General features: G+C 41.7%; 1 protein-coding gene across 1 annotated transcript; it reads left to right on the forward strand.

Moving 5' to 3' along the window:
• The first annotated feature begins 2,117 nt into the window (after window positions 1-2,117).
• Window positions 2,118-107,543, forward strand: LOC139213253 (protein turtle homolog B-like). Its single transcript, XM_070843910.1, has 21 exons — window positions 2,118-2,190; window positions 33,352-33,543; window positions 45,758-45,904; window positions 54,425-54,576; window positions 58,918-59,035; window positions 66,162-66,303; window positions 70,691-70,836; window positions 75,828-75,970; window positions 76,192-76,332; window positions 76,448-76,564; window positions 77,109-77,259; window positions 78,735-78,858; window positions 81,127-81,302; window positions 83,671-83,897; window positions 86,453-86,537; window positions 89,215-89,379; window positions 90,062-90,107; window positions 92,530-92,616; window positions 97,253-98,890; window positions 104,837-104,964; window positions 107,329-107,543. Exons 1-21 carry the CDS (start codon window positions 2,127-2,129, stop codon window positions 107,541-107,543), a joined length of 4,404 nt encoding a protein of 1,467 aa, XP_070700011.1. The 5' UTR covers window positions 2,118-2,126.
• The last annotated feature ends 34,430 nt before the right edge of the window (window positions 107,544-141,973 follow it).

Consider the following 141,973-nt stretch of genomic DNA (forward strand, 5'->3'; position numbering starts at 1 on the left):
GAGGTGTGGAGACCCCTGCTGCGACCCGACTTCGGATAAGCGGATGAAGATGAGGTGAGATGGTGTTACAGCATGAGTAATGGAATAACTGTTAAGTTTCTCTTTGTTCAAGTAGCACCAATTTTGTGGAGCATGACATACTGCAATTAGTGAACAGGGCTTTGGAGAGGAATGTTTGACAAAGCTTCTGAAAAAGCAGTCCCAACGTGTCTTCAGGTGTTTGGAAGACGAAAACACAAAGCTGCAAGACGCCCAGTGCCACCTGCCATTGCTTGGCCTGTTTGAATAACCTATTTACTCTTGAATGTAGAAGACTTCAGCTGGAAAATGTTTCTGATGGGTTAGCGTTATACATCATAACCCCAGATTGTAGATGATAACCCTGGATGTGTCCCCCCCCACCCCACTACCACCGCGATGATTCATGATCCATGTCTGGTATATCCAGACATGGATCCTGTGCTGTCTGGTATTTGTGTAGGACTTGAATCTTGACTCTATTCAAAGCAGACATCACCAGGTTGCCTCATAAGCTTCTGTGTTATGAAGTAAATCTTGATTGATTTCTCTCCGACAGATTATGTGGATGACACAAAACATCCAAGCTGAGAAATGTGGATATGACTAAGTAAAGAGGATGAAGAGAGCAGCACACGTAAAGCAGAATAACTTAGTGAGAATGTCTCTGTCATGCTGCTGGAGGCTGTTACTGGGGCACAGTTGGCTTGGAGGTATGATTAGACTCTCTATGAGCGAGGCGCACTGAGTCAGTTGCATTTTAAACTGTCCTTTACTGAATCACTCTATCAATCAGGATGAATCATGATGAACTTATTCGATGGGAGTATTGGAGGTAGTCAGAAGTTGTAGTCAGTGTTCTTCTCTTTTTTAGAGTCACACCACAGAAACCCGGCCTTCACTGTTTCTGTCCTCCACAGGCACCGTTCCCTCCAACACATCATGTCCACATGCACAGGGACAGCGGACGGTCGGTGGTGTGAGGGCGCAGGCTGGAGCATCCCTCCCGTTGCGCAGGATGATACCGCAGCTCCGCTACGGCTTCACACTCCAACCCACCATGAAACGGTCCCTCTGCCGATGCGTTCAGGGCCTCTATGAAAAAAGGCAGCCTGCAAAAATCCTTTTATGACACAGGAATTGTACACATGCAGTTTTGGCCATAGATCCCGGTTCCCCAGGCACAAGTTTGTGCCACGCTTAAACACCTACAGTCAGATGTGGGCGCTACGATTGTCTCTGACACAGACAGGAGTGATTCTCATGGCATATGCTGGAGAGTGTAACCACCTGTTGGACTTTGCCATCTGTATCTGAGTTTGAGATACTGTGTAGGCATTACTACAGCCTACTGTATGAGGTGAACTCATTCAACCAAAACTGCGATGAGGCATCGTTTCTTTGTAACTGGGAGGTTACCCAGCCCTTACCATACTTATTGAAACTTTAAAAATATTTTGTTTCCACCACAGGTTCTATGTAATGATTTTATTTTTGTCACTTATGATACCTATTTTGTCTCCCATCATGCTGTGATGTTTTGCCTAGAGAAAATGGTCGGCTAGTGTTTTGCAAACCGATATTATGATGTTATTACCATAATTCATAAATGTAAGTGAATCTTTATGATGAAACAAGCCCATAATAATAAAGCCTGCTGTCTTTTTAGCCCCCGTGAGCAGACGGAGGTCGTTTCATTGAACCGAAATCTAGACTCTCCGACTATTTCCATGTCCTGTGAATGCATCATCCAGCTGGGAAACCGACAGCGCAGGTAACCAATCAGCGGCCGTGTTTCCCCCACGCCCATCAATGAAAGGAGCGCGTGGGCGGGGCCGCGGTTATCTAAAAAGCTCGGGCTTGGTTTCACTGCGTCGTGTGCTCTCGTCCCATTGGCGCAGGTGATCCGTCTCAGGATGCGAGAGGAGAGCGGAGGAGAGGGGAAGAGAGAGGGGAAAGCGCCGATGGAAAAGTGTCCAGGGTTCGGTTAACAAGAGAACAGGATACCGGCCCTCCTCAGTCTGTCCTGGGCCACTCGGCGATGAGAGTTTCACCGAAAGGGGCACTTTGAGATATGATGAGGTTTATTTCTGGTCGGCAATAGTACTATGATTTGGTATGTGGCCACTTTGATAGCAAGTGTATTCAGCACCCGAGGAACGGCCGCTCAAGGTGAGTCGAAGTGCAGCGTCTGCATCCTCCAGCGCCTCGCGCCCAACTTTTCACTGAGCTCGCGCTCTCTGTTCTTCTGTAAAAACCTGTCAGCTCTTCTCTTTTTGCCAACTTTAAACATTTCATGTTAAAAATGTCACACTCTACGTCATGAAGTTCATACGTGTGTTCATCACCGCACCTGAGCGGAGCGGTTCCCCCCGGAGGGGGCACCGGGGGGACCGGGGGTAGGGGGGGGCAGGTAGGGGGGCAGGAGAGGAGCTCCTTCTGTTTTGGTCGGAGCTGTTTGAAAAGGGGACATCCTGCATCACGGAGCTGCGTGGCCTCCTGTGATAAATGGCTCTACCGGAGTTGGACGGTCTGGGCTGGAGAGTGATAGATGTTCAGCCTCTGCGGGTTGACATATTCCTCCCGCCATGTGTGAGTTTGCTCTCCCGGAGCTCCGGGACGTTGTGCCGGCTGTCCGCTGAGCTGCACGCCGGCTGCCTGCGTTTGGTGAAACGTGAAGGCAAATGTGATCAGTATGGTGCGCTGGTGTAGATGTCATTAAAATGCGATGAGTGGATTAACCTCTTCCTGGGGAGCTGTCCCTGCTGAAGCGGGCTCATACCGCCTGTGTCCGGTAGAGGGAGCGCCGCCTGAGTCCCCGCCGCATTACAGGTGCATTTGAACAGATCCCAAGACATCTGATCTCAGCCAGTCATGTGTGAGGCAGCTTCGATCACATGTATGATGGCTCCATGTGAGCTGCTCTTCACGGATGCGTTGGCTTCTTGTGGAGCAGAGCAGGGTTCTTATGTGACAGGGCTGTGATCACCTTAATCACACTGGAGCTGTAATGTCCATTTGAAAGCATTTTTGAAACAAAGATCTTAGATTATATAAGCAGTGCTACATGACATGTTGGGCTGTTGAGCTCCTATTGATCTGTATAAGGTGGCCAAACAGCCCTGATAGACTTTAACTCCATTGTAGTCGAGCGTAGTTTCCAAAAATCACATCAGTCTCACTCTCCTCCTCACACTCACCTGTCCCCCCCCCCCCCTTCCTTCTGTGTCCTCTCTGTCCACTGAGTCCACACTCAGCACAAGATGATTTGGTAAAGCGCTGCATGCTGGTCATGTATTCTCATGTTTGAACAGCATGGCTCTACTTTAAGCTGCTCCTGTCTTTATGTCCCTCCAGGCCTCCTCTGCTGCCATCTATCTCTTCTCCTTTCTCCTTTTCCCTTTTCCCCAACTACAACAAAGTGAACATGTCATCAGGAGCAGCATTTGATTCATATAAAAAAACTATGGAACCAGCTCCTAATTTTCTTTTGTGGTTTTCCAAAGTAAAGCCTGACGTCGCTGTTCCCTCTCATGGTTAATGTTATGACGTCAGACTCTGGTCAAACGGGGGTGTGTGGTTGGATACTAGTTTTGTTGAGACTGCACATTTCTCATGAGAGTCTGAGAGACAGCTTGATGCTACTGTGGTGTAGATCCTGCTCACCCCAGCACCGCTTCACTGTTCAGCTGTTAAATGTGACCAAAATAAGGTCATGGACTGTGTAACCATAGCTGGTCTCACCACGACCCAAAGCAGCTGGGATTCTCTCTCCTTTGAACCAGGGTTTGGACAGTCTGCGAGTCCTTGTTGAATGTGGTTCAGGTTCACATTTGGACGGGACAATGTGATGCTTTGTGGATACGGAGGGGTGCTTGTACCCACCTAACCACCTGCAGCTGTACTATCACCTCTGTGTAGCGAGGTTAAAGAGGAAACAGGGTTTAGTGGTGCCAAAGCAAAGCAGATATGTTTAAAAGTGATGGATTATTCAGAAAGCAGCTCAGCACAGCCGGCTGCACCTTTCATGGCATCATGAACAGGGCTGCAACCAATCATCATTTCACTGTGATCAATTAATGCGGACAACAAAATGTCAGAAGATGGTGACAAATGCACAGTTTCACATTTTGGCTTTTCCCAGAGAATAGAATGCTCACATTTGAGAAGATGAAACCAGTCAGTCTTCACCATCGGACTATTAGAAAATTAAAACTTTATTTATTATTAGTCAGTATTCTATCAATTTAAAATGACATCATCATGTAGACAACATGTGTTTGTGTGCACGTGAGGTTTTCTCACATCAGTGACAAAAAAGGGACACGTGTTGAGCAAGTAAAGCTGCAGCAGCATCGCAATTTACCCTTAAAAAATTGAATCTCTGCTACTTCGCCCCCCCTCTCCTCCCTCTCCTCCCTCCCCTCCCTCCCCTCTCTCCTCCCTCCCGACCACTCATCTTCAAGAGAGAGGCGAGATGGAGGACGGCATCTGTGCTTCAACATCACTCATTAGATGATAAAGAAAGGAGTGCTTGATTATGGGAACAAGTTTGTGTGTGTGAAACTTTTGAGCGTGAATCTCACAGGTTTATATACAATATAATTGTCTCTGTTGACGTCCTCCTGGCTGGCTGCAGAGCAAACATTATGTAATGTCCTGCCTAAAGAGGATACACTTAAGTATCGTCTGCCAAAGGAAGGAGACTTAGGGAGATGTTTTTAAGCGGCTTCCCTCGTCTCTTCCAATGTGGGGACTGCAGGCGACTTGGCAGCAGCGAGCACTACCTTCTGGACGGCAGAGGAGGAGCGACTGGGACTGGACTTGTTTGTGTTTTCTTACAGACTGTCCCTTCAGTCAGTGTAGCTGGTTACACATATGTTCATTGTCCAGTGCTTTAACACGTCGACGGAGCTCTGGGCGCTCTGCAGGATCCACGCTGCGCACACAGACACACACACACACACACACACACACCAGCCGACAGAAGCTGCACGGGGCAGCGTCACTCTGGCCGAGTGCTGCCGTCTCCAGCTGGCAGCTGGCAAATGCCTTGACTTTTGCCAGCGATAACCCTGGACCTGAGCCAGACCGCCTCTCTTTCTCTCTGTTCTCTCCGCCTCTCTGGTTTCCTCTCTTCTTCACCTTGTTTCATCCCTCCCACCCTGCCTGCCTCCCTCCTCTCACTTTCCCCGTCTGACTCAGGTCCCCGTCACCGTCCCCTCCCCTCCTCTTCTCGTCTCTCTCGTCTCTTGCTCCGTCCTGTAGTCTTCCTCTTCCGTACACTCGGATGAATTTGCCTCCCTCCAGGTTTGAAGTGGCCTCTCTCAGCATGGCTGGGTAGCCAAGGGACGGGAACATGGTGGGTTGTGTTAATGGAAGCTCAGGGCGCGCTCAACAGCAACCGTCTGCTGCCATATGCAGACACACCTACTTGTTGCCCCTACCCACACACACACCCACACACACACACACACGTCAACATGGCATTCCCTGGGGGAGCAGTGTGTCTTTAACCAGGATCTGAACATATGCCCGCTTACAGGCTGTCTGCCCCAGACTAAGATGGACTAATTATGACTAAGCTGTGAGATAAATGCCACTCAGTTGCTGGATAAATACATATGCCACAACATGCTGGGATGGGGGGTGGGGACAGAGGAGCGGGTGGGTAAGTGGGGGTGTATGTGTGAAGGGGATGTTTTTTTTAGAGTGGATAGGATGGAAAAACAATGAATAGCATTTTGTTGTTTAAAGTTTGAGCAGTGTCTTACACATCCAACCTGTTTAGTTTGGTCCAGGTGAACTCTGGCGCTTTGTCCATTATTGTGGTTTGTTTGAGCTGCCATGAAAGCCGTCAGTCTGAGCCAGTCAAATTCTGGTGCAGGTTAAAGAACCAGAATGAGCCTTCCAGCTCACTCTGGTGCGTTTCGTCTGCGGTGTGAAAGCAGAACGACCCAGCTTGTGGAATGAGTTGGCAACTGTTAAGAAATTGGTCTCCTGGACGATAAGTAATGTATAGCCCACATTTATACAGATGTGTGCGGCGGCAGGTGTGTGCAGGGATTTTACCTGAAACACCTGAAAGTGAAAAGGAGTTAAGTCAGAGGAGTGTTGAGCTGGTGTCCTAGTGAAACGCAGTGACCACACAGTAACAACCTGTAAAGTCACGATACTAAGATGCCTTTTTTCTTTTAAGTTCTGTTTCTGTCTGTTACTATTTATTCACGATATGACATACGAGTCCAATGAAAATCACTGGGTGAACATTTTGGCTTCTGACATTTTATAGACAAAATGATTGATTCAGAAAAATAATTGACAAACATTTTGCAGAAAATCCTGTTCACAGTAATTCCTTCTCTAATGACATCCGTTTCTTTCATGCAAATCCATGATTATCTTTATTTTTTTACAAGAATGCACGACTGTGTATAAGGGCCATTATAGTTTAAAAAGACATGACGGTGCAGAGGGGCGGGGGTGTGGGCCTCTGAGCATGTCTGAGATTTAAGTGGAAACTTTGTGAGAAAAAACGTATTAAGTCATGAATAGTGTTCGTTTGGTCAGGGAACCACTTTGCACGTCTGGATCACACCGCAGAAATAAAGGTAAAGAAATACTTGTGGTTTTAGCACAGAACCATCTTCATCACGACTTTGAAGAGACATTACTGAAAATACAGTTTTCCTATCAGAGTTTTTTCCCTCTGCCCTGTTTTTTTTTAACCTACAATGGCCCTAACACACAGCCGTAAGAATGTTACAGAGTTACAGAGTGTCTCTCTCCATGTCTTCCTGTTACCATCCATGTGATGAACCTGTGTTCATGATGGGAGAGGTATGGCATTGCACTTGTGAGCAGCTCTGCAGGTGATCCACGGGATCCCCTCTCAGCTGTATTTACACATGGACGTGTTTTAGTGAAATGACATTCATGTGGAGCTCTGAAGCTCCCAGAAAACCTTTGAACTCATGTTTGAGATTCAGTGGTGCTGTCAGCCCATGTGAATTTTTGGGTAAACAGTGCGTGTAAATGGAGCTGGCAAGGAGTGCTGCTGCCTAATTAATGTTACTCTCAGAAACTTTCCTGGTCTCCCTGTTTTTTGATGATCCCTGCAGTATGATCACTTAATGAGTGCTCTCCCTGTAAGTGGGTGGCTGCTTGGCAAAAACAAAGCTGCTGACCAGGAAAAGGGAGATTCGTGTCTCATTCACAGCGTGGATTTAAATACAGTGGGTGTTCAGCGCTTTCTCATTGAAGTGTGTGTGTGTGTGTGTGTGTGTGTGTGTGTGTGTTTGTGTGTAGCTAGCGACACATTTAGTTTCATTAGGAATGATGTGGCCTCTTATTGATCTCGTACCGATCACTACTGTCAATGACTAAAAGACGCAACACATTTCAGCAGTCAGGATCTCAGCTGCTTACTCATATTTTTCCTCTGGACTTTGCAAGTGGACTTGAGGCCAGGGAGCTGTGTCTTATCTGCACAGCATGTTCTTGAAAATTCAGCTCCATTCCTTTTGACCTGTATAAAAGCGTGTGTGTGTGTGTGTGTGTGTGTTGGTGTGGGCTGGGGGTGGTGGCGTAGGTGCACCCTGCTTCTCATTGCAGACCAGAATTTAAACTTGAATCAGAGTGAGATGGCCCACACTGAGCCCCATGGCTTCAGATAAAGTGTTTCTCTAATACCAACATTCAACTTCCTGGATTGAGGTCAAACATCCTGTTAAATCAGAGGATGTATCTCAGCTTAAAGCCTTTTGCACACTGAGCCAACGCTCTCCAAAAAAGGGAAAAACATTTTTTAGCTGTTGTTAGTTGATATTTTTAGACTCAATATTCCCACTGTCAACTTTATGTTTTGTTGAAGTTGGACCATTTCCACACAGTTTACAGATATGGAAGATCCACTCGTTTGTATTTGTTTCATGTTTCATCTCGTTTCTTTTATTTATTTGGTCTGCAATAAGAAAGTTGTATGATGAAAACGAGGGTTAATTTTTTCCCACATAGGTGCTCCCTTTTGCAGGGAAACATCGCATTATTTAGGAAAAACTCCAATCGAACTCATAGAATGCAAATTGAAGCTGGGCGGTTATGGACAAAATGTGTTATCACTATAAGTGTAATGATGTCACTTTCATCAGTGTATTTAGTTGTTTTTTTCCATTGAGTTTAAAGGGTCCACCAAGCTTAAAATTTGACTTGTGGTAGATTCAAAACTGATATTTTCCATCTTTGTCAGCACAGGTTTATGTTGTTTTGTGTCGGACTTTATGTAGTTGAGCTCCGTTTGATACTGTCTTATTGATGAAGCCTTAAGTAAAAGAAGTATCCAATGTGGTGTTACGTTGTGTATCTGCAGCAGGGCTTTGACTTTTGTGACGGGTGAGCTGCTGCTTTCTTCGCTGACACTAAAAGCTTTTCTCTCCCATTCATCTGGCTTTTGACACCAAACAATGGCATGTGACGCGTTCAGCTAACTCAACCAAATGGGCAGTAGGCCTGCAACTGAAAATTATTTTCATTATCCACGGTCAGCTTTGTCAGAGGCGTCTTCAATTTTGTCTGAACATAAGTCTGAAATAGTTTACTATAATATATAAACAGGGAAAAGTACAAAAAACACATATTTGAGAAGCTGAAACCAGAAAATTGTTTGCATTTTTGGTTAAAAAACAATGCAAAGGATAAATCATTGAAATAATTTCTGATTAACTTTGTGACAATTGATTAATTGTTACAGCTGTACTGAGCAGCAACTGTTTTGGGTAATGTGCTGTCCATTGCTAAAGGACTGCCAAATGATTGGTCAGAAATAGCTTCATTTCCGCGCTCGGATTGGCTTATTAGCATTCTGTCCAGTGGTGTAACTTACCAACAGTATATTTAGGTTTCTAACTTTATTATCACACAAATGTTTTATCAGCGTTCATATGGTCATAATGGTCATCAGTGTGTGCTAATAAAGACACACTGGTACAGCCCGCGGTGTTGTTTCTATGAGCTTCATTGTGTAACATTTTAAACACAAGATTTTTCTGTCGAGAAAATGGAAGAACCAGTTCCAATGGCGTTGCAGCATAGTTTCAAGCATGTGCTTTACTGGCATCCCTGGTCCATATCTGACTGGGCAGAATAATCTGCTGGATGGCTGGTGCTCCATGTACAGGGGAAGCCTTCACTCCCACTGAGCTTAATGAAAAGTAGCACCCCTGCTGCTTGGGGCAAGTGGCACACTTCATAAAAGTCACCAACCTTTAGATGTCAATCAAGCTGGTATTTGGGCCAAGGAGCAGTGACTGGCGGCTGCTGTCAGGCCCCCGAGCTCCCAGCAGCCTCCATTTTGGTTCAGTGAACTAGTCTCTTGCTTGGCTGGGTGAACTCATGGAAAAGATTGTCAAAAAGAGATGCTTCATGTGTAGTTGTAGATTGATCCAGATCCCTGTCAATTATATATGAGCAGTCCTCTGAGTGTTGGTCTACATCAGCCCATTTAACCCAGAAACACACCTGATTCATGTTCCCAACATGGTTCCTGATGCTGTCACAGTGCAGACAGGCTGTTAACAGCTTTACCTGTCACAGCAGTGACGGGGGTGAGGGGTGTTTCCATTTTATATGCTTGTGAAGGTTGGAGTCATGGATAAAATTAGATACTCTCACTAAACTGTACATACTTCTGTTGACTTTGAAATTAATTCACATCCTTAGTAACTTTACTAAGCTTGGAACAGCTCTTATAGCCTGCTGCAAGTGTTGTGCATTTCGATTTATCTACACCAACACTCAGTGTTCTGGGGTTGTCACTTAATTCGGTGCGGGGGAGGAGGGGGTTGCTTATCTAGTATTGCCTTCCTGTGTAATTTCAATTATATATCACTCCTGAAAGGAGCAAGGAGCTAGCAGAGAAGAATGTCAGGGTCTGCAGGCGTAGTTCAGCATGGATAAAGACACTATCTCTCTCCAGTTGTCTCTTGGCTCACATGAAGACAACAGATTTTTTCATATGAACCTTATTCCCCTCTAACTCCCTCACAGCCACTCCTCAGACCTATGAGGGACTAAAATAGATCGTGGTAGTCAGTGATAAGTGTGTGTGCATGGTATACTGATCACGATCAAGTATTTGATTTGTAGCAGCCCTTGCAGCACAGCACTTCCGGAAGGTATTGCTCTCTGCTATTTGTTCTGAATATACTGTACCAGTGTCCTTTAGCTGACTCATCTTAAAGCTGTCCAGATAGTAGTTGCTGTAGCCCTTTTGCACAGTCAGGGTACACAGAATGGGCACATCATCACAAAACTGCCCAGTCGTATTGACGACTTGTAGAGCCACTGTGGAGTTCACATTGAAGTACTGAGTAATGGAGACTCTATTTGAGTTGAATTCCTTTCATTAGCGCAGGACCACGAGTCAAAGCAGAGTGATATATCACTTTTAGTGCACATTCCAAATAATAAGTTATGAGGTGTGTATTTACTCAACTGTGAACCCTTTATACAGCACTCATTGAAATACATTTTAAAGTTTCACAATGGAACAAACAACGTAGTTCCTACTTTCAGCTAACAGTTCCATAATGTAATGCTGCACATTTTAAAGATATGAAAACTACTGTCACGTCGCTCTACAGCTGATACTGATGACTCAAAATGATTATGATTAGTTAGTGTCCAAAATTGTGATTTGCTCTTCACAACAGAGACATCTATTTAGTGTCTATTATATAGGCAGTAATGACTGAGTAGATAAGGGAGTGATTTTAGGCTGGCCTAAGGTTAAAGATTTTCCTAATGGACAAATAGATAGTCATTAGTTCAGGTAGTTGTACCATGTTTGACTGAGTGGCTGACTGCATGGTGCCACTTTCTGTGTCCATCCTTTTCAAATTAAATGGCCTAATTCTGGCGAGGTGCAGCTCTTCAATGGACTGTTTTTTTTCTTGCAAGCAACCGACCAATGAAAAGACTTTTTTCATTAAATAACATTTGGTCAACTATTTGCAGGTCGCCCTAACCAATGAATACTTCCTGATGTTAAGAACAAATTTAAATTTTGGCCCAATGATGGTGCTACATGAAAAGTTAAGGGACCATTCATGCTAGCCTGCATTTATGCTCTATATAATGGTCCGGCTGATGTGGAATCAGGAAGCCCTTGATTGAGTTTTATTCCTTGTGGCATTCAGTGTTGTTTCTGTCAGGACTGGTGTAATAAGCCTCACAGTTCAAACAGAACTTTGCACTCAAACAAATCAAGCAAATGAAACAGCCTGCATGTTGAAATTTGGCTACTAAATGATACAACACATAATTTGACTGTGGGAATTATTTGCATTGTTGTTTAAGTCCTTTTTCATGTAGATGAGGCAATCTGCATAGTTTTTGTGCAGTAAATTGTCAATTCAAACTTGAGCTTCCAGTGTCTGATGTTGATGGTTCTTTTCTTTTTCTCAAGTGGAAACCAATCACAATATAGTCCATCTCACTCCGTTGATATAATCCAATTTGGGCACACATAGAATTTCTGTTGAATGAAGTTTGAATCAGTCCCCTGCCATCTTCATTTCGGGCTTCCAACATGTAACAGCAGACATGAATGATGCCATTCAGACAGCTCAGACTCAGCTATTCATTAACCAGCCCAGCTGATTGTTTTGAACCCTTTTGCATTTTAATTGAGAGGCGGGAGAAAAATCTACTTGTGCACCATCCAACCAAACTGAATTTTCCAACAGTTAATCAGCTTACAAATTAGATTAGTGATGTTTCTTGATATCCCTCTTTTAAATGATGCATTATTGTGGTATGGTTATAAGGTGGAACATGTTTGCTGTTAACTTTGTCCTGATTATTAGTTTCTTTCTGGAAATTTTGGGAAGAAGGTCATTTTTGTGAGGTGGAATGATTTTCCTTTTCCTGCTGAATCCTGAAGATTATTGGCCTCATTAGAACATTGTTCACAGCTGTGCGGGCCGTGCAGTTGGGCATATGGGATAGACAGATGTACATAGTAACGCAGTCCCTGATGGGCAGAGGAAGCTTTAGTCCAATCAGTGAGTAGGGAGGGACTGTGAAGGACACAGTTCAGGTGCATGAGACATTTTAATGAAGCTTCTTGCTGTTCTTACAGAATAACTTCAGTATTTTTAAACCTAAGTTTCATTTTTGCATATTTTGCATTTCAAATAACTGGCAGCCACCATTTGTTATTCGTCTAGTTAGTCGATCGCCTCAGCTGGCAGCTGTGAGACGGGCTGCAATGGCTGCTACATAATCTTAAAGGCCAATTTAAATCATCAGTGTACGTCCACTAAAAGTGTTTGTTTTGCCACTGACAGGCTCAGATTGTTATTCTAAGTGTCCGACAGCATTATGGAAAGGATCCCTACAGAGAGAGACCTTTAAGATCCTTTTGGTTTAACCACAAATGGTCTGTTTCAAAGCCACCAGACTCCACTGACAAAAGCAGTAATCACAGAACACAGGAGCTGCTGGTCTACCACTGCCTTGATCAGTTAGTTTGTGTGTTACACAAATATTGTCTTGGATCCGAACTATCCCTTTAAAAGACCAAAGTCACACAAATAATAATTATAACAATTTTAAATCTTTTAGTCTTTGCAAGTTGTAACTCCTTTAGGTTTTAGATATGGCCAGTTTAACACGTTGAATTGGAGACGGCAGGTGTGGCCACATCTCAGTGTTCCATGAAACTAGTCATGTGTGATGTAGAATTTGGGAGATGTAGTGGTTGGAGGGTGAGTCTGCTCTGATATTAGTTCTCCGCGTTCAGCCTCCAACAAATCTGAGATCTTGCAGCCATCTAGCCTTTGCGTGGCAGCCCTGGGGTGGCTCACAAGGCTCGTCATGTCCTTCGGCCTCGCAACTTTACTGTTATGACATTAGAAAAAACCTTTGAAACGATCCTAACTTTAAAAGTAATGCATCCTGCCTGCAGTTTGCATCTGCAGTCAAATTCAACCAAAGCCCTCAAAGAAAGCCTTCTATTGAGTTGACAGTGTATTCCTGATCTGCTTAGAGATCCCAGTGTCTACAGTACAGTGCTCCTTTACTGCTCACCCTCTGCCAGGTTTACTGACACGGACACATGTACAGTGCCACTGTCAGGCAGAGACAGCAGATAGATGGATGTGTGGATAAAGTATATTCAATTTACCAGATAGGGCAGTGTGCCTCACTTAAGTTGAAGTTAATACCATATGTTGTATGCTTCTCCTAAAATAAGCCTGATTTCAGTGCAGGTTTTGAACAGGCCATTTCTGAAATATACGAGTCATACCCAGACCATTTTCATTTCAAGGGTTTTTAGGGCAGCAGTGTAGGTTTTTTTGTAATGGCTTCCTGCTAACGTACATCTTGGTTTCTGCCCTGTTGTGTACACTTTCTTGCAATCCTGCACTCCACTCTCCCTCCCACCCTCCCACCCACCTCTCTTATCCTCCTGCCATCCTGAGCTGGCTGGCTTCCTCCCCTGTCTCATTTTACAGCCAGGCTTACTGATGCAGCACAGTCAGCTTCCTCCACACCGACTTCTCCAGACCCATTAAACATTCATGGGATAGGGCCATAAGATACCTCACCACAGCTTCAGCTGTGTACACTAAATTCAGCCGAAGATCTGAACTTCATTGATACTGCAAACCAAGAGGTACATTCTATAGGCGTGGCTGCAGTCCCATTTGGAGAAGCACAAAGTACATGGATTGTTACAAATTGCAGTGAATACCGCAGAAAAATGAGCAGTAATTTGGCCTAAAGTATTAAGAGCAGCTAATGATTACCAGGATGTTCCCTTCTCATTTATCTGGACTCACAGAGGAAGTGCGAGAGAACACGTCAAAACAAATCCAACCACCAAAACCACCATGTCACCATCTCTCCTGCGATCCTGCAGGTGGTGACATTACATTTTGGGTCTACTGCACCTTATACTTTCTGCTTAACTTAGACCTGTTGACCTCATTTGTAGACACTTTTTCTGCCATCTGGTGGTGGCAAAAGCACAATACGCTCGTCAGGGTGAAAGCAAGATGGCGTGTTTCTCTGTCACTAGCAGAAAGATTGGTGAATGCAATAGTAGGGGAGAACTCGGGGGATTTGTCAGATTGTGATGCGGAAGTGACACAACTTAGTCCACATGCATCTAAACATGTGCAAAGATCCAAAGGACATGTGCGTAAACGTAAGTGTGGTAAAAGTGTTGATGATGAGCCAAGGCCTAGAAAAAAATGAATTACTCCAAACTTGGTTCAGTTTGAGGCTGATGATGAAAGGCTGAATGAGAGAGAGGACTGGCAGATGAAACTCATTGTTTACTGCACAAATGCTATGTCTAACAGTGGAAGGTCTCTCAACACGTCAGTTGATGAGATCTGTCATGATTTTGGAGCATCAATTTTGCTGTCTTGTGTCCCTTACTCACAAATGACGATGTTCAGGCCCATTGCCTTACGGACCCCTGCCATTAGTGACAAATTCAACAGTCACAGTTTTTTCAAACTCAGATTCTGGAAGATGAAGCCTTTTGTGGATCGCATTCTCAAAGGTGGCTTGCTTCCAGCTCAACCCGAATGTGTGTCAATTTATGAGCAAATCATATCATTTACAGGGGCCTGTCCATTTCTACGGTATGTACCACTAATGCCCAATCCAGTAGGCATGAAGAGAACATTGAGCTGGCTTTAGCGGATGAAGACGTTGAAGTCCAGCACAAGGGGCAAACACACTGAGCTCACAGGTTCAGGAAGTGGAGGGCCTCAGTGTGGTAGCCTTGGTCATCCAACGTCTAAAACTCTGCACAAAAGTACACTGTGATGGGTTCCTCACAACCATGAAAGCTGTGGATCAAATGCTGGAGAAGCAGGTGTTACCTGACTGGTACAGTAATGAAGAGCCGGGCCACCAAAACACTACAGAAGCTGCCAAGTGACCAAGTCATGAAGGAGCAAGGAAGAGGTGCCTCAGCATCAGTTACCAGGGGAGATGGCAAGGTCTGAGTAGTGAAGTGGTACGACAACAAACCAGTTTTGATGCATTCTATTCATTCATGCTGAACAGCCAGAAGACTCCTACCAGTGATGGTCCAAGAAAGACAAACAATATGTGACTAACACACGACCAAGTATTGTTTGAGTACAACTCCAAGATGGGAGATGTTGACTTGGTAGACAGGATGATGAACTACTACCGAATGAGCGTCCAAACCAAGAAGCGGACAATTCGGATGCTGATGCATGTCACTTTAGCCAACAGCTGGCTATTGTATGGCCAAGACATCGCTGAACGTCGTACACCAAGAAAGGTTGTAATGCAGTTCCTTCACATGACAGTGGCTCAGTTCACACAACTTGTGCAGCACATTTGCCAGAGATGGTCAACTTGACAAAACCAATGTGTTGCACAGAAAAAGGCTTCTCTGGGAAATCCAGTGTGCTGTGTGTGACATGTAATGTGTTGCTACGCTTATAAACTGAATGCAACTGTTTCGCAGCATTTCACACAGGCCAATAAGTCTAGGTTCCTAGTTTGGAGTATGGAGCAAGGAAAATACACGCATTCAAAATGTTGCATTGTTTGCAGTTTTACTATATGTTTTTGCATAGCCATGTTCAGGCAGTGAAGTAAACAGTTTTATACTTTGTAACACATGGGTGACTTTATGGTGTTATACAGTAAAAGAAGCCCATTGTGCCCATATGAGGGCATATTTTATTTCAAAAACAGCTTCCTGTTCAGAGATAATGCTTAGTTTTCATACTTATCAGGTCCTACTAATCCCAAATAGCTAGGAGAAATTAAAAATGCATACCAAACAAAACCTCGGGTCTTAGGAGATTAAAGTCACATATACACCAAGTATACTTATAAAGAGCTTTGACCAGAAAAAAGAGATTAATAAATCTGTTCATACTGCAGGTCATTGGCATGAACCATAGTGCTGCAGTGAAGTAGCAGTAGCTCTCTACGCTAGTAGAGAACTGGACTGCCAACTCTGTCTGTATGTGTATACATTTTCAGGTGAAGTAGTAAGGGATTTAATTAAAGAAACATTAAGATTTTATTAAAGCCCTTGAAATGTGTTAAATAATACTACAAACATTAAAAACACAATATTTATCAGTAGTTCAGTACTTGGAAAACTGGTCAGAACCATGTGTGTGATCAGATATGTTACACAAACACGTATACTGCTACTAACAATTGACAAAACAGTGTTCCAGGGTCTCTTTATGTGTCACTGTATTAATGTTACTGTGGATGTAAAGCATCCCATGCATGACAACACCACACACTCAGACCAATGTCACAGTGATAAAGAGGGTACTGAGGGTAAAAATGAATTCAAAGAATGAGAACAGCTCCCACCCATCCAGTTATTTTACATACTGGATTCTTTACAGTTAGTTTGATGTTCAGTCCCAGATTCATTTATTTAGATATTTATTACCTTGACTTGGAGATGTTCAGTTCAACAGTTATCCATTTTCTAATAAAGGCAAACGCTGTTCATTTCTGATGGTGTAGATTTTTTTTTTTCACAGAATGGGGGCGGGGGTAATGACTAATTAACTATCGTTATTATGCTGGTCTTTATCCAACATCTCTCTTTTGAGACCTCTGTTACATACAGTTGTTTCAGCCCTGTGCCCATGGCATATCTATGACTCTGCATCACCCCTACAGAGTGAGGCAGATGGATCAGCCTGCTAGACTCTATGGCTGGTTTCAAGGTGTCGAGTAACAACTTACTTAGCGTATTGCTGACATGTGCTGTTCTTAATCTTTCCATCAAAAGGTCAGATCACTCTTTTACAGCTAAGAAACAATGCAGATCCACAAGGCATCAGTGGAGAACTCTGGTAATTCACTAAAATCTATTAAATATCACAGCAGCTTGGAGAGAGTGTGTGTTTAGGATAGTGTGTGGGTTTATAGTATAGGAAGATGAGGAATGGAAAACAGGTAGAGCATGTGCACTGTGGACATGGAGTAAGCAGGGAATAGCTGTCATGTCTAAATAAAGACGTATTAGGGGAGCTGGCATTGTATCTCCTCTACCACCAGGTAAAATGTGCTTACTGTGAAGATCGGACAACAGCATTTTGCAAACTATACAGGATGTATAGGTTGTATGCTACAGATCTGCCATGAATCCTGTTTTATAATCGAGTCAGTATCTGCTACCATTTCTTCCCCTTCCCTTTCACCGCTTTTCTTAAATAATGACACATCCATTCATATCTTTATGAGTAAATATACAGGACTAAGAAAAGTCAGTTTATACCAAGACAGAATATAGAATAAGTCAAAGGATAACATTGGAGGAATTGGGTAATCATTTCCCTATTGCCAGTTTAGAGCTGCAGGATCCTGTGCTGTGGTTTCATGGTGTCCCCTGATCTGGTGTGACCTGATGCCATGACCTTGTCAGAGCAATGACAGCCACACATTAATGCCTAATAGGCAGCCGTGCACACGTGAACAGGGATGCACCCATGTGCAGTCCCTGTAACAGAACAGCCAGAGGCCTGAAGATGACGGGTGGCTCCTCAGCCTTTTCCTTAGTCAAATCAGGATTGGACGCTAGTTTATTGATTGTAGTTGGCAAACACAAGTCAGGTCTGAGGAGACGGATGATGACTAATTGCAGTGATAGCTCATATAACTAGAGTGATTTATTTCAAAGCAACTGCTCCCTCTGGTTTCTGCGAGATGCCAACTACTCACAGCACAGGCTGAATGTCCTGGATTGTTTAAATGTCTCCTTTGACTGCTGTCATTTAATTTAGCATATAAAGCAACATATATTCTTCAACTATAAACCTGCTAATACTGACGTATGCCCTGCTTGTAGGCTACTCTGTTGAGCAGGATAGTTCCTGTGGATGATTATGAGGTCGACCGATTAATTGTCTGGCCAATTAATTGACTCTGATAGGACCTTTACAGACTAGTGTTATTGGCAGAGCTTGGCTCTGATACTTTCCAATGGCTGTGCAGCATCCTCTGATCTCATGATTGGCCTAGCTTGCTAACCACTAGCAACCATATAAAAAGCTCATTGTTTGTAATTTTACCCTCCAACAACTTCGTCCTCCACTCCATAAATCCACCAGCAAACCACCTGCAGCACCCTATTGGATTATGGAGGTAACTCCAATGTTCACAAGGCTTCACAGCTCCTGTGAAGGTACTATAATATTGTACAAGTTACTGGGTGTTCATTTTCAGACCCCGTCTGCGTGTGGTAGTGTGTCTGTAGCGGGGTGTTGAGTGGGTGGGGGGCTGATATAGGCTGATTAACTGGCTATTGGCTTTTTCCTGCTCCAAACTATTGTTACTATATCAGCCTTAAAAACCCACTATTGCAAAACCTCTTCTTATGACTATTGTGCTGTATGGGGACATCACCTGACATCATGTCATTTTAACATGACATATCTATGGTTTTTTTGAAACAAATCTGAGACAGATCAGTAGAGTCCACATAGAGGCCCAATGCTGAAGCATTATACAGTAACTGGAACATTTAAGAGTGCTGTCTGATTCTTTATGTAGAAACACTGAGATAGCAGGTTAATGTGAAAAATAATTACTGTGAATGGGACAGAACTGAATTCCTTTCGTCACAGGTTAGCCCCTTTTTACATTTAGTACGCCTTTTATAAGCCACAGGTCTAATTGAGAATGATGTAAAGCCTAACAGATACAGACAGATACAATGCACTGAGTGCTTCGTGTGTGCATCGGGATGTGTATCTATATACACAGTCTACATTAACAATACAGCCATATTTGGATTGATAACCTCATGTGTCATGTCTTAGTCTGTGTTTTTCTTTGCCTCATTCGCAAACAAACAACAGAAAAAACACATTTGGGACAAATTTATACTAAATTTAGACATATATTTGAGTTTTTTGTTTGGCCCATGTTCCATCCACTAACATGGAGGAGGCAGGGCTTATGAGCCACCAGGGGTGGTGGAGCTGGCTTCACTTTTGTGGAGATGTCATGCTGCTCATCTTTACATACAGTCTATGGTGTGTGTGTGTGTGTGTGTGTGTGTGTGTGTGTGTAGTGCATGGCCTGCTGGTACTGCAGACAATGATTTCTCCCAGCATGAATCTTGGAATCAGCAGAAGCAGCAGTGACTAGTTCACAAAGACAATCAGGCTTTCTTTATGTCTGACGTCTAACCGTAGATGGGACACATGAATAAAGAAGAAAAAAATGCTTATACACCACTGAACCATCAGTAAGTAATGCAGAAGGGGAATGCCTTTGATTTGTATTCACATCCACAACCAGTTTACTGAAGGATTTTGATCAAAGCTTATATCAGGCCTTAGAGTAATCTTCAGAAGCAGCCAAAAAGAACAGCCAGTGATTTTGGCTGAGGAGAGAAGACACCAGCTGGGCCCAAATCCATCATAGCTAAGTTATGTAATAGCACAGATACATTCAAAAGCACATGTAGCATGCAGCTCCCAGTTGTTGCTAAGTCTGCTAATACAGCGTGTTTTCTGACTCAGTGACTACGTTTACATGCACACAATATTCCAGTTTTTCCAGTTGTTTCTAAAAAGACAATATTCCGACTAAGCAGTTTCCATAGCTAATAAAAATGAATATTCCACAAATTCTTCTTTACATGCAGCTGTTCGTACTCTGGCTCTGTGTTTGTCAGGGGTCAATGCACTCACGTCATATCAAGTCAAAATATGGAATCTGAGCGGCTGGAGACACTTGTGCCTTCGCTTCTTTACAAGAAAATAGGATTTAATGGAAGCTTTACGGCGGTGGCGGACTTGTTTGACCGTCCATCTCCATTCTGTCACTCACCTTCTTAAAAAGATTGGTATGGAGATATTTGCGCAATCTAAAAGCCTGCTGATGTCCAAAACACCACGTCCATGACATCAGCAATAACCTGATGTCCAAGTCTTTCAGAATGTTTAAAGTAACCAGTATTGTGAATGTTTCTTACGTGCAGCATCGGTACCCCAACCTTGCAAACTGCTGGCAAGGTGGTTTCTTTACAACACACAGAGGTCACAATAAGCAGGGGGCTGTGTGTTGCACTGCCTAAATATACAACATCAGCTTGCAGTATGCCTATATATATGTAATATAAATATATAAGTTCAGAAAAAATAAGGTCTAATTCTGAACATCCAAATGGGAAATGCTGTGTATATGACCTGTATTATATTCAGAATATTAGTGTGCATGTAAATGTAGTCATTGAAAATAACCATCATCTCCTTGTAGGGCTGTTGTTGCAGACATGTTATTAGATGAGAAAAATAAATGGCAGTTAATAGCCCCACGGAGATTTACTGAAAGTAAGGCTGCAAGAAATGTGGTTCATTTTCGGAACAGTCTTGTTCTCTATATTTTCTTTGATTGTACCAGTTCAGAAAAGGTTAAATATAGAAAATAAATGTTTGCACTCAGAGAAGCCAAGAAAAATTGTATTTAAGTGTACTGTTCAAAGATCAGTACAGAGCATCTCTTCCAGTGCTCTCTGCAGTTTGAACATTTTAATCCAAACATGGCAGGCTGAGAGAATTGTCTCTACTAAGTGGTGATAAGTAGTGCTTTTAAAAACATATCTACCGCTGCATGCAAAGATAAATCAATAAACAGTTTGAAGTGGTACAGGAGGGTTCACCAACCAGGATTAGCAAGTTTGTCAGAAAAGATTCAGTTTAGTTTAACATTCAGATCAGTTTTCAGAAAACTTTCTCATCGAGGGGCCAGTATCAAGGAGGAGAGAAGAATGCCTGATAAACGTCTGTCAGATCATTTCTAATTTGATATGTGTCCTGACAGTGGATAACTGAACTGTGGGATCCTGTTTAAAACAAAGGAGTTTATATGCAGCTATAACTCCCATTTGTTAGCTTGTTAGTGTGGTTGATTAGCTACTTTGAATCATTTCTATATCTCTGATATGATTCTTATGAATCATATGAATTAACTAAACCTGCTCTGGAGCAGGTTAGCCACGTAGCATAAGTTATCATGGTGATCCATCTCCATTAAAAGTCAACCAGTTATGTGACACCAGAAAAACTGAGTTAAACCCAAAAGCTGGCTGGATAACACACAAATCTCACTTTGTGATGCAGGCCCCTGCTCTGTGAGAAATGCATTTCTCTTTCAAAGGTGTTTTTATGGAAAGTAATTCTCAGTTTAAAGACAACAACTGCAGCAATGGCCACCCTGGAGTTTAGCCTGTAATTTTCAGTGTGAAAAAGTTTGGCTTTTAAAAAGGCAGACAGAGAAGAGAGTGGAGGCTGTGAGTGCTGGTCCTTATAATGTTCTAGCAATCTGGAGCAGAGAGCAAACAGAGGGCGTGTGGAATGTAGAGCACAAGAGGTATAGCATCCAGGATATAATTGACTGTAATCAGGGTGAAGTGTGTCATGAACAGCTAACTGATAGGGTATCAGAGAGGGTTGGGATGGTTATACAATAACTTGTATATTCATAAATCATAAAGTCAAAAAGCATTAGGATCCAGGGAGACAGAAGCAGCAGCATTACACTTTTTAACAGCAATGTCTCAAAACCCGTTGTCAGTTATAAAATGTCACATATAGAACATCTTAAATGACATTATTATTCATTGTCAGTAGCTCCTTCGTTAAACCTTTGCGCTTTGTAGTCACTGTTTGTGTTGTGCACTAGTAGAAGTTGCAGGGTCACAGCAACTGCCCACAGAAGTGACATTTGTTCCAAAAAGCGACTAATGCTTGTATAAATGACAGCTCATTGATCCATGCCAGTAAAACAGTATTCACTTTTTGAAGATGGTTTGTAATTTGTGGAACTTGTGTTTGGAGCTGCCAAGGTTCCAAGCGAGCTGAGCCAGTGACAGGACTTTGTTTCTGATTGAACCGTCCTTGCTGTGTGCTCACACTTCAGTTTCTAAGTGCTTGAATAATGTGAGCTATCATGACATCATTAGTGGCTCAGTGTTAAGAGGGTCTCGTACCTCCAAGCTTATACCTCAGGCACTCTGTATGAATATAGGACAGAGATTGAAACGCAGTATTATCCTATTCAGTAACAAGACAAGGTGACATGTTCTAGAAGTAGGCTGTACGTATTTGCAGCTCACTGTTGCTCCGTATCACAAAGTGAATGAAAGAATCTAAACTGAGTTACTTTAGGGAACATAGCTAAAGTATGATATGGCCTGATCATGTACAATACAGTACTAGCGCTAGTGTTGTGGTGGTGAAATCCAACACTCTGCAGCCGGACTCCCTCATATCACTAGTATCCTAATCAAACCAATTGTGCTTACCTACATTAACCTGCACTCATCCATTCAAAATCACAAACTAAAACTACACAACACATTTAATATCCTTAAGTTAGATTCAGTAGGTTTGCCCAGTGGTAATCACCAGATGTGAGCAATACAAACTGTAAGGTTGACAGGTCTCACTCCCCCCACCACTGTTATCTTTAGCTCTCTGTCGTTTTGTGCTGAAAGAGGCTGGGAAGTTCAGACCATAATGTTGATTCTCAGTTTCTTTTATCTTCTATTCTTTTCTTTTATTTAATATAAAAATGATTGCACGCTTGCTCACGAGATACCTCCATCGATCGGGGCGACTGCCAACCATCTGTGTCAGTAAAACTGCATTCAGTTTTACTATTGCACTGCAGTAATGGTGCTGTGACTTGAAAGTGCAACACGTAAATCAGCTGGCAGACTAGACCACAGCTGTGTCTGTTGAAGAGAGCACACCTATTGTGTGTTAATGAATCAAAGCATTACACATCACAAACCTGTCGTAATGAATATGTGGAAAATATTCTAAAAGTCTAAATGCAAGGTCCACTTTTGACCTGGCTGGCTGGGGGGTGCGCAGACACACTCCCAAGATCAAGAATGAATGTTGAAAGATGGTTGACTCTGACGGCTGAGTCAAGATGAGAAAAACACTGGATTCACTCAGATCCAACTGAGTGTTGTTGGGTGGTGCCACATGACTGCACTGCAAGTTGATATATAATTGTGGGTTTGCAAATTAGAGCATTGACGCCAGTGATCAGAGTCTAAGTAATATTTTTCTGCTGCTATAATTCTGTAGTAACCTTTTTCCTAATGTTTCTGCAGTTAGGCAGACGAGCTCTGTTAGGTTTTGTTTTTGTGAACCTTCATTCAGGAACTAACTACATTGTCTCAGTTATGAATACTAAGCAGTATTGTTAGTCCCTCTGGCTAAGAGCATCTGCTAGGTGCCGCAAGTGTGAATGTCAATGTCTATTTATACCTGCTATCTAAAAAATGCTGTGCTGCTGTAACACACTCTGTACAAGGAATACGGGAAATGATGGAACGTTGTCATTCTCTGTTCCCAATGTCTTTACAAGGAAAACCTGTGAGGCAGGCTGAGGCTTGTAACGCACATTTAGAGCTGAACACATGCAGAATGTCTGTGTACACCATTCCTGACATGAACGCCTCTCTCCATAGTCATAATGTGCAGCATTTATTCCGACTAGTTTCCCCTCTCATAATTTTCCAGGCTGCAGTTGGAAGTGCTCCAGCACTAGCTCCCCGAGTTTGATTAGGGTGTTCTCACCTTCCCAAACGGATTACACAGAGGGTGTAGATGTGCCAGAGTTTGATTCAATTGCAGCAAGGCAGGTGTGAAAGCACCTGCCTTGCTGCAAGAGAACACAGCCCTTACCGACACAGCAGCGAGAATGTCAGCGAAACTCAACACAGCAACAACACTTTTTTTTCTCAGTATCTCCAGGTTTAAAGAAATCTTTAGCGCACACTGAGACAAACTTGAACACTTGTGTTAATTGTAGCCAAAGCTGCACAATACGGCTGTAATACAAAATAATGTCATTTCTTTTAATGATCGATAAATTATATGCAGATGCTGCACAGCAATTGTTATTTTGATGGCATGATTTCTAAATATCATGGGCAGTCATAAAGAGGAGGCTTGTTCATCCAATGCTGAGTGTGCAGAGTCAGCCAATCAACCAATCAGTCTTAATTCACGACAAATATTATCTCAAGACACTTTCCATAAAGAGCAGGTCTAGACCAACGATTCAAGAATTCAAAATTAAAGATTCAAGAATGAAATGAAGAAACCTCTAACAGAAGCAGGCTCAGAGGTGGGCGGCTTTCTGTTGGGTCTGTGTTCGGTGGGGCTGATAATAGGAATATGTCGAAAGTCGAATACTGGTTTCATTTTAACCACTGAGGTGCCCTCACTTTGAGAGCATTCCTGAACTTGCGTTCGCTGATCCCCCCTCAGCCATCTGGCCTTAATTCCAGCCAGTCAACAGGAGGTAAGAGGCTCAAAAACACTTCTTTGTCCTCCTCACAGACTCTCTATGGCAAAATCCAAGACTCTTAGTTATAAGCCTGAAACAAGTTCAAAGGTTTAAGCACCACTTTTCCAAAAAAAATGTTAAAAACATCCTTACTCGCAATTTCTTTGGAAAGAGTGATACATTGGTGTTTCTAAGGAGTGATCTTTTAATTAGACCAGAATAACAGCGCTAATTGGGGTTTATATGCCTGAAAAAGAAAACTGTCATACCCACTAGATGAAAGCCCAGTTTGATGGTTAGTTGACTGTTATGGGCACCATCTACACTCAACACCATTCATTCACCTGTGCCTTCATTCAGGTTTTTTCTTTTTAAAAAAAATAAAAAATATGTTTACTAGAACTTAAACGATTGATTGATTACTTGATTGGCAGAACATTTATCTGCAATTATTATTATTATTTGATAATCGAATAATCACTTAATTGACTTGTTAAAAAAAAGTCTGCTCTCAGTGTGGTGATGTACTGCATTTCCATCTTTTGATGGTTTGTAAGTTTGTAAGGTTTGAGAGGAGTAACATAAAACTATGAAGGAAGGATGAAGAATATTAGGAATCAAATTGTTCAGTATTTCAATCTTCTATTGTCAGATGTGAAGTAAAGAAGTAAAAAAAAAACTACCCAAAAACAAAAATCCAATCCTAAACCTTACCTAGCAGCTGGCAAAGGTGGCCTAGAAGTGTAGCAAGTGTAGTGTGTAGTGTAGACCATCTGGGTGGCCATAAAGACTGAGGACTGACTGGCTGCAAGTCCCCAGATTCAGCCACCAATAGCACGAGGGAGGAGGAGGAACTAGAGCCTGAGGAGTAACACAGCACATTTTGACACATTTCATCAGCCACATGTCCCCCTGTGAGATGAATCTTCCACTTTCCACACAGTCTTAATAGTTGTGTGCCTACCTTACAGAACTGTGTGACCTAAGGTGCTCAAAATTTGCCCAATAAATAAAGTCATTAGGAAGGACTGAAGGTCAAAGTGGCCAAAGAAGCTTTGAGGTATGGTCTTTCACTTCAACGTTGCCTGTTTTCACCTATTCTTGTCCAACCGTCCGCTCTGTCTGAATAACAGTGAATTTCAACTGTAGGACCACAGGGTAAACTTACAGTGGAGGGCAAAGGACTATGGAAGAAGAAGCAGCTGTTTGGCTGGAATGGCTGGGACTGCTGTTGAGGGAACCTCTGTCATTTCTCATTGTCAGTTATCTCTTTGGCTACTTACAGGGTCTCGCCCTGTGGCAGAAAACTGAATTTCATTCAGGAGTTTGCCTGGACACAGATAATAAGCATCAGCACCAGGAAAAGTGGGCCATGGAGAAGGACAGGATTAATGGACCACATTCTTTTGTTGACAGCAACACTGTAAAGTTTGTGTTTAAAAGTTGCTGTCTGACAGGAACCAGACAGAGTCACCTTGACCGGTGGCTTTGGCTGTTTGCATGGACTAACAACAAATGGAAATTGCATCCAGGATTAAAGGGCTTTGAAAGTCAAGCCTGCTGTCCACACTATTCACAAATGTTTGCAGTGTTACAATATCAAGGCTACCATCAACATATTGTACAACTTTTCTTTGCATTACTCCACGTGTGATGCAGGAGAGATCAGATGCTTCTGCACCCTGGAAAGATCTACTTAATTCTAATGATGGGAGATGCTTGCTTGAGAGTAGGAAACCAGAATTAGGTCAAGTCTCCCACCCTTTGCTGTAGCATTAGTGTTTTAAGCCACCCTGATATATCTGAGGGTTGTGGCACAAGCTGACAGACACAAATGAGCAATGCAATTTCCCTAAGCTTATTGGCAAAATGTTTTGATTTATATTTTTTCTCCCATTTAAAGTGAACCAAAGCTTCAAACACAGCAGATTTCACAATTTATTCTAACTTGCTGCTCTGCCCGAATGGATTTTGTCTTCCTGCAAAAGGTACTTGCTCAATGAATGAACTAAATAAATAAATAAATAAATTCTGCTTTATTGATCTAAAACTGTACTTGTCTTGGATCTCACGCAGAGGAATGGAAGCTCTCAATGACCTCTTCTAATTCTTTTGGGAAACTATTTTGCCTTTTTTTAAATGCCTCCTTGGACTTACTAATCTTAGGGATAGATATGTTGTAATATACAGTAACAAGGTGGAATGTATTCTACCTGCTGCTGCACAGCAATTTGTAACTGGCAGTTTTTCTTTCCAAACAGTAAAATCTGGTGCAAATCAAGAATGAGTGGATATGAATGATATAAAGAAGTGATACGTCCTAGTTTCAGCTGAAATGGCACCACTGTTTACTGTTCAACATTTGTGACTCATGCTGTGAATGCGTGCCTTTGTAGTCACTGTGTGACTTTAAGCTAAAGATTTAAGCCTCTAGATTTTGGTAGCAGATGGTGATTGAGTGTAGAAGCCAAGTGACAGTAGGAAAGAGGATACACTTCTATTCTACTTTTGGTGCTGTTGTTAGCATGGTAGCTGTGTGGCTACAGGGATGCCATTGTGGTTGGATTGTTGGTCCACCACAATTATTTGTTGGATCAGCAAGTAATTTTGTACAATTTTGTTCTTGATTCTCAGAGGATGAATTCCACTGCTTTTTGGAATTTTCAGACTTTTCCTGTAGTGCTGATAAAATCTGGCGAAACAAGAATGAGTGAGTGCCTTTGTACTCAGCAAATACAACTTAGCTTTCATCTCACACTGGTCCATTGTTTGATATGTGTAACTTGTTCTGTGTGTTGCTGCCGTCGTAGCTTCTGTAGAACTTTGAGCCTGAAGCTGTATTGCCCACAGATTTTGGTAGCAGATGGTGATGGAGTTTAGAGGCCAAGTGACCAAAACAAAGAAGTAACAATCTACTGCAGTAGTCATGTCTTTGGGTGACAGCTTTTATGCACAAACTTGTACTAGTTTTGTAAAGCGGTGAAGGTGATGCTGCTGAAGACAGGCTGACCTCTCCTGTGCTGTGATGAGCAGTGGCAGATAAAACTCCTGTGTAGTGAGAAATGCAGCCCATTGCATTGTACACCTCCCTGGTTTAGTGGGATGGCTGGCAACATTATTAATGCCTCCATTAATTTCACAGGCCTGTCATTTTAATAACATCACCAACAAGTTAAACTTTGGAACAAGATATGGGAAGACTAAGTACAGGTGCAAAAATGATAGGCTGTATGATAATGCACTGACCTTGCTACTGTCATCAATAATTTATGTTATGTATTGTGTAAAAATCTCATTTATTTTTCATTTTTGTTGGCACTTAGCAGAGTGGGCCAGTTGTTGCTGCTAGACAGTGCCAGGATTGAGCTAGGGGACCAGCTGAGACAGGAACAGGGGAAGCTGGAGTATATTCAGCGTTCTAAGTGCCAACCCAGTGTCTCAGTTGAAATAGCATGCTGTGTGCTGTGTGTGGTAATGCGTTATACTTGTATTGTTTATTTATTGCATCTCACCAAATTTTCATGCACGGTCTCATTTGTCACCTTGAATGAATGTAGAAACACAGTTTTCTGTGATGCTTCAACGTGAAAATATGCCTGTCTGTACTGTCGCATAGCATTATACCGTCACACATGCTCTGTTATGCTGTCATAACGGGAACAACAGTTTATTTTTGACACCCCAGGACCTAGAAATGTAAATCACACAGGATTTTACATTACTGTGCACTAGAGCATTATGAAGCATGCAACATAAACACGCAAATATCATATTTAGATGTTTCCTCTTTTCTTTGCAATGTGAGAAAACAATGTAGTAAGAAATAATTAAAAATGTCTTTAAGATGAAAATGATGTGTTACATAATGTGAGTGAATGTTTTAGCCCACTACATGTTTCCATGTAAGACAAGAGACCAATCATTGCTCTAATTTCTCTATCACAGTCCCGCTTTCTCAGGTGTTATCCAATCTGATCTCAGTTCAGAGCTTTTCTGTCCAGCCAATGATCTTTCCAGCTGAAGGAAAATAACCTTTGCTACCACCCCACTGCCATCTATGCATGTGACAGTGTACTTAAACACTAAATTAATACAAAGAAGGTGGTTAAAAGTTCAGGGGACGTACATGTTTGATTCTTTTGAGAGAGGATAGTTACGTCACTTTTAAATAGCAGAACTTTGAAAAGGTGCATAGAACCAGTGACCACTGTGGCTCCGATGTGACAATGTGGCCTCATGACGGCAACTGGCATTAAATGCTGCTCAGCACGTGTTTCACCATGGTATTTTGTGAAGCTGCAGATACACTGGCACAGCTTTACAGCATCAAGGCCACTCTGGAGGACTGTCCTCATCCAACAGTTTTATGTGCATTTGTTAATTTGCACTCACGTGAATGGAAACACCTGGAATGCTAAAAAAGTCTAATTTATATGTTTGACCAAGATGGAAAATTTGGTGTATGGTTAATGTGACATATATGTCGTACTTTCATCACGTTCTACATGGGGACAGCACGGTGGTGCTGTGGTTAGCACTGTTACTTCACAGCAAGAAGGTTCCGGTTTTGAATCTGCTGGTTTGTGGTTTGAGCCTTGAACCTTCCTGTGTGGAGTTTACATGTTCTCCCTGTGCTTGCTTGGGTTTCTCCAGCTACTCCGGCTTCCTCCCACAGTCCAAAGACATGCAGGTTAATTGGTGACTCTAAATTGCCCATAGGTGTGAGTGCGAATGGTTTTTCTGTCTCTGTGTCGGCCCTGCGATTGACTGGCGACCAGTCCAGGGTGTACCCCGCCGTTCGCCCAAAGTCAGCTGGGATAGTCTCCGGCCCCCCCATTGTCTATAAGAGGTATAGACAATGGATGGATGGATGTTTTACATGATGCAATGAGGTGACCTCAAACGAACAAATACCATCTCCTTCTGCAAAGGTTTGCAGAACCCAGCTGGAGAATTAGCTGCACCACCATAACAGTAATAGTAGTGGATGCAAATGTGCATTCATTTGCATTTCCTTTTGATGATTTTCTAGAAATCTAGTTGTACTTGTTCTTCTCTAATTGTTCTACATTGTTGCCAATGGCGCCTGAGGGGGATCTGTTAAATCGCTACAGTTTGCCCTGTAGATTGATTTCAGTGACAGGATCAGCACCAAAGGTCTTTTGTGTCACCAAATAAACATCTGCTTTTGGCTCACTTGAGGCACATTATCAAAGCTCAATACATTTTAAACCTGATGGTGGCCTCAAAGTAGCACGATTTACTGCACCTTCTACAAGTGTTACAGCCTTCCTGGCAACAATCACATGTAAACTCAACTTCTCTTCCACCTTGCTTACACTCTTGGTACTGTGTGTGTGAGAGAGAGAGGGAGAGAGAGAGAGAGAGGGAGAGGGAGAGAGAGAGAGCACCTCTGTGGTTGTACCTTGTGATGGTGCCCTCCCCTGGGTCTTTGATTGTAAATGAGGTGGGGGAGAGAACGAGCAAATCAGCTCTGCTTCTCCCCTCTCTGTCTTCTGCTCTCTCGCTCCCTCTCCGTCTCAGCAGTTATAAACAGTGAAGTCATACCTTCCAGTGGGCCTGTTTTTGTGCTATCTGCCATGATGTCACCAGCAGCCAATCAACACGTAGCACCGCTTGAGGTAGCGTGTGTGTGAATGTGTGTGTGCTCAGTTATTATCTGGTTCTTCCAGCGAGCATGAGAGCACACATGCACGTCAAATCACAAATCCACTGGCTTCTTGTGATACGCAGTGATGTAATAGACTTTATGCATGCTACATACGCTAGGGGTGCTCTGTATGTACTTATAACAATGATATATTCTGGGATATTCCATACTGTGCTCTGTATTTTATAAGGTGATTGCAGTGTTCTGTTGAAACAGTTAATGGCTGCTGTACCTCTCAGCCCAGGAGTTATGGAAACACAATTCTCCTGCTATTTGTCGATTTACATTTCACTGTGAATCTACAAGTGTTTTTATTCCATTAGTTTGACATTCATAATGAGGCCTAATTATAAGATAAACATCTTCTGTTTAGTGCAAAACCTAGACATTTAGTTGCTTCTCATATTGACCTCCATTCAAGGTGATTGGGGGTTTTTCATGCTTTCCTGCTGCAGCCTTAATATGCATTTGAAAGCTCACGCTGTCAAGACGAGACGGATAATTTGGGTTAACAGTGTTAAAAATTTAAAGCCGGCCTTGAATGGATATTCAATTATTACAGCAATGTAATTTGTTTGGCCTGTTCCACAATGAGCACATTCTGGTAATTGCAAAATGGAGAAACACCAAGTGTTGGGATTGAAGCTTAGCAGAATATCATCCTTTGAGTGTTTGTGCCTTTAACAAGCTGTTTTTTCTGAATCTTGTCTAGCTGTTACACACATTTCTTCTGCTGAAGGAAATGTAGGCAAAGATTTCATTGATTACATCTATTCCTTTATTTCAGTTAACTGTCATACTGGACAATAAGATTGCTATTTTGAAGGTTTTTCTCATTGGGATAATGTATTAAATAAAGTGAGTAGGAAACCTTCTCCCTCTAGCAAGCCACCGGACTCAATATGTACTGCATGTGTTTAGTTTGCTATACATATTATATATTAGAGGTCTGGAAATGTATTGAAGATCCACCACGATACAGATGTGGATGATTCTGCATTTATTCAGAACATAATCAGGATTTTGGAAAGATAACTTGGCCTATATGAAGAAAACAAACAGTCTGCCAACCATTCATTTCTAATTAACAGATTTTATTGGGATTAAAATGGCAGCCTGCACAAAATGATGCTCATCGTTGATTTTCTGGCCACGGCCTTCCAGAAGCAACATTGCTCACTTTCATTGAATTGTATGTGAATCTTAGCCAAAACGAAACTTGTATGTGTTGGGAGATCTGGCAGAGGGAGGCAGAGATCAGCAGCAAGTGATAAAAAAAACACACCCAGTATTTTGAGTGGACATCTGAGCACATTTTGGAGTTCATGAACTAACTTGGCAGCACAAGTGTGGATACTTGTGCACATGTTAAGGAGAGGATAATGGAGACTTTTTTCTACTTGGTTCATATTGTTTTCACTCTCAACAATATTTACTGGCAAAAACACAAGCCATCCAAGCTGACCTGTCACAGTTTTGTTCATGTGGTATCTTTTATGGACTCTTATGGGCTTTTATGGACTCAAAGTTATGCTATGTTTTGCTACTTAAGACTAGACTAGTGGTCTGTCCTTGCCTTTGCTATATGCAGATGTAATAGATGAAGTCCTGCTGGCTCCTTGTGCACACAATGCCTTCCACTGTTTGTTCTCACTAATGAGAGGCAATGCAGACAGTAGGCCATCATGTGTCTGCAGGAGAACCTTGCTGTCCACCTGGCTTCCTTACAGTCCACAGAGGGACGAGCAGTGAGTACATCTGATTAGCTATATCGACTGGTAAAATGCTACCACACCGGTTTTCCGCTCATAAAGCCAGGCTACATAGTAATTAGCCTGGGATCGATGCAGCCGCCCAGCAGCCCACAGACACACAGTTTCACTGGGATTGTTCCTTAACGGAGCCAATAGAGTGAATTCTTTATGTAAAAGGTTAAAGGTCCAAGTATTATTGAGCATCAGGTGTATTACTGTCACATTACCTCTTTCATGCTGTCGTCTGCCCACATTCTTGTCAGACGAATAAGATGAAAAAGATTCTGCTGAGATAAATCACATTCATGTGCCTGCAAGTGTCGTTAATCTTGCTATTTCCAACCCACTGGCCTCGGCCCTGTATTGGATTTGTCTCTGGCAGTCTTTGCTGTCCTGAGTGACGGAACTTGTAGCTTAGCACATGTTAGTGTTATCACGCACAAACACTCTCTTCTTGGGTGAATAGCTGTTGCTTTCTAAAGACCCTGTGGCTTTATTTCTTTCTAATCTGGACCATCTGTAAAGTGCATGGTGGAATTTCTGTTGAACTCATGGAATCAGGTTGCCAGAGACCTTTACTGCAAATTGACTGATGTGGAGACAGTTAGAGAAGCAATCTTGTCAATAAAAGGTGAGGAATGTTGTGTCAACACTGGCTCAAAAAATACGAGGCTGGAGGGGAACAGGTGTTTCCTTTCCCCTGAAGACAGAGGCCTCTGTTATATCTGTTTATTTAATGTGAAGCTGCAGACAGTTAGCTTAGCTTAGCATAAAGACTAGAAACAGGAAACAAGTAGCCTGCCTCTGTCCAAATATCACATTTGCCTACAGGACAAACTCATGTATTAACATGTTTATCCCATTTGTTTAATCTGCACAAAAGTTTGTCGTTTTATGGAGGGCGATTTGCGAGATTATTCCTTGGCTGGGACCACTCATTTCTTGAGTCTTCCTGGGTGCTTGACAGCTTGTCAAAGCCAAGACACAGTCCGGCACATAAGTCCTCCGTAAAGCTAGCTGTTTCCCCTTTTTATGCTTAGCTAAGCCAACCAGCTGCTGGCTTCATATATAGCGCAAAGACGCGAGAGGGGTGTCAATCTTCTAATCTACATCTGTGCCAGAAGGGGAATAAGGATATTTCTCACTATGTCGAACTATTCCTTACAACAAAGCACTTAATTGCCAGCTGCTGTTGTTATAATTGACTGGACCACACTAGATATCTGGTGTAGATCTTGTAGAAATGGTATTATATATTCTCAAGCCATCTAATATAACAATATTTAGTCATTTAAAGTGTCTGTTGACACTACTTAGTCTGTATGTAAACAGAAAACCACATCTGTCTGCCTAAATATCTTTTCATTCCAAGTGTTTGTTCTGTGGTTACAGGAATGTTGTATTAACACTAATGTAGAGGCTAACTGTGTGAGGATTAATATTGAAATGTTATTGTGAAATGCTGAAAAGCTATTGCACATTCAGATGTTGAATACTGAAATAAGATACTAGTGCATTGTTCTCTGACTGCTGACCTTGCTGTCTCCCCAGGTGCCCACGGAGTGCGAGAAGAGCCCCAGTTTGTGACGGCACGTGCAGGAGAGAACGTCATCCTGGGATGCGACGTGTCCCACCCCCTGAACGGCCAGCCCTATGTGGTGGAGTGGTTCAAGTATGGAATGCCCATCCCCTTCTTCATCAACTTTCGCTTCTACCCTCCTCATGTGGACCCGGAATATGCCGGTAAGATGGTGAAATCAGTCCCATTCAGGCTTTTAACAGTGACTTGATACCAGGCTGCCCTCTCTGCACAGCCTGGTATCACTGAGTGTGGTTGTATGTGGTCAGATGCTTTCTCTGTTGTGCCTCTAATGACACTCATCAGTGATGTCATGGTGTACTTACACAGCCTGGAGACATCACTACAGGAAGGAGACAAGTTAAAGTATGCATCTTACCCAAGTGTAATGTGGAAAGTGGAAACCTCCAGTGCTCTGACAGAGAGAATACACTCTTCAGCGAAACATCTTGTGTTCAGCATTTGAATATTCATAGTTTGTGAATTTTGAGAGAGAGCGAGTAGATGTAAGAATTTTAAACAAAGTAATTACATTTTTTCAGACACAAATTATTCAACTCAGGGTTGTTTTTATGTACACTGTTGCCCATAAAGTTGGAATAATTGTTCAATACCCCCAATTTAGTTAAAGCCTGAATACACAGTTTGCAAAGGTTAATTGTGGTTCAAGTTTCACTGTGATATGTTTGGAAGAGTTTGATCAATAAAGTTGAGAAGATTGAGAGACTTTATTTATCAAGAATAAATCACATTGTCACAATCATTTCATGAGAAGAGGTAAAAAACATTTTATTCCAACTTTATGGGCAACAGTGTATATCAAACATGTCTGTAGGGGTGGAAATGTTGCTCATTTTCTTAAAGACACAATGACATGATGAATACACTGTATTTGCTAAGCCATGCCCATGTTTGTACGATGATTAAAACTCATCCTGGAACTAAACCCCACCCGTATAATTAGGTGTCACTGTGTTATAGGTCACATAACTGAAGCTTAAGATACTCTAACCTCTGACTTTAAATTCAAACTCACTGTTTGTATTCACCACATGAAATAACTGCAGTTTAGTCCGAATGTTTTTTTTTGTGTGTTAGGTGAGTGTGTACTTAAGATGATATTTAGCATCAACGTTCTTGCCACACTCAGCTCACCGCATTGGAGAATGGGGGGGTGACTGTACTTAACCACTTAGTATTTTATTCATGATATTTGTCTCAGTTTGATCCTGTGGTAAGCATGTTTTCACTGGTTTCACTGAACGAGTTCTTCTCCATACATCCTCATTCATACATTTCTTCCACTCTCTGTTTTGGTAAAAGGGTTTAAACAAAGACATTAAAGCATCACCTTCCTGACAGTGTGTTCTTTGATCAGCCATGTGCTTACCAGTGTAGACGGTAATAAATATGCTTACTAACTAATGTAGACAGCTTTAATGAGATGACATTTTCTTTGGAGGCAGCAGCTCTTTCCACCTCACTTTGTTTATGTGTTGTGCTCAAGGTGAAGTTTGCAGGGGAGGTGAGAGGGATTTTCCCCTCGCCTGCTTTTGATTTCCTCTCTTCTGATCATCACAAATTTTAGAAATAATCCCCCCTCTCTTGAATGTGTTTGATTCAAAGAGCTTCTATCATGCAGTTAATCATGTTGTTACAAATTAAATGTGAGTTTCCTTAGTTTCATGTGGAAGCAAGTAGCTTCCCCAAATGTTCAGAGAATCTAATGAGTTAAACCAGCTTTTCCTTCTTATATGATAATAACAATTTAATGATGATGAGAGATGATATTATTTTATTTCTATCTTGTGCCTTGATCCATATAGGCTCATAGAAATTGGTAGTGGTAGTCTACGGTTCTGTCACCGTGCTGAAACAAGAAGAAGAGAAGCTTCTGAGGTTCTTATGCAGCGATGGCAAACATAAGGCAGAGACTGGTCACACAAATACCTCCTGGCTAGGATCCTCAGGCCTTTAGAAGTAATTAGCAAGGTTTTGAAATCAATTTGACAGCTAGCACACAGCCACTGCAGAGATGACAGGACCGGTCAGGGTCAGGAAGGACACAGTTTACCCAGAGAATTTGAGGATTTGAGCATTTGCACTGTGTGGACTTATGATTAGTGTCATCTTATCTTATCACTATTCAGTTGGAGAAAATTCTATTTATAGATATCATGTCAGTTTAAACCATCGATGAGATTACAGTGCACCCAGATTGTAGCTGACCCAGCATCAGCAATACCTATGCAGATAGGACCAGACCTTCGAAGAGCAGCGCCACTAAGAACCCCCCTGGTTTCTCTTCATTCCTGACATGGTCTTAGTACTGTGAGTTTTCCTAAAACCAGGTTGACGTTGTCCAATTATGTAGTTTTCTCAAATACTGTGTTTTTCATAATTTGACTAATCATCATTTGGATCTCTGTCTTGTGCAACAAAAAGCTTTTCACTCTGTACCATAAGAATTATTTATCAGTGGCAAAAGGCCTGGATTTTTCAGGATTTTCTCTTTGATCTGTGGAGTGGTTGTTGATTCATCATGTGTCTTTGTGTGTATAATCTGATGTTCATTTGCTGTGGCTCCCCAAACATCTTCTATAACGGAGGTTAACAGAAGGTAACTAAGTTAGTCCAAGAAATATTTCTTTTATAGCAGGAATTTGCTCTTGACCACTCCAGGGTGTACCCTACCTCTCGCCCCCCCCCGACCCTTAAGGATAAGCAGTATAGACAATGGATGGATGGTTGGACGGACGGATGGATGGATGGATTTGCTCTTACAGTTTGTTCTGTTGTGTCCCATTGTGTCAAACACAAAATGATATCCACAGTTCTCTACTTATCGGTTTTAAGTGTTATAAGAAAGTGCAGATTAGAGTCCAAGACAAATAATTAGAGACATTACACCATTAACATGGCAGGTGCTAATCTCATCAATCATATCAGTTTGAAAGCCAGCTGATTGATTGGCCAATGTCTGCATCAGATAAAGAAAAAGGTTACTTTTTGAGGTGTCCTTTACTTCCCACCGGCCTGCTGCAGCAAGAAGAAAAATAGTCCGACAGAGTGGAAGTTTTTGGCAAAAATACAGAAGCTCTGTATAATCTTTCTGCCTCCTCACACATTTGGTCCTCATTGATTAGATCACGGAGCACCAATACCTGACAGGAAAACCTGCTGAGCTCTGGAAACTGTGGTTAGAGTTACAGAATCCTGACCACAACAAAAAGAGCAGTAGAATACCAATGTAACCCAAAGTCACTGAAAACAACAGCAGTCACACCATGAAGTGTCAGTATTGTTTGATGGACAAAACAAAGACATGGAAACAGGCCTGGGCCCCTGAACTGAGGACAACATGTTCACATCATGATTTAGTCGGTCTTTGCTTGTGTGGCCGTCTAACTTTCCTCTCAGCTTCAGACAGTTGTTTGCAAAAGTAGGAATAGGTTTCAATAGCATTTTATTCAAATTCTCTTATTGATTCCAAATCCTTTGAAATCTGGTATTAAGGTTCAGCTTTCAACATTGTCAAGTCACTAAAGTTCGAGCTAGTTCAAATGCAAAGACTCAGTCTAAATATGTGATCATGTTTTGTTAGCTGAGAAGTCAGAAACTATTAAATTAATGTTCACTGTTACTTGATCACTTTATTTCAACATGTGCTCCACATTTGTGAAAGCTATGCCTAACAATTGGATTAAGTGTATAATGTTGATGAAAGTGAAAGTATAACTGGTAGATTCTTATGGCTAGGTATTTTCTCTAAAGAGGACTTAAAGGTATAGTTCGGGTATTTTGATACTCGCTGTATTACCTACAGTAGATGGCGGCCAGTACGTTCCCAGTCAGGGGAAGCATGCAAGAGTCCTGGCATGGATACTAGACAATGCACTGCTGTGGACGGGGGCAGCAGAAAAACTTATTTTAGCCCCTAAATAAAGGCCTACCTAAAAAAAATCAATAAATCAGTCTCAGCACACAAAATATATTCACCGCTTTACCCTGCATCAGCTGACCCAGACTCCAATGACAAAATCAGAAATACCTTGATCAATGAACCAATGAGTTAGTTTGGCTCTGAACTAAGAAGCGTCTCCCATGTTCTGTGCGGTAAAATGAGTGTTTTTGTCAATGGAGTCTGGTGGTTCTCTAAACTTTGGTGCTACTGTGTTAGCTGAGTCTGTAGCTGGAACGCAGCCCTGACCTGTTTTTCACCTCAGTTTCACTGTGCCCCAGGTAAAGATAAATTATGTGTATAGTAAATTATATTTTATGTCAGTGATGTATTGCTGGACGGTATCAAAGATTTGAGACGATGACATACAGTGAAGACTGCAGTTAACTGATCACCACCTCTTCTTGGTCTCTGTGCTGTTTTAAAACTCCTCTTGTGGTCATAATCTGCAACATCTGACATTTTTAGTCCTAAAAGGCCTCTGGCAAGGCGACTCCACATCTCTTTGCTTCAAAGTGCAGCACAGAAATATCTGAAGTTCTGTACACCAACCTCCCCCACTGTGCTGCGTGTGACTATGATACTGCATCATGGAAAGAAGTCACAGGTCACGGTCAAAGCTGCTGAAATACATAGAAGCTTACATTGTGCCCTCTTCAGACTGTGATGATGTCAAAGGTTAACGAGTTGAGGCGACTGCAGAGCCTCTGTCTCCGAGACAACCGTCTGCCCTTGGTCTCAAACCAGCCGTTGTCCTATTTTTTTTAAGAGGAAGAGGGTGGAAACATCTGTGAGAGTCGCAGAGGCCGACCAAATATAAAGCGTTTCCATGAGAAAGTGCAGAGAGGAAGAGATTGACATAAATTGATAGCCAGGCAGGAAGAAAGCAATAGAAATTGAAGATGAAAATGGAAATGGAGGGACAGAGAAAAAAGTAAAGAAATGGCAGGAAGTGGTCCAAGATTACATTGTTGAATGCCGCCTATCATCATGGAAGATCTCCAAGCTGGTCCAGAAGAATGGTGACATTTTAAAATGACTTGCCCCAGCAGACATTCCCTGAAGTTAATAAATCTGCTTTGCACTTCTTCTGTCAAAGTTGTGCAGAATGTTTGAGACTCAGACACAGTGAAAATGGAACTACTTCTTCTTCTTCCAAAAGAGAATGGAATGGAGATCGTTCGGTTCATATTCATACTTATAGACAATTAAACATGAAGTATGTGTATGAGAATCTGTGTAAGCTACAGTGTAGCAGTTGCATCACCAGTTCATCGGTAACAAGTCAACCCTCAGCACCAGAGTCAACCTCATGCAAAGCTGAAATTGTGGACTTGAGGCGAGTCCTCTCATCTTATCACAGTTAACACCCATCATGAGGAGTGGAGCTCTGTGACAGGCTGGACTGACTGAATAGAACAAGATTGCAGGAACAGCTGGACTTGTGTTGCAATTACTTCAATGAACAAAAGTCCTGCTGACTGCTGCTTTTGCTGCCTTAGGCATACTGTTCTTTTCACTTATGACATGGGCACAGTTCAAGCCTGGAGTCTGTATTTTGTATATTCCAACTGTGAATTGAATTTAGACTTTCGATCACCTCATGGCTTCAGAAGAGTATATTTTGTAAATTGATATGTATTTTATTTGTTTTAAGTTCCATTAATATAATAATTTAGATTCATCTGCATGGTGAGATGTGGGCATGTTGAGCCTAAATGCTGATGGCATTGGCCAAGTGTGTTAGGCCTGTTACATGCTGTATGTGGACAATGAATGTCATGTTAGGTTAGACAGGTACATATTCCTCACAAAAAGAACTAACAGGATGCTGTTTCAAATGATTGATGATTTTCAAATGATTGATTACTATTGTAGGTTTTTACTCTTAGTTTACTCTTAATTTACTTGTGAGACTGCCTTTGACTTTAAAGACGTTTGCCCACAGTGGGTTTTTGTGCAGTTAATGCAGAATTAATACAAAACAAGGTCAGACAGAGTGTGGTGTGTTCTTTTAAATGCCACCAATGTCCTTTAGTCACTTCTCACCTCAGTCAATAGGAGTTCATATTTAACTGTTGAAATTACATTAAAGCTGTAGGTTATGTGCAATTTTTCAGCTTGTAGGAATATTACAATAAAATCATTGGAGTAGTAAATGGTAAACCTGCTCCAGAGATTTCTACATCCTAAAACACACCATTTGGTGACACTGTGCTTACTGTTCTTAAAGATCCCCTTTCTCCCCCTTTTTGCTCACACTTGCAGTCCTTTGTGTACAACACATACCACTGCAATAGACCATTAAACCCTCATGGCTTTACTATATCAGCATAAAGGACTCGAGAGCTACAAGATTTGTAATCTCCAGGAGGATTTGTGTAAAGCTAGCTGTACATTACAGCTGTGATTGCCCACCCAAAGCTTCACTTGCCCAGTTGGACAAGTGGGTCAGAAATCTACATGCCTGAAGTCAATTTCCTGAGCTCTCGGTACCCCCAAGAGTTCTCTTCAAACGCATGTGCTAATAGAAGTGATGAGTTTGTTTCAGGAACTTGTAGTCACACATTTTTTAAATACTTGCCCAGTTTGGCAAAACAGCTGCTAGCTTTTCTTGCCCAATGCAGCATTATACTTGCCCTGGGCAAGTAGGCAAGCCTTGCTAGTTTGTGTTATTAAAGTATAGACCTAATTGACCTATTCTGTTAAGAGATAATCAATGTAATGTTTGTGCATGGTTTCGTTTTTCTTAAATAAGGAGGAAGTTCTAGTGCGGTAGCTGTGAATTAGGCTTCATGTAGACTTCTTCTTCCATGCTTTTGTTTCAAAAAATATGGTGCAAGGGCTGGATTGCATGGTGGTGACATCATCCGTCATAAAGGCTGGCACAACGATAGTATTGATGTTACTATACTCTGTTCAGCCACACTAAAGCTATCTGTATGACAGCTTTATGCTCTTTGAAACTGACTAATTGTTTTACAATGGGGATTCCTGTAAACTGCACACCGTCCGGCCTTGTCAGCATGCTCTGATGTCCTGTGCATTTGTAGCCAGTAGTACTTTGTGAGAAGCAAATTCTGTGTTTCACTATACAGAAGGAGGATGGAAGGAAGAAAAGTGAGGGCTGGTGAAACATTGTTTCTGCACACGTCTCTGTTCATTTTAATTCTCAGAAGTGCTTATTTCTGCACTAATGTACTAACAACCATGTTTGCTTAAAGAGAGGTCCTCTCAGTAATAGTTGAACCTGAAGAGTCAGTACCTGGCAGATCAAATAAAGTTAGTTGGATGGTCAGAAATCTAATTGAGACTCGCATATCAGTAGGTTAGGGTGCACAGCTAAAGCAGGACAAAGTATGGTGGAAAGGTTAGGAGATGTCAAACTATTAACAACACATCAGTGAATCACACTTTTGCAGTGGATGACATGTTCCTAACACACACACACTGAGAATAACTGAGCTTTATTACAAAAAAGAAACTATACTACTACCATATTTGTAAGTCATTTTTAAACAATTACTTGTTTGGGCTGAGAGTCACAGACAGCCTTGGGAAGTCAGAAAGTATTGAGAGACAGACTAACTCATTGTTGGTTTTGATCTTTTTGTGGGATTTATTGAAACAAAAAATAGAAGAATGCCAGCCTATGCTTTAAATTAATCTGCACCTGCTGCTGAAAAGATGAGAAAATGTTGTACCAACTGCACAAATAACTGATGTGTTGCTGTGCAAATGATATTAGATCAACCAAGATAACTCTTCTGCTTTTAGTCCAGCCTGTGTAAAATATCTTTTTTAAAAACGCAGGCTAGCAGGCAAATCATAACTTAGTGACGTTAAATAAAGGACTAATACTTGTATTTAAGTTCTCCAAAATAGCAGAGATTCAGTGAAGACTGCATCACGCTGCTGATGTTGTTTAGGTGCAACACTGAGATTTTCTGTGATGATGACGTAGGTTGTGACTTTAGAGGGCACAGAGCATAGAGGCCATGTCAGCAACTGGTGGTAAACTTGCCTCCCTCAGCTCCGGTTCAGTCCCCCCCCCTCTCAAACTGGCTGCTGTCACCCACATCCTCAAAAAACCTGGACTCAACCCAGAAATATGAGCAGTTTCCGGCCCATCTCCAACCTCCTCCAAGGACCTGTTTGAACCATTTCAATCCGGATTCCGTTCACAACACAGCACAGAAACGGCTCTCCTCAAAGTCAACAGTGACCTCCTCCCCTCCTCAGACTTGGGACTCCTCAACATTCTCATCCTCTTTGATCTCACTGCAGTCTTCGACACCATCAACAATATTCTTCTTGAATCCTCCCTCAACATCACCGGCACTGGCCTCTCCTGCTTAAAGTCATGCCTCTCAAATGGACAACAGTTCATCAACATCAACAACTGCACCTCCTCATCTGCCACAGGGCGTGCTGCAGGGTTCGGTCATACGCTGCCATGGTCTCTACTTTCACTGCTACGCCGATTACGTCCAGCTCTAGATCTCCTCCAAATCCATCATTAGTGTCACTCACTCTACCGTGACCAACTGCCTCACTGAAATTAAATCCTGGATGCAAGAAAACGTCCTCAAACTCAACTGCGACAAAACTGATATGATCCCACACGCAGGTCCCACATCCCTCAGGAAGACCACTCAGGACTTCTGCCTCACCATCAACAACTCCACTCTGTCCCAGTGCCCATGCAGCCACAACCCCAGGGTCATTTTTGACAGCATTCTCTCCTTTCAACAACATATCAACCGCATCACCAAAACTGCCTTTTTCCATCTCACAAACATAGCTCACCTCCACCCATCGCTCTCCTTCTCTGCCGCTGAAACCCTCATCCATACCTTCATCACAGTCAGAATCAACTACTGCAACAGCACTCTCTTTTTTCTTCTTCTGCAGCTTAACACCTTCCTGGTGCAAAGTACCATTCTGAAAATACCGTTCTAATTTTGTTGGATCTCAGTGCTGCATTTGATACTGTTGGCCATGAAATGCTGTTGGACAGATTAGAAAAGTGGGTGGGACTGTCTGGCACATTTGTTAAACTGGTTCAAATCTTACTTACAGGAAAGGGACTACTTTGTGTCCATTGGTAATTTTAAATCTGAGCAAACGTGGGGTTCCTCAAGGGTCCATTTAAATCAGGCCTTAAAACATCACTGTTTACTGTGGCTTTCCAATAATGGAGCTACATAACATTCTTTTAATTTCTAACTATTTACACACATCCTTTTATTGTCGTTTAATGCATCTTCTCTTAGGCTTTAACTATTTATTTTTTTACATGCAATTTAATGTTTATGTGTCTTGTTTTTATTGTGTTTTTGTTCCCTTAAAGCACTTTGAAGAAAAAGTGTTCTTTAATTAAAATGTATTATTACTGTTATTATTATTATTATTATTATTATTATTAGTAGTAGTAGTAGTAGTAAATGTACACTGTTATCAGGAATGTGGTATATGATATTGTTTGGCATTCGGTGTGAGCAGTGCTTGAAGGATGTATTTCTACCCTGGGTGCTCATTAAGAGCAGGAATTTCAGCTGGTGATCCCGAAAATGATGTAGCAGATTATTTAGACATCTGCTTTTCATTAATCACTGAAACTGACAGTTTGTCAACCATTTAATTGGTAGGATGAATCTACAGAAATTAAGCAGCGCAAACACGAACACGCACACAGCACACACAGTCAGCTGTACTCATTACTTTTGACAGCGGTGGCAGGATTGCTGATAATCCACGGAGGATAAATGTTCTCACACACCTTCAGAAATGTCATCATATTACATTGTTTCCAAGAAACATCAGACCACTGATTTGTGTTCCCTAACCTGTGCTACCTCTCCTCTCTGCGTGGGCGTCTATAAACTGTGCTTAACTTAACCTTTCCTCCCTCTCCTCACATTTATCCCATCTGTTAGGGCGGGACCATCAACACCTCTGTCATTCATATTAGTCAGTGAGACATCATTCCCAGCATAGCTCCACCCAGCACCCACATGACTGGAGCTCTTATCAGCCAGAGTAATTAAAAACACTTGTGTGGGTGTGCTGGGCCTTAAAAAAGTCCTGCAATATGGACTACTGGGCTATATTTTATCTTCCACTGTTAAGGCCTCCAGTTATACAGGTCATTTCCACCAGGACCATTCACAGTTTCCCAGCTTTTCTTCGACTCAGTCTTTACTTACTTGAATTGTGGTTATAAAGGCGAGGTTTAAACATAAATCATGCTTTATTATTTGATTAGTTTGGGTATTTTATTAAAACATTATGACTTATATTTTTCTGGTTTGAAAAATATTAATGGAAGAAGAAAACAACATTGAGGTAGTCTAGACAGCTAGAAAGTCCAGCTATGGACCTGCTCACTTCTGGTATAAATCCACATACAGATATTTCTGTGGAGTGAACACACACAGTTACAGTCACTGGCTTTACACCACAGCCCTGCTCCAAACTCTTCTACATGGACACACTTCACAGACTTTCATTGTCTTCATAGGACTGTGCAATAAGACCAAAAGCTCATTTCCAGATGACGATACACATCACGATGTAGCCCATTTTCTGTAAATTCAATAAATACACAGCTAGTATTCATGTATTCATGACCACACTGAAAGGCCTATTTTGTGTTATGTCTTGAAGTACGTACTTGACAAATAAAAGTTACTTCGTACTTCGTATTTGCTCAGATATTTCTCCTTTTATTCAGAACCTTTGTGCAAATGTTCAACTGTAATCTATAGAATATACATATGAGGTCCTTGTTTTGTCATGGCTGGTCAGAGCCCTTCTCTTGTTCAGCTCTGTGTCATGCTCAGTCTCCTCCATGTTTGCTTGTGTTGCCTTCATGCAAATGTCCTGCCTGCATCTGTGCCGTGCAGAAGGGCGCACAGCAAAATGCTGCTGTAAAGAGTGTGACTTGTGACATTACCAAATAATGTGAGAATAATATCAAATTCTGTTTTTCTATCGTCATACAATATATATCATCAGATTGCACAGCCCTAGGCTAAAATATACTTTTCTGTTAATTAGTTATCACAAAATGAAGGCCACCATGCTTGACCATGAGGCACCGCCATGCTTTCATAAGTAAATGATGGCCAGAATAGTAGCCTGTGTTTATACACTTACACTCATGTGCCATTTCTTATTTATTAACTTTTATGCTGGAATACGTCAAGTCCAAAAAGGACATGGAGTACCGTTTGGACAGATTGTTTATTCTCACACCAAGAGGTATGGAAGTGGAGTCAAAGGGGAGGTAGTGCATGAACAAACACAGCAGTGGGTAGTGAAGGATCCTCGAATACTGTATACAATATATTAAATACACCCAATAAGTAATGTGGCATCTCTTTCTCAAGTCCTTCCAGTCAGCCAAGAAAGGAGACAAATATAATCTGAAATATAAATAGCCTAACCAGGACACACATACACACACACATACACACACACACACACACACACACACGCACACACTGATGAGGGAACAAACATCACTGTTACTGTCTACCTTAACTCACTGAGACAGCCGCCAATGCCGCTGATATATATTTACCTGGTGTGTCATGCTGCAGAGAGGATTAGGAAGGCAAACAAAAATTAGTCAGGAATACCCACAAAGTGGAGAGGATAGGCGAGAGCGAGGGGATTAATGAGGGATAGCCAGGCTTTGATAATGCTGACGTTTTGAGCTGGCGTGTGCTCCCTCAAAGCCCTTTGTTTAGCCTTTATTGCCAGTCGCCATCTGTTATGATCCAGTTGCCAGATTGCCAAGAGCAACATCATCAATCCCCCCTCTTTCAGCTTTTGATCTGTAAAAGTAAAAAGCAGCTATTCCTGACTCTGAGCTCACCAAGTCAAAAGCTATGTGTTCTGACGGATTGTGACTCCTGTGTAACCCAGAGGGCTCTCTGCTGTTGTCATGTTGGCCACTTCCCACTCCTCAAAGGAAGTAATGACCTGTCCTTGCCCCAGTGCATCTCCAAAATAGATCGCCACACACATGCAGATGAGGACATCTCAGCCGCACGAGGGCTTAAGTGACAGATTTCACCACACACATACAACTGCAGTTGGTATCCTACTTTGATGTTGTGTTGCACATGAACAGTGTGACTCTGTTAGAAACGGGTCTTCTGCACTGTGATGTTACCCTGACACCTACGCTAACACACCACAGTGTACTCCCTGCCTATTTATATCTCAACTGTTCAAAGGTTGATCTTCTCTTTAACATTCATCTGGTGTTTCTCTTCTCTTTATTCATTCACCTCTCACCTGTTCCTTCCTTCACTTCATTTCCTTCATTAAATCTAATCCTCCCGTCCTTCTCACCTCCCCACATCCCTTTCTGCTGACGCCTCATCTCCCTCTCTGTCCACCAGGCCGGGCCAGTCTGCATGGCAAGTCCTCCCTGCGGATAGACAATGTGCGTTCAGACGACCAGGGCTGGTATGAGTGTAAGGTGCTGATGCTGGAGCAGCAGTATGACACCTTCCACAATGGCAGCTGGGTTCATCTCACTGTGAACGGTAAGAACCATCAGTGTGCATAATTCATACTGTACTACTCACCGTAAACATTAGATTTAGAAGATGGAAAGATAGTGGTAGAGAAACAGACATGTACAAGCTACATATATGGAGTGTATTGACTTTTAGTAAAAATCATAGAGTACCAAGCCATTGAAATGATTCACTGACAACGATGATGATGATGATGATGATTAGTTTTACTGTTATAAGCAGCAGTGGCCTCACTTTTTAAGGGCCCTATTCACCTCAAGACTTACACACTGTAAATGCAAACACACACACTTGCACATACAGTATTAGACCTGTAAAACTGAAGATTTAGTTCAGCACTAATCATAGAATCAGAATAGAAATTCTTTCTTTCTGGACATGAATGTCAAGTTTTCCCACCACAGTCATCTGGGTAGATACTGTCCAGCAACCTCAAGGTCAAAGGTCAAAGTCCCCACAGTAAAAGGTCCAGAGTATCCCTGACAGGGATTATCACTCATTGTTTGTGCTGTCTGACTGGCCTCATGTTGGCTGTGTCATAACTAGAAGATTGACAAAGTCGTCCCTGAGCCAAACACTGCCCCCCCTGCAGGCTGTGTCACTGATGGTGTCTCTGGAGAAGAGCACCAGACAAACACCTGAATGTAAAATCAGTAATCCACACGAGTGTAAACACTCATGAGACTCTCTCACAGAAACTAAGACTATTCTTGCCTTCACTTGGTAGCTCAAGCATTAATCTAGACACTTAATCAGACAGCATATGATGATGGTAGTTGCTGTGGTAACAGGCACACCAGATACGGTCCTGTAACCCCCCTCTACCTCCTCTTTGTCACGGCACATTAGCTCAGTTTCATCAGTATTGCTCTTGTTCCGTTTGACTTTGCCTTGCCTCTCCTCTCTTTCCCAGAAGTCTTTTAAGGCCTCGGGCTTCCTCCTCTGCCTCTTTTCTCTTTCTGCCCCTATGTCTATCACTCCTTTGCCGTCCTTTAATGTGCCACATCAGACATGAGCCGCAGCGCTTGTATCAGTTGTAGTTGTCAGACATTCAGCGGTCTTGTTCAGGACACAGCTGACTGGGTAGCTAGTTTTCCCAAAATGTTGAGGTCAGCATTGGCCAGAGGTGTGGAGTCAGTCTATGATTTAAAGTCTCTATATGTAGGGATGTCAAGCCAAAGTTGAACTTTAGCCAAAGTTGTGTGCTTTAAATATGTATTTAGACATATTCCAAAATCTTAATCTGCAGTACTGTTGGGCATGTGGAACTGCAGGTTCATTTTATCAGTTCAGTTATGAAACATAATCCCACTACAAGGCTTCACAAATTAGATGTCCTGTATGTCTTCCCGCCGTCACTTTGTCCTCCCTGTGGCTTTTGTTGAGTAGGAAATGTGTTTAAGTGAGGAGATAGTCGTGAAATTAAATACGCTCTCTATTGAATTTGTGGCTGAGTTTTTAGTGTTTCAGTTATTCAGTAAGAAGAAAAAGAGAAGATGTCAGTGGAAGTGTAGGAAATAGCCAGTGTGTGTAGGAGGTCAATATGAGAGCAAAGTTACAGTGTAACAATAAAACTGAAACGTAGCTGGGTTCAAAATAGTAGCCTACGACGTGGAATGAACAAAGATGGTTTATAAAAACTGGCTGATGGAGACTCTTCGCTGATTGAACCAATGAATATTATTTGCATGCCTGCACGCAGCAGTGGTGACCACTCAACAGTCAGGCAATAGCAAACACGCTCACCATCCTGGCTGTGTAACAGTGATGGTGGACCAGCCCTAAGTGTGCAGCATCGTCATATGATTCAAGCCAACTTTCACAGAATTCTTCTTTATTGTCACATTTGAAGCATCTCGCAGGAGGGGGAGGTTCATATGGAGGGCAGGAGGTGGCTGTGGCTGTGTGACAGCAGCTGCCTCAGCTGGGTAAAAAGCTCAGTGGAACAGAGGTCCTTTGACGGAGAGATGTACAGCAATGGACCTGGGGAGGGCCTCTGGGGAGCCTTGCCACTTTCCTGATTGCTGATGTCATGCACATGCAGCTCAGCAGGAGAAACTCCCACTTGTGCTTGGCTGGCAGGCAGAAGCAGTTCAAGCAGGTTGTCCAAGTCTTCCATGACAGCTGTGGTATGTTCTGTATCATCGTGGTGAATGTACCGTCATATGTACAGTATGTGCAGAGTCAAATGATCTGTGGCTGTAGAAGTCACGGTGGAGTCACCTTGGAGACGCTTGACCAGGCCCATATCAAATATCAAACTTCAGGATGCTTTAAATGGCTAATTATCTCATTCTGGCCTTTCTTTGCTCAAAGAATAATATGCATGTATGGTTTGTTTGTTGAAGTTTGTGAATTAATATGAAATCCATGATATATACAGCAGTAATCAACTCGTGAAATTCACAACAACCACTATATGTATAAATAGGGATAAAATAGTACAAGATAGGCTGAAATCAGAGAAACTATAAGGAGAAATAAACTCCACATTGATGGATGCAGACATTGAAATGGGATGGAAAGTCACTGCAAAGTATTTTATCCTGATCTACTGTTTCTGGTGACATATCATTCATTGTGACCTATTCTATTTTCTACACTCAGAATACCGTTGCAGATCTCTCGATTAGTATTTAGTTTTAGTATTAATTAGTAGCATTAGTATCTGGGTTTTAGTTTTTATAAGTGTTTCTAAGCTGTATGAGATTGGATTAGCTTGTATTCTTAAGAGTATGTTCAAAATGTAGCTTTAGGTGGTTTGATAAATACAGGCCCAGCTTCTTTGTGGTCGACTGAGCATGTACACGCATCTGACCATGGAATTGAAAAGATGAATGGTCAAGCCTTAAGAGCTCCATTGGGGGGGTGTGGGCTGTGTGAAACAGAGCTGGAGGAAACTGTAAAAAGTATTTATGTTTTCTCCTTCGGCTTTACTTTTTATGGGGCTTAATGTGATTCACGAGGTCTCATCTAGAGTGAATGAATCCACCCAAGCTTCAACATCCGCACCTCACAGTTTCTGTCAATATAGTGAATAATACAGTGCTGGCAGGCTGTACATATTATGCAATCACAGTGAACCAGCTGGTACTTACAACATTGCTGTACATCCTTCAGCGGTAAAGCTGTACTACCTGTGACTCCCATCATGCCTGTGAATACCTACCTCTCATCACTGGGCATTAATGTCATGAGTGTGTTGAGTCTTAAACCAGGAGCATAGGCTTAACTGTGGCTAGTATTTTTTAGGAGTTTCCATGACAGAATCTTTAAGGTTCAGGTCCCTGCTATATACTCATGCTGAACAGAGCTCCAGCAGTGCTTCTATTTATAGATCCCCATTTGCAATCCACCTCTTCCTATCATTGTCAAACATCAGTGGTTGTCAGTGATTACTCTGAGCACTTTAGCTCTCAGCCTTGTTGGCAGTGAAGAAGTAAGTGATGCATTTAGAAACTGGGTGAGATGCATTTAGATTGTGGGTGAAAGTGCTGTATCACACTGATGCTTCTCCTCTACAAATTGACACCTATGCATCATTCCTGTGAATTTACATCGCCTTCAGACGTCTTCCCAACACAGGGTGAGCGGAGAACAGGATAAGCAGAGAATGTGCTTGTAAGAATGATGTAATTATTGTGCAGCCCAGTTGCTTGAATGAAAGGAATAACAGACCAGTTATTGCATGGAATAGTTTGACCTCATATTGTTGTATTAAATATATTGCTATTAGACATTTATGCATTTTTATGGAGGACTAAAGGACTAAATCAGAACTAAATAAAGAAGTAAACAGACACCTCAATGAATGAATTAATATTAACATTACATGCGCTATATGCGGCATACCATCAGCCCCTTTTCAAGCTCAGCACTACTGTAAAACAGTCCTGAATGCCTGAGGGTGCTAGATTAGGTACGTGTCGTAGTTCTCCAGTGATCTCCTGACTGCAGGCAGCCATTTCTTTGAACCTGGTCAGTGTGGGAGCAAGGCAAGTACAGTATAGTCAATCTATGCACTCAGATGTGCATCAACCTATAGGTGAAAAGTTGTTGCCTTTCTGAGCCCATGGAAGAGCCAGCTATAAGGGTTTTAGATTTACTATGTGCGAATGAGTTGCCTTATTTATTCTCAAAACAAAACACAGACCCCAGGGCAGGGCTTTTCTCTAAATGCTTATGAGCTTCCTGCCTCTGACTTTTTCCTAAAGTCAACAAAGGCCCGCCCTGACCTATCATGCACTATTACTCATCTGCACAAGCGTCTCTGCATCCCTTAATCAGTTAACCAATCACTGAAAGGTTCTTTTTTGGAGAATTTTGGACATTACCTACTGTACCTAGATGTAGGCGAACTGCACATATCAAATTATTTTTCTGTTGGATTTTCGCCCCAGGTCTCAGCACAGCGGACCACGTCGTATTCTTTATAAATCCTGCCGACAACACCAATTATGTTGTGGAATCTGGTGGTCACAGCTGCGGTAACATCAAATAAAAGACGTAGCCTTCTTGTACAAAGAGAGGAGATGTTTATTGGACCAATAAGGATATGAATACAATCTAACATGGCCTCCTTTTATAAGGAAAAAAAACCAGTTAGGGACGCATCTTCTTCCTCCTGCGAACCGCTCTGGTTGAAAACAGGAAATGGTATGTTGCCTAGTCTGTGTTGGCATCACTTGAGCTATGCATGACTATAAAAACAAGTGTTCATGTCTCACTGAGGCCTGTTTGTGTCTTGAGCTCACGCAATCATTTCTGGTCCTTGTGAGAACACAGTCAACATTCCAGTTCGTATAGAGACAGGAATATAGGATATATGTAAGATAAATGTAGATTGACATCAGAATTCATTTTTAATGTTATTTTTGATGTATTTAATTGCATGTTAATTCATTAATTCTTAATTAATTTTTTATTTTGGCAGTTTGGGCCCTCCACAGTTTTACCTGCAAAGCAGTTGAGAAAATGGATGTATGGAAAAATGAAGAGCATCACTGTAACTTCACACAGTCCCTTGGACATTATCCCCATTTCTGGCTTCTTGGGACATTACGGTCTCCTTTTTTCCTTCTAAGATGATTTAGACTCCCACTGTTTCCCTCATTCTCCCCCACAGTGCAGGCCCCAATCCAGCATGAGGTGATGCCAAAGAAGCAAGGTTCATATCTCCCAGGGTTAGTCTTCGACTGCTCCCCCCAAAATAGCTTCAGCACATCCTCCCGCTTGCCATCCCAGTATTCTGCAGCAGAACTCTGCAGTGCCTGTATACTGCACAAGAGCCCCTTTCTCTATCTGCCTTATGAGGTTTGGCACTTGCAAGCACACGTACACACACTTTTTCCTTCCTTGTCTGCACAGGTTGAGGTCTTTGAGGAAAAGGGGATAAAAATATCATTGTGCCCCCTCCTTGTCAAGGTCTAAAAACAGATATAGACGTGACCACTGGCCACGGTTTATCCCAAGTGCTGTCAGATTAACAAACATAGCCCTGAATGGACCGTCCAAACCACCAAGGCAAAATGCTGCATTAATGATCATAAATTGAACAAATTACTGCACCTATTTTATTTGAATATGTTGGAGAATCATAATGTATTCTTTGTGATGCTTGGTGATTGTGTAGCGCTTCACCATCACTAGTTTCATATTTGGGTGGCCTGACATGATGCTGACTGTGGTGACATGGAAGAGCTGTCATCCTGCTGTGCTGTGGAAAAACGCTCTCACCATGAAAGTAAGTCTTAAATGGTGGTTGGCTAGAGCTCAGCTCAGCATGAGTATTCCCAGCCCTATCAGAAAATGGCCAAAGGGAATACCAACATCTCTTTTACTATCAGCCAATCTCACACACTACCAGAGACAAACCACACGGTGGTTTATGAATACAAATACCCTTGTAGAATAAAGAGAGGTTATTACTTTTAATAATAATTACTGCCATAGAGGATTTATGTATCACATCTCATTAATGTAGCTTTTTGCATGACAGGATGCAGTCAAGATTGACTGCATCCTCCAGAATTTTTTTTTTAGAACAATCTTATTACATATAACACACAGTCACTCTACTTAAATGTATGTAGTAATTTATAAATAAATTTGCAGGGACCTTGAATGTGGTTGTAAAAGGTAATCCGCCACACAGTTTGACCATTTTGCCATTAATAGTGACCTTCTTGACCTTAATAGTGACCTCTGTGAGGCAACAGTGCTAACCACAGTGCTATATAGGTATTTCCATATGCATTGTTTATATATATATATATCAAAACATCAGACTTTGATGTGAGGTCATTTATACCTTCCAGATAATCTGCAGAATTAAAGGTAATCATTAAGAACTAAGAAGAAAGTTCAATTTGACCTGACACGAACTTCCTTCCAGATCTTCTACCATGTCTAAAAAGGTTCTTAAAGGTTCTTGCTCCCAGTGGACCATAAAGTCAGCTGGTGATTGAAAGTGGAAAAACAAACAGGTTTTTAAACATAAAACCATTTTGTCCAGCATATGGTTACACACATTTGCTGTTTTGTTATATTCACTCAAAAGACTAAGTAATAAATGGGGATAAATGTCTCTAAGAAGTTGCATCACCATCTCTGTAGTGTGGTAAAGTATGTGGCATGGAATTAGCACTATGGCTGAGCTTATGGCTGCAGACGGAATGACATGTTAGCAATTGAGAGGCTACAGGATTACACATGTAAGCAGATCAGCTTTGGTCCTAAAGTGATTAGATTGAGAATATCAAAACAGGAATTATGACCAAACAAAATCTGTATTGGATCGCTGAGAATACATGCATGCTCATCGAATGGGGTTGGTTCAGGTTAATGGGGGGTGGGATGGTTAGAAAACACAGCATAAGTATGTTTTGATAGAAGGACGTGCCAATTGTCCCGTATGATCATCCCTCCATATAATCTAGAAGGCCTCTGAGCTAAAGAGGATTTTGAAAAATGGTTTTATGAAATGCAGCATGCCTGGCACATCACTACCCATCACTCAATTGTGTAAAAGCCCTAAAAGGCATTGTGAGAAACTTTTAGTTGCAGTTTAGTTCAGATGGGTTAGTTATTAGATAGTAAGAAGATAAATCTGTCGGCCCTTACTATACTGTGTGTATTTAATTTAAGGGTCGAATCTCAATGGAGATGTTTGGAAGACAGAATCAGATGAAAAAACATTGCAACTTCAACTTTAACCAACTTGTGTTGTTGAGGATGGAGAAGAACAAGTTCTCCTGTCTATTAAAATGCTGTTGCTGCTGCAGAAAGGATTTTCCCAGGGACAGATGTGTCTATGCATTGGTGTTTAACACTGCAACCATGAAGGCTGTTTGTCAGTGTGTGTTTTGGATATAAATGCAAGAGCATGCCCTGTTGGTGTAAGGGTGCACTCACAGCACCAGGAGTAAACGCCATTCATGTTATTTCCGCAGCTCCTCGTCCTGTTCAGTTCACTGACAAGCATTCAGGTGCTACCTTGCTCTCATTGTCTTATTTTTTGTGCTGGTGCAACTCAAAAATTGTGGACTCTGAGACATGTGCAACCAACCAAATAGCAAAGGCAACACAACGGTTTACACACATGCATTATTGAGTGGTCCCCTGGCAGTTTGTTTGATTGGCCGGTCTCCTGCTATTATGCACGCTCAGCTGGTCCCTCAAAGGAGGACTGAGAGGATTCCTGCTACCAAGGAAGAACATACCTTTAAAGATTTCAGTGCATTCTCCTAGAAAACAGAAGTAAGAGCTAAAGTAATAATTGCCTCAGCTCAGCTCCCTGCATTACTATGTTCAGTTAAATACACCTCCCCACATTATTATTACATTCTAAGGCAATTTAAAAGTCCTTCAACTTGAACATTGTGAGTTCTGTGGAAGTAGAAAGCATCCTTGATCCCCCTTGAACCCATACCAGTATGTGTTATAAAAAACACAGTATTTTGTACAACACATTATGTTATAAATGCTGGTGCGTTTTTGTTGTTCTCACTGTAACTGTTAGGAAAATAGTTATCAGTTATAGTTACAGCAGCAGTAATGCAGATGTCATAGACTGTTCTGTGCTTCCCTTTTGCTGAGTCAAAGCTGCACACTCTTGGGACAATATACCAGGGTCATCACACACAGAGCAGCACACAGTAAATGATTTACCCAGTTAAGTATTGGTTCCACTTTTACAGCCAGTGTCTCACATGTGTATCGTATTTTGAGAAAAATGTATCGTGGGCATATTGTATAGGGGCTCACTGAATGCTGGGTAAAATGATATCTGCAATGATTGTTCAACCTTATCTTCAAACATGTATATTTCAAAGGAATCTTGGCACTCAGAATACCAACCTGCATCAGCTGCATGCAGTTTGTCACTGCTAACAGTATGCAACTGGAACAAAACGAGTGTACAGAAAAAAACTCTACCTTTCCTAGTTCTACCTGAGCTTGATCCTTTTGAAACGCTTCTAACATGTCCTTGTTTATTCTTTTTCTCCTTATCCTGCAACTCCTCAGCCCCCCCCACATTCACAGATACACCACCTCAGTACGTAGAGGCCAAGGAGGGGGGTAGCATCACTTTGACCTGCACAGCCTTCGGCAACCCCAAACCCTCGGTGAGCTGGCTGCGGGAAGGCAGCCTCATGGTCAGCAGTGCCAAGTATAAGGTATATAACTATGTAATGTCTATTTGTTATCTGATTATTGATCATGTCACTCCTCTGCTATCGTTGACTCAGGTTGTGTGCAGACTGACAATAGTGCTGTGTGTAAAAATGCAGCCTCCTCCTTCATTTTAATGAGACTACTGTGTGGATGGGTAAACTCTTGTGCTGTGGTTACTCTTGGGACCTAAATGATCTAGATGGAATTTCATCTTCTCGCTGCCGGTTCAGATGGAAGGATTGGGTTTTGGGCATTTTGTAACTTAAATGGGTAACTTTCTGCACTACATCTGATGAACCCTGCTGCATGCTTGGTCCACTTAGAATGGTAAGATGAATTATGAGTTAAATTTGAAGCTAGAAGCTTTATCTCCTGGGCATTCTCAAGTTGGCTGTGCTCGACCTCCCATGACTTCGCCTCCCAGCAGGATCTAAGAGCTGTACAGCATATGACGCTTTCTATCCTTAGACCCTTGATTCAGATAATGAAGAACTCCTGCCCAAAAAACCCATTAACAGGGGAAGAGGAAGAAACCTCAGAAAGAGAAGGGATCCCCCTTCCAGATCGGACAGACATGCAATAAATGAATTGACCAAAACAGCAAAATTACAATATGGAAAATAACTGGCTGATCATAACCTGGCTCTTAGGCCATGACAAATATGGGAAACACACCATATTGACTGTTTAACAAGTCACTTATTTAACAGAAGCAAACAAATTAATGGATCAAATGAATATTAACAAAGTATGGAGCATGAATACCGATGGTATTAGTAGTGTAGGAGCACCACAGGGATGAGATAGTGTATGGATCTTGTGAGATGCATAAAGAAACTTCAGTCACTAGGATGGACTAATCAAGATACTGCGCAGCAACTTACTGCAATGCATGGCAATACACAGACACTGCTGGGTAATAGTAGGGGTCGTCACAATGGCAATATATAGATTGTAAACATGCACAAAGAGTATAGATCCGCAAGGATGTCAAGCAAGTTCCAGGTGCAGCCATACAGACCAGGACCTGAGCCACAACACCTCCTCTCCACCATGGACACTTGGGAAGATGCAAACATTCACCATTCACACAAGGCAGAGAGAGACAAGAGGAGAGGATCTCCTCTCCTGGAGAATCTTTGAATATATTAGTGAGTATGATCCTTGTGGGAGTTACTGTAAGTGGATCCCACTGTAAGTGTAGCAGGCAAGTGAATAAATTGTAATTGCAGTTGGGATCTTTCAATCTTTTTACTGTTTGCACACTTTGTATGGCAGAGTTTGGTTTAAGTTTTAAGAATTTGTATTTGTATTATATCATTTGTATTAATAGTGTATGCTGTACAGTATCTAGTGCTGAGTTCTACATGTAGGAATAGAATTGACTCCCCCACATTAGATCAATTATTTAAATGACTGGGCTTTGTTCATAGGAGAGTTATACAGCATATCTACAAACTGCTCAAGTCGTTCAAGCAGGTTTCCCCAAGTCAACATACTATATTGTATTTTTCTATTGACTGGTGAGAAACTGTAAAACTGGAGATCTGTGCTGAAGACACTTTAAGCCTGCACTATTCACTTTTATGTGAATAAATATAAACATGGATTTGAGTTCAAACAATGCTTGAATTTGAATAATTGAACACAGCAAAGACACAAGTCAAGTCACATGTAAATAAAAAGCTGCTGCATCATGCTGTGCTTTCTGCTGTCAGATGTGGTGGTTTAGTTTGAGGAAATAGATTGAAAAGTAAGTGTATGTATGTGTGTGTGTGTGTGTGTGTGTGTGTGTGTGTTGTGGGCAGGAAAGTCAAGGGCTTAATGTTTCCTTTCAGACAGTACAGCAGTCAGACAGACTTTAGCTTTATGCTTTATGCCAGGGGTGTCAAACTTAATCAAAGTAGGGGCAATTCAAATTCAAAACACAGTCACATTTAGACTGTTCAATAAATGTTAAGCCTGTTTGGCCCGAAACTTAGACTATGTTTTATTCAGAAATATGAATTTGAACAGCCAAACGTCAACAACTTTTTCCTCAACAAAATAAATCAAATGTAAAATAATTGTTTGTACTTATCCTGATGTTTTGTCTCATAGAGCCGTCTTATGTTATATTCTTTAATTACGGCACACACGGGTTTACCTCCAATATCAACAAACAGGTACTCTGCCTCCCACCTGCTGCACGGGTCTTGACTAGCGCGGCAGCTGTTCAGTGCATTGTGGGATTTGTAGTATGAGTGGTAGGAGTGCTATTTACCAGCGGGCCATTGTTAATAGTCACATGAAATTATCTCTTGAGTTTGACATGTTTGCTTTATGCTATTTGCTGCTAATGTAGCCTGGAGCAGCTACCCACAAGCAGAGATGGGGAGTGGGCTCCAGAGGTCTGGTAAGCTCACTTCTTTCTCCAAACTCCAACCCCAGATTTATTTCATTTTTAAACTAATTCTTAATCTTCAGCCCCAAATGACGTTGACTTAAGTGAAATCAGTTGAGGACACTGATCAGATTAGACCACAAAAGGCTTTAATCAATTGTAAAATCTGCGGAGTTGCTCTTAAAAGAAACCATACAAAAAGAAGCTGACATCACACCTTTTTATTCATCCAATCAAAATAAATAGTTACACTGGCCAACCATCTACCCAGTTCTGCAATATGCTCAGCTCTACACAAACAATGTCAACTTTTCATTGTATCTAGGCTCGGCCTCCCTCTTTCTGTTCTTCTCTTGATCTTCTTGTACAGGTAGTTTTAGCTGTTACGGCTCACTCTCCAGCTACACCTCCATTTACCTTCTCCAATATCTGGCACGCTTTTTCAATTTCTTACTAGTACAGTGCAAACAGTGGGTTTGGACACATTTGGTCATGTGACAAAGAAGAACAGAATTGGTTCAGGCCGCAGTTGGTTTAGGTTGTACTGTGAAAGCAGGGACTATTGTCCTTGGTGATCATAAATCTGAGTGCATCGTCATGACAGGTGACGTTCCCCAGGTTTCCATTCTTTGGCCTCTGTTTTTCAAACTGTTTATGCTCCCTCCTGGTGAAATTATGTGTAATAACAACATTGTTAATCATAGCTATGCAGACAACATTTACATTTACATTTATTATCTCACCAAATGACTATGGTCCTTTAGACTCACTGTGTCACTGTTTCGAGTACTTAAATAACTGGATCCAATTACATTTCACATTTCATTCAGTTCAATACAGATTCACAGTCATTTCTCAACTTTATTTCAGAACTATAGAGACAAGTTCCAAGTTACTAATGTTAGTGTTTGAATAGACTCAGTTCTGAGCTACATCAGCCACTTGAAGGCACTCAGCATTTTATCATCTCAATAAAGGGCAAGAATTAGAGGTGCCATGTCCAGGCAAGATTTAGAGAGAGCCATTCATGCCCTTATTTCCAGCAGGTAATTGTCTCTTGTCTTGTTATCAACAAATAGACAGCCACGCAACTTCAGTAAATTCTGCTGCTGCGAGAGTTCTAACAAGAGCCAGGAGAACTGAGCACATTAATCTTGTCCTTGAATCTTTGCACTGGCTTCAAGTTAGTTATGAAATAGATTTTAGTACTGCCACTGGTTTATAAATCACCTAACAACTTGGGCCAAAATACAGTTATGCTTGAAAAATAAAAAACCCAGCGGGTCTCTCAGACCATACCTTGGGTCAAAACCAAACACGCTGCTTGTAGCCACAGTGCAGCACAAAGATGAAACAAATCTCCTGATGAGCTTAAATTCATTTCATTTATTTATTTATTTTTTCAAAAAACAAATTAAAAACTTTGTTAACACCCACAATTCTGCTGCACCTTTGATTGATTGGTTCCACTACTGAACTTAATACTTTTATTAAATTGAGGGCATCTTTTTACTGCACTATAACTGTATTTCTGGTCTATTATATTGTTATTTGTATTTCATGCATAAAATCTGTTCAATCTATTCAATTTTGTTTTTGAAATGGATCTTTGCAATTGATCTTGAAATTAACTGTTGTTGCACTTTGAATTGCCACGGTGTCTGAAGGTAGGCTACTATACAAATAAAGGTGCCTTGCCAGTGCCTAACATTATGCTATATGATGTTTAAAATAATAATGTGTCATGCAGTGGAAATATGTGCATACCAATATGTCTTTGTTTAACTTTTAAAAACTGTATTTGCTCTCAAAATGTCTTGTGTGTGTGTGTGTGTATTTACTGTATGTGGAAATGCTCGTGGCCAGTGGATAAAAGGTTTGTTGTTTACGGGCTCTTGCCATTAAAGTCCACTTTTAAAGTAGGCTTTAAATAGTTCAGCGTTTATGTGTGTGTTTTCAGGTGTCTGATGGGAGTTTGACGGTGCTATCCATTACCCGGGAGGATCGTGGGGCCTACACATGTCGAGCCTTCAGCCCCCAGGGAGAGGCCATTCACACCACACGGCTGCTAGTACAAGGTAGATGCATGTGTATGCATTGCTGTTTGTGTTTCTACACAACTTCTTTAATAAAACGATAGTATTGTCCATCATCCCATGTGCTCTCATCCTCAGACAGCATGAAGGAAAGCTCATTTCAGCAGCAACTTGCCTTGTACCTCATGATGTTTTGAAGGCTGAATTTTTAAGGTGGACTTGTTTTTGGATACCGCTCCACTCACCACTCAGGAATCAGTATTTTTTGATTGAACTCTTTATGTGGGAAAGAGATCTAATTCAATTTTGTGGGATGTAGAGAATATAATTAGAAATAGAAACCTAAGATCCTAAGGAGTGGTGCTTTGGGAGATGAAAGAATATTTTAAGAAAATCTTATTTGTTTCTTTCTTTGATGTGATCTGGATTTAATACAGTTTCTGTATTTTTCGTTTTTATTTTTTGTGTTAAGGGTGTTTTTCAGGATTCAGAAAATGAGCAACTTGCTGAAGAGGTGAATTTGTATTTGGTAATGGAGTATTCGCATTTCCAAAATGTTTTTTACTACATGCTTTACGTCGACAGACATCAACTTGTCTGTCAGCTAGAGAAGATGACATTGACATGACATTATTTCAATAGCTGACATTCTGAAAAGACGCTCCACACACCCATGTATGCTTAATGTGTGTTAATGCAATGCATAACTCAAGCAAAAGCATCAGTCTGCACCTCTATCAGCTGTCACTAAGTCACACACTGAAACTAAACAAAATCTAATTGAAGAGTCTGATAAAGCTTGCACTAGTTTCCCTTCAAACTTTATCAGCACGTTATTAAAATCCATGCGACTGACCACATAAATAGATGCTACTATCAGTTTACACTCAGCTAACATGACCGTTTCCCTCTGTGGGCACTTTTTCAATTTTGTGCAGTTTATGACACAAAAACAACTCATGTTGATCTTCCAATAAGCATCTTGTCATTCTCTATATTTTTCTTCCCCACATTTAAAAAGTAATTCCATCATTCTAAAAACTGTTTAAAGCATGTACACCACTTTTGATAAAAATCCCACAGTGCAATGCTTCACCTTTAATAGAATAATTTACATTTAAATGATGTGAAGCAAATTTACAAGACAATTTGCATTTAGACTGCTACAGTTGCTTGTAGAGTCAAAAGTAGTTTCACTATCATTGTCTGTTTTTAGTCAGTTCAGTGTATCAAGGAACATTTTGTGCAAAGAGGAAGAGAGGGCTTAGTTATAAAATAGAGAGTTGTTTGGAAGAGTAGAAGTATAGAGATAAGAAAATAGTTTCTATAATTAAGAACTATGGAGCAGATTTCTTTTCTTCTCTCTTTTACAATAATCCAGTAGAAATGATGTTTGAATCAAATCAATATAGTTCACAGCAAGCCATCAGACCTATAACCCAGGAAGGACACCAAGAACAGAAACTATGTGAGCCTCCAAACCATAGTGTGCTCAGTCTTAATCAAGTACCTAAGTAGATCATTTGATGTGAAAAAAGATATTAAAAGTGTGAATGACCACTTGATAAGGCTAAGCCATGTCTACAGCATCAGTGTCCTTATATGCTCACAATGACAATGCTGACATGGTGCTGTTTAGCTGGTATAATGTGTACTGTAGGTATCATAGGTACACATTGTATCTTATTAAGAAATGTAGAAATAGAAGTGTAACAAGACTAAGGGCACAAACAAGAACAAAAACACAAGATCACACAGCAATGCGTTGCTGGAGCTGCAGTCAAAGCTTTGCGGTTAGCGGGCACATGCTGATGATTAGCAGGCATCGACTTTAGTCTGTTAGTGCTGGACAAATTAAACTGTTGCTGGTGGCATCAGATGAAAAGTTAAGATAACACCAAAGTGATTACAATTCATTCTGAGCGAAGCCTGAATGTCTGTAATGAACGTTATGGCAATCCATCCAAAAACTGACAAGACACCCACTCATAATCAAGGTGGGGTGGTGATAGGAGAGGAGAGATTAAGGGGTCACCAATCAGTACCAGTCATCCTCTGGGGACAATGAATGTCTGTACTATAATTCGCATCAATCCAACAATATAGTATTCAGTGTTAAGTGTAAGCGTTTCTCGAAATATAATTTAATATTGTTTCATTTTTAATGTGTTAATGCTAAATATATCTTCTCCCTGCTGGGGTAAAACAGTCACAACGCTTTTGATATCAGCTAGCTAATCCCTCCAGTGTGCTATCGCATCCATGTGAACACAACAGACTGAGTAGAATTTAAATAGTGTATGATGCAGTTGTATGTTTCGGAGTGGGACTAGATTATACTGGAATTAGATTGGGAATGACTAACATGCCCATGTTACAGCAGGGAAATTTAAGACTAGATGGAACTTAACAATTGTATTCATACGACTGAGCAGCTTATTATTTATAGATGCCTACAGAGCAAAAAGAATCAGAGGATGGGCAAGTTTTTTTGCCTCCAGCTCTAAGTGAAATGTCAGCTCCTGTAACTAAAACTATCTGTCTGTATCAGGCCACGCGCCGCCACAAAATCAAAACAATTTAACAAATGAATCATTTATTGTCTACTATGTCCCACATCATGTACGCGTCAGTGTGCAAAGGCACTAATTGTTTTTCCCAGAAATTGAAAGTAAATCCATTATCAAATGCGTGTTTGTACAACAACCTTAGATTTGATTTGCCTCACCAAAGAGCATGAATGACAAAGCAACAAACATGTCATTCCATCTTAATTTAAAATTACTGCCCCAGATGAACAAAACTGAGTGGTCATGATCATCGTGGTCATAGTTTGATTTTCACAAGAATGATTGGAATCAAAGTCGCGAAGACATGCTCACTTCCAGTTGTGTGCCTAGAATAAGTAAGACAACAGAAAAAGGACGGAGCAAGACTGGACTGTGATACCTAAATGTAGCTGACAGCCACATAATGCACTGACAAACCAGAGAATTACACTTTTTTGACTCAAATGACCCTAAAAAGCAGAACATTTGTACACGTTATACTGTATGTATGGAGGGGTTCTTCTAGAGTGACACAGCTCAACAACTACATGCTGGATTGGCATGACATTTTGCACAGACATTCATGTTCCCCTGAAGATGACTTGGTGTCCCTCTGACTTTTCTTCTAGTGTACCAACAGTTCAAAGTTTACACATAAAAATATCTCCACATCAACCAGATGGATTGGTACAAAAGACACAAAACACAACCACAAGGTTTATTTTTGAGGTTTTGAGTGAAACTATTGGATAGATTGTCCGGTTCTTTCCTTTATGACCAAATACCTGCAAAACACGTGCATGCTGTCTACAGTATTTCTCTGTCTCTCTCTTCAGTTGATCCGATGATATTTAATTAAATATTCTTCCAAAGACTCCCCATGTCTACTTTTTAATCAGGAGCAATAACCAAATCAGTACATATTAATGAAATATGGTCTGTTGTGCAAATGGTTTTTAAGTGATCGCTGCACCACGGCAGTGAGTTACCTTATTTACCTCAGCTAATGTATAGCTGACTTGATTGAATCATTGAAAATGACTTCACTTCTGTGACTTTTTTTATTAGTTATTTTGATTCACTTGGATACTTGAAACCCTCCTCCACAACTGTTGCCAGTGAACGTCTGTGCAAAGGGAAATTACAGACTTATGCAAAACAGCTTATTAGCTTGGTGTGACTGTTTTTCCTCTAACCTTGTTCCCAAGCATGAATATGATTTTTGTCAGCTTGCTTTCATCAAATTAATGCTAGTTGAAAGACGTTACTGTGATTTATATGTTGGTTATCAGTTGGTTTCATTCATCAGACATCAGACAGTGAACATGTTCACAGAGATCACATAGTTTCCTTCTGTGACTGAGTACAAAGCCAGGGCCGTGCCAGTTTGCTTGTTTGACCCGTCCTGTATAATTTACGGGAGCGACAGATTAATAGAGGCCCTCCTGGAAAGCCACTGAGCTGCAGATCAGCTAAGAGACTACAGTGCCAGCAAATCTCCAGCACTCAGCTGGTTCCAAATAGGGCGGGTTGGCACACACACACTCACACACTCACACACATACACATCAACGACACAGTCATCCAGACAGGCCTAGTCCTGGTTGTCCTGCTAAGGGCCTGGCAGATGGAAATGCTCTGCCTGTTAAAGGATCAGGCCGTGGGCTACAGATCAGAACTAACATATGGGACTAGCAGTTTATAGTTGCAACACTGGCTCAACTCATCTGTATGTCTGTATCAGTGTGTGTGTGTGTGCGTGCGTGTGTGTGTGTGTGTGTGTGTGTGTGTGTGGGTGGGTGCCTTATTTTTAGTCTGTCCTTGTGTGGACCAAAAGTTATGAACAAATTGGAAGAAATATGAGGATAAGTGTGTGTGTGTGTGTGTGTGTGTGTGTGTGTGTGTACATCCATATTCAGGAGAAAGTGTTCAAAGCTTGTTATGAACCAGCCTTGTATAAATGCTGTCTCGCAGGCGAATGTTTATATTTGATAGTCTGGGTAATATTCAGGTGTTGGTGGGTTTCAGATGACAGGAATGCCAAAGAGAAGGTGTTAGGCACTGACAGGGTACTGCTCTGTTTCTGCAGTTCCTGGCCCTTATTCTAATTGGAGCAGGCAATGCTGTTTGTATCCTTTGTTGGAACTATACATAGAGGATAAAGCATGCTCTCCCAGAGAACTCTGTTTGTTATAGTTTATTGTCATGGGAACAATGTGGGGGTGGGAGGAACGCCAGTGTCATAGTCATCACCGGAGTGATGTTGTGCTTCGAGATGTTGCAATACTGTCATCACTGTGATGAATCAATAATAATTCTAAGAAATAAGGCATTTCATTTTCTTCCAAAGTGAAGTTGTGTGCTTATACTGTATACATCTTGCTGCCTTGTGATGGCTGTGTGACATGGGTTGCTGCTGTTATCAGCCGTGCTCCCTCGGTCTCTCTCTGCTTGCTTCCCCGGGTGTCTTGTCTTCACTTCTTACACGTTTGTGTAGCCAACGAGTCGGTGGGGTCTTTTGCGGTATACATATGAATATTCTCGTGTTTGGTTTTTTGCTAAATAAATGCTGTTTGGAACGCATAATAGCATGCGTGGGTGAGAGAGCAATGATCTGTATGGGTGAGGACTACTTGGAGGAATACTTGATCTCTGTGCGTCACAAAGGAGAAATCATAGGACACAAGCAGTCTTGCAAAAAGGCCACTTATCTAGTCAGAGACCAGAGGGGCCAGTGCTTGAGCACCACCTGGGGTCTATCTGTGTGCAAGCTTGCACTTCTTCTCCAATTATCTCTTCAGTCTGGTTATGTGGGAAGTGGGGGCACCCGTCCTCCCTTTTAACCCTTGCCACTAGTCTTGAGCAAAAGCTTTTGAGTTTCTTCCTTTTTAAGCCTCAGTAGCCTCATTGTGCTCTTGTCAGTTGAAGCTCAGAGAAAGACCTCTTTGGCATTTAGTCCGTCAATACTGGCTCCCTCCCCAGCAGAGTCTCACTGAGATTAGCTGGGGCCGTCTTCCTGTCCATCTCTTGATCCTTGTCTTGACCATAGATATATTCTGTTTTGTAATTAGACTGTGAAGCCTTTTTCTGTCATGTAGAAATTTTGATATTCAGTTTTAAAGAGTTAAATCCACACATTAGAAAGTCATTATCTAGTCATGCGTGTGATGCCTGCAGAGCTAAACACGCTCAAATGAGATTTTTCACACACAATTTTCCTGAGTAGTACTTGTGTGTAGTATATCCTATTTTGGGTGGTATTGCCACATGCACTCAAACACTAAGGTGTTGAGTGGTGCTCTCACATAAGTCCAACCACCTTATGTGCGCGAAGTAGTTCAAAGTAGATGACGGTAGAGCAGGCTTTCAGACCAAACTCAGCATGGTTATGGTTGTAGTCATGGGCCCAGCTAGGAAATGACTGCAAATCAAGTATCATGGTACAAATATATCCATGTGTGCAAGGAGGATAATACATCTGGCACAGCAAGGATCACTTAATAAAGTCTCATAATCCTTTACTGAGCACAAAGTATGTGATATAGCTCTTCCATGACACTTCCATCCACAGAGAATGCATGCACTGGTCTTAATCCCTGTGTGTCTACACAGTATGTGTACATGTCCATAAATACCCCACATGATCCTTGAACAGTGTGTTAACTAATTCCTGTGTTGTGTCCGTGGACAGTGTGAAATGATTGAGTGGGAAGTTCCCACAGAGAGACAGTACGTCCATTATGTGTTCCCTGTGTGGACAGCACTGTCATTCATTGCAGGATAGTATAGCTTCACATAGATTAGATCATGCGATGGACAGTAGAATTATCTGTGCTTTAAATGTCAGTTTAAGAATGAACTTGTGAAGGTTTCATTGTCAAACAAACGAACATCACAAAATGCATTCTAGTCTAAAGGCTTTGATATACTGTAGGGTCTGAGTCACATGGCAACTGCTCCATTACTACACTACTTACCCTGGTTGCTTTTTATAATCAAAAATAGGCAAATTTGAGCGGTTACAGTGCCTGATGGTTCAATTCTAGCGACCTCATTAGCATGTCACCCCCCCGCCTCCTCACTATCTAATAAAGGTAAAAATGCCAAAAAACAGGTTTATTGCCTGATGTCTTGTTGCAGTTCATGACTTAACCCTGCCCAAGTCCACTTTGCCCAAAGTTCACTTAGGTCATGAGACTTGAAAACACTGTACAGATGACAGTGTAGAATTTCTGTTTGTCGGCAGCTGTTTTTAGCACGTTAGCCACACTAGCTCCCTCAGTTTCAGTTGCATTTTCTTCCTGTCCCAGCTGCCTTTTGCTTCAGCATGCAGGTGAATTTCATTCGTGGTGCCTGATAAGCTGTTATGTTACAAGCAGTTGCATTTTGCAGAATCATCAAACATTTATACATCACATTTTTGGACAGACCTATTCCTTTGAATTTCAGGCTCTATTCCAGCTCAACTGGATTTCCTAAGCAAAGTATTACATTTTATAAATTTGATGAGAATTCTTCTCAATCTCTCCTTGATAAGAATACATTAGGCATCATGCATTCCTAATGAGGTCCTACTAAGTCTGTGCTTTTCAAGCTATCCCTGTGTTCTTCTCCACCAGGCCCTCCGTTCATCGTGTCTCCACCGGAGAACATTACAGTAAACATCTCGCAGGACGCCTTCTTCACCTGCCAGGCGGAGGCCTACCCGCGCAACCTGACCTACACCTGGTTCTGGGAGGAGGACAACGTCTTCTTCAAGAAGTAAAGTTATGATCGGGTTCATTATTGTCCACCACATCACCTCACTCTATTTAATATTAAAAACAATATCATTGTCTTTATACATTTAAATAAGCATGCCTTCATTATTTGTAATTATCATTACTAGATATCATCTCATTTGATCAAAATGACTAAAATCAGTTCCATAAACATTGAAACACAGATTTTACAATTTTTATCAGGTTACTCTAAAGCTTCCCTTTTCCTCTCATTGGCCCCTCATCAGAAGAGGTTCAAAAACATAATAGACCAGAACCCCCTGCTTCACATTTCATCCATGCCAACTGTATGGGTGAGTAAATCAGTATCCAGCAGAACGGAGCTTTACATACAGCATGTGAGCTCCTCCTAACATTCTGTCAGAAACTGGGGGGCAGAATTCTCTCATAAATGATAAAAGTAATGAGAAAATGTATTGGGAGAAGAGAGGGAGTGTCCCTGACAGTACTTAATAATTAAGGCTTTAAGTGTTGAGATCCATCAGTGGAAGAGCTTTAGATAAGAGTGTGTATTTGCAATACAGCCTGCAGGCTGTGTTTGTTTCTGTACTAGCATGTAGACAGACAGACAGACAGACAGACAGACAGACAGACATCACTAATTTTGTTCGCTGAATCTCCACAAATGTCAGTCAGAAAGCACATCTACCTCTGCTGCCACAAGTGATGACACTTCTGCTGCTGATGCTTGCAAGCTGTTTGGACAGAGCCAGTGCCCATTAAGTTCCCCACAGGCACCAAATCTTAAGGTTAATTATCATCATCATCAACGTTTTCTTCAATGCACTGGATTTAAAGAGGCAGAGTAGACAGGGATGAACCCTGCTCCCGTGCATATGTTTAATACAGCTCAACAAAGGGGCAGCCTGTCTCTTTTTTACTGGTATTGCCAATTCATGTCAGCTAAAATGACATTAAATGAGGACAAGATAACAATAGAAATGGTCTTTACAGCATATCCAGTAAGTTCCTACCCTCAACATGAGGTAAAATATATTAGAAAGTTTGAAATAACAGCTGTAACATAAACTAACAAGAAAATCTAGCCCCCGAGCCCTTCAGTCCCTGCTGACACATCATCCCTGTTTTTGGATGTATAAATCTGTTGCACAGCTTTTATCAGTCCAATTTTTTACACACACAGAGGGACGGGGCAAGGGGGTCCTTCCCCAGAAAAACCCACATAAATAACACAATTTTCTTCAATCTGTCATATATTTTCAAAGTCTTTGGGCTATTATTTCTAAACTTCACTTAATCAGTGCATGGAGCTCAGTTAAGTAAAACATTAAATCAGGACAAATACTTAGATTATGAAGAGCTAAATCTTTTCTGCTTCACCCAAAAATTTTAAGAAGCAGCATGAGTGCAGATGAGACAGTGTTGACATCACATAGCAAACCAGAGGCAATAACAGCTCAGACTCTGAGCTGACATAACCTGTAAGCACACGTACACACTGATGTAACTTAGTTGGTCTTAAATGCTCATATGATCATTGATCATTTGAAAGAGTGAACACATCTTGCACTTGAATATATATACATGTCCATGAAGGAAAAATAGCCTATCACTGTACATCTCACCTAAAGTGATCAGCATCCTGACGGAGGACAGGGCTGGGGCTTTCCATAGTGCTTTAAAGAATAGCAAGATATCAGGTGATACCGTTTAAAATCAGTGATTTGCAGACTATAACCTGTCACAGTGGCGAGAGAAACTATCAGCTGGCTGCCATGAGATTCACACAGGCCTACTATAATTATACAGCGTAATACAGAATGCTAAATTATTACAAAGTCAGGACTAGTTAGCGATCTAGAGGGCCAACCGACCCGATTGAGGGATGGCTGCCAACTTTAGCTGCTAACTCTAGTTGGGTGTGTAATGTGTGTTGGTAATTGCACGAAGCACACACCCACTGAGCCGAAGTATGAGAAGCTCCCACATGTGAGAGCTGTGACAGATTGTTGTTTAGTCAGCCAACCAGACATCCATGGAGCTAACTCGTTAGGCACAAAGCACAGCCTCTGAGCCCAGCTGACAGTGTCCAGCTCCTGTGGAGGAGAGACCCGCCAGCCACCATGGTGCTGAATGAGGTGAATTAGCACACTACCATGTGTATTGTGAGACAACTAACACATGGTTGAAGCAATCAGTCATGCCTAGCAATTGTATTTCAAATACAGGCTGTAGATCAGCCTGGCGATCAACGTGGCTCGGACCGGTTTGACCTGTGATCGCAAGCTTTGATTTCTTAAGTCCCTGAAAGCCTGAACCGCTGCTTCATGAGCTTTTCTGTCCATAAATTGGCTTACACTACAGGAGCTTTGATATATTTTGACTGCAGACTGGCATTTATTTGAATAATGGGGTATAAAAAAAACGAAAGGTTGTGTTTCAGTCAAAATCACACACAATCTTCCTGTTAGTTGGGTTACCTTGCTGTCTCCATTAGGGATGATGCCGTTTCTTTTCACTCAGCCCACCTCTGCTCATGGCACTCTTACTGTCTGATTTGGGATGGCAATGGTGGGAGCAAAGAGAAGGAATGCAAAATATCTGTTGCCTTGACTACTGCGAGTGGCTGGTCACCAGTGAGCAGACCCACATCACAGGACTGGCTTAAAACTCGCCCTCTCCCACTTAAATGTGACTGACTCGAGGACAGATGCACATCTTGGAAAACACATGACCTGCAGCACTGGACAAACTGCTGAGTGCCTTTTGTGTAATAACTTTTTAGTGTGGTTTAAAGGGGAATTCCAAAAAAATGTACACATAAAGATCAGTATTACTACTAGTATATGAAAACAGCAGTCTGACCCACACTAGGGACTTAAAGACATGTCAGTCTCTGCTGCTTCTGACAATACTTTTTAAATCTTTCTGTCATAAGCCCCCATCTTAATAGAAATGCAACACCACATTGCTGCGTTAGTCCTTTAATGCTCCCTTTGATTGGGAGAATTTACCTTTTTGGGTTTTTCACAGCTTTTTTCTAATTTGAAATCGAGTCACATTTTTATGGTAGTAAACACAGGTAGTAGTGGGTTTGATTGTAAATCATAGAAATGAGGTTCTTACCATAAGCCCTTCAGGGCTTCATACCTCCCCTGCACAATGCCTGCTGTTTTTTTTTTTTTTTTTACTTTTATCACCTCATTTAAAATAAAAAAAAAAGTATGTTCTTTTGTATGCACCATCCAATAGCTAGTAAAATGTAATGACTTGACTCCCTGCTTTGATACATTCCATTAGGTCATCACAGCCTGAAAATGCTACTTTATGTCCAATGATAATAATACATTTTATTTATAGAGCGCTTTTCTAGAAACGCAAAGACACTTTACAAAAGGTTAAAAAATACACATTAAAAGCAGTTCTGAAGCTTTGATTAGTTTTTTCAACATGGGAGAGATCGGTGCAAACCAAATCCCTTCACAGCCACAGTCTGACCCTTTTTAAATTGATACTTCTCACAGGATGGTTCCAGAGACATGGATGTGACTTAAGTGCAGTTAACCACAGATCTACACACACACACCCAAGATCTTGCCATAGTAGAGCACCTTTTAGTTGAGACAAAAAGGATTTTTGGAGTCTGGAGGCACTGTGCGTGACACTAAGTCATGCATGAACCAAGATCTCTGTGATCCCCCTCTTCTGTTCCAACACAAAGCCTACAAGCTGGATGGTTCGAGGTTTTAAAAGTCTGAAATCTCAGCATCTTCCAAAGTTTTCATTGGTATTGGTATCAATAAATCCACCAACCTCACATATATTGTACTGATTTTGTGCGAAGGGGCAGCCATTAATAAGCAGGGGGAATACATTTTCCTGTTTTCCAGCCACCTTTGAAGCCTGTAGACTTACAGTTCCTCTGCTACCAACCATTCTGCCGTAACTCATGAGTCAAGCTGTTTGCTGAGCATCATTAAATGAAAGTCAGAGCCACACATCCACCGGGATATGCAAGAAAATGTGGCCCTGGCCAAACACACTGTCGTCATCTTCATAGAAGTCTTGCATCATACATCAGTGACAGTATATGCATGTATCCATCTCAAGTAAATCAGGCTGTCCCTTGTCCCTTCTGATGACTGTGTTGAAATAGTAAAGACTTTCAGTACTAAGAAAAATTGTTACTCAAAGCCAAAGCTGCAGTGTGGCTGATAGCTGTTCCAATCTGTTGAACGTTTGGCACATATGAATCTTATTTTGAAATATGACTGAAATGTTTGCTCAATGTCAGTTTCTTTTTCCTCACCCAGAATTCATCCAGATGACTTGGTGCCAGACAAAGCAGACTTAGCTAAATGATTCATATCCCGACATTAACATTTCCCTTCCCTTCATTTTCACAGTGATCTAAAGCGCAGAGTCAGTATTCTTATTGACGGTTCCCTCATCATCGCCCAAGTCAAGCCAGAGGATGCTGGGAAATACACCTGTGCTCCTAGCAACAGCCTGGGCCGACCACCAACTGCCTCTGCCCACCTAACAGTGCAATGTGAGTGTGCTTTTTTACACTTTGACATTTGTTAGATGTGCTAAACATTAGTGTCTGTCCTGATACATTGTAATGCTTCCTCCCAATGCCCGTTTGTTCGGGTCGAAGCAAAGGCAGCATCATCTCTGTACTGTTGTGGTTCAGGCATGCTGAGAAAGAGCCACTGTGATGCCAGAGCATGGATAACCTAAAGCCGCTGAAAACGTAGCTTCAAGTCCGCAGTATTTTGACATAACAATAAATGTAAGAAACCATCAACACATCTTTATGTATTATTTATCAAAAGATACCTCTGGCAATGTTAAACCTGGGCCCTATTTTCACATACTTTGGGTTCGAAATGACAAGGTGAAAAAGTTTGGGAATCGCCTCAACCAGCAGCAACGTAATCCTTTGGGACACCTGCACCTGATCAATGTACGTCCACTAAAAGTGCTTGTTTTTGCCACTGACAGGCTCAGATTGTTATTCTGAGTGTCTGACAACATTATGGAAAGGATCCCTACAGAGAGAGACCTGGAAGATCCTTTTGGTTTATCCACAAACAGCCACTATAGCACTCTCCTCAAACACACCAGACTCCATTGTACCAACAGTAATTTTACCTCGTAGAGTTGCTGATCTACTGCTGCCTCAATCAGTTCATTTGTTTTTGTTATTGTGTTGGATCCAAACTAATCCTGTAAAACACCAAAGTCACACACTTTTCGTACCAACTGTACCCAAAATATGCAAAAATACCCGTGTTATCCTTTAACCCATCAACTTTCATATCAGATTCTTAATAAAATGCTGCTAAATCCTGATTGTTGGAAGTTTAGGACATCACCTTTTCCCAACTGAGCCCCACCCACTGCTGAGTCAAGGACAGAGAAAAACACAAATACAGAAATCTGAAGGCAGCAGCTAAGCCTGCATTCTTTGGCACACAGAATAATAAAATCTAGTTGGTTAGTCTAGTCTGGTCAGTGCAGTCGGTTCAGTCAACACTGACTCCAACCTCCAACCCGCTACCTCTGTCTGTCTGTCTGTCTGAAAGTACAGTGATCAGCCAAAAACCTCTCCTCCAGGCTGACAGGTATCAGAGATTTACAGGACAAAAATACTGTTGAAGTGGGCTCCATGAGGAAGAAGAACACAGCATTGTTTCACTTCATCAATTCATTCATTTTCTCTCCCACTGTAGCAGGTGAGGGAAATCTGCCTACAGTGAAACCAGGAAGCTCGGAGCCACTCTGGGAGCCCTGATCAATCATTACAGACAGTGTTTATGCTGCAGGTCCTCCACAACACAACAGACTGGCGGGATTTAAACAGAGGTTCTGCCTTGTTATACTTCAATGGATTGCTACATTGCTCCTGTTCTGTGACAGACATCAAAAATGCTTCCAAAAACACTTTGTGTGTGAATTGGCCTTCAGCAAAGAAATTGGTATCTTGATTATCAGCACAAGTATAGTTATTCCCAATGCCCCATGAGAAAATGAGTGCGATACCTTGCAGCCTGGACACTGGACTGGCAACATCACAGGGCCTCTGTTGAAAGTGCGATATACTGGAACTTTTAAGGCTTCTTAATATGGTGTTTTGGTATAAATGCTTTCTACATCAAACATGACTGAGAATGGTGGCATTAATAGAGTAGTAGGTCAACAGTGTGATGTTTGAGATGACTAATCCTTATCTGGATACTCTGTTGGGAAGGAACCCCGTTGCTAACCAAAGGCTTATCCTCACATGGAAGTTTCTGGTGTCAAATCTGACACTGCTGTAGAGCTGCATGTCCAGAAACCGTCCTATTTGGGTGGAAAATGTGCTCGGTGCATCCTCTGCACTGTGGAATCGATTTGGACAGTCTAGCAGTCTCCAGGCTAACTCTGTTCCACCTCTCAGCCAAACAGCTAATCCCACCCAAACACCCATTTGCTTTCTCAAATACACTTTTCTATTTTGCATATGTTTACTTCCTGCCTCTCCCTCCTGCTCCCTCTCCCTCCCCTGCCTCTCCCTGCTCCCTCTCTCTCTCTCTCTCTCTTCGTCGCTCATTTGTACTCATTTATGCATATGTATTCATATACACACCAACACATCTCCATCTCTCCCTCTCTCTGTCTTCATCATCCATTGCCGCCTCCTTATTCTCTCCTCCTATAAACCACTCACTCAGTCCATCAGTCACCTCCAGCTCTCCAACGATGACGTCTGATGAATTTGTCACTTTGGAAAAGCATCTGGCTCTCGTTTGGAGCAGACAGGCGGGCTGGACGAGCTCTGAGATTTTAGCCTTGTCGACCATTGAGCGGCCACTGGCAGTAGTCAAGGCAACAGACATTTTGCATTCCCTCGCTTCCTCCTTTGATGGCTGTACATTAGATTGTGGTGTGTGTGTGTGTGTGTGTGTGTGTGTGTATGTGTGTGTACGTGTGTGTGTGTGTGTGTGTGTGTGTGCGCGTGTGATGAGCAGAGGCGGGCAACACCAGTTGTGCGAGGGAGGGAGAAGTGAGAGGGGGGATTACATCATTGCTGTGAGAGCAGGGACTTTTCTCTGTCAGACTGCAGAGGGCTCTCTCTGTCTTTCTGTCCTATTCTTTCCTCTCATTCTCATCTTTTTCCTTTCGTCCCCTCTTCCTGTCTTTATCCCTTTCTCTTTGTCCGCAACATACGCTCTTTTTCATTTGTCTCATGCCCCCTTTTCTCTCCTCTGCCTCATCCTGTTTAAATCTCTCTCCCATAGTCTCCTTTTCCCCTCCGTCCTCCCTCTGTCTTTCTCCCTGAAATGCCTGCCAGTGAATAAGTTCCCTAAAGCATTTTGCAGTGGGAACCAGCGTGTCGTGAGCGATAGCGCTGTCTGAGGGCTATATTTAGAAACTTGGCTGATATTCTTGTCTGTGGTGCTGGTGGCGGAGCTCCTCTGGGCTCTTTGTGGCAGAGTGCTGCTGGGCCGGCGGTTAGCGCTTCGGAGGACATTAGTTGTAGTACAAAGTTGTTCTGGCAACAGTGCGGTCAATCGATCTCTCGCTGCGTTTCAATCCCTCTATCTCACCATGTCACGCAGCCATCGGCTCACGCCCTCACTCCCTCACTCTCTCATCTCCTTCCCTTTGTACTGCCAGATGACTGCTGCCTTTTTTTTTATTGTGTTAACCACCTCGTCCTCTCCTCTCCTCCACCAGCTCCTCTCTACCTTACGTCATCCAGTCACATCTCTCTCTCTCTCTCTCTCTCACCTGTCCTCTTTCCCACGCCTGTGCTCAGCCTCGCTCGTCCTTCCTCTATCGCTCTGCTAATAGCACTCACGCTTTCTCCTCCTCCTCCTCCTCCTCTTTTCTCACACCATTTCTCCTTCTTATCACCCAGTGCCTACTTTGAAGCTCTCCTCGTTGACCTCATTAAGGCACCACGCTGCTCTCCCCCCTCTTCAGAATTCAAGATTTAAAAAGAGAAGTTTTAGATGCTCCTCTTTTTTCCTCCTTGTAGCCCCTTTTCTCTACCAGATGGACTCCCTCTCTTCTCGTGTGCCTGTCTTTGCCCAAAGGGTATAGCTGAACCATATCAAATCTCAATTATTTAGGACTTAAAATACAGAGGGAAAATGTGAAAGGACACTCACTAATGTGGAGCAAATATAGTAATAAAACTCAAACATATCAGAGATGATCTGATTAGATCAGGTATGCCGTGATGTAATGGGACTTTTCAATACTGTCTATTCTTTCTTTACTTTATATGGTACTGTATACCATCCATCCATCCATCCTTAAGGGTTGCGGGGGGCTGGAGCCAATCCCACCTGACATATACAGTAACCAGTGCTGTCTAAATGAACATGTTAATTTGGTAATTAATTTGAAATATAATTCACACAGTGTGTGTTTTGTTTGCTGTCTGTTTTGTGGGCAGCGTTAATCTAAACCCCACGCTTCATTTTCCAATGCCTGAGCATATTTGTGACATAAGTAACACATGTTTCAGCAGCGAAGCCGACAAAAGAATAGCAGCATTATGGCCGCAGCACCGCCCCTGTGAGGCCACCAGTCCATGGCACATCCCGATGCATCAAGTTCACTGAAGCTGGAAATGATGCAGCAGCGGGAGCTCCTTCAAACTTCATACAGTTTTTTGGCTTTATTAGTGATACCTTGTGTCTGCTGTGTGTGTGTGTGTGTGTGTGTGTGAATCTGAAGTGGGCGTGGCACTCCGTTCATTCAGCCTACATGTGTAACCTGTATCACTGTGGAATCAGAGGTAGTAGGCAGAAGTGCAGCCCTACAGATGTGGTCTGTCTCAGTCTTATGCTGTAGAGCTGTTCATTTTTAGTGCCCGTTAGCAATGATTGCCATCTAAACTAATATCTCATGTTAATGGCCTTGATGGTTTTGAAATTTAACTGACTGTCAGACTGTCAGTGTTGAAGCCTTAATGGTTTTATTGGAAATCTATAGTTCATAGGAGAGAATCTGTGATCAGAGTTAAAAATCTGTTATTAAACAGTATCTGCATGTGAATATACTTCCTTTGTGTGTGACTTTGATTCTGTGGAGTGGATTCATGGAGACAATTTTTGAAGCTTCGCTGTTTGCGTTGCTTAATGAACACTTACTTACTTTCAATACTTACTTTTGATACTGCAGAAAACCTTCTAATTAGACCACTGTCTTTTAACATGTGACTATCACTGTGTCTTTCCAGGAGGGAAGAGGGCTACACATGCATGATAGCAGGCCGTAGTGAGATTTGACCCTTGTTTGGTTTACTGTACGTGTCATCATGCTGCTAATTTAATGTCAGTTCAGGAATGAACTTGGTGTGTGCATTTATTCACTGGTGAAAGATACACCCTCTGCAAGACCACTCCACATAAATTCATTTATCATTTTATGATGAGTCCACTTGTCAGGAACTGTGTGATTTCCCAATCTTCTCTGGCAGCTGTTACTATCACCCAGCTCCATGATTCATCACCTATTTTTTCTCTCTCTGTGTTTCACCAGATCCTGCCCGTGTGGTAAACATGCCATCTGTCATCTATGTGGCCATTGGTCTGCCTGGTTTCATCCGCTGTCCTGTAGATGCCAACCCCCCCATAACTCTGGTTAAGTGGAAGAAAGATGGCCTCCCTCTCCGGATAGATAAGGTGAGCTGGTGCGCTGCTGCAGCTTTGGTTCCACTCACTTTAGCCTGTGTCAGACTGGAAACGAGTGCCTCACTTCATTGTTTTCTTCCATTTTTCACTTCTTGCTTCTCTGTCTTGTATTTGAGTGAAAAGGCTGAGTCACCCTGAGTCATTGATAGGAACCATAACTGCTCTATAACAAAATATTACTCTATTACAATCCATGACTTCTCCATCCACAGTACCCTGGGTGGAGCCAAATGGACGATGGGAGCATCCGTGTGGCAGAGGTGACCGAGGACTCTCTCGGCACCTATACCTGCATGCCTTACAATGCCCTGGGTTCCATGGGATGGTCCCCTCCCGCTCCCCTGGTGCTAAAGGTATTTCCATAGTCACAGTGCATTAAAATGATCCCAAAATAGCAAAAGATGCATCCAGGAAGCAGTGCAGGTTCACTGAGCAGCTCATCAGTTTTCATTGTTTGGTCTCGGGCAGGACCCTCCCAAATTCTCAGTGGTTCCTGGAGGAGAGTACAGGCAGGAAGCTGGGAGAGAACTGGTCATCCCCTGCGAGGCGGAGGGAGACCCTTTTCCTAACATCACATGGAGGAAGGTAAGACGTGCCACCTTCCACACTCTACAACCCCCCCATGATTATCTGTGTACTGCTGTTTTTAATCCCTGCTTCATGTTGTTTTCTGTCACACTGAGTGTTTTTCATTGAGAGATCTTCATTTCTGAAACCTGTGCCTGTAGTGGGTACTCAGATTTTAATTACTCAAACTATCTGTGTGCTATTATAGTGTTTTTAATCACATTTTAATTGTGTCTATAAAATATGCAATCAGGGGAACATATTACATTCTCTCAATTGTTTGCTTGATTATGCAGCATGTTTACTCTCGTTCATTCACTGTATGATTAGCTATTGTTTTTTTCTCGCTCTCATGAAATTCATAATTCATCTATTACAGCAATATTCTGTAGTAAACGTGAGACTGTGGATTGATATTTCTTATTGCCGATAAACTGTCTGTACTGTTTGTGAGACCTGTATGTTTGAATTTTCAACTACACGTTCCAACCAGTTGAGCACCACTGTCCGTCTCTTTTTCTCACCGGCCAACTCTGTCTTTGCTTGTCTGGGTGGACTGCAGGTAGGGAAGCCCAGTAAAAGCAAGCACAACGTTCTGCCCCGAGGCAGCTTACAGTTCAAGTCACTCACAAAGGAGGACCATGGGGAGTGGGAGTGTGTCGCCACCAACGTTGCCACGAGCATCACTGCCAGCACGCACGTCCAAGTCATAGGTACCCAACACACAAATAAACATGTAGAAACCCATATAAATCCATACATTACATCAGTAGTGCAGTAATTAACTGTTCACTAAGCAACTACTGTTGCAGTGCCACTCAAGCTTTCCATTTTCAGACACATACTTAACCTGTTGAACCCGAGCGGAGCCCACTTGGGCTCTGCACAGCGGCCAGCAGTACACTCATCACATCAAATTAAACAGACACAAACTCAGCTACAAGCTCATGTGAACCATTTTTACCTAAACCAAACACAACTGCAACACCAAGCAAACGTCCACATATGAAAATCATCATAGCGCCACGTATCGAAACATTTTCACCGCTACCGGTGTGTAGCTTCATGCTAGACACACAAACGAGGTGTCGTATGAAAGCAGAGACTCCAAGAGTTCCAGCAGCACGCTCCATGTCACTATACAACCAACACTCAGCAAACTAACAGCCAGAGAACTGCAAAAATTCAACTCAGTTTTGTGACGCCATAACCATAAATCATCATCTTACCTTCATCATGATAACTTAATTATATAAATAGACCTTGTGGTTGGAGAGATATGGTTAATGCAGTTTACAATGATTGCAGCCATTGTTTCATTTTTGAAACAATGGGTTTTGATTTCAGAAAGAGGTAGGCAAAAGAAACTTCTCATTTTCAGCCAACGACTATTGATTTTGCTGCCTGAAATGAAAACAGCTGCTGGCAGATGTTACAAGGTGTAGCTAGCTAGCTAATTATTGGCATTGCTTAATGGTGGATATTATTTATCTTGATTAAAGGAGATGTAATTTGCTCCGTTTCTGGTTCATACTGGTGTTTTGGGGTCTGACTAGAAAATGTGTACATGCTGTAATGTTAATAAAAAACAGTATTCTTCTCATACTGTGGATACTGCATTCTGCTCTGGTCATGCCAAGCTCAACAGACGAGCCTGCCAAATAACTAGCAAAACAGCATAAAACTTAGAGCTTCTAGTCTGAAGTGGAGTCACAGACAGCCGGCATCCAGCCAGCAGTGAATTCAGATTTTCAGTGGGCAGCACCATCAGCCTGTTAAAGGTCACATGCTGAAGTGATCGTTGTGTGTGACATCACATGAAAAGCCAAATCTAAACGGAGGGTTTTTACTGAAAGATGGAACAGGACAAAAAAAGAGTGGATGGTCTTTTCTCATAGTCTGATGGTCTCTAGGCACACCAGGGACACATGCTTAAGATAAAAAATACAATTTAAAAGAATAATAAACCTGTTTGGAACTGATATTTATCTGTGTACACATTGTAGGTAGAGTAGTATTAGTGCTCGCACTATTGCAAAGGGTTTCTAATTCATTAAAAACTCTCTGGGTCCTGCTAACAGTAAAGGTATTTGATAAGTAAAATGAACCTACTGTATCACAGCAAGGCCACTCAGTGACTAATGTGGCCTTTTAATAACACCTCTCTCACTGCACTTCCTCCCTGCAGGCACAAGCCCCCACGCCCCCACCAGTGTCCATGTGGTGGCGTCCTCCACCTGGGCCAATGTGTCCTGGGAGGCGAGCTATGACGGAGGCTACCAGCAGACATTCTCAGTCTGGTACGGCCATGTGTGAGTCATCCCAGCATGCTTTGCTTCCTGCTTTTTCTTCTTCCAATACATCCTCTGTTATTTCTGAAAATGTTTTTTTCCAGGGTTGTGTTCAGAACAGTTGTGAAAACATAGAGATGGAAATGCATGGAGACCCAATGTGAGTGAGTTTTCATCTCTAATCTCGGAATTTCTGGAGGAACAAATAAAAACAGTTGCAACACAACTGAACATGACCCAAAGTTCTCTGTCCTGCTGCTGCTGCTGCTGCTGCTGCTGCTGCTTTGCCGCTGCTTGATTGGGTTGAAATGTTTCATTTATCACTTGAAGTTTTAGCCATGACTGGCACAGTCTAATCTTAATCATACTGAAGTGATTTTTCACTTGTTAATGTGTGAAAAATGTGTAGAATATTAAAGTATAGTGTAATATGTGGGTGCTTCGCTGGTTGTCATCACCCTAGGTTGAGATGCAGAGGGTTTATACATATGAAAGTATCTAAATAAATACAGTATTTCTTGGAGGAGTATAATCAAGCCTGCATTTGGCTGGTGGGTGTGTGAGCAAAAAGTCCAAAAAAAAGTTTGGATTAGATCAAAGCCATAATAAAAACGTGTCTAATATCATTCTAGTCATTAAAACAGAACACTTTTTTAGGATGCTGTCGTGCTAAGTGCTAAATGTCTGTGGTATTTTATTTTGCTGCCAACTTGTTTGCATTTTCAGTGCTGGTTGATTTTTCACTAACAAAGTCCGCAGATGTAGCAACTAATCCGGTAATTCAGACACGAAGCAGGACATCTTTGTGGTAACTACTGCCAGTAATGCATGTTGCAGACTGTGTGAAATGATTTTGTTCAGCTGGTTCTTGAGAGTGGGTACATTCTTTCTTTTAGAAGAGAGCATCTTCTCTGTTGTTATCTGTGCATTTCACCATTACTCAGTACACTGTAGTTTTAGCAGCCTTGTCACTGTAAGAGGATGCTGTCATTGTCAGGCAGCTCAGCTGGTCCTGGACAGAGAAATACAGTATTGACTAGAGTTTATGGAAGATGTGATATTAACTTTGTGAAATATCAACATTGCTGATGTGAGGTGAAGATGTCTGGCGTAGTTGATTTGATTGTTATGTACTGGGATGTGCTGAACCAACCCACAGGATCAGGATCAACTACAAGGAGTCTATTGTAGCCCATCATGCTTTATTAAAACGGTGAGGGACCCACAGAGCAGCACAAACATAAAAAAAAGCAGACAGCAGCTTTATTAATGATATTACTGCTGACAGCAAACATCAGTGAGTGACACGTGAAGCGCAGCTTTGGGTTGCATCAGTCTCAGGTGGTCCATACCTCTAAAGTCCTGCTGCCGGTTCAAAAGTACATCTAAACTTCAGCGTGTTGTTCATGCAGGGGATGGAGAGTAGCTTTCCTGCCGAAACAGACACACTAACCCTCTAGGGTATCATTGTATACAATACTACAGGGTAGTATTCCAAATATCTTACAGGATTTTAAGGGTGAGGGTAAAACACATGCTAGATCTTCTTCATACAAAGTTATTCATTAGTTAAGCATATCTGAATTTGATTAGAGTTATGCAGTGGAGGAGTACTCTAGGCTACGTGTGCACTGTGCAGCTGTATCATCTATGGACATGATACATATCAGACCATATCAGACCAGTACCATATATCACTTGAAAACTGTACCGTGTGCAGTTCGCATGACTCTAACGATGTCTGTGAAATGAAATAATGTCAGTCAGTGATGTGTTGCTGCATTTTCTGCCACATAAACACTATCTAAAGATAAATGATTTCTGTACTATTTCTCCAGGCATTTACAGAAGGAGTGTTGCAGCTGCTGCATGTGCACAGTCTAGTGCTTTATTTGGTGATCAGGTGTGATCAGTGTGTGGCATGGGCAAACGGAAAACTGCAAAGCTGAGCGCAGCATGGGCTTATTGCCATCATGTTGTAATTAAGCGAACGGGTAAACATTCATGGAAGAAACATTTTATTTTACAATTCTGTAATGTTAGATCAATGATGGAAGTAGAACTGTTTTTGTATCTTCACACCTTTTAGCACATTATTATATGGCACAACATAACTGCAAGACTCACTGTAGATTCTAGATCTCTTTACAAACTTAAACTTCCTTTGATATCATCAACTTGAAGTCGGTTTTTACCTCAGTCTGAAACAAAAAAGTAAAGGCACTGCCATAATCGTTTTTCTAATCCTTCCTGTCTGTGCACTCAACACTCATCCTGACTCCTATACAGGCTGAAGAGGGAGCGTTTAGGTCCACATGACTGGCTTTCCATACCCGTGCCTGGAGGCCACGACTCGATGGTGGTGCCCGGCTTGGAGCCAGAGACAACATACCAGTTCAGCGTCCTGGCCCAGAACAAGCTTGGCACAGGCCCCTTCAGCGAGGTTGTCACTGTGAACACGCTAGGTGAGTACACTCACCACTGCCCGTCCGGGACAGAGGGATCCAATAATAAAATGGCCTTGGCTGGCATGCAGCTACAGTGACAGAAAGCCTGTTACTGCGAGAAACAAATCGTTCCCACTCATTTCTATTTCTGCATCTTTTTCATATCTTAAGTGTTTTTGTGCAAAACTATATTTTCCTGGATCACTGTGTTCAATTCTAGGAGCATCATAAACCTCGCTTCACCAACATTGAACCTTTAACATTTCCACATGAATAATGTGTTTCTAAACAAGGAAGAACTGAACTGTGTTGAACTAATATGTATAAGTGCTCAGTTGAATATAAACATAAAAAAAGGGGAAACTTTCCATTTCTTTTGACGAATTGAACAATGCAGATAAGATTAGTGCTCCAGTGGCAGAGTTATAATTTTAGAAAGTTCTGTGCTACAAATGAAGTCTGACAAGCCAATGTTTCACGCCTCAGCTCTGGATAATCCAAACCCCCTCTGTGTGACTGCTGCTCGTGTGCTGTTTCACGGACTAAAGAATCCGGCTGGAGAAGTTAATACTTTTAGAAGCTGCCATTTTCTTATTGCCATCATGCCTACAGGTGTTTAGTCTAAAAATGCAAAGCATATGCCACAGTTGAGTATTCATGGAGGAGACAGTGAATGGTTCTGGTTCCGACAGCCCTCCTTATAACCACTATAGCCACTCTTTGCTTTGTCAGTCAGAGAGAAGTCTAGACATGGAACAGTTCAGTTCACGTTTATGAAGACGTTCCAATAGTGCTACAGTAGAAATTGAGACTGAGAAGTGTCGTTATATTGACAGTTGACCGTTTACACGACAACTGCTGAGCTACCTGCTCGCTGTCTGTCTGACACTGATGGATTATTTGTGTACAAAAAGACTTGCCACTATATTGGTCTTTTATTAACAGCAAAAGGACACAGCACTCTTTATTTTTTTAAATGTCAAAAATGATACTGCGGTGTTTTTTTCTTCCACAAAGCCACCGCTGACCATAATGTGCAGACACCAGCGTGCAGAGAGAGAACCTGTTAACCAGACAAGAGCCACGATGTCTGTCCTTACTGTTTCTCCAAATGAATGTTAGGTACAGCTGAGTAGACTCACCTGCCATTATAGGCAGTGAAATCTACAGTCACCAGGTTGAACTTTCATTTGCAATAGCTTATTTAGAATAGCTTGTTACAGTGTATCGTAGATACGTGAACAATGTCAAAGCCGCCTTGTAAAAGCTTAAACTAGGCTTTGGTGGAATCATTATGCAGTGCATTGACTCCTTAGAGCAGTGAAAAAAGGGACATTTATTAAGTAAAAATGAAGTTGTCACAGATTATTACTTAAAGAAAAGTGACATGCTGAAAATTGGGATAACTATTCACACTTCATCAGCTTCTGTGTCGGCCAAGGAGAAAGAACAAAGAAGACTCAGATACACTCAGTCCAGAGGCTGCTTGTAGTCTTTTTTGCTTTTCTAACACTTTTGTTAAGGGCGTCTTTATTTAAGCAAAAGTAAAATGTTGCAGCCAGTATGTTGGATACCAGCTACAGTTAACTATTTTTACCGACGACCACTTGGGTTAGTGAAGGAGGGTAATGACAAGGACATCAAAGTCTTTCATCCAAACCTGGTCAACAGATGGTCAAAACTGTGTGTGTGTGTGTGTGTGCACGTGCACTTTCCATCATTATCTATCATACTGCTGCTAATACTGCTGTTATTCTAGATCATGCGCCCAAGTCATTTATGATGTGCACATAAAATGTTATTTGTTTTCAATAGACAACGCTCAAGGAGGCAAGTCCCCAGATGGCAATATCTCCTAATATCTAATAAAGCACATTTTCAGTAATATTATGGTAAAAGATCTTAAAAGTCCACGTAGAATGATAGTCCACTCTTGGTAATGTAGTGAACTGTTGGACTGTATGTGTGTGCGTGTGTGTGTGTGTGTGTGTGAATGCAGCGAGAGTCCAGTTTTTCTATAAAAATGCTAATAAACTTTAGCATCCAGGTCAAGCATCCAGGAACATGAGTAGAGTAGAAAGCAGCATCCTGGCCAGAAGTGGACTGTCAGGATAGCTGTGGATGGAGTGTGAGAGTGAGATGAAATGATATCAAAGGATACACAGATGAAGACTTTAGAAAGCCAAATGTGAATGTTCCTCATATGATGGAGATGCATCTGATATAAAAGCTTAATTACATCTAGCCACAGTCTATGAACATATGTGTCAGTGTCAAAGTGGGAAGGGGGCTGAGTCACTGGTGTCATGCTGCTGGAACTCAGCTGCTCACTGAATATAAAACTGAGCCACTCACAAACATTCTCAACCCTAATGTGCTCTTCCAGTATTTCCTATAAGTACCCCTGAACCATTGGTGCTGCTTACCCCACCACGGTGCCTCACAGCCAATCGCACGCAGCAGGGAGTCCTGCTCACCTGGATCCCACCTGCCAATCACACAGCACCTATCCAGCATTATGTCATGGAGTTTCGCCTGGGGGAACGATGGGAGGTCTTGGACGACAGCATTCCTGCTGGGGAGACGGAGCTGCTCGCCCGAGATCTCATCCAGGTAAAAGACGGGACACGGACTGTAGTTTTTACACACAGTACTGAGCAAGAGCTACACCAGCTCCTGAGGGAAATATCTGGCTCTTTAGCTTCTACATGCGAAATTAGCAGGTCGCAAAGTGTGTCTGTCTGTAGTTTGGTGCTGAGCAGGTACTCTGCAGGGGGAAACGACACTATGAGAGCAGGGAGAGTGAACCAAAACAGTAAAGCTGTGGGCCAGACAGCTGACGTCCATTGTCAGACACAATTATGACAATAAAACCAAAGTTGACGAATTCCGTAATTTCCCAGATGAAAAGTGGCCGCCAGTATGTTAAAGATATTTTATTCTCTTTACATCTCTGAAGTCACACTATTCATCCTACATCATCAAGTCAAACCTCTCCCCAACAACAACAGCAACAAGTGGTCAATCATTTCATTGAATCCCGTCATTATCTGAGTCTTCAGAAATCACGTGGATTTGGCTAATTGAGTTTTCCATCTGTTCTGGCTGAACAGTTTCCTCTCTATAAACCACTGAAGGTGCATGAAAAGACAGTAAGGTTTGCTCCGTGTAACAGTGCTGAACTTTACTTTAAGTTCTTTAATGCCTCAGCTCTCAGATCTCAATTAAACTAGCACATTAAATCTGGGCTAAAATATTCTGTCACTTTCAGTTTGTAACACTCCTCATGACTAACATCAGTTATGTCTCTATGAACAGATTTGACCTGTTAAATGAACTCAACACTGAGGCTGTGATGTTTAGACTCAAAGCAAAGTTGATTTGTTTTTCATTACACTGTTGATGCTCTAAATTACAAGAGCCCACATCAGATTCTGCATTTGTATAATAATATGCTGCCATGTCCACCTTGGTTGTCATAGTAACAATGCAGGTGTACTCACTTTCTGAGCATCTTTCTGGGTTTTACTGTGTGGTAGTTCTAATTTTTCACTCTTTGTTACGTCGACCCTAACGCGCACAACACAAACATGCTATTATTTCTGCAGGTGTGCTCGTACTGAACACTGCAAACAGAGAGAAACTGAAACCAGTGTTACACACCATATCGATATAAATTATGAATACAATAAGCTTTTCTAGAGGACAGGGAATTTGCTCAGGAAAATCATTGTATCTTTATTCATTCATGAGTTCTGACACTATGCTTCTTTTTCAGCATTTCACATCTCATCCTTGTCAGCTAATTCTCCTGCCATCACATGTTTCAGCTTCCTTCTTTAATCTAACTACCACTTTCAGTTCCATGCAGATGCTTTTATCACTCCTTTCATTGCACAGCAAACACCCACACACACGTCTCTCCAGCTCTCTCACCACACCACACCACACCATGCGCCTAGCTTGTATAACTTTTTTGCTTCAAATTTCTCGCTGCTGAGGTCGTTTGACCAGGAGGGATGTTCTGTTTGGTTGTCTTCATGTGTGTATTGGTGTAAAACCTGGTGGTGTGATGCGTGCTATGACACTCTTTTCTGTCAGCTGACAACTCAGTCCACAGTCTATTTATCAGTGTGTCACGCCAACAGTACAGCAAAGTAGGTGCTGCACCCTGCTCAGGTGTCCTTGAGCAAGACACTGACTTGAATCTCTGGAAGCTCTACAGCTGCTGCTCTGTAGCTGACCCTACATATTGTTGTCATCACCTTACAGCTCCTGATTTGCCACATTGACCTAATTTATGACAGTTTACAGTACTCTGCGGCCTAAATAACATAATTAAATAGTACACAGTATTCAAATTTCCCATAATGTGGTGTCCACAGCATGGGTCAAGCTTCAAAACCGCTGGTTCTTACTTCCTGGCTGGTTAATGCCCATGGCTTGAATTCTATGCTCCTCGTTCATAACGCAGGCCGTCTGTTAAAAATGTTAAGTCCAATCCAAGATAACCCAGAGGACATCACCACGGCAGTGTGATTTTCAGAAGCATGCCAAATTCAGTTTACAATGCATGACTTCTAGGTTCCATTGTGCCTTAATGACACATGTTTTCCTCAAAGTTAATGCTTTAGCTGTCCTTGTTAATTAATTCATGAATTATTAATGAATGGTAACTGCACCATTTATTTCTAAAGCCTTGGCAGCTGGTTTTATACCGTGTTCCCCTCCACTCAAAAATATGTTTAACTTATAATTCCTTCACTGCGTGACATGTTTGAGCTCCACTCTGCAGAATGATGTCTGTGTACACTAAAACGCTGCTTTCACATTATAATCTGCTGACAGAGGAAAGTTCCTATGAACTCACCTCAAATCTCAGTTTAACACCAGGAGGGTTTGTGACATCACAACTAGTTTGGAACCAATCGTAGTGCAGAATGAAAGTGAAGTGCAATGTGGAAACTTGAAGCCTTTGTAAGTTAATCATTACAGACATTTTTGAAAAAAACGGGTTTACTTTCTGCTAAGTCATCATGGCAGATGGCAGCTCAGCTGGCAGGTCTTTAGAGACACAAACAGTGTCCTCCAGTCTGACTGAACCTTTCTGACACCAGACATGTGGGTTTCCCCTCTGAATGATGATCTCTCTGTTCCTCTGCTCCTAGGAGGCGTGGTATGAGTTCCGTGTCATGGCCGTCATGGATGACATGGTCAGCGAACCCAGTAACATAGTAGGGGTGTCCAGCACAGGTGAGCCATTACATCGCTTAATGCATTCTAATTTTATCCGTGGTCACCGTTAGCACAGTCTGAATATTAAAGTACAAAAATCAAAGGCGTGAACCTGACATTGTACAGTACATATGCATGTAAAATGAGAAGAAAGGGTGGGTGCTTGTTGAGACTCAGAGACTTCAGAGGAGCTTTTCTTGTCAATGCTGGGATTCGACCCGACAACCTCTGGCAGCAACGTGCATCTCTAACCTCGGGCAATCTTAACGTTTCTGAGCTGAGGAGGGGCTGTGGATGTATTGCACACGCAGCAAAGTCTAACTTTACATTTTGCCCACTCAGCACTATTAAATTTAAGCTCACTTTACATGCACACTCCTTTGTAGCATCCTGAAGAGCATGACATCATCGTTCTGCCTGTCTCCCACCGACTGTCTTGCAATGCTTTGTGCTAAAAAAAGATTCATTAAAGCCAGTCTTTTTTGGTCACAATACTGAAAGTCTGTTTTTGAATCTGAAATTAAACCCCTCAAAATGTGATGTCGCTCCCCTGCAGAGGTCACTGAGTACACATCATTTGGTAAGAGCAGCTGTTGGTAGCGTTTATAGAGAAGATTTGCTCTGGAACCCACGGGTCTGTGGAAGTACTCTGCTGCCCCCTACTGGTAAAGGGTCAGACCCATACTACACGGTGATCAAAGGCTCCTGCTCATTTCCCAGTCCATACACTATGGTATTCATTTGACAGCTTTCTCTGTGCATAATATCAATTAATATCATACTGTAATCATGATGTGGATGCTGTCCTACCAAGGATGACAGAGGTGTTCTTTGGTTGATCACTAGTTATATCAAGTTGCTGGATGTACAGTACTTTGCATTTTGCTGTGTCATGCTTCACTGCAGCATATAAAGCACTCTAACGAGTTCATAACTAAGGTTGACACACAGTGTCCCCCTGGTCCTCACTGAGCGATTCATTAGCATGTAGGTCACCACAGCAACTCCAGCGTGAATAAGTGAGGACAGCTTTAAAAGTTGGTTGGTCTGCAGCAGGAGTTAAAGTAGCTGCACAGCGCATGGACGGCTTATCATTATTCCAATGATATTGTTAATTCACAACTGCGCTGCCCCGTTAATTAATTTGATGCATCTCTGAGCGTAACAAGCTGAAGAGTGCAGCCAGTCATGTTGAACAGAGCATCAGGAAATGGGCAAGAAATGCAGCACAAATATGGTACAGTGGCAATCAGGACTGCAGCGAGGCTAAATGGTAGTTCTACATAACAGTGATGGTTTGTGAATATTCAAGGTGATAATTACACTGTCATCACTCCAAGCTGAAGAGTAGTATTTGTCACCATGAGTATTTTGTACAAGGTGATGCAGCACCAGTAAATAATACTAGTTCACAAACTATATAACACATTCCCTAAATTATTACTCTCAGCACAGAGATTATGTTTTCAGCCTGTCTGTCAGCAGGATTACGTAAAAACTACCTGCTCGATTTTCATGAATGCTGGTGGAGGAACCCATTCAGTTTAGAACGGAACCAGATCCAACTCACGGACAAGCAATTAGTGGCCTTGCAGGAGGTCTGCGCTCCCTGAGTGCCCTCCTAGCAATGATGATGCTTATGTTTGATTTTAAAGTAATTCTGCACACTTGTTGAAAGCTTTTCCCACCTATTACCCCCGAGTTAATGCTGACACAGCTCTAAAACAACTTTGTCAATAATTAGTAATAAATAACTTGCTTTCATGTTCATTTTTCATGGATGCCATGTCATTTCTAACATCCAGGCATTCTCCCTGTCTGAAGCGCTTATTTCTCAAATCTGATTAACACTAACATTTCATGTCTCTGTTAGACTGTAGGAGAGTTTGCAGTTCTTCAGGAACAAACCTTTTATCTACTGCTGTCCTCTGCTGCCACGTAGAGGCATATGCACAAGCAGCCCTGTGTTGGTGCTTGTGTAAGGCAGGAGGGGTTCTAGCTGGTTTTATACCGTGTTCCCCTCCACTCAAAATGTGTTTTACTTATAGTTCCTTCACTGTGTGACATGTTCGAGCGCCACTGTGCAGAATGATGTCTGTGCAAACTAGAACGCTGCTTTCACATTAATCTGCTGACAGAGGAACGTTCCTCTGGACACCAGGAGGGTTTGTGACTTCACAACTAGTTTGGAATCAATCGTAGTGCAGAATGAAACTTATGTGCAACGTGGAAACTGTAAGCTAATCATACAGACATTTTTGAAAAACAGGGGTTCACTTTCTGCTAAGTCATCATGGCATATACCCTGCAGAAATGCCCATTTTGAAGCCACATGCAGTAATAAAGGTCAGCCCTAGCATATTTAAATCTCATTGGATGTGGCAGGAATTTCCCTTTAATGTGCCCTTCAAAGGCTCCTCTGCAGGAACCTACAGACTGAGGATGAGGCTTCTTCTTGTCAGGGATGCTGCCAAATAGCATTAAGAAATGGCAAAGGGGCTTCTATGCATGCCCCCACCCAAACCATCAGAACACATTCTCATGTTAGATAGCTGCCTAATCAGAGCACAGACTGCTTTTCAGTGGACTCTACATCAGTAATTACATTACATCCATCAGCACATCATCAGTTTGCTGTCACACTGTGGCTTGAACTGTCTTTATGTCTCTGACGCTTCCCCTCCACCCCTCACAGACTTCTTCCCTCCCCCAGAGATGGTGGAGGAACGTGGACTGGCCAGACCTGTGGTGGCTGGCATCGTGGCCACCATCTGTTTCCTAGCAGCAGCTGTCCTATTCAGCACGATGGCTGCCTGCTTCGTCAACAAGCAGCGCCGGCGAAAGCTTAAAAGGAAAAGAGGTGAGGGGGAAGTCCTGGTCATTAGCAGCTATCTCCACAATCACGAGTATTTAGCACTACAGGCATTTCATGGTGTCTTGTAATGAGCTGGGTGTTTTTATTACTGTATCGGCCTTACATTTATGGAAGGACATAACTGTGACATTTTTACCACACATTACGTAACTTGTACTTCACTGATCGATGTACTCCAGCCTCATGCTGCTTTGTCTGACTCATATCCTCTCAGCTTTAAGTGCATGTTCAAACAGGACACATCACTTTAATTGTCTGACTTAGAATATGAGCTAAAAGTGGCTTAATGACACTTTAGACAGCAGCGGCGTTTATAGTCAGTCATTATATTTTATGGTTTTTGTTTTAGTGTCTTCTTCGTTTGACTATTATCCTGTCACTCCGGGCTCGGCAGCAGCAGCACTAATGTCACCTTTGGGGGAATCAAGTCTTGTCAATGTTTTATGTAAATGTCTTGGACGAATTTTCCCCCATGTACATATGAGGTGCAGGGACTTTGAGACTTGCTTGAATGCATGCATGCATTAACACTGCCTCTAATAATCATGAACCCCTTTATTTGAATAGCTCTGAAAAGAGAGTAAGGAACAAAGTATGTAAATACATGCTTCAAACTACAATTTCAAATAGTAGTAATGGCCACCTCTGTCTTTCTCCCGTCTTCCAGACCCCCCCCTTTCCATAACCCACTGCAGAAAAAGCATGGAAACTCCGTAAGTAACCCCCCATGACACACTACACTGCTCCACTGCTACACTGCACAGTACAGCAGACCCACTATCACACAGCACAAGTACAAAAGTAGAGAAAATGCTGTTGATTTCTGGTGAAGTGTAATAGTAGAAATGCTCATTCCACACAATAGCAGCAGGCTAGTTAGCGTCATAGCCTGCAGACATTTACACTAGAGGAGGGGGCAGGGGTGTCTGTTAGTGATGTAACAAATGTGCCAACACAACATGCCATGTAAGCCAACAACAGCAATTGTTTATTGTGGTTCAGAGGGTCAGACGAAGCAATGGACGTATTTAACAAAAGATGCTGTACTGAAATGTAACTGCTGAGTCATTCCAGTGAGAGCTAGTTTTTGAAGCTGTGTGACCTTACAAAAGTGAAATACATGAATCATGATGGAAAGATAATGAGTCTGGTTGGTCCTGTTAGCCGACAGCAGCTAGTCTCATGTATGAACATATTCCTCATGGTAGCTCACAAGAGGAAGTCCACACAGTTAGTCCTATGGTCGCTTTTAGACTTGTCTAATGCAAGATGGTTACATTTTTCCCTTAAGGTTGGCCACCCTGAGCGGGGGCGTGTCAGAGCCACGAGATATGTTGCCATTTTACAATACCTGACACATGCTTACAGGACAGTGAAACACCAAGGTGCCAAGCTTTGTGCAGGAGTAGCAGAGCTTAGCAGCTTGAAGCTTTAGTTTGGCCGGCTCATGTTTCTACAGCTTGACAAGAGTCGTCATGTGCTCCGACTTAATGTTCCAAGAAAAATCCAAAAAATATGCAGCTTCTGGCAACAGCCGCACACTACACACTGTATGCGTCACATGCTACTGGATAATGCTGTGATGGCTCACACAACAACAAGGCTGCAAATGAAAAGAGTTCCATCCCATCATTTCACGTCTTTTCATTCCTCTGTCATTGTGTGACCCTGAAATTGATCCAGTCTGCCATCATAACGAACATCTTTCCACAGCAGACATTTTAACATGTGGTAGCAAGAAGAGCACCAGTGGAACTAATAACATTAATTGTGTCTCTGGTAAACCTCAGAGCCAGCTGCACAGACCAGCACTGGCACGCTTCAGTGGAAAGAATCCAAATGGAAAGTAAAACACCTGTGTTAGTCAAAATGTCCACCAGGAGAGAGGTCTGCTCTGCTCAGTGGAGCGAGGCCTGGGAGAGAAAATATATGATCATCTGAGATGGAAGTCTCCTCACTGGTTATCTTTAATTTACTGCATAATGACTGCTGTTTTGAAATGACATCATTCCAACTACTGCAGTTTCATTAAGTGATGGTGTGGACAAATAATAACACGTTCATTTATTTTCTATATTTATTTCCTGATTCGTCATCTAGTCAAACTTATTGGATATGTGTTTAAAGATAAGCCTGGAGTTAGTCTATGTTTTTGTTGTTGTGAACAAATGTCAGGAAAGAGCAGAACCAACAATGAATCCCACAACTAAGTATTGTATGTGCCAAAAGTCAGATATACCTCCTCCTCCGTGCTATAGGGCACAACTTGTTCCTTCTTAACCATGAACACACACTGTAGTTTAATTTGACTCAATCCATGGATGAAAATAGCCCCAAACTAGTGTGCTATTTGCCTCTGATTTAGAGTTGATTGTTTTAAAGTACAGCAAATAGCTGTTTCAGGAAGTTATTTACCCTTTTTACTCTTCTGGATTATCTATTTTTTCCAAAAACATAAAATCTGGATTATTTAAGATACGCTATAATCACGTTACATTTCTCCACACAGGGGTTTTAAGTGAACAGTGCTGTATTTACTTGGTTTGAGTGAGTGTATAGTCCAAACAGGTTTGCTCTGCATGTGTGGATGCTTGCCAGTCATACATAGGCTAACATTTCACTGCAAGATGCTACAGAGCAGCGCCACAGCTGTCGCCTCAGATGGCACTTCACTGGGAAGGAATGCCCCTCTTTTATTTTCTCATCTGAAGTGGGAGGACCTATGCAGGGACCAAAACACAAGACCAATGGCATGCACCTAGAAGAATTTGAGTTGCATCAGCTGACCAGTGCTCTGGTGTGAGAATGTGGGGTTTTGGTCATATACCTTTAGAGTCAATAAATGGAGAACTGTGTCAGAGTGCATATTTCTTCCCAGGCTCTTTGTCTCCCTCTTGTTCCTCCACCATAGCCTTTCTTGTCTGTGAGCTTTTTCTTTATGTCAGACGTTCTCCTCCTCTGTGACGTACTAATGCCTTTTAACCTTTCGTTGTCATTTCCAACCCATTTAATAATTATATCAAACTATTTCCTTTCATTTTCATTTCTTTTTCAAACATACCTCTCATTGACAGGCTTCCTGTTTACCTCCATAGTTTCCCTTCTTTTTACCGTCTGGTCTCCCCACTTCCACAGGAGTCCACTTAGCCTCATTCCCAGCGTCGAGCCCTACTGGGAGGGGCTGGACGCAAGCAGGTACAGGCCCCAACCTTCCAGTCCTCAGTGAGTGTGCCAACCATGTCCCCCTGTTCTTGCACACCGTATACACCCCTTTGCACTTTGGTTCAACCCCAGCTCCTCAGACTCTGCATGCTTCTGGCCAAATGTCCCCATAAGGCAACAACAATACTGGTTGTGGTCTTTCATCGATGAAAGATGAAGGATCTACATTGTCAGAGGATGCCGAAAAAATCCAAGTTCAGCCCTTTTTAATTAAATAAACTAGTCTGCCATGTGGGACAACATTCACAGAGACAGGGAAGGAGGACAAAATCATTCTGCTTATTTCACCCCGGTTTAACCTTTATCCCCATTCAGGACAGAAGGACCAGATATCATTGTACTGTGTGTAGTTCACTAAGAGGATGATTTCACCGGACAGCATTAAAGTTTTGACATTTTGGGAAATTTGCTTGTTCTCTGTCTTGCTGTGAGTTAAATCAGAATCGACACACCTCTCATGTCTCTGCACCATACATGAAACTCAGCCAGGGGATGGTTAGCTTAGCTTAGCATAAAGACTGGGAGTCAAGGCAAACAATTAGCCTGTTTTTTCTGGTTGCCTGGCACAAAACCTCCCATAAACCACAAACTGATGAAGTTATCGTAAAATATAATATATCAATATTCATTTAGACTTTTGACTGTGGCAGGCTAGCTGCTTCCAGTCTTAGTGCTAAGTTAAGCTAACTGTCACCTGACCCGAGCATCAAATCTGCTAGAAACTTAGCAGAAGAGGAAGATGTCATCATTGCTAACACAAGGGGCAAACATGCACAGCAAGAATAGATTTGTGTTTATAATAAGTGTTTATATGGTTATAAGCACTAATATTTTCCTGTAGAATGTATTTTCAAAGGTTTCCACTCTCCCTCTCAACCCTTCTGAATATGACTTCTTGTATAGGCTGGATCAGGTTAGTCTCTTCTGATTGAGGTGGTTACATGAGGCATTTTTATTCTGATTAGCTTATTATTCCCACTATTACTTAAATGTTAGGATCCTTGAACATGCAGCCAGGGCAAAGGCGGATGGTGAAAAGAAGGTTGTTTTAGGCTTCCGGCCAGACACATTTTGACTTGTCCTGGCATGGTAAGCACAGGTAAAACTAATTTTGTTAACAAGGGCTCAGTTCCATTAAGTGTGCCAATGAGCCATGACAGTGAGCCACCATGCACAACACCAGAAACCTGGAACTAGCTCACCTAAATGGAATGCAGGTGTTTTTAATAGCGTCAACAACACCTGTGCTTTTACCGCAATGAAGAGCCGAAATGTGTGCTGTGGAAAAAGGTCTGTTAGATGAGATGAGAGTGAGATGATCAAAGCTATAACTAGCAGCTGGTTAGTTTAGCATAGCACAAAGACTGGAAATAGTTAGCTCTATTCAAAAGTAATAAGGTCTGTCTAGCAGCACCTGTCTCTTGCCTCAGCACAGCTAAGAAGATGAATTGTGATTTCAGTGTATGTATGGATTAAACAGACAAGATCATGAGTTGAAGAGTACCGTTTGCTGTTAGGAAGGATTTTGTCACTACAGAGCTTGTCCAGCTGTTTCAGCCTGTTTCCAGGCTTGATACTCTGGCTGTAGCCTTAGGTTTACCATACAGACATGAGAGGGGCATCAAGCTTCTCATCTAACTCTCCGCATTAAAGCAAATAAAGCAAATTTCCCAAAATGTTGAACTATTCCTTTAACACAATTCATGTTTTCTGCAATGTGCACAGCGCTCTGCTTATGCTTTGTGAGTATTTCTCTAGTTTCAGTTGTATGTGACTGTGACCTCGCTCACTCTTTTAAATCACTATTTCACGTCCACATGGCGTGAAGCACTTTCTATTTCACACTTCTGAATTGATAGATATCACCACTATTCGTTTTTCATCTCAGATGCTGTCACAGTCACATTTCTCTACCTTGCTCTCTTCAATGAAAGGTTTTTGATTACTAATCTGCATTATCAGCTTGTAAGGTTTATATCAGTGCCAACTGCTGCTTATGACAATGTGGTAGCTTAAAAACTTTGTCTGTACTCAGTATTTTATCTAACTGTAAAGTCAATCTGATGGACCTATGTTTTTACAGTGATCACTGAACCGTTCAGTGACCATTTAATGAAGCAGAATTTCCTGTGTTGCCATAATTTTCTTTTTGTTATGATGTAGGCAATATGAAGAGCATCAGTAGTACTTCTAACTGCAACGTGCACTAAGCGCATGAAGGGAAAACTAACTGATCAGCATTTTATTGTTTTGGCCACTGTTCCTTTTGCTTGTAGTCCCAGGACTTAAGAGAAGAGCATAGCAGCATTAGAGACAACTTAACAACATGTTTTGCATGGTTTTACAGGTTAAAGTAATCACAGGCTTTAAAACAAGCCCAGTTTTACCCTGTTGTCTAGTTGATGGTTAAGATATTACTGCAACTAATAGGAATGATGGTCAAATGTAGAAAAATGAATGATAAAATTAATTAATGATAATCACATTGTATGAGTGGTCTTTTATGTGAACACAGAAAATGCAGAAAATTGTCTTTTAAGTCAAGCATAATTGTGATGTTTGGTTCTGTTACAATTAATGTATATTATCACCGTAGTTAATAGCAAACTACTTGATAAATCAGTATTTTTTGTCTTTGTAACTTAATGAAGCAGATTAGTTTTTTTGCAGAAACCTTATCTGCACAGTTGAAACAAACCTGGGATATCTATCATATGTATGTTTTTTTTTCAGTAGTAGCTGCCTTATGAAGACTCTTATTTAAGCACAAGCCTTTGTTATTCCACTGAGGATTGGCTGTTTCATTGTCCACTAAATAAAACAATTATGGCTTCAAAACACAACCATGGTTTTCATTTCCTTCCTCCTGTAAGAAGACATTTTACAGTCATTAAAGACAATATCTCACTGAAGGGGAGTTTCATGTCATACTTCAAAATATGTACTGGTCATATTGTCAAATACAACTTGTAAAACTCTCTTTCATCCATTCAGACCTTAAAGCCTCAAGGCTGGCTATAGAAAAAGGCAGTTGCCTTACTTTGGCAGTCTCAACTAGCTTTAGTTTAGATTGACCTTTGACCTAGTTTTGACAGATTTTGCCAGTCAAGGTCACTTCAAGCTATGATTGGTAATATTCTCACTCTTCTGTGGGTGTCTTGGATCAAAGCCTCTCCTTCCTCACCTGTCTGTCATACCAGAGCGTTACATTGCTCTTGATGACAACTACCTCAACCCATTAGCTACAGTGTTGCACCAATCTAGTGCAACGGCCGGCTCTTTCTTCTTTTGACATTGTCATGGATATTTTCTTTTGGCCTTGAAGTGGTCTAGCAAGCTGTTTCTCCCAAGCTTGATTTAAATCCCAAACATATCATCAAGTAGTGCATATGGCACTAAAATATACTCTCTCCACATGTAACTAGCTCTAAGTTTAACTTTACTAATGCAGCAAGGTCTGGGAATTTTCAGATATTTACTCACGTGTGGGCCACATACAGACAGACGTGTCCATTCTATAGGCATTGTAAAAAGACGTTGGCATATTTCTCATTTTCAACTGTAATTTGAAGGTATTTATATCCATATTTACCCCAGCCATTGTTTTAAGTTAGAGAAATTGTGTATTAAAGGGCTGCAAGTCATACACTGTGAATATGAACACCCTTAAAGTCCCTAAAAACCCATTTTCTCAATCAGCTTCTGACTGTGAGCGATGGAGTCCAACATGAACATGTTATTTCCTGCCAAAGCCAGATCACCTTTGGTTATTTCACTTGGCTGATATCCAATTCCTATGTTTTCCCCCCGGTCTTCTGACTGCTTTGAAATGTGCAGGGTTGGATTTGAAAAATGTGATGTTACATACTACAGGACACCAATCATGATTTAGCAACATTTGAATCCGAATCTGATGACAGTTGGTATGTTGTTCACTATCAAATGGTCAAATGAAACAACATCCACATAGTCCTGATGAAGCAGTTGTTGACTGTTAAACTGTCATAATTGTTTTGTAACTTTGATGTTTCATTTTTATGTATTTTAATTTCAAATCAAATATGCTGTAGTACAGACCAAAAACAATTGAAAATGTATCACTGTCAAAATACTTTAGACTTGAAAGTGAAAGGTACTTTTGGGTACAAATAATCCAGTTTGTTGTTGTCAATATTTTTTCTCACTTCTCTTTAATGTAATTATGCATGAAATTAATATGTTTCAGAGATTCACACTAGTGCATTTAGTGTATCATTTAGCGTCTGATACCCCCTCCTTGTGTGCACCTTCCTGACTACTTGACAAAAAGCAATTGTTTTGTTTCACCAAACCTCTGCATCTACACTTTGCAAACCCTCACTTTTAATGCCAGAGAGGCACATGGTGTGTCTTTTCTCAAGCTTAGTCGTGCCAGATGTATGTAAGAGATACATAGATAAATTAAAGGATTAGATGGTGCAGCAGCAAACACACAAATACCTTATGACTCATTATCACATGGGTGTTTTGAAGTAGAGTGCAGCCATCATTTAATTAGCTGGATTCCTCTTCAGCGCCATCAGTGAAGCTTTCCTTTGCCCAGAAAGTAGATTTTTACATTTTTGAATATTCACTTCTTCTCTATTTGTTTCTTTAGGTCATCTTCAGGAAAGGTGAGCCCAGAGAGCGTTCGTTCCAAGGCATCCCCGTCAGAATCATCTGAAGATAGTCATGACCAGCGTGGGAAGAAACCACCCCCAAGTCCAGGGAAGAAGGAGGAATTGTCTTTATACATGAAGACTAAAAGAGCAATAACAAGCAAAAAGTACAGCATCTCCAAACATGAAGCTGAAGCAACCACACCCATTGAACTCATCAGCCGAGGCCCAGATGGACGGTTTGTCATAGATCCCTCTGATGCAGAAATGTCTGTTAAGCCCCGGCGAATTGAGGGCTTCCCCTTTGTGGAAGAATCAGACCTCTATCCTGAATTCCGGCAGTCAGATGAAGAAAATGACGATCCCAGGCCTCTGCCACCAGTTATGGCCCCACTTCGGACTCACCAGATTTCCCCCATCTCCAGTCAGGAATCCTACCTGCAACCTCCAGCCTACAGCCCTCGTTTCCAAAGGCCCTTCGAAGGTATGACCATCATGGAGAGCAGTCGGCTCCAGGCCACAGGGCAGATCCGAGGCTCACTTCACCACAGGGCTTTTTATGGCTATCTAGCCCCCCCTGGGGATCATGATCCCCCACCTCCTTTTTACATGCCTGATACCAGCCCACTCAGCTCTGTCATGTCCTCCCCTCCTTACCTTGCTGAAGGTCCTTTTGGTCACCCCATGATTCCTGAAGAAATGGGGGAGGGTGATTTCCCACAATATGCTGTCTCTGGTTTCCCACTTCCTCTGACACTCACCTCTTCCTCTCGTTCACCGGAGCTTTGGCAGGGACTGGATTTCACCTTTGCAAGTCTGGAGGGGCCCCAATTCATTTTCCCACCACATCACCCTTTGCATTTCCGCCACGACTCCCCCTATCCTCCTCCACCTCATGTTCTTCCCCTTAGTGCTTTCCAGCCTTCCTCCCTTCCAATGCCGACTTACCCAGCTGTCCTGCCACTGGAGGCCCCAAAGAGCCAATCAAGAAAGTCTCCCAGCAAGGCCAAGCCTCATGGCTCCCCAGCCAAGCATTTAGCTATGCAAGAGGCGCATTTAGGGCAGCTAAGACACACAAGCCACGGTATAGGTGTGCCGGTTTTGCCTTACACCGATCCAATGGCCCATATTGTCCCTAGCACATTCAGTAGCCTGGATACACGATGGTTTGAAACCACCCCTCGTTTCAGTCCCAGACAGGCTCGTAGGATGGATTCCGGGATGCATCAGGTGGTTCTACAGCCCTCCCGACTTTCACCCCTCACCCAAAGCCCCCTTAGTTCTCATGAGGGCTCTCCAGAGATTGTTGTGCGTCCCCGGCCACGTCCCAGCTTTGTCCACCCTCCTATACCCCCAGAGATGTCTGAGATTACCCTCCTCCCTCCTTCCACAGCCAGCTTCTCAAGGAGATCTTCCCCCTCCTCCTCACCTGCCCTAGGCCAGGGTAGCAGGAGAGCAAGTCCCAGCTACCGTTCCCACACGGCCTTTGCCACCTCTGCAACCAGCTACCCAGCTTCCCAGTCCCCGTCACCCCCCATGGAAAGCAGCAACATATTTGGGCAGATGCCATCTCAAAGGAGGACTGAGGAGGGGATCCTTCCATCTGAGCCCTCTCCACCCCAGTTGTCAGCTTCAGGGTAGGTGCATTAGGCATGCAGAGAGGGATCCCATTTGAGTCATCAGCCCCAACCCATAATGCTTTGATGTGTGAAGTTGCTCTGACATTTTGGTTACTAAAGTGCTGTCTAATATTCGTCAGTTTTTTAATCATGTCTGTGGCAAATTAGTTTTGTAGTTTAGTTTATACATTTTTCATTTGTTAACACTTATTTGAAAAATGAAAATTGTATGGTTGAAGGAAGATCATTTTGTTGTGATGCTTAATTTGATGAATTTATTGATGAGAAGTTTAGTTTCAATTTGGTCGATGCTGCTTTTCATGTCAGACATCAAATAGAGGTTTTCACCCATTGATTCTGTGAAGCAGTGCTCCAAAATTATCACCTTTAAGGATGCATTACATTGTCCATTGAAAAGACCTAAAAGTATAGATTATGAAACAAGTTATTAATTGAATTGACAAGAAATGCATTTGCTTCACAGATTACATTTCAGACCTTTTGGGGCTACCGTCCATCCAGATGAAAAATACTATCACCAGTGCACAGTATAATTTGCTTGGCATAAGCCCCTAAAAGTCTGGGAATTTGCCAACATCACCACAGGATCCCTGTTTTTTCCATCTGTATCATGCATTACCCTGCTTTCACCTAACAGGAGGAATCCCATAATTTTCATCCAATTGATTCCCGAGACAAAACAAACACCCATTGTTATGTCTAGCTCCAAGCCTTTGAAGATGCCTTTATCATGCGGAGGGATGCTTTAAGAAGAGTTCATCTTGGCAGGCCCTGCGGCCCATCCTCGGCCTTAGTAACCTGACTGCATGACCAATTCTCCCTTACCTTCCAATCTCTCAGATTTTTTCCTACCCTACTTTCCCTTCCCCTTCTGTAACCTTCCTCTCCCGAACCCCTTTAATTGCCCCCAGGACACTCCCAGGTCTGACTGCCAAGGAAGGGTTGTTGGGCAAAGTGTGTCACAGGGCCTGTCCGCTTCTCATGTACTGCAATGTCTTCATCATTATGAATTAGGGGCAGTATGGTGGTTCTTGATGGCTCCTGGAGTCTTACCTGCTTTGTTTTTGATTGATCTCAGCTATCTGGGCAGCGTTGTTGTGACCAGGTCCTCTACACCGCAATAGGTAAGGGTTGGATCCATGTCTGAAAGGGGGGGGTTAGCAGGTGGGACTTTTTTGATCACCTCGTCCTTTAAAGGGGAATACAAGACTTTGAGTCTTTGTTTGATTTGTTCCTTCCTTCAGTCAACACGTGTAGTTTATTTCAGTTTTTTTCCTTTTTCCTTTTTCTCAAAGTAGCTATGCATTTTAAGTTCTGCAGTCTTCGGTACATTATGCATTCTGATTGATATGCATATGCCATCTTCTAGCTAATAGATTAGGTTAGAGATGATCACCAACATGATTTCATGCTTGAGTGGTTTGCTAACTGACCACATTCACATGTCGATTTTTAATTTAATTAAGAACAATACGTCACCACAGATAAATCTATCCCATGTTGACACAATAGTAATCAGCCTCAAGCCAGTTTAAATAGTTATTCAAAAAATTTTAGTTTCGTTATTCTGAAATGAGTTTACAAAGGTCACCCACTGGTACATAATACAGTATTTGGTGCAAATCCCAAAGAAGATGTCTGTGCGTGGCCAAAGTGGACTATACTTAAACTGAATGGTTAGAAGGTTCAGACATGTTTCTATACACAAACAGCATTGGCAATGTAGAAGCAAGCTCCCACAATAGTTCTTCTGTAATTTGCTAAAGTTTTGACAGTGTGCTACTGGGGTGCTGTGCCATTGTTCCAATTGCCGATTATTCTGAAACCTCAATAGTCATTGGATCTCATAGGACCACAAGCCTATTTGTCTGACAGCCTGTTATTCCGAAAAAAAAAACCGCCCATTGCTCTGAAAATAAACACTCTCACTGCAGCTGTATTCTGTCCATAAGAACTCTGGCCTCATGTTCCAAACTTCCTGAATCTTGTTTCTCAGTATAAATCGCAATTTCATAAAAGAGGCCCCTGCTGATTCAGCGTGGACAGGCCTGGCAGTCCCTAAACGAACAACTGAGGGGAGAGCGTGTATTTTCGGAGCCATTGGCATTTGTTTTCAGAATACCAGGCTGTTGGACAAATGGGCATGGAGTTTTGTGGGATATTTTCGGACTGTTTTTTTGGGGGGGTTTTGGAATAATGGACCATCAGAACAATGGGCAGTCTCTGCTGTGGGTCAGTGATATTGCGTAGGAGCTCAGCCCTCTACAGAATTCTTTATTGATTTACCCTAATGAGACTCTGCCTCAGCATCCTGAGACAGATCAATGTTCTCATCACCCACTTAGACAGTAGTATGCCATAGTTATGGGAGAAGACTTGTGTTTATCTTAGTTTACCTTGAATTAATGTGAAGAACTCTTCATCAAACATGAATGTCACAGTCCAACAGTCATTTCAAGGTATCGTGGAGAAGACTGGCCGCTTCTGCTCCACGCCCATGTTTGCGCCCACCCCACTTACTTTGACTTTAACTAATGAAAGCTTTTTTATGCTTGTCCAAGACATCATGGCACAAGCCTGTGCAGATGGCACGTGAACTATGAGCATGCACAGAGGCTTTTATGCTCAATGTTTTATCTGTTGCAGTATTCCCTGAAGCACCAAATTACACTGTGAAGAAGCAAGAAGTCAACTAGCGTTACTGTAGTGCGCATATATAGGTCATCATTGCTGAGAAAGAATTGTAATTAATTGAATCACCTTTGAGTATTCCTGTAGTGAAAGATATCAACCCCGTTATCCTTGTCAAACTGAAAAGTCCTGCAATGCAAGAGGCGCGATGACATTATTTTGCAGCCTCACGCTGGGGAGACTGTGTTATGCATGAAGAAAGTGTAACTACTCCCACCACACCAGTTTGGTGCCGAGTCTGAGGAAGTTCCCCCCACCCATTTGAGCTACCACAGACCTGGAAGATAGTTGAGTGAATATACCAACTACCAGGTAGGAGGCATGGTTTATGTGTCTCCAATTCATGCCCGTTTTCCAAATTTTTCCTGGCAGTGGCTTTTACTACCAAATGTATAGTCAGGGCCCGGAAAACAAAGGAATTGCACATGTGATGAATAGTCATTGTGTGCCTCCTTCCCTCTTCCTCCAGTGACAAGCCATCTCTTCTATTGAGTCAGCTTACTCAGGATGGAATTAAATGCTGATTAAATGCTGCTCGATCCTGTCCAGTTTCTTATATGCTATGCTGCTTAGGGTGTAGCTCTAGTTAGCCTTCTTGTCAGGCTCACTGGCTTGTTTGTGCCACTACAAGACTGAACTGATTTCTGAGGGGATTGTCAAGGATTACAATGAGGCCCACGCTAAGGCAGCAGATTGTCTCCGGTCTTTGCCATCAACTATGAGAGAACCTTGTCCAACATACAGTAGGTTGGACACAGGCACCTTTGGGTGAGCCACTTGATCCTCAAGGAGCATGAGTGGTGAGCGGTCCTCAACATGCCATTCCTACAACTCACTCTTTGGACTCAACATCCTGCAAGAAGTTAAACTGACATCCAGCTGCTCCAGGTAACCCTGGCCCCATCCTCCCTCTCAGTCTGAAGATGAGCCAGCCTGCTATGGGTTTAATGGACCAGCTTCATCAGTCCAGCAAAGAATAATGCTAATTGTAAGGGGCATTGTACTGCTCATTACTTCCTTTATTAAAAAATAGCCAACAGAGACTCCCATTAGAGGGCCACACATGCAGTCATAGAACTGGAGTTACATCCAGGTAACACTGAGTATTCATTATAAAAAGCAATTATACTGTTCCCAGCAGGTGTGATCACCAATTTATGTTGCTGTTCTTCTGTACGATATAAATTATTACATGGTGTGGCATACTGTGTATTAATGACAGGGTGGTCTGTGTGGATTTTGTTTAACATAGACATTCTTTATTCTCAGATGATCGCTTTCTAAAAACTTTCTTAGCATTCTCCTCAAGCGTGACACATTCTGCCATTTATATTTTACAGATGCTTGTATTGTATGACACCAATTGAAAATATTTTGGACCTCCGTCTCCGAGAAATATTTTGTAAGATTGGCGTTATGATGTCACATTAAGCTGTGTGTCCACTGGGAGCCATCATTCACAGCTCCTTCTTTGCATTAAAATGAAAGCGGATATGCAGTTGCATGTTCCACCAGTGATGAAAGCTTAGCATGTCTTAAAAATCCAGTTGCCTGCCGGTGGGCATGGGTAGCGTTAGGGTTAGGGTTACATGAAGGCTCATATATGCATGTTATAAGGGTTAGGAGTAGGCTCAGGGTTGGGTGGAATGTTAAGAGGTTAAAAATATTTCCTGCTTTTAAAAAAATTGCACCAGGCTCCTAGCTCTGCAAGGTTATGAATAGTAAAGCAACAGCAGGAGCCATGACCAGCGCTTCCTGCAAGCATCTAACCCAAATATCTAAAAGTAGATTCCTGGTGGACACATGGCCTTAATCCCCTGTATAAAGCATCTGTATAGAGCATGAATCAAACCATCTACTTACTGTAAGTATACAATTGCACTTGTAAGTTTGGACTGCAGAACAGTTCTCACTGCCATGTAAAGCAAGTGTTCTGCCAAAACAGCTTACGCACTTCTTTTTATCTTAAGAAACAAATATTTTGCCAAGGGCTTGCAGAGGGTAGACACACAGGGGGCTTGAGGACCCCCTCATGTTTGAGTGAACTGGCCCGATGAAGTGCTTTTGAATGTATTCCCCTTTAAAGTCGTGTTCCATGTGCAAACTGCCATGCATGCCATCGCTAAATATTGCTCCTCCGTTTCAAAAAAGAAACAATTATATGGATAAATTCTTGTTACATTTGTTGTCCTAGTGCTTCGCTTTTCTTTGGCTTATTTTTCATTATGTGACTGTTCCCAAGTAGTCATTTTCCCCTCCCGCCATCTCTCCCCCTGTCAGCATGGTGAAGCCCATTGTAGACAGTATCCATGTCTATGAATACATATTGATGATGCTTTGTTGCTCAGCTGTGATTCTCCCCCTCTACTAACGACCATCGGTTTCTCTCTGCAGCCACGGTGGGAAGATGGCCTCTCTGTAATGCTAATTGTTTTCTGTGCCTTGAGAGAACCAAGTGTGTGTTTGTGGCAGAAATCTGTGGGCTGCCAAGTCATAAGTGCCTCCATGAATGGGAGGGAGGTCTGTAGATCATGAGCGGCTGAGAAATATACACTCCACACCAAGGAAACATTTGCACCTGTTATTTTCAGAGTGCGATCAATCATTTTTTAAGACAATTGCATAATCTGCCAAGTCAAAAAAAAAGAAACAATCAGAAAGTTTTGTTTACGATTTGTTTGAAATATTCTTCATTTGTTCATTTTGGGACAATTTTCCTCTGAAATTAACAGTGCAAGTCTGTTTAAATGTTGTATTTATTCAAGAAAACTTTGCTCTGTTCAAGTTTACACCATGAGGTAAACAGATGGTTGCAGGGATCGTGTTACACTTTGCTTTTCTTTGGATAAAGATTGTTTGGATCAATTTGAGCAAAATATCTTAGATGTCCCTGAAGGGCAATGACATTTCAAGGTGCACAATTTGATATGATTTAATATATCTGGATTTATGAGCTAATTTTGTGACACATAATCCTTATTAACATAACTGTTAATAGTAAATCCAGATAATGTACAAGGTTTTGGTAATAGACTTAATCCCAAAAAAAAAATGTTGCTGAGTACCTGAGTACAGCTCTTAAGGTGACTCACATTGATCCTTTGGCAATGTGCTGCACCTCTTGCTTAGCACGAGCAGTGCCTTTTTGAGATTGTGTTGGTTTCTGGTTGTGTTGAGCTCCATAGTGCAGAGTCCACTGACTATGTTTGGCCTGGAGTTACCCGTTTTCCCCTCTCTCTGTCCTCTATCCAGAAAACGTCGAGGTGCGCCGAGTGCCCTTTCGGGGTCTGAGAGGATTGATGCACTGAGATACCAACGTATTAAAAAGGTCAAGAAGATGACGATGAACAACAATAACTCCAAGACCAGAAAGAAAGCAGGTGTGAACCCTGTCCCTTTCTGTTCTCAGTTTTACACTGCAATATATATGTAATAGTACTACGTCTTGATAACCACAGGTAAAATGCTGATGTATTTTTATTACCTACAAAGGATGCATCATATTTATCTGAAGCAATACCTCTACCAACAGAGGTAGATAGCTGTTACACTGCCCCCTTTCTGGAGATATATCCTATTTTTCCACTCAATAAGATGATAAATTCCCACCAAGAAGGTCTCAGATACAACCAGTAAAGTAACTAATGTAGACAGGACCAACCTGGGGTAAGTGAAATACCAGAGACTGGCTCTGAGAGGCAGTTTACAAATGAGCCAGCATGTGACTGGACTAAGAGAGCTTGTCTGAGCTGGAGATACAGTTTTACTGACCTTCACTGAATTCTGGTCATTTAAAGGGTGTATGAGATTCAGCATCTCGGAGCAAAACTAATAATAATAATGCATTTTATTTGTAGTGCACTTTACATGTGTGTTTACAAGTGCTACATAAAACACCAATAGGCAAATCAACAATTGAAAAATCAGTCAGCATCATAAAAACAGCAAAAGAGAAAGGTTTTTGGTCCTTTTTTAAAGGACTCCACAGTCTGTGGTGCCCTCAGATGGTCCAGAAGTGAATTCCACAGGCAGGGAGCTGCAGAGCAGAAGCCCCGGTCTCCCATGGTGGCGAGTTTTGTCCTGGGGATGTGGAGATTAGATGAGTCATTGGAGTGGAGGGAGCGTGTTGTGGTGTGTGGGGTGAGCAGTTCCTTGAGGTGGGGGGGGGCGTTACCATGGATGCACTGGTGGGTGGGGAGGCAGATCTTGTAATGTATTCTGTCAGGGACAGGGAGCCAATGGGAACGCAGGACTGTTGTGATGTGGTCGTGTTTTTGGTTTTTGTAAGTAGTCTGGCAGCACTGCTCTGGATGGACTGGAGCTTCTGGAGGTTTTTGTTTGAAATGCCAAAGAGGAGCCTGGAGGAGATAAAGACATGGACAAGTTTTTCAGCGTTGGGTGGGTGAGTGATGGACGGAGGCTTGCAATGTTTTTGAGATGAAGAAATTAGGTTTTGCACAGGTGTTTAATGTGGGAGTCAAAGGAGAGGTAGGGGTCAAACCGAACACAAAGGTTGGTGACAGCAGAGGAGAGTGGGATGTCCTGACCAGAAAAGGTTATGGCTGTGATGGGAGATGACTGGAGCTGATGGGGAGTGCCAACTAATATGGCCTCAGTTTTGGAGCTGTTGAGTTGATGAAAGTTCTGGTTCATGCCTTTATCTTCTCCAGGCAGAGGGTGAGTGTGGAAAGTGATGATGGGGGCGAGGTGGATGGTGAAGCAGAAGAGGGGTGAGGGTCCATTTTTATGTAAAGTTGAGTGGCGAAGCAGTGGAAGGATATTCCGTAGCCACTGATGACCTGGCCAAGGGGAAGCATGTACAGTGTGAAGGCCAGTGTGGGGCCAAGGACCGACCCTTGTGGAACCCCACAGGTGACAGTCTGAGTCCTGATTTGGCTTCACAGATGGAGATATATTCAGTCCTGTTAGTGAGGTAGGACTGGAACCAGCCAAGAGCGGTGTCACAGAGCCCGATGGTGTTGAGGAGGATGTTGTGGTCGACGATGTCAAAGGCTGCAGACAGATCAAGGAGGATTGGCGACCCTGATCAGAGCTGTTTCAGTGGAGTGAGCAGGCCGGAACCCAGACTGAAACTAATATGCATCGCTTCCACCATGGCCAGGTCTCATGTGTTCTTGTTTGTTCTGTACACACCTTAGTACACAGTACACCACTAAGCTGAAGAACGAGTGAGAGCTGCTGCTCAGCCACAGATTCATTCAGTGAGCTAACACACAGCACAGCACAGCTAAGGCAGTCTGTGGTTGTGAACCATAGACTGTTCAGATTATCAAATACATTTTACCCAAATGGCCCATGTAAAGAGCCCCACAGCATGCCTGCTGTAGATGCATTGCCACTGCTTTATTACTGTGCCGTGCTAAAACCACAGATAACGATTTGTGTACGATGATGCAGTGTTGAGTAGTGGTTTTGATAGTGGACTATTCTATGAAACCCCTACCATACACCTGTAGTACACTCAAAAACAACATACTGTACACAGATACACACAGGCACACACTTAATCACTGGATGTGCAGTTTTTCAGAGAGCAAGTCAGTAAGACTCCACACGGTTGAACTCCGTAACAGCAGTACTTCAGGGAAGTCATATACAGTATACATTGCCTTTTAAATGCAACAGATATTGATACAAGCAGGTTCATGATTTCACATATCATGGTAGTTAGATAGTGATGGGACATGATGGCGATGACCTGCCTTTTGTCTCCCCTCCTCCAGGTGTCTCCACCTCTCAGACCCAGCAGGCCTACACCTCTCAGGTACTCCAGCCCGAAGAAGCTCTCTACCTCCGCAAGAAGAAGAAACGGCCCATCCTCCATGACCCATATACTCGCTTTTCTGCTCTGCTGTATCGCCGCCCACCCCGGGAGGACCAGAAGGCTATCTTGGCCAGCATGGACAACATAGACCTAGACCATGCCACCCTCCTCTAAAAGCCCTTGAGGACAAGGTCGCAACCACGCAATACATCCCCATTCCAAAATAACACTACACATCAGTTGAAAAAAACAACACTATAGATTAATTAAAAATCTTTGCAATTTATTATCTATTAAGGGGAATAGCACTAAATTTCAGCATTCAAATCTGGTATATTTTTCAGCTACGTCCTTGGTCAGTTCAGGCTGCATTAGTGAGCAGTCTGCCACGTTCACAAGCAAAGCAAAAGTACTTTAAGAATCAGAAATCAGATCCCAAACACAAAAGAATTTTTTTTAGAAACTTATTAGTGTAATTAAAAAAGTACAGATTAATAGTTGTGTCTAAAATTCTGTTCCCGACTTCCTGTTACTGAGACAGCAGCATTGGTGGGTGGAACAGCACCACAGAGTGCTGGTTTTAAGGCTTTCCCCCTGTAAAACTTTTGATTATTTTTACAATTAATTGTGACGCCCTAATGCACAAGAATAATGTGTGTATGCTTAAATCAAGTAGTATTCCCTTTAACAAATGTATGAAGAAAAACTTTAGACTTTTAGTAATTCAAATCAAAATGATAGCTGCCACAGTTTTACTCCAGTGCAAAAAGATGAAGTCAATACATAATTACCTGTTCTTCTTTTTCTTTTTTTAAATAGTTCCACTTTTCCTACTCCAGTGTTATCGTTTTTTGATTTAAAAGGCTTCTCCAGGCTTGGGTCATGTTTCTTGTGCTGAGCCAATCTCCATCACACCCACCCAGCCCCACCCTGGCCCCCCCACCTCAAAAAGCCCTGCGGGTCTCCGTTTACAGCACCTTCCACGGGATCCTCTCCGCCAGCAAAGTCTCTTATCTGCCGAGAAACTCGCCTCACAAATATGGGTGTTCTCACTTCCTACCAAGTATACCTCAGAGCACAGGACACGAGACCACACAACCACCAGGATCAGCCAGCAGAACAAACTAGCCTTTCTCATCTCTGTCCTCATCTGTTGTGTTCCACTCGCTTTTCTTCTAATGATGTGTTCTAGCTTCCCATCCTTGTATGTACTTCCTCTTGTTTGTCTGTCGTACATATGCTGAGTTAATTCAGTTTATTTATCTCGTTGTTGATCACTTTCTGATCAGAATCGTTATCTGAACTACTTTACTCGGCCTACAGAGGGAATTCTAATGACTTTCACTACTCGTCATTTCTTACTGAATAGATGTCATTCAGCAGTGAAATCACACAGGGTTTCACCAGGGGCTTACTGTACATTTGCATTTCAAACACTTTTAACACACCATTAACAGGCACAATGAAAGGTGGTAATTCAGTTACTTTCAGTTATTCTATATGAAATCATTTAATTGCTCCAAGTACCTGCTCTGTTTTCAGCTTCTCATAGCTCACAACGGTTTGCACTGGAGCAAAATCTTGTCCATTCCCTTAGATTTATGTCTGTTGTTACATCTCCTCCGGTTCTTCTACTTTAGGTAGTGTAGAGCGTTCCAAATCCTGTCCAGACAGAACTAAAATATGCCAAAAACAATTCAATTTAAAAAAAAAACAACAACCATGCATAGTGGAGGATGAGATTTTGTGCCATAGTATATAATAGTATTTTTTCATATATATTAGAGGGCATAAAAACAATGGCTTTTTTGGCCTTAATGGGGCTTCTGATTGGTTGCCTGCTTCACTTGTGTCTAATTTTTATTTCTATTAACATTTTTTATTTGGGTGTTTGTGTGTGTGTGTGTGTGTGTGTGTGTGTAAGTAACCACCTCTTTTGGCCATTTTCTATTCATAGCCTTTGTATTTTCTCTCTGTGCTGTCATTTGAAATGAAAATGCTGAGAGTACAGTCATCCCTTAAGAAAATAGTGTGTGGCATTGAAGGCAACACAAAGTGAGCCAAAAGTTTTTGTTGTACAAGCCGTTTTGTTTACATGGTGCTCGGTTTTACTCTGAAAGGTTCCAGTTATTGAGATGATTAAATTTGCCTGTCTAACTGACATGGAATGTGGATACTAAGGGGCTAAAATTAATTTTTATTGGATAAGTAAAGGAAGTGCCATAACATCTCAACTCAATTATATCACATTTTAGATTCAACAGCAGATGGGTGTGTGCTGTAACACTTCTAGCTTTTTGTGCTATTTTTTTTTCAGTTTTGCTGAAAAGGTGCTCAGTTTCCTCAGAAGTTGTATTCATTTCTACTGATGTTCCAGTAACGTATCGTGGGCTCCTCATACGACCTGAGAGCAGTGTCCATGTTCAGCTCACGAGTGCTTGGAGTGGTATTGCTCACAGGTATGTTCAGTGGTAATGGGCGGATTTATGCATTCATTTATTTATGTAATTTGTTTATTTCATTTTGAGCAGATTCTGACACAGCTGCAGCTCCAACATATTCTTCTAACATCAGCCACACTCTGAGTGACTAAATCGGATTCCTTGAATAAGATATTTCCGCAGTAAATGCATGCTGCAGCTGGCCTCTCATATTTGAGTGCAGAAAGAAAGCAGAATATTTTTTGTCATTTATATCTATTTAATGAAACAAGGAACACTAACATAGTCTGCTGGGAACAATTATCATATATAAACAGACAAGCAAAAATAATTTGGCTCACAACCTTATCCAGCATACTGAAAAAAGTTAATAAATGCTTCATTACGGTTGCTTTCATTCTGTAAGGAAACCAGTGCCTTGATTTATGATGGAATTATGTCTCCAAGGTTGGAGCAACACAACTCAAGTATTGAGTTGATCATTTAATTATTGTGGAAATAACTTTGAAATGCAATTTCTAAAAATGTGACACTAACATCTGGAACTGAAGCAAAACCTCAATGTCCACTTCCAGAGATACCAAAGCCAACAGTGATGATTTCTACACTGATACTTTTTATGTAGACACTGACGAATCCCCTCCACCACCACCTGCAGCCTGTCATTAATGAGCGCTGCTGCCACCTCTGGGATGTGGGCAATAGTTTGGATGGATAAAAGAGAAAGAACAACCATGTGGTACCACCATTGATTTTACAGTCTTTGTCAGGCGCTGCCTGCCTGTAATGACTGAAAAGTATCAGTGCAGAAGCCATCCCATCAAAGGTGCTTGAGCAGTGGTGTCATGCAGCCTAAGGTGCTAAGGTAATGCTGTACTAGTGAGTGATCCTTCCATCTAAATCATTGCAAATTCCACTTTGATTTTCTCAACCGTGTAATCGCTGTATTCTTGTATTTCTGGCCATGTTAAAAAGAATCTGAGGTTAGAAGGTGCTTGTTGGAGTCGTGGTTGGATTCAGAATCACACTGAAAGAGAAACAAGAACCTCTTCTTCCATCAAAGCCTTTATTTTGGCATTCCTGCGGGGACTGCAGGTACTCTGGTGCATAATGTTCTACAAGTCAGCCGTGTAATTGCATTGCTGTTGAGTAGCTTTGTTTTTCTGCCATTTTCATAAAGGTATTTGTTAGATAGAAGAGGAGTGCCACCATTTCCTTTCAAAAGGGCATTTTGGTTTATTGAATGTTTCACTGCAGACCCTCTGATGTTCGTGTTGCTGTGGGTCTTCTTAGCAGAGCTCTGGAGGGAACTCATTGAATGAATGAAGGCACTGGGTTTGCTGATAAAGTGGACAGAAGTCGAAACATATAAGAGTGTGTATTTAAGACGTGGTACGCACTAAAGGGACAGAGTGGTTGCCATCAAGTAAGAATAAATTCCCCAGTTAGGACTGTAATGACTACATTTACATCACTAAGAAATGAACAAGATGTTACTGTAGGAGTGAGTTTAGGAATCTGACATTCGCTGATACTGGCAGAGCATTACCAACACAGTCTTACCAAACAATCACTGTTGTCTACCAGTGATAGAAGGTTTGGAACTGAATCAATATTAGATCAGTAGAAAAGGCATCAAAAAGTCCTGCAACTTCCTTTGAAGAGTTTGAATCAGGAATCTAAAACAAAAGTAACTGTATTAACAATAATGATAGCTTGTCATGTTCATACTGTACTGCACCAATATATTGCCCCTGTATACATACCTATCATGTGGTTTCTGTTGAATTCACTTTACAAGTCATAACATATATTGTATCTGCAAAAATTGATGCACTTTGCCAATTTAACACCGAACATATTGTTTCATGTTGTAATTATCCCACTTCCCACACAGAAACCAAAACACTGACGGATGTGGAGAAAGACCTAAAATACACACAAGAGTCTTTATTGAAATTTGTAGATATAATTAGTCTCTATATTGTTAAATGTAAAATAAGAAATTGCATATTTTATTAAAATTGGTGAATAATATGCATGCCATAACAGAAATGAAGATAAAATATATTCCAGTTTTTTTATTTCAATATGGAAATAGATATATATATATTTTCCAAATGAAATTCTGAGAGTGACGTCTCCCTCAGAGTTCAGTGGAAACAAACAGGGTGAGCCTCTACATCCCCACATCCAACATGAAAAGCCACCTGAACTAAAACACTGAGATGTACATGATACCTGAGGGTTCAGTGCTGTGATTTTGCTTATGTATGTTAAGGTTGAATGTAGAGAGAATGAATATCATGAAAACTTGAGTACACCAACTTAGCGAAAACCCTGAAAATGTAAAGTCATAAGACACCTCTTCAAACCCGAGGTGGTGGTTACTTAGACCTGTGAAGTGAGGGCAGTGTGAGCCGGGTGGGTGACACATCGTAACGAGGCTGATGGCAAGGTCAGATCTGCCTCAACAAAGAAGTACTGTATACCTCTTAATGTGCCGCTGAGAAATGTGTCCATGTACATAGTGTATAGTGAAAGATATTATTTGCATGGTATAAACATTGGAACGCTACTGACAAAAATGGGAAGTGACGACTAGCAGAGCAAACATTCTGAAGCTATTGTGTGTAAGCAAAGAGTGACAGCAGTGATCTGGTTTGTCCCAAATTTTGAAGCAATTGCAAATGAAAAAGTTACGTGAAAGGCGAACGTGAGCAGTAAGGCTTCTAGACTGAAAAATAAAACAACATGCTGATTTTCTAGTGTTGCACTGGAAAGAAACAGTTCAGTAAAACCACCTAGTGTGCACCTAGGGTTGTAATCTGACTCAGAACAAATAACACTACTGTGCGCTTATTCTGGCTGCCAATCAAACTACATCTGAATCACAACCACACTTCTAGGTTCATTTTTGCCACAGCTGCACTGAGACTCAGTAAAAGCACATGCCATGCGCTTAGCTAGATTTAGTGGCTCTGAAGCTGTTACAGCACCCACAAATGTTTGTAGATGATGTAATAATTAGAGCAGGTAGATTTGCTCTCTTACCGCTTCTGTGACGTCTATCAAGTGACATTTCTCTCGTACAATAGGTGAACGCTGCCTCACAAACTGTAGCTTGGAGTAAAAAGAAAGATGTCACTTCTGATGCTCTATTTGTCAAACTACACACGTAGATGTAAAAATGATCATGGATGATGCACCACAATGAGGGGAACTCTGATCCACATATATACTGTGACTTTGTCATAGAAGCCCCAATTCTGCGATGACAGTGATAATTTGCAGTTGATGGTACAGTGCAAGACGACAACATAGCTTAGAATTAGTTGTTAGTGGTGACGAGAAAAAACATCGCGTTTTCTATCATTTGTTCAGAGACGATTTGTAAATCTCAGTACTGTATCACTCTTGACTCTGAGCGGAGGACAGTGTGGCTTTCTTGCCGTCCTGCTCCGACTTTACATATTTTAAGATGCATTAAGAGCGACTTGTCCTCGTATTGTTGTCATATTTTGACACGCTGAACTGGCATTTCATTGCATACGCTAAGAGTAGAGAATCTCTGGTGCTAACACACGCCACGCGAGTAAAAACCTGTCTTATTTTTTTACTTAATGATGCTAAACGATGTGCACCTGACACCTAAAACTGGCATGTCAGTTCCCTCTTTTTCCCACAAAAAGAATAAGCAAAATTTGGAGCAGATTTGAGCAAAAATTAGCAATTTATTTTGTGTGTTATGATACAGAGTTGAGAAGATTTCTGTAAATAAATAGACATATTGGTGTTTTGGCTCAGAACGGACATACTTGCAGAACTGCAAATTAATAGAATAATAGTGAAATATCACTACTCTGTCAAACAAAGTAATAGCCCACAGGCCAGTAAAATGTTACAATTAACTTTCCTCATAATGAGCAGAAGGCCATGAATCATATTTCAGACTTTAAAGGACTCTTTCGGGCGGCATACTTGCCATCAGTATATCAATACAGCAAACATGGAGGGAAGTATTGAGATATTGTAATGGATCAACTTTTGTCCAAACTTGAGTGTACAAAAGGCATTACAGATTTGAAATTAAAAAAAAAAAAAAACAAGGTTTCGTTACACCATGTAAATAATATCTCAAATGAGCATACCTTGTCATATATATTTTTTTGTAGAAGAAAATATGATGCACATCAACTATACTGAAGACTGAGTGGGAACCGAGTAGTGTAGGGTCTGCCTCGGTGACACATTATACCATGATGTAACAGACCAATGTCTATATGTGAGTGATGGAAATCTTCTAAATCTGCTAGAAATTAGTTTAAAAATGTAATATTATAGAGACAGGAAATATAAAGAAAAAAGATATATATAGTCATGGAACCAAAATGGTTATATGAGTATCTATATTTGGGGACAGTACTTGTTTTCAAGAATGTATAAGTCTATATTCTATTATTTTTATATCCATTTGTTGCTTTCTACTGTAGCAATGCAGAATCTTACACAAAGTAGAGAAATATGACATCTGTCTGAGGTTTTCAGCTGTGTACAAAACTAAAAGAGAATGGTGCACCAAAATGGCTGTCACTGTACTGTATATGTCACTGTCTGTCACAGAGACTCTCAGAGAAAGATACAGCCAACTAGTAATTAGAGCAACGCCCATTTGGTGTGACTAGCAAATGTAACTGTTGAATTATTTGTGGGCCATCATCTTATACTCATCATTTCTTCCTTTGGGGACTGTTGTTTGGCTCCTCGCTAGTTCATTACTGTTTATTGTCTGTGCTCAGTCACCAGGCTGGCTTCTGCAGTCACACATTCATCTTTCTTAAAAATTCATTGACATGAAAGAATGACAAGAATTGTTTCTTTTCCCTACTATGGTGCTCTCTTGCAATCTGTATCACAGCAGAGCACATAAACATAAATGTATAATCATCCAATTCACAAACTGTGCAGACAGAAATGTTCCACGGTGTGTATGTACGGTGTGTGCTGTATGTAACAGGCACAGTGCTTCTTGATGCTGCTTTGAACTGACATAAGGGGATCCAAACGTTTGCTTTGGTTTGTTTTTGGTTCTAAACAGAAGCATGTGTGACAAACGTTCTGTTGCCTTTTGTTCAAAAGTGGAAGATGAGCATTGCAGCAGCTGCTTAAAAGTTACTCCAGATATTGGTGACATTCAATTCAGTGCTGTACATTGCCAGAAAAAAAAAAACAAAAACCATGTAATATACATTCTGACAACTGGTGCTATTTAAAAACATCCGTGGTGCTTTTTAGTTAGTTATTTCCTTGCTTCAGACAAAATGTAGCTACACAATCCTGTACTGTACTGTAGGTCGTCTGACCCGGTTTGGTCACGAGTTTAGATGGTTTTCTTTGGCTGCTGTTGTTTCAGGGAATACACAGATCAGATAGGACTAACATTTTGAGAGGCAAATTTTAAAGCAAGGAAATTTAATAGGACATTCATCTGAATACACACATCATTATATTTTTCTTGGAATTGAGTTTCCTGTTGATTTTGGTCTGAAGTCCACAGTCTTCAAAGTCTCATGTATTGGTGGTTGCAAATCGTGCCCACACTGTGTGTTTGGTGCTGAGTGAACAGATATGCTCACCATGACTTTTGATATGGTATTCATCTTAGACATTCAGACCCCTCAACAGTCTTTCTATCAGGTCGAGTAAACATACTAACCCCACTGCAGGTGCCCTTTTAATGTACAGTGCAAGCAACAGCAGTGAAATTAAGACTTCCAGTCACCTTTAAATCAACGGGACTCGTTCTTCTGCAACCAAAGTCCTCCAGACCCCACCACTAGATGGAGGGTGTTGCTTATAGAGGACCTGTAGTGTGTTACTATGTTTGAAGACCAGAGAAAGTGTCAAAATATTCTGCTATAAAGATGCTGTTTTAAAACTAGCTAAAAGGTTTGCTGCGAACGCTCAACTTTTAGGAGCCTCTGTATATGAACACTTTATGTTATTGTACAAGTTACATGAAGTCGACCATCTCTTTTTCTTGTTTTTCATCACAAAATGCAATACAAGTGGAAGAAGAACAACCTGAACTCACTGTCTCCTCTAAATTGTTCAGTCTTCCTGAGATGTGTAGAACTGGTTTGAGTTACAGACTTCATTTTTACTGGGTTTTTGTTATCATGACCTTCTGGAGAACAACAAAAACATGTGAGTGTGTTCACTGTTAGTTACAGGCGTAGACAACTCAGTACCTCAAAATGTGTCTTCATGGAAATCTTTGGTCCATATATGTAACTGTTCAGTTTTTTTACGTTCACCATCTCTGAGAAGTCACTGCTCATGATGCTTTTTGTATTTGTTGGCACAAACACTAACAAGAATGTACGGCTATTGTAATTCCTGCTCACCCCCACTCCTCCTAAAAATTGAAGCTTTTAAAGCAACTAAAATGGACTGTCAGTTTTTTGTATTTCAAATGTCTTGGTATGCTTGTTGTAGTTGTATATTCATAATGGTGTATATTACATCAGTTTTTATTTATTAAAATGTTTAAATTTTCTAAGATGACTTTTCATGTTATTCAGCAAAGTGGTTCTCATCATTAGATGTGAGTCACATTTAAAGGTGTGGAGCTATTTTCTCTGCAGTGTGTTAAAGGACCATACCAATGTTTTTGAGAATATTTTCTCCACTGTCTTTATTACAAGTGTAAGAATTTATGTTCATACTTGTAGTATTCTTACAATATTTATAGAGCGTACAGTGAACAAATTCAATAATAATACTGATAATAATGTAAAACAAAAAGAAGGGAAAGACTGAGGAAAGAAATAGTCTAGTATGATGGTGCACATACATACAGTACTGTGCAAAGGTTTTAGGCAGGTATGAAGAAGTGCTGTAAATTAAGAATGCTTTCAAAAATATAACACTTAATTGTTTATTTTTATCAATTTATAAAATGCAAAGTGAGTGAACGGAAGAAAAATCTAAATCAAATCAAATGCCCACACTTTTCTGGCTTGCGAGCTACTTTTAAAATGACCAGAAGAACATGTTGGTGAGGATGCTGTTAGCGGGTTTTAAATCGGCATCTAATGCAATAATCACCCACAAATTGGTTTAAAAACAGAGCAACCTCCAGGTGAATGAGTCAATAAGTGAGCCTGCAGGGAGGAGGTCCTGCACCTGACAGAATGGTGCTCAGATAACAATCTGGACTTAAACACCACCAAAACCAAGGAAATGATCGTAGACTTCAGGAGGTTTAGGCACTCTGAGCAGTCTGCCCTCCTTATACAACCCCTGGCAAAAATTATGGAATCACCAGTCTCGGAGGATGTTCATTCAGTTGTTTAATTTTGTAGAAAAAAAGCAGATCACAGACATGACACAAAACTAAAGTCATTTCAAATGGCAACTTTCTGGCTTTAAGAAACACTAAAAGAAATCAAGAAAAAAAGATGTGGTAGTCAGTAACAGTTACTTTTTTAGACCAAACAGAAGGAAAAAAATATGGAATCACTCAATTCTGAGGAAAAAATTATGGAATCACCCTGTAAATTTCCATTCCCAAAACTAACACCTGCATCAGATTAGATCTGCTCATTAGTCTGCAGTTGATCACACCTTGGAGAGCTGTTGCACCAAGTGGACTGACATGAATCATGGTTCCAACACAAGAGATGTCAATTGAAACAAAGGAGAAGATTATCAAACTTCTTAAAGAAGGTAAATCATCACGCAATGTTGCAAAAGATGTTGGTTGTTCACAGTCAGTTGTGTCTAAAATCTGGACCAAGTACAAACAACAAGGGAAGGTTGTTAAAGGCAAGCATACTGGTAGACCAAGGAATACATCAAAGCGTCAAGACAGAAAACTCAACGCAATATGTCTTGAAAACAGAAAATGCACAGCAAAACAAATGGGAGGAAACTGGAGTCAACGTCTGTGACCGAACTGTAAGAAACCGCCTAAAGGAAATGGGATTTACATACAGGAAAGCTAAACGAAAGCCATCATTAACACCTAAACAGAAAAAACCAAGGTTACACTGGGCTAAGGAAAAGCAATCGTGGACTGTGGATGACTGGATGAAAGTCATATTCAGTGATGAATCGCGAATCTGCACTGGGCAAGGTGATGATGCTGGAACTTTTGTTTGGTGCCGTTCCAATGAGATTTATGAAGACGACTGCCTGATGAAAACATGCAAATTTCCACAGTCATTGATGATATGGGGCTGCATGTCAGGTAAAGGCACTGGGGAGATGGCTGTCATTACATCTTCAATAAATGCACAAGTTTACGTTGACATTTTGGACACTTTTCTTATCCCATCAATTGAAAGGGCGTTTGGGGATCATGAAATCATTTTTCAGGATGATAATGCATCATGCCATAGAGCAAAAACTGTGAAAACATTCATTGAAGAAAGACACATAAGGTCAATGTCATGGCCTGCAAATAGTCCAGATCTCAATCCAATTGAAAATCTGTGGTGGAAGTTGAAGAAAGTGGTCCATGACAAGGCTCCAACCTGCAAAGCTGATCTGGCAAAAGCAATCAGAGAAAGTTGGAGCCAGATTGATGAAGAGTACTGTTTGTCACTCATTAAGTCCATGACTCTGAGACGGCGAGCTGTTCTAAAAGCCAGAGGTGGTGCAACAAAGTACTAGTGGTGTGTTGAAGTGTTCTTTTGTTGTTGGTTTTTTTTTTCATGATTCCATAATTTTTTCCTCAGAATTGAGTGATTCCATATTTTTTTCCTTCTGCTTGGTCTAAAAAAGTAACTGTTACTGACTACCACATCTTTTTTTCTTTTAGTGTTTCAGAAAGAAGCCAGAAAGTTGCCATTTGAAATGACTTTAGTTTTGTGTCATGTCTGTGATCTGCTTTTTTTTCCTACAAAATTAAACAACTGAATGAACATCCTCCGAGACTGGTGATTCCATAATTTTTGCCAGGGGTTGTACATGGGGAGGAGGTGGAGAGCTTCAAGTGTTTGTATTCTCATTAAAAATCACTTGGATTTTAATTCAATACATTCTTCATACCATTATCTTGTATTTTATTTCAGCTGTTAAGGTTGCGTTTGTACTGGACCCAAAAAGCAGGACTGAGCAGGTGGTTGTGGCAAAAAGTAAAGGATTTATTAAATGAACAAAAAGCAGCAGACGAGTCACTGGCAGGCAGGTGGACTGGTAGACAAGCTGGGAGACAACACATGGGAGGGCGGACCGTAGAATGGCTGACTGGAATGGTAGACACTGGAGTGGAGATGGAGAAGGCACTGGAGGGCTGATCGACGAGGCGAATGGGATCTGTGCAAAGTCAGGAAGAGACAAAATGTTCATGTTTACATCAAAGTTTGACAAAAAGTCACAAGAGATTTTAAAAGAGTGCTGAGTGGCACTGTTGTCTTCACTGAGTTGACGGAACAATGTGGCAGCAGAGTGAAGACACAGGTCCGGTTATATGGCAGAGTAGATGAGGATGATGAGCAGCAGGTGTGCCTCGGTGATCAGCCACGCCCATGAGAAGACACACATCAGAACACACACACAGACAGAGAGTGGGGGAAGGGAGTGAAGGTAGGGAAAGTCACAGACAAGGAAAGTGCACAAAAACACAACACATATGACACGGCAAGCATTTGTATTTTGTAACAAGATACCTTTCCATGTATTTGTGCCCATCTCTGGAAAGCAAGTATGGCTGACTTTAGAATTGATAAAGATAGACCATACCTTGGGTATTAAAGAAGATGTAAAACTAGCCTCTAAGACCATATAGTCATTAAAAAAATGTTTACTGAGGTAATAAATCTAAAAAGTAGGATACACCATCATCCATACAGTTGGACTTCTTTTTCGAGGCAGTGGAGTCGCCCCCTGCTGATCACACACAAACACAGGGAGTGATCACTTGTCAGACCCAGAAGCTACAGCTTAACCCTAACCCTCTAACCCTCTAACCCTCTAACCCTCTAACCCTCTAACCCATACCCAAGGTATGGTCTATCTTTATCAATTCTAAAGCCAGCCATACTTGCTTTCCAGAGATGGGCACAAATACATGGAAAGGTATCTTGTTACAAAATACAAATGCTTGCCGTGTCATATACAGGTGCTGGTCATATAATTAGAATATCATGAAAAAGTTGATTTATTTCAGTAATTCCATTCAAAAAGTGAAATTTGTATATTATATTCATTCATTACACACAGACTGATATATTTCAAGTGTTTATTTCTTTTACTTTTGATGATTATAACTGACAACTAATGAAAAACCCAAATTCAGTATCTCGGAAAATTAGAATATTACTTAAGACTGATACAAAAAAAAGATTTCTAGAAATGTTGGCCAACTGAAAGGTATGAACATGAAAAGTATGAGCATGTACAGCACTCAATACTTAGTTGGGGCTCCTTTGGCCTGAATTACTGCAGCAATGCGGCGTGGCATGGAGTCGATCAGTCTTTGGCACTGCTCAGGTGTTATGAGAGCCCAGGTTGCTCTGATAGTGGCCTTCAGCTCTTCTGCATTGTTGGGTCTGGTGTATCGCATTTTCCTCTTCACAATACCCCATAGATTTTCTATGGGATTAAGGTCAGGCGAGTTTGCTGGTCAATTAAGAACTGGTCCTTAAACCAGGTACTGGTAGCTTTGGCACTGTGTGCAGGTGCCGAGTCCTGTTGGAAAATGAAATCTGCATCTCCATAAAGTTGGTCAGCAGCAGGAAGCATGAAGTGCTCAAAAACTTCCTGGTAGACGGCTGCGTTGACCTTGGACCTAAGAAAACACAGTGGACCAACACCAGCAGATGACATGGCACCCCAAACCATCACTGACTGTGGAAACTTTACACTCGACTTCAAGCGACGTGGATTCTGTGCCTCTCCTGTCTTCCTCCAGACTCTGGGACCTTGATTTCCAAAGGACATGCAAAATGTACTTTCATCAGAGAACATAACTTTGGACCACTCAGCAGCAGTCCAGTCCTTTTTGTCTTTAGCCCAGGCGAGACGCTTGTGACGCTGTCTCTTGTTCAAGAGTGGCTTGACACAAGGAATGCGACAGCTGAAACCCATGTCTTGCATACGTCTGTGCGTGGTGGTTCTTGAAGCACTGACTCCAGCTGCAGTCCACTCTTTGTGAATCTCCCCCACATTTTTGAATGGGTTTTGTTTCACAATCCTCTCCAGGTTGCGGTTATCGCTATTGCTTGTACGCTTTTTTCTACCACATCTTTTCCTTCCCTTCGCCTCTCTATTAATGTGCTTGGACCCAGAGCTCTGTGAACAGCCAGCCTCTTTAGCAATGACCTTTTGTGTCTTGCCCTCCTTGTGCAAGGTGTCAATGGTCATCTTTTGGACAACTGTCAGGTCAGCAGTCTTCCCCATGATTGTGTAGCCTACAGAATTAGACTGAGAGACCATTTAAAGGCCTTTGCAGGTGTTTTGAGTTAATTAGCTGATTAGAGTGTGGCACCAGGTGTCTTCAATATTGAACCTTTCCACAATATTCTAATTTTCTGAGATACTGAATTTGGGTTTTTCATTAGTTGTCAGTTATAATCATCAAAATTAAAAGAAATAAACACTTGAAATATATCAGTCTGTGTGTAATGAATGAATATAATATACAAATTTCACTTTTTGAATGGAATTACTGAAATAAATCAACTTTTTCATGATATTCTAATTATATGACCAGCACCTGTATGTCATGTTTTTGTGCACTTTCCTTGTCTGTGACTTTCCCTACCTTCACTCCCTTCCCCCACTCTATGTCTGTCTGTGTGTGTGTGTTCTGATGTGTGTCTTCTCATGGGCGTGGCTGATCACCGAGGCACACCTGCTGCTCATCATCCTCATCTACTCTGCCATATAACCGGACCTGTGTCTTCACTCTGCTGCCACATTGTTCCGTCAACTCAGTGAAGACAACAGTGCCACTCAGCACTCTTTTAATATCTCTTGTGACTTTTTGTCAAACTTTGATGTAAACATGAACATTTTGTCTCTTCCTGACTTTGCGCAGATCCCATTCGCCTCGTCGATCAGCCCTCCAGTGCCTTCTCCATCTCCACTCCAGTGTCTACCATTGCAGTCAGCCATTCTACGGTCCGCCCTCCCATGTGTTGTCTCCCAGCTTGTCTACCAGTCCACCTGCCTGCCAGTGACTCGTCTGCTGCTTTTTGTTCATTTAATAAATCCTTTACTTTTTACCACAACCACCTGCTCAGTCCTGCTTTTTGGGTCCAGTACAAACGCAACCTTAACAGCTGAAATAAAATACACGATAATGGTATGAAGAATGTATTGAATTAAAATCCAAGTGATTTTTAATGAGAATACAAACACTTGAAGCTCTCCACCTCCTCCCCATGTATAAGGAGGGCAGACTGCTCAGAGTGCCTAAACCTCCTGAAGTCTACGATCATTTCCTTGGTTTTGGTGGTGTTTAAGTCCAGATTGTTATCTGAGCACCATTCTGTCAGGTGCAGGACCTCCTCCCTGCAGGCTCACTCATTGTTATGTTACCAGTCCTATCAGGGTGATGCTGTTGGCGACCTGGAGGTTGCTCCGTTTTTTAACCAATTTGTGGGTGAACTTTGAACTGGAATTGGCCGCAACCTTGGCTAACTTTATGGTTAGCAGGAGGCTAAGATAAAATCCATGGATGTATTATAAGAGATCTTATAATAACGTTGAATCCATGACAACCTGCAACAACAGACCACTGCAGCACATTTAGATACTACAAAAAAATGAAGTTTGCAGCTTTGTCATGAAGTTCTCTGCTGAGTTAATTATGTGTCTTGAGCATACGCTATATACCACCATGATGTCATCCATTGGTTTGTGGACTGCCATGTTGAAGTCTTGAGTTTGACATTTTGCCTTAGCCATCTTGGTTTTTTTCGAGCCTGCAGTGACACCTGATTTTTTTTCCAAAATGCACAAACCACAAACGCCTGCTTCTGATTGGTAAGTTCAGGCATGACCCGCCTCTGATTGGTTAGTCACAATTTAGCGCCAGCCAATGCCGTAGAAGCAGAGGGTTGCGACACTCCGAAACACTTATATTGTAAATGTGGAATGTTAAGGTAACGTGCGTCATGGGGCGACAAACAGTTCCAAACGTGTATAGCTCTAGAGTAGAGCCCCATTCCCAAGCTGCACTCACTGGTAAATTGATGAAATTACTGCATTTTTGGAAAATTTTAACACATAAGTGGACTTCTCATGAATTAAATCAATATTGGTATTCGATGTAGTCAGTTGGCCAACATGTACCTCATAAATTGCACACAAAGTTTATCTCCTTTTTTTTTAGATTTATTGTTAAAGTTAGCAACACAGTTTTCACTGTATTAGTGCATGTGATTACAATGAATGGTACTTCATATAACAGCTAGGAGCCTGTATAATTACAACTACATTGTTATAGCAATGTTGTTCCTTGGTTAATGAAGTCATTTCACACATTGTTTGTTAGGCAGTGTATCATTGACAGGTGGTAAGATCAGTGCATAATTGTGGGAGATCACAGTTAAAAGAAAGTATTACTGCAGGTAGCTAATACATATTTTTCTAACTTCTATGTCACAGCAAGCCATCTGTGTGTTTTATCTGTAGCATCCAAAACTTGCCATGCTAGCGCCACTTAAAAAATGTAATTTGTTTGGAGATACATATAGTCACTAACACAATTTCTGCTTATGTAAAGCCTGTAAAATATGTGACTTAGCAACTTTACCATTTCTGTAGGAGCACTGGCAAGCTGTGACCAGTTTTGTGGAGAGATGGAGAGGCTGGTAGAGCAGCTTAGATGTTGGGCTAGCCTGCAGGTGTAAAGCTGGTTTGGAACTTATACAATTTGATTCATAAGTATCTGGAAATGGACACATTTTTGTAATGAAACAGTGATTAGGAATGCAGATGCTAAGTTTTTGTATGACGGTATTTACAACTATGTTAAGTTAACTAGCCATTACAAAGCATTGATCATGTGGGCCTGATCATTAAAAACTTTTTACTGAAAGCTCTACATACCATAGTTTCTCTTAACCCTTATGCACCCCTCGGTACATTTTTTGCATTTTTCAACTAAAAATACTCAATAATTTTGCCAATTTTAATGATAATGAGACAAAATTTTGCAGGGATGTCAGTCTTTTACCACATTTTAAGATTTCAACTTTGAATGTATTAATAGAATTATAATACACTGTGGAGAGAAGAAAGTTCCTCTCGTCACCCTTAAAACATTTTTTGCACCATTGACTCCCATTAAAACATCACTTTTTGATCCTACTTTAATTACACCATAAAATAATGTTTTACTTATGACTACCTTTTCAATCTAAGCTTTTGGCTTGAAAATTGTAGTTTTTTTCATTATCCATCATTTGACATCATTTTCCACTATATGGCTGAGGGCTCCATTATATGCTGTTTCAGTGAATCCTACTTCCGTTGCATTTCTCACTATTGCTCCCCAGCAGAATGCATGATTCCAACTAAAATGGTCTGAGTGTGTTGGCAGTGATGTAAAAGTGTGGTATGAATGTGTGTTTTGACAAATTATTTGATGAGTGTGTGTGTGTGTGTGTGTGTTTGTGTACAGGGAGTTAGAAAGTCATTTTTGCTCACCACATTTTGCACATCCCTATCGCTATCTTTCTTATGACTACAGACCACATGCACCCACTCACCCCCCCGCCCACAAACACACACCTACACACACACACACACCTATTCGAAGCCCCCAGACACACTACAGCACTTGTAAAAAGCAATCAAGGTCAAAAGGTCAAAAGGTCAAAAGGTCAAAGAATCTAAGGAGGAGCACCCTAGCTTTTTTTTTGCCTGGAAACGTTTTTTGTTTTTTTTTTGACCAAAGCAGTCTTTTTATTGTTTTGGTTTACAGTGCAGCATGTTTATACAGGTGCTGTGTCTGCAAACCTCAAGCTGCACCTAGCTGGTGCTGGCTGGTCATTTCCTCAGTGACAATGAAGAGACACTTTTGTGTTAGAGGAGGCTCTGACTGCTGTCCTGCAGTCGCCTGAGAACGAGGAGGAGATGTCCGGCACAGACACAGGCACTGAGGACATATCAGGGGAGGCTTCACCTGAAATTCATCCAGATGGGTCTCCAGCTCAAATGAGGACATCCATGTCCTCACTTGAGCTGGAGCTGGAAGACCCATTTCCTCCCTTGAGCTGGAGCTGGAAGACCCACTAGTGCGGCTGCTGCTTGGACCAGCAGCAGCCACACTAGTGGATCATGTCAGAGGAAATGGAAGAGCCAGCAGGAGAAGCCAGGCCCTCAAAGAGGTACAGGCAGTGCACATTTTGCATGGGACAGAGAAAGGTCTGGACCCATTGTGCCAAGTACAGCAAGTATGGATGCCAAGTACAGCAAGTATGGATGCAAAGTATACATGACAGTGATCTGCAGGTCCTGCTCCACTGAGTGACCTTTCTCATCATTTGTCAATATATTCCCAAAATACAATTAAAGGGTTAAAATTAATTCATAAATACATGTAAATTGAATAGTTATGATCTGGACTGAGGTTGTTCAAAAGATTTAATGCATTGAAAGTGAAAAAAATATTAATGTATAATATTTTTAGAGCACTTCTTAGGAACAGAGTATTTTTTGCACAAAGGATAAAAGGTGGCATATTTTGTACATAAAGTCAAACTGCTCAAAAAATAATGATGGATTCAAATCAATGTTGTTGTCAATTATTGACATACCCAAGGGTGTAATACCCCCCCAAAAAAATTCCAGTTTGCAATTAGTATATGGAAAATATTTCATATTTTGTGTTTTACCTCATTTGAAATTTTTGGTTTTATATTCCCAAAATGGCACTAAAAAGTTAAAAATACTTAATAAATCCATGAAAATGGAATAGTTATGATCAGGACTGAGGTTTTTCAGAAGATTTAATGCAATAAAAGTGAAAAGAATATTAATTATAATATTTTTATAGCACTTTTTAGGAACAAAACATTTTTTTGCACAAAGCATAAAAGGTGGCATATTTTGTACATAAAGTCAAACTGCTCAAAAAATAATAATGCATTCAAATCAATGTTGTTGTCAATTATTGACACATCCAAGGATGTAATTGCCCCCCCAAAAAAATTCCAGTTTGCAATTAGTATATGAAAAATATTTCAGATTTTGTGTTTTTCTCATTTGAAATTTTTGGTTTTATATTCCGAAAATGGCACTAAAAAGTTACAAATGTTTAATAAATCCATGAAAACTTAATAGTTATGATTAGGGCTGAAGTTGGTCAAAAGATTTAATGCATTGAAAGTGAAAAAAAATATGAATGTATAATATTTTTATAGCACTTTTTAGGAACAGAACATTTTTTGCATCGAGGGTAAAAGGTGGCACATTTTTACATAAAGTCAAACTGCTCAAAAAATAATAATGCATTCAAATCAATGTTATTGTCAATTATTGACATATCCAAGACTGTAATACCCCCCCCAAAAAATTCCAGTTTGCAATTAGTATATGAAAAATATTTCAGATTTTGTGTTTTTCTCATTTGAAATTTTTGGTTTTATATTCCGAAAATGGCACTAAAAAGTTACAAATGTTTAATAAATCCATGAAAACTTAATAGTTATGATTAGGGCTGAAGTTGGTCAAAAGATTTAATGCATTGAAAGTGAAAAAAAATATGAATGTATAATATTTTTATAGCACTTTTTAGGAACAGAACATTTTTTGCATCGAGGGTAAAAGGTGGCACATTTTTACATAAAGTCAAACTGCTCAAAAAATAATAATGCATTCAAATCAATGTTATTGTCAATTATTGACATATCCAAGACTGTAATACCCCCCCCAAAAAATTCCAGTTTGCAATTAGTATATGAAAAATATTTCATATTTTGTGTTTTTCTCATTTGAAATTTTTGGTTTTATATTCCCAAAATGGCACTAAAAAGTTACAAATGTTTAATAAATCCATGAAAACTTAATAGTTATGATTAGGGCTGAAGTTGGTCAAAAGATTTAATGCATTGAAAGTGAAAAAAAATATGAATGTATAATATTTTTATAGCACTTTTTAGGAACAGAACATTTTTTGCATCGAGGGTAAAAGGTGGCACATTTTTACATAAAGTCAAACTGCTCAAAAAATAATAATGCATTCAAATCAATGTTATTGTCAATTATTGACATATTCAAGACTGTAATACCCCCCCAAAAAAATTCCAGTTTGCAATTAGTATATGAAAAATATTTCAGATTTTGTGTTTTTCTCATTTGAAATTTTTGGTTTTATATTCCGAAAATGGCACTAAAAAGTTACAAATGTTTAATAAATCCATGAAAACTTAATAGTTATGATTAGGGCTGAAGTTGGTCAAAAGATTTAATGCATTGAAAGTGAAAAAAAATATGAATGTATAATATTTTTATAGCACTTTTTAGGAACAGAACATTTTTTGCATCGAGGGTAAAAGGTGGCACATTTTTACATAAAGTCAAACTGCTCAAAAAATAATAATGCATTCAAATCAATGTTATTGTCAATTATTGACATATCCAAGACTGTAATACCCCCCCAAAAAAATTCCAGTTTGCAATTAGTATATGAAAAATATTTCATATTTTGTGTTTTTCTCATTAATTAATTGTAGTTTTATATTGCAAAAATGGCATTAAAGGGTTAAAAATATTTGACAAATACATGAAAACTTAATAGTTATGATTAGGACTGAAGTTGGTCAAAAGATTTAATGCATTGAAAGTGAAAAAAAATATCAATGTATAATATTTTTATAGCACTTTTTAGGAACAGAACATTTTTTGCATCGAGGGTAAAACGTCATGACTTTTTTAAGGGGTGCACAAGGGTTAAAATCAACTCAAATTCAACTCAATTATTGTTACAATCTTTGGACCAGACAGTGTATTTTTCAAAGCTATGTCCCAGCAGTGACTGTGCTGTCTGTAACATACAACAATTGATAATCATCAATGCTTAAATATGAAATGATCATTACATAATTGTCAGTCAGAGAATCACTCAAATTCAAATGAGTTTTGATACTGTCACATGTCAAGCTCGTCATCACTAAACTTTGCTATCAATGTATACTGTAAAAAATGATCACCAGAAGCTTCAGTGTCATAAATGTAAAATGTGATAAAATGAACCACGTGTTTTTCAAGACTTTTCTAGAGGAAGAAGTAAATTCTGGCTGTTCAGACCTGTAGCTCAATGGGATGAAGTAGTAGTGTGAAATTGTTGGTTAAGGCCTTCTCTCTACTTCTCATAGTCTTGTGTCAGAAGCTGACAACACATTAATTCTAAGAATTTTCACAAGAAGGTGGAAAATGTCTTGGTGTTAGACGACGATGCTATGATGATGTGATAGACAGATACATACTGAAGATTAATAATACTGTCCAAATGATTTTCATTGTGCCCACTGGGTGCTGGACATGAACCATTGCTGCTGTTTTCCATTTTTAGATTGAACCCCCAAATTCAATATCTTTGTGGAGTTCTAACAACTTGAACCATTTGTGCTCTTTTGCATTAACTTTGTGAGAATGTTTCTCTAACAGGAGGAGACTGTCCCTCCTACAGAGAACAGAGACACAGAGGAATCATACCAGACTCCAAACCCAGGATAGACAGGTTCGGTGAATGTGGTGCTGAAGGTGTTGAGGTGGATCAGTGTGTCAGAGCAGACTCTATAGAAGGACAAAGTGCCAGCAGGATAGTCCACATACACTGCTACTCTGTTACAGACAGAGGAAGAGGATGTTCTTGTTGTTGTTGTTGTTGTTGTTGATGTTCTGTTATTGTGACACACAAAGTAACCATCATTACAGCAGCTCAGACTCCAGGACTGATCATTGTGTCCAAACACACAGTCTTCACTGTTTCCCCTCCTGCTGATTCCTCGGTAACTCACTGATAAAACGGCTCTTCCTCTCCACTCGACCTCCCAGTAAGAGCGATCAGTTAGACCATTTTTGCACAGCAGCTGAGGACACCAGTCAAATCTGTCTGGATGATCCGGATACGGCTGAACCTGCCTCAAATGTGTCACCTTTCTGTTGTTGTCAGACAGTTTGAGGTTTGTGTTCACTGTGTTTGTGTCGATTGTGAGTTCACAGGAATCTGATGAAGAGAAAAGACACAATATAGCTACAGTTACTAATCCATCATTTGTGCATTATTGAAAGTTTCTTAATGAAATCAGAAGTTGTTTTTTGTTTTTTGTAGTTTAAGATGGTTGAATGTGTGCTGCTTTGTTTTCATGAATTCAATTAAAAACACTTACACTTCCTCAGACCTGATGTCAACCATTGGACTCCACCAGGATCCAGCCTGAGAGGAGAAAGGGGTCAGACCAACACATCCTCTTTCAGCAAACATAAACATTACATAACTCTCATACATACTGTAATAAACTGATATAAAAACAGTTACGAGAAATACACTTGAAGAACTTAGATGGGGCTAGACCTAGGCTAAGCAAGGCTAAACACATCCTTATCTCAGACTGATGTCTGTGGCTGCAGCAGACCTTCATACCTGAGAATGTCCAGTCTCCAGTTTGGATCCTTTTGTCCAGCTGACAGCTGCTTCACTCCCGAGTCTCCTGGATGATTGTAGCTCAGGTCCAGCTCTCTCAGATGGGTGGGATTGGTGCTCAGAGCTGAGGCCAGAGAGGCACAGCCCTCCGCTGTGATCAGACAGCCTGACAGCCTGCAAGCACACAGTACAGCACACATAGCAGATGATCTGAAGGTACTGCAGCGCAAGTCCAATACAAGATTAAACTGTTTCCAGTCTTTACTTGGTGCCAATTCATAACAAATGTTATCTCAAGACACATTTCATATAGAGCAGGTCATGACCAAACTCTGTTTAAGCGTTTCAAGAATTTGGAATTAAGAATTCTAAATAACTAGTGATCGTCAGAAATGTCCATGTCAACCTCCTCCTCCGCTTCAGGGCGTGTCTCTTCCTTGTCCCAGGAAGATTCCATGTCACTGTCAGTGTGGTTGGAGAGCTCAGGGGAACAGGAGAGTGGTGGTTCTTCATGGGCAGTACCTCTCAATGATGTGAAGGACTTGGACGGTTGGTCTGGGTGTGCTGATGGAACTCCCCGGTGAGTGAGGTGTTGAGCAGGAACCCAGGACCTTTCAGGGCCGTACCCCTCGCAATGCACCAAGTATTGTAGCCCTCTCCTGCCACGACAGGAACAGAGGAGGCGGTGAATGGTACAAGCAGGGCCAGCTCTCAATGAGCGGCATGACCTTGGAAACGTGGAAGGTGGGATGAACCTGCATGGACTGGGGTAACTTGAGCCTCACTGCTGCAGGACAGATGATTATCTGCATCTCGAATGGATCGATGAACCTGGGAGCCAACTTCTCGAGCTCCACCTTGTAAAAGGTAGGTCCCAGGCTGACAGCCACATCCTCTGACCGACCTGGTAGGTTTGGTGCCTTGGATCGATGATGGTCAGAGGAGCGGAGAGGAGCTGCACTGGCTTGGGTCCAAATCCTGCAGCAGATGAAGGCCTGAACAGACGTGCAATCTGTTCAGTTTCCAGATCAGGTAACAGGGGGGTTGGAACTTGTGGGTGTACTCTACCCACAGAAGCTATTGGAAGTAGGGAGGGATGCTGAGATGCCATATAGTGCCATGTAGACAGACTTGCTGTAGTCCCCACCAGCTTGCAGAACTCTCTGGAGGATGCACGTGAACTGAGGGCCAATGTCAGCAGGGAAGCCATGCAGGCGAAAGACGTGCAGCAATATCAGTTTAGCGGTCTGCTTGGCTGAAGGAAGCTTGGGCAGGGGCATAAGGAGAGCCATCTTACTTAACCATTCTACCACCATCAGTATAGTGGTGTGGCTGTGGGACGGTGGCAGACTGGTAACAAAGTGAAGGAAGATGTGGGACATGGGGCACCGGCAAAGGGTGCAGAAGACCAGCAGATGCTTGGTGGGATGGCTTGTGTTGATTGCAGTTGGGGCAAGCTTTCACAAACTCTTGGGTGTCCTCAGTCAGGGTCACCCACCAGGAGTTCTGCTGTACCACGTCCTTGGTCCAGCGGATTCAGGGATGGAGAAAATTGAGTGGAGAACTGAGGCCCACTGTAGGATGTTGGACTGTAGGTGGCAGAACGAACAAGTGGTTCTGAGGACAAGGGCTGGGCCCCGGCTAGTCTTCCATGGCGGTCTTGACCCTCTCCTCAATCTCCCAGGTAAGTTATGCGATGAGGTTAGGACGGTAGGATGGCATCAGGGCCCAAGGTGGAATCTTCCTCTCCCAGGAACTGCCGGGACAGGGCATCAGGCTTCAGGTTGCGGGGTCCATTGAACCTAGTGAGGGACCACCTGGCCTGTCGAGAATTGAGTCTCTTGGCCGTCCAAATGCATTTGAGATTCTTATGGTTGGTCCAAACTAAGAATGGCAAATTGGTCCCCTCCGGCCAGTGACGCCACTCCTCCAGTGCAAACTTGTCATAGTTCCTCTCAGTCAGGGTTAGTCTTTTGGAAAAGGCACATGGGTGATCCTGGTCCTTGGCTGAAGGCTCTGAAAGTACCGCTTCCATCCTCACATCAGAGGCATCCACTTCCACCAAACTGTCTCTCAAGGTTGGGCGTTTGGAGGATGCAAGCAGAGTCTTGAAACTGAAAGGCTTCCTCAGCTGCACCTTGGCAGAGGTCATTGCTGTAAGTGGGGCAGCCACCATGCTGTATCCCTGGATGAACCTTCGGTAAACGTTGGTGAATCCCAAGAACCGCTGTGGAGTCAAGAGTGGGCCAGGCTACATCTGGAGGCTCTTTTGTTTAACAGTGAAGCTCAAGAAGGAGACTGAGGCGGAGTGGAACTCACATTTCTTGGCTTTGAGGAGGAGAGTTCTCCAGGTCCTATGAAGGTGGCCAGGGTGTGCGAGCAACAACCAGGTACCCAAAATACAGCACGCAATACATAAGTGAAAAGTCACTTTTATTACACTTGGCAAGTAGGTGAATGCGGTTCACAACAACAACCTGGTTCAGAGTCTCTGTGTTTGGAAGACGCCCCAGGAGTCTGGCTGGTTAAGCTGGACTAGCAAGCTGGTGAGCAGAGCGAGGATGGAGGATCACATTCACTGAGGACAGTTCAGTTGGAGCTGGCAGTATCATGAGAACTGCAGCAGGAGTACAGCTTGGTGAAGCAGTGGGTTCGGAACCAGGTGAACATTGGGCAAGACAGATAATCCAGGAGGGAGCAAGCAGGGGGAGAGTCGGAGCCAGGCAGGATCAGGGAACCAGCCTGGGGAATCAAAGCAGCCGAAAGCCAGGGAGCAAGGAGCAGACAGGATCCAAGAAGGACAGAGACAAAACTTGTGGTCAGAGACAGAAAGCTGAGGTGATTACTGGGACAGAGACAGGCTGGGTGAGCAACAGGCAATCGGAACGGGACTGGAGTGCTGGAGAGTCTTGCATCAAAACGTGAAGAACAATCCTGCAGTGAGGGAGTGAGTGGTGAAGGCTTACTGGTTTAATCCTGGTTTAATGAGTGATCAGGAGCAGGTGAGTCAAAAGTAATGAGGGGAGGGTTAACCAGAAGGACTGTGACACTAGGAGGAGTCATGAAAAAAAACAGAAAATTCAAAATGGTAGAGAAATGTGAAACATGTCCTGAATGATGAGAGCAATGTGCAAACCAGACAAGGGAGCAACTATATCCTGACTAAATCCTGCTGTGTGTTACTGGGGGTGCTATGGAATCAACTAGACATGCAAGAATCCAATCGCTGTATATTCCCGCACTGTTGCACAAGTTTTGATGTGTGTGTTCAAGTTTGGTGAGCTTTTTACTAAGGGCATCAAAAATATTTTGAAGGCTAAAAATAATTAGGGCGTGCTATGGAGCCAACACGCCATGCCCAAGCCTAAGCCCAATTACGATACCATATTGAAATATTTACTCATTTGAACATGGGGTCAAAGTTTTGTGAGTTTTTGAGTATCCTAAGGCCTCAAATGTGTTCATAAACTGAATTTCAGTCATTTTGAATCAGTTTTCAGTTTCACAATGATACGAGCAATGATCCATCTAAGTCTCACGAGCATCTCATGACTGTCCGCTTTTGAAGCAGAAAAATAATAATCTCTACAAAAACAAAATGTTCCACATACTTTCATGCTCAGAACATAATGATGAAAAATCTTCATTCAAAAAAAAAAATCACTCAATCTCTGAGTTTAGAAAACTACTAGTCAACATTAGTTTAAGGTCCTCTGACAGATAAAATGACAGAATAGAGTTAGGTGACTATCCATTAATTCAAACCAGATTTTTAATGGTCATCACTTAAATGGGTTAATGAATCCTGACCTGAGAGTTTCCAGTTCACAATGTGGACTCCCCAGCCCAGCAGATATCAGCTTCACTCCTGAATCCTGCAGGTCATTGTTACTCAGGTCCAGCTCTCTCAGATTAGAGGACGGGGAGCTGAGAACTGAGGACAGAGCTTCACAGCTTCTCTCTGACAGGTTACAGCCGCTCAGTCTGGAGAGATGACAATTAGTAAAATAATAAGTTGGGGTTGTTTTAGTAGTATATTCATAGATAAATCAATTTCACTTACTGAGCTTTCTTGGAGGATTTGACCACTGGCAGCAGTCTCAGAAGAGCTTCCTCTGATGCAGAGTATTTCTTCAGGTCAAACACATTCAAATCTTTTTCTGAGGATAGCAAGATGAAAACGAGAGCTGACCATTGAGCAGGAGAGAGATTATGTTTAGAGAGACTTCCTGAACTCAGATACTGTTGGATTTGCTCCACAAGAGAACGATCATTCAGTTCATACAGACAATGGAACAGATTGATGCTTTTCTCTGTAGAGGGAGAGTCTTCAATCTTCTTCTTGATGTGCTCTACCACTACCTGAATAGTCTGTGAGCTACTTCCTGTCTGAGTCAGCAGGTCTTGTAGGAGAGTCTGATTGGTCTGCAGTGAAAGGCCAAGGAGGAAGCGGAGAAACAAGTCCAGGTGTCCATTTGGACTCTGTAGGGCCATGTCCACAGCACTCTGGTAGAACTGTGTCACTGATGTTTGTTCTTCTGACAACAGATTGATACCACAGTTGATGAAGGTCAGATGGACATGAAGAGCAGCCAGAAACTCCTGGACGCTCACATGAACGAAGCAGAACACTTTGTCCTTGTACAGTCCTCTCTCCTCTTTAAAGATCTGTGTGAACACTCCTGAGTAGCATGAGGCTGCTCTGATATCAACACCACTCTCTGTCAGGTCTGATTCATAGAAGATCAGATTACCTTTTTGTAGCTGCTCAAAAGCCAATTTTCCCAGAGACAAAATAATCTCTCTGCTCTTTGGTTTCCACTGAAGATCTGTCTCAGCTCCTCCCTCATACTTTATTATCTTCATTTTTGACTGAACCACAAGGAAGTGGATGTACATCTCACTTAGTGTCTTGGGCAGCTCTTCCTCCCTTCTGGCTTTTAACATGTCCTTCAGAACTGTAGCAGTGATCCAGCAGAAGACCGGGATGTGGCACATGATGTGGAGGCTTCGTGACGTCTTGATGTGGGAGATGATTCTGCTGGCCTGCTTTTCATCTCTGAATCTCCTCCGGAAGTACTCCTCCCTCTGTGGGCCAGTGAACCCTCTGACCTCTGTCACCATGTCAACACACTCAGGAGGGATCTGATTGGCTGCTGCGGGTCGTGTGGTTATCCACAGACGAGCAGAGGGAAGCAGTTTCCCCCTGATGAGGTTTGTCAGCAGCACATCCACTGAAGTGGACTGTGTCACATCAGTCAGGACCTCATTGTTGCGGAAGTCCAGAGGAAGTCGACACTCGTCCAGACCGTCAAAGATGAAGACAACCTGGAACTCCTCAAGCCTGCAGATTCCTGCTTCTTTGGTGTCAGTGAAGAAGTGATGAACAAGTTCCACCAAGCTGTACTTTTCCTCTTTCAGCACATTCAGCTCTCTGAAAGTGAATGGAAAAATGAACTGTGTGTCCTGGTTGGTTTTGTCTTCAGTCCAGTCCAGAGTGAACTTCTGTGTCAAGACTGTTTTCCCAATGCCAGCCACTCCTTTTGTCATCACTGTTCTGATTGGCTCCTCTCTTCCAGGTGGGGGTTTAAAGATGTCCTCACATCTGATTGTTGTTTCTGGTCGGCCTCGTTTCCTGGATGCTGTTTCAATCTGTCTGACTTCATGTTCATCATTGACTTCTCCAGTTCCTCCCTCTGTGATTAAGAGCTCTGTGTAGATCTGATTAAGAAGGGTTGGGTGTCCTGCTTTAGGAATCCCCTCAAACACACACTGGAACTTCGTCTTCAGACTAGATTTTAGTTTACGTTGACAAGCTGTAGAATGACCTCCTGCATGAAGACAAAAAAAAATAAGATCAATACAGAAAGTATGATGGTTAAATTCCCCTAAAGAACGCATGTATAAAGATACTTTTGTCCTTCTCTTAAGATTTTAGTAAATTCATCCAGTGTGTTAAATCTTTAGAGAAATCCTCTTACTGCTCTGCAGACGGTCAGCCAGCTCCTCCTGCTCCATTCTCCTCAGGAAGTACAATGAAATCTTCAGAAATGCCTCCCTGCAGCTTCTCCCCTGCTTTTCCTCCTCACCATCTAACACTTCCTTACCCTCCCTCTGACTTTCTAAGTATTCTGGGCAATCTGAAGTGAGAACTGTTTGGAACCTCTTCAGCTCGTTCTTCACGAAAGTGACGATGTCCTTCTCCAGCAGCTGAAACAGAATATTAAATGAATGAACCAAACAAACTAAAATGATACATCCAAACATCAGATTGGACAGACTGACAATCCACTAAAGAGTCTGAAATGCTACAAAATGGTCTTAAAAAGTGCAGCATGGAGAATAGATGTAAAAGCTGTTGTTCATATACAGACCATAAATATGAAGTCCAAGTGTGTTTGTTCTTGTTGGGCAGACTGACCACTGGGATCCTCTGAGCTCTCCTGGTCAACTCTGTGGAGGAATCATGAAGAATTAGCTCATATTATGTGTGTCTCACACACACATAGACTTAAAGAGTTTATTACGGCATTAAATCAGATGGTTTACCAGTAAAGTGTTGCTCATACTACATTATGCGCAATGTAATAACAAAACAAATGCAAGGGCGTTCAGTATCAATCAACCATTTCTTGGTGTTGGGTCACTCCTATGTGTGAAATGCACCCCTGGAACCAGCTTTCAGCCACGATTGGCCGCTGCAGTCAAAGCAGAGCTGCCCCATTGTTCTCTGTCTTCTCTCCTGGACCCTGCTAGGGCTCCAGCTTGGCTGCTCTTTATATGTGGCCTATACAAAGCAGACTGTCCTCATGGCAGTGACAAAGTTCGGCCTGAAACCTGTTAATTTAGCCCCAGCAGGTACGACACAAAATCTTACAGCTTTTCAGGAGCATGAAATCAAGTTAGCACCGAGCGGCTAACCAGCAAGGAACAAAGGAGTTTCCTCCTTCCGACGTGCAACCAGAACACTGTAAGGACAAGGACTGCCCTTTTGACTTCAGAACCACAACCTCTCCAGCCTGCTGCATCAATGGATTTGCCAGCTAAGAAAACACCAGAGGACCTCCAACTTTTCCCTCCAACTGGTAACAAACCTTAACTGGGCAACTCCAAATTATGGGTTAGTATAATTTAGTATATTTTTCATTTCATATTTTCAAAGAAGTGGTCGTCCTATTAGTCAATATGATTATTAATTACATCTGATAATTATTTCTGATAAATTAAATCCAAATACCCCAGAAATGGTGCAATTGCATTTTAAAGGATGGATAGCAGCTAAAGTAAAGTGTGTGAATGTGAAAAATTCAAAGAAAACTGAGGAAACACAGATTTGTTTTTACTCTCTTCATCCTGACCTTTGATCAGAACAATGACGTTTGTCTTTGAAGACTACAGGATGATGCATAGACCTGTCACTCTTCATGGACACACTGCTGGGTTCTGGTTTTTCCAGTTTCTTCCTGATAGAAACGTGAAGAAAGAAAAGATTTGATGGATAATATCAGAGTTAACCATTGTTGGCAGCTAGCATCAGTTAGCCTCAATAAATTCCCTGTTTTATACTCATGCAGCCATCAACAGCAGCCAGAAAGTGTGTGTGGAGAAAATGTCAAAGTGAAGAGTTTCAGACTGGTTATACTGGGCAGCTTTCTGATGGGGAAGTAGAAGTGAATGTGAAGATGAAGGATTTTGAAAATGAACATAACATTTCTCTAGATAAACTAACAGTTAAAACATGAATCAGTTCTAATGTTATTTACAGCCGACCTCTCTGCAGGAGATGGTTGTTCTTTAAAATCAAAGCCGCTACATGTTGACTGGGCACTCTTGAAGGACAGAGAGCTGGGATCAGGTTCAGTTCCAGGTTCAGCGGTGTCTTTTATGTGCTGCTGCTCTGGGCTTCAAAACACACACACACGCACGCGCACACACACACACACACACACACACACACACACACAGTTATAATGATGGTGGAGTGATGTGAGTGCTGAGCTCTGACATGGAGAAGAGTTGTGGACAGTTAGAGATCCTCCTCTCACCTCTGAGCTCTGGTCTGGCTGTCATGTTCCCCACACAGAGTGGTTTTAGAGGGAGGGACTCCCTCCGCTCTGTCCTCACTCCGATTCATGCTGCTGAACTCACTTCCACATCACCTCATACACACTTTCACCTGGAAAGAAAACACAAAGCACATCCTGTCTCCTGTTAAAACATCAGCTGCTCCTCTACTGATCAGTGTCAGCTGACTGCAGTCAGACAGCAGTGGGAGGCAGAGGAGGCCGCCACCTGCTGCAGCCCAGCGCACAAAAAACAAATGTGAGTGTGCATGATGCATGTGGGCCAACTGTGCCACAGCTCGTCCAACTTGTTATAACAGACGTCAGCTCTACATGGCCTTCATGTTGTACAAGCTCTATACTGAACACTGTTCTATACATTAGACTGCATATGTGAAATGATCCTGTTACGTTGGTTTCCTTATGCACATTACCACAATCACCTCTGAACTACCCTCATACCTCAGATTCTTGCACTATAACTTCAAGATATTGTACATATCATTATACAATACATATTCATCTGTATACAGGTAACTATATACAGTGGGGCAAAAAAGTATTTAGTCAGCCACCAATTGTGCAAGTTCTCCCACTTAAAAAGATGAGAGAGGCCTGTAATTTTCATCATAGCTATACCTCAACTATGAGAGACAAAATGAGAAAAAAAAATCCAGAAAATCATATTGTCTGATTTTTAAAGAATTTATTTGCAAATTATAGTGGAAAATAAGTATTTGGTCAATAACAAAAGTTCATCTCTATACTTTGTTATATACCCTTTGTTGGCAATGACAGAGGTCAAACATTTTCTGTAAGTCTTCACAAGGTTTTCACACACTGTTGCTGGTATTTTGGCCCATTCCTCCATGCAGATCTCCTCTAGAGCAGTGATGTTTTGGGGCTGTCGCTGGGCAACACGGACTTTCAACTCCCTCCAAAGATTTTCTATGGGGTTGAGATCTGGAGACTGGCTAGGCCACTCCAGGACCTTGAAATGCTTCTTACGAAGCCACTCCTTCGTTGCCCGGGCGGTGTGTTTGGGATCATTGTCATGCTGAAAGACCCAGCCACGTTTCATCTTCAATGCCCTTGCTGATGGAAGGAGGTTTTCACTCAAAATCTCACCATACATGGCCCCATTCATTCTTTCCTTTACACGGATCAGTCATCCTGGTCCCTTTGCAGAAAAACAGCCCCAAAGCATGATGTTTCCACCCCCATGCTTCACAGCAGGTATGGTGTTCTTTGGATGCAACTCAGCATTCTTTCTCCTCCAAACAAGACAAGTTGAGTTTTTACCAAAAAGTTCTATTTTGGTTTCATCTGACCATATGACATTCTCCCAATCCTCTTCTGGATCATCCAAATGCTCTCTAGCAAACTTCAGACGGGCCTGGACATGTACTGGCTTAAGCAGGGGGACATGTCTGGCACTGCAGGATTTGAGTCCCTGGCGGCGTAGTGTGTTACTGATGGTAGCCTTTGTTACTTTGGTCCCAGCTCTCTGCAGGTCATTCACTAGGTCCCCCCGTGTGGTTCTGGGATTTTTGCTCACCGTTCTTGTGATCATTTTGACCCCACGGGGTGAGATCTTGCGTGGAGCCCCAGATGGAGGGAGATTATCAGTGGTCTTGTATGTCTTCCATTTTCTAATAATTGCTCCCACAGTTGATTTCTTCACACCAAGCTGCTTACCTATTGCAGATTCAGTCTTCCCAGCCTGGTGCAGGTCTACAATTTTGTTTCTGGTGTCCTTTGACAGCTCTTTGGTCTTGGCCATAATGGAGTTTGGAGTGTGACTGTTTGAGGTTGTGGACAGGTGTCTTTTATACTGATTTACCAATTAATTCATTAAAAATCCTACAATGTGATTTCCTGGATTCTTTCCCCCCAATCTGTCTCTCATAGTTGAAGTGTACCTATGATGAAAATTACAGGCCTCTCTCATCTTTTTAAGTGGGAGAACTTGCACAATTGGTGGCTGACTAAATACTTTTTTGCCCCACTGTATTCCTGGGAAATATAACTTAGTTTCCCTTTTTTTCTTCCTTCAGTGCTACTTGTATATTCTTGTTGTGTGTGTGAGTGTAATACTGAGTGGAATAATGACAATAAAGCTGAACCTTGAACGCTGACGAGGAGCTCAAGAGTCCACAGAGGGCACATGGTTGTTAAAAAAAAATAGCCTTAACTTTACCTTTATTATATTTCATGTCTGAGAGTAAAGTTTATCCGAATATCTCCTGTCACTGTTCTATTATTATTATTATTATGTTAAGTCATTACCACATCTACACATTGATGCATCCATATTTAAGTAGTACTTTAATGTACTAGCTGGTTTATGTGGAGCCTATTCTAACTGTTTTATTTACTTTGATGTAGTTTAATGTTTAATAGAGAATCATTATGTAGACCAATCTTTTATATTTCATTTGATCTGAAAAGCGACTAAAGAGAAGTAAAAAGTCAAAAATCAACCCCTGAGATGTAGTGCAGTAGAAGAATAAAGTGGGTGAAATACTCAAGTAAAACACAAGTACTTCAACATTATACTTTAACAGTACTTGAGTAAACACACTTAACTAATCAACACCGCTGGACGTTACAAACGCAGATAGAATCTTCCAAAGAAGAGTCTCAATAAAGCCCTTCAAGAAAATATTCTAACATGAATTTAAAGGAAAGCACTTTGATTTGATTATTGATCACATCTAAATACCAAGTGACATTAAGAAGCAACACTAGTTCCCGCTGGGGGAGACTTCAGAGCTCTGACATGTCCTGGGACGTCTGTGTTCACCTGCTGAAGATCAACTGACTTCTGCTCTCGTTCCACCGTTCACACATATCGACAGATTTTGGAAAAACAGAAGGATTGAGCAGCAGATTTTTACTGTTTCTAGTAAACAAGTAAACTAGCACAAGCTTGTCTTAAGAAGTAAAACAGTTATTACTTTACCTTCAGCTGGAGGTTTAGACGGAGAAAACAAGCTGTCACAACATTCAGTGAAAATGAAACTAAAATTTTAAACGCCCAGCGTCGAGTGAGTTAAATATTAATCTCTGTTATCTGATATTTGTTTAATGCCAGAGAAATAAAGTGTGATAAAGTCAGCTGTGCAGCTGGGAAGATACAATTCATGCTGAATAGCTGGAAGTAAAGCATATGTTCATTTGTAGTGACTTTGGTTCCAGAAAGCAGCTTCAGCGAGTTTCAAAGATCACTTAAACAAAGGAAAAGTGTAACAGTCCTATTATTCAGCGTACACTTTATCATTCCAAAATCATTTTTTACTCAAAACGTGTTAAAACTACATAGCAGACAATATACAGTAGTTCTGTGTGAGTGGACAAGAGTAGGGAGTTGGGAAGCTTCCCAGAATGCACCATGTAAAATACACAAGGCCTTTTTCATTACTAAGTACGCCAAGTTTGATCTCCAGTACTCAGGAGGGACAAGGTAAACCAGGTCCAAGGTCAGGGATTTATTGGTGAAATTAAGATAAATAAACTCATTGCAGGTCCAAACAGAACCTGAGGAAAAAAAGTTCAGCATCACATACAGAGGGACAGACTGAGACAGATACAGAGGGACAGACTGAGACAGATACAGAGGGACAGACTGAGACAGATACAGAGGGACAGACAGATACAGAGGGACAGACTGAGACAGATACAGAGGGACAGACAGATACAGAGGGACAGACTGAGACAGATACAGAGGGACAGTCAGACGGATACAGAGGGACAGACTGAGACAGATACAGAAGGACAGACAGATAGAGGGACAGAGGGACAGACAGATAGAGGGACAGACTGACACGGATGTGCACAGACCATGACTGCAGGACTCTGCAGCAGGTGATTAAAACCATGTGGAACACCAGAGCAGCAGTGACGTCAGCGAGGAGAGATGAAGAGGCCAAAGGTTACTGAGGCAGTGAGTTTCACTGTTGTAAAAAGACAATAAAGCTGAATAAGGAGCCCAAAGCTCACAGAGGCAGCAGGTTGTTTCTGTCCAATAGAACATGAACCTTTTTACTGTACAGTACAAATGACTGACATGACTAGTGAAGGTGATGAGGGTTTTATCTTCTCATCACACTGAACTCAAATACAAACAGTCTGAATCCAGCAAGTCTGCAGAGGGTAGCCACACTTTTTCCAATGAAGCGACATCAGACGTCAGTTAAGGTGAAGAATAAGATGCTATTTGTATCTGTAGGGCTGCTGAAACACTGATTAATTATATCGATGGGGAATGTCACCAGCTCTACACCTCATTTCAAACCAGACTTCCAATACAAAGTTCTGGAAAGACCAGAACATGTGGTGAAGGTCCGCCGGGCCCTGATGGCTAACTATCTCCACACTTAATTTGTTGTTAAAGTTGTTTTCTCTTCAAAAACAAGGGGACTATTACATTAACAACATTCCATGGTACATTTCAAATGTATTAAGACAAGACTAAATATTACAACATTA

Source organism: Pempheris klunzingeri, chromosome 14 (assembly GCF_042242105.1).
Source record: "Pempheris klunzingeri isolate RE-2024b chromosome 14, fPemKlu1.hap1, whole genome shotgun sequence".
Classification (NCBI taxonomy): domain Eukaryota; kingdom Metazoa; phylum Chordata; class Actinopteri; order Acropomatiformes; family Pempheridae; genus Pempheris; species Pempheris klunzingeri.

Coding starts and splice junctions, on each gene's coding strand:
- LOC139213253 (XM_070843910.1), top strand. CDS start 2,127: ATGATTTGGTATGTGGCCACTTTGATAGCAAGTGTATTCAGCACCCGA. Junction 66,304..70,690: donor GACAACGTCTTCTTCAAGAA/GTAAAGTTATGA, acceptor TCATTTTCACAG/TGATCTAAAGCGCAGAGTCA. Junction 86,538..89,214: donor AGTAGGGGTGTCCAGCACAG/GTGAGCCATTAC, acceptor CACCCCTCACAG/ACTTCTTCCCTCCCCCAGAG.